Source organism: Vanacampus margaritifer, chromosome 1, assembly GCF_051991255.1.
Source record: "Vanacampus margaritifer isolate UIUO_Vmar chromosome 1, RoL_Vmar_1.0, whole genome shotgun sequence".
NCBI lineage: Eukaryota > Metazoa > Chordata > Actinopteri > Syngnathiformes > Syngnathidae > Vanacampus > Vanacampus margaritifer.
The window spans coordinates 14,582,947-14,727,125 of record NC_135432.1 but is presented as its reverse complement, the minus strand read 5'-3'; the positions used below and the strand labels follow the sequence as shown (position 1 = coordinate 14,727,125).

Genomic DNA, 144,179 nt, shown 5'->3' with positions numbered 1-144,179 from the left:
CTTCCTTAGTATTTGTTTCTACGGCTAAGGCCACGCCCCCCTGCAATCATTTGACACGTTGCTTTGGTTTCTTCTATGCGCCCCTGCCCCCCCCCCCCCATCCTGCCGTTGGCAATGTTTTACTCCCATTTATGAGCACTCCAGTTTTCACCATCATCATCATCATCAAGCAGTTAAAAAAAAAAAAAAAAAAACTTTAAAAAAAAAATGCTGCTTTCAATCTGAAACTGTCTTTTTGTTTTTAGTGCTGGCCTGTCTTCCCTCTACGATCAAAATAGCCGTCCTGTCTTTGAGTCCAGCGCCACTTTAACCTGGTGACTGACACGGCGGGCAAGAGGGCGGCCCGTAGTGACGCATAAGAGCAAGCTTGAATCCAAAGTGGGCGCCGTCATCGTAATTCCTTATGTCTATTAATGTTTGTTGCTTTTTGTCCACACGAGAGCGCTTTTCAACATCGACTATTCCAAAATCTGCGTTTGCTTGATTGATTGGATCTCGTCATTTGAAGCCAGAGACCCCAAACTCGTCACCGCTGCCTAGCTTGATTGTGTCCCTTCCTCCTGAGCTTAGTGGTGTTGAACTGTCACGGTTGGGTCATGTTGTGGTTTTATTTATACTTTGTGTACATAGGTTATATATATGTATAAGTTCTGCTCGTAACAACCACACCAAAGTACCAACTGTGTCGTAGTTCAGTCCCTCGGGTAGAAACCGCAGCTATCTTGTACATACGTGGTTTTGTTTAGTTTTTTTCGCCCCGGGTGTTTTCAAGCTTGCTCTTGAGCTTCGCTGCCAAAACAGCCTGCCCGTCTGTGACTGTGTGTCAACACTCCATTTTTGCCTCTCAGAATCTCCCCCACCGCTCCTCATGTCTATTGTCTTCCTGCATTCATTATTTTGATCGTAGAGAAACAGGAAGGTCGTAAATGATAAATGAGAATGAAATGTAAGGTGGGTTCATCAGATGCGCTTCAGGGGCCTGGATTGGTCGGACAGGGCAAAAAATACTGCAAAACATAACCCCCCAAAAAAGGAAAAATAAAGGTTGAAAAATAAAGGTTTTTATTAACTCTGCCTGGTCTGCTTTCTATCACTGGTGAAATGTTGACGAACATTTAAACCCTTTGGAGCCATTAATGACTTAACACCAGTGTGTTACAAATACTCTGGTCATGGGCTTAAAAAAGTGAAAAACCTCACACATATTGGCTTGTTGGGGAAAAAAATACTTCTCTTTTAATGACTTTAACATGACAAATATATTTTACAATTTGTAAATTATTGAATTTTGTTTATGGATTATAAAAAAGAAAAGACCATTATATATATAATATATGTATGTATAATATAATATATATTTATTTATTTGGGGGGATAACTATAGGAGAATTGTAATGTAAAAACGTTTGTAAACAAAAATCCACAATGTTCTGATTTCTTGTTTCTATTGTCATATTGAGCAGAAAGAAGTCTGTTTTGATTGCATAAAAATGCTAATGCTAGGTAGCACTAAAACTAAAAGGAGGGAACTTGATCATTTGTTCTTATGAGCACTGTATAAGTTAATTCATGAGGAAAACTAGTAGAGATTTTTTTTTACTGTTATCAAAATATGATTTTAGAATTACATTAGATTCAAAGTATGCTATGAATACTATTTAGAAAATAAATACATTAACAGAAAGTACACGTGAAAACTCATCTTATCTCAGATGCAACGAGAACACTGCAGTCTTTATGAAGCCACAAGCTGTGCTCACAGACAACACACCAAATCTTCTATTTGTAATGGGACCAAACACCATAATTTCTATTCTGTTTTTCTTGAAATTCAAGAAGGGCCTTTAAGGATTTAATTTCTCCAGACAGGACAAAATTCGACTGAAGGAGAATGTGTACTTTTTTTCCCATAGCGGCACATATGTGGGTCTGACTGTCATCCGCATAGACGTGAAAGGCAATACCATGCTTTCTTAAGATGGAGCCCAGGGTCTGTAAATATAATTAAAACAGTCAAAATTGAACCCTCATACAACAGTGCGGCAGCTACTACTAATGCCCACCTAGTGAGCCAACAGAATACAATAGTTCACTGTTACGTATCAAAGGCTGCGGTTCCAAAATGGCCCTTTATTTGACTCCATCCTTCTCCCCTTTCCCTGCTGATATTGTAAATATGCCCATCTCTATAACATGAGTTAGTGTCTTAACGATCTGAGTTGTGCGTCATGGCACTAAAAGACACTTTGGCCTTCCTCGGTCACACGAGCCCTCCTTAATGTACGTGCTGGCGGGGATATTAATAACCAGCCTGCATGCCGTCACCCAGGTCTGCTTTCCCTTGAAAATGACCAGAAAGCTGCCCTGCGATTGGCTGCTGACCAGTTCAGGATGCAACCCCGCCCCTCCCCCCTCGAGTCAGCTGTGGTAGGCGCTAGCTCACCTGCAAGCCTGAGGACAAACGCTTCTGGATGTTGCATTATGACGTCACACATACTACGAACGAGGTGGCAAAAATGGAGCTTTCTCAATGATGATTTTTCATTCATCAGGTTGAATGTGTTGACATGTCAGTCGAAAATATGTTAAATGAGGTAAGCTAGAAGGAATACCAGCTGTGATAGTTCAACAGCTAGGTTGGTTTAAAAATACAGACAAGGTGGAACTTGAAAGATATTATAACATTTTTAATACCTAATTTCATATATCAACTATTGTTACACATTATGAACATTTTAATTCTTCATATTAACCTATAAGAAATATTTTGTGTCCTGTGCAGAGCAGATGGTGTTGATTTCGGTATAATATGACCTTAAACTGGGTCATATTATTTAGTCTAAAAAAAGTTCCTTCTCAGCGCTTTGTGCGAAAACACATTTCGGTCTTGAAAACAAAATTTGCTTTGAAATAACACACACACACACTCTTTACTTTCTTCATCAGTCACGGCCACCGTAAATTTGGTTCAACTTGTTTGTGAGATTTTGCTATGGGAAAATCCTTCAACTATATAACACATTCTGTCTCAAAAACATCCACCTGACCTTGCTTACGCCATCTGCTCACGGAAAAGTACCAGAGAGTATGTTTAGTCTACAAATGAAAAGGAGGAGGTCTTTTTAACTATAAGAAGCTATTGTACACGTAGAAGAGCACATTTGACGCTCTGAAATCCCACGTTCTTTAAGTGATGAAATCGGAAGCTGTTGGAATGTCCAGAGATTCTGTTTTTTATTAAATCATTTTTGCAAAGGTGTATTTTTCTTGCATTAAACCTATCCTCATTTTTGGAACACGCAAAGAGGACAAAATTCCTTTAAATTCCTTCAAACTTCAGGCTAATTGACTTTTCTGCCGCTGCATTAATAGCACAGCCGGATGGATGGATTGACGACTCGGAAACTGCACACACTGAAAATAAGGAACTTTATTTATTTACAGTATCACCTCCAAAAGGGACACTTCAGCTTGTGTACAACGTAAGGACGTCACAAAAACGTACAGGTGCTTGATAATTGTTCCTGCCTTCAACATGAAATCGCCAGCGCAACAAAGCAACACTTAATTCTTCTGCCGATTGGATCGTTGGCTCACTTCGCCACATCAAATAGGTCGATGTTTTACGAGCACGGGTCAAGAAAATGAGGTAATCCAAAAATAGAATTCATAGACCTTTGGTAACAAAAGTCTCTTAAATGTTTTCTCTTACAATCAATGTGTGAGTGACACACAAACGAGTTACAGTTACGCATGCGTGCAGGAATAAAAGACAAAAAGCTGAAGAAAGATTTATTTCATAGCCCAACAGTAGGTTAGTGCCAACGCTGCAGGCTACAAAGGAATTCTTGTCATGATTTCATTTGCATTGGTAATCTGAAATATTACGTCACGTCAAGATTTTTGCTATTGGTGGGGCGATCCGTTCCTATCCCCCACAAATAGGGTGAGTCCACTGTACTTGTGTATATAATTGTCAAATGCAAGAAAGTTGTTTCAATAAATAAAAATGACATCTCATCCAACAAAACCTTAGTTGTTGATGTTGACTTGGCTAAATGGGACATTCATGTGTTTTGATGTAAATTTCAACTATAACGCTAACTGAAAATTTGCTTATTTTGTCTATTTATTTTTTTTACAAAAGGTAGTAAAATAAAAGTGAAAACAGCTTTAATCACAAAATCAAAACAAATGTTGAATTAATTGAATTATTATTTTTTTTTTTACTGTTTTACAGATTAAGCATTCTTTTTTTCCTTATCCCTCATCTATATTTTTGTTTTGAAAAAAAAAAAGCTTATTTTTGGGTGATAATTTAATTTAATAACAAAAAAGTATCTGTTTTAAAGATTAAAAACACTTGGAAAATTACATTTTTTAATCTGTAAAATATTTTAAGAAAAAATGAAATTCCCCAAATTAAGATGCCTGAATTTAATAGGCATTTAGATAGCATTTAGTGTCTGTGCAAATATATTCAGTTGTAATTTAACACGGCCCTTTCCTGACATTCTCCAGATGCAAACAATGGCGACGCGGTTGCCCGTGAAATCCCCCTGAGATGATAAAACAAAATATGAAAGCGCTGGCGATCAGACTCAAAGCATGTGGTGGTCTACGAAATCTCTGCACACGCATGCAAATTTCACACGATAGCAGGCAAATTCAAAGTGCAGAACGAAAACATATTTGTCCTTTTCATCAAACCTGTTAACACTCGTATTGTCCCAAACATGGCACATTATATCCGCTGGACCGCCCAAAATAAAAATACCTCAGTCATAAATAAAGCTTTTAGCACCAAGCTCACTATAATGCAGCAAAGCGTATAGACCACACGTTCACACAAAGTTGGCCTATTGGAAGAATTGTCAGGATGAACTTGAAATGCACTAGAAACTTTCAAAGCTAAACTGATTTGAGTGACAGGTGACACCGGCAAGGTGCAAAAGAGCGAACCTGAAAAGGTTATGAAGAATTTAAGATTCATCCTGAATTTTCATCGAACAGCCTTTGACTTTTTGTGAGTAGTGTATCCAAAGAATTCAAAGTGAGAGACATGGAATAGGTCGCATGAAACATCAGACTCCTCCCCTTCAGAATCAACCTCGGGATTGGTTATCTTTTTAAAAAAATAAAAGCATATTGTTTGACGGTGTATTTGTAACTTGTTTTGTACAATGTCCCTCTGGAGAGGTTGGGGGGGGGGGGGGTCGACTAAGCAGCAGCTTCATGCAGGGTGGGTCTTATTACAGCCCCCCATCACGTCTGGTGGACCTCGTGGAACATGAGCTCTCGCGGGATACGAGTCTCTGGGCCGAAGAGCTTGCAGGCGCGCCGCTCGAAGGCGGCCACGTTCTGCTTGACCACCTCGTCGAAGAACATGGCGGCCAGCTGCGAGTGCAACAGTGAGCGGAACTCGAAGGAAATCTGCAGAGGCAAGACGAGGGGGGCCGGTCACGCAAATGGCAAAAACGGCCACGGCGGACGTCACGCGGAGAAGGCGGAACTTACGGAAAAGTCTACAGTGCAGGTGCGAGGGTAGCCGGGAATGCCGGGACTGAAACGCCAAATGGTCTCCAGGTGGTTGAACAGCTTTCCGTCCGTGCACACGGCCTGAAGGCAGTCAGCACCAGGAGAGCCACGCAAGCATGATTAGCATTACATTTCCCCAAAACCAGCAACCATTTTAAAAAATAATCAAATTGCAGTTGCTGTTTTTTTTAAGCGTTCACTATGACAACATGACAAAATTCTACCAAACTAATGTGGCGTAAACGTACGTCAGTAAATCACAAGTCAGATTACAACAATAATGCAAATCAATTCATTCCATAACGTCAAGATAGCCAGCAACTCACCTTGACCAGGTGAGGCCGCACGCTGCTGATCATGGACGTGTAGCGCTCGACGACGGGGGGGAAGCCCACCTCCAGCTGGGCCTTGCAGTGGCCCGCCCGCTTGGCCACCGTCTGAGACTTCTTGCACCACGGGACAAACAACTTGTAGTCGTCCACGTTGGCCACCACGTCGTACATCTCCAGCATGGAGAACCTGCCGTGCCAGGACACATGCTCAGTGAGGGGCGCGGGGGGGGGGGGGGGGGGGTCACACGTTGATCCATTCTGCATAGCTAAAGTGCCCAGTGGAAGGAGGGGGGTGGTAACGTTTGGCCCGCCCCCTCCTTTCCTCAGGTCTAGCCAGTATTCAATGATCAAGAGTCAAGCCCATTTGCGATGCCAGCAAATGTTGATTTCATGTCAGGGTTCGTTCAAGTTCACAACGTTTGCTATACGTTCGCTAAACATTTGCCTGCGGTCGTAATGTTTTCACAAGGACATTTTGAACATGTTCAGAATTTCCTTTAATTAATTAATTACAAATGACAGCAGGTGAACAGTTAGAGAATGTTTAGCCAACGTTGCAAACTTGAACGATGTAGTTCATTTATCTACTTGGTTATATGAAAATAAAACATGTTGTAAATAACGTAAAAATTGTACAATTACCTATTTTATATTGTTTTTGTTTAACTTAAGTTTATTTATTACAAAAATAAAATAAAAATATTCAGAAAATAAACCATCGCACATAAACATTTGGCATTTGTTATTGAAATTATACAATTGGTTAATTTATTGCAATTAATAAAACAGTGGTACAATTCATTTTAATACATTCTTTTAAATTATTTTTTATGCAGTTGGTTAATTTTACTATAAATAAAAGAAACCATATTGAAATTTGTTGTTTTTTTGCATCCAACTATAACATTTATTAATTTGATATCTAATTGGTTAAAAGCTACTGTAGATAAAAAATTAAATGGAAAAACTGTAAAATAAACAACTCAATAAAAACATTGAACTTTTTAAATAAATGATAGAATTAAAAATGGGAATAAATTAATCTTGTATTTTTATTTTTTATTTTCATGAATTATATTTACGCTTGTTTTTTTTAACCTCATCTCCATATGATCCATATGTTTTTTTTTTAAATGAACACTTACTGAATGAAAGAAGAAAAAAAACTATTTACCATTTTTTGCACTCAAGGCAAAATCCTGTGTAACATAATATTACTCCTATGTTGAAGTTAGTTGAGGAGCTTCATAGTGTTTTGCCACCATCATGTTGCATCTACTGGCAATTATTTGTGGATTTACGTTATTCTTGGCAGTGCTCTTAAAAAGTTGTAAAATATTTGATCTCGGTCTAAATTTTTCTTTATTCTACAAAAACTTGCCATTTGAACAGGCATACATACTTGTTTTTCCCCCAGTCACTGTACATGAGCACAGAGGAACTTCTGACAAGGATTTCAAATTGTGGCCTGCGGTCACTGTGGTACTTTCGAAACGAGGATCACTGGAATGCTAACATGGCAGCAGTTGCCATCACAACTCATAATGGAGCAAAACCACACGTTTGTTGGCGGCGGCCATTACCCGAGTATCCTGCGTTCCGAGTACTCCTTCCTTTTGTTGGTGAGGCTGATGAAGTTCCTGCTCTGGGGAACACTCGCCATGGCGTCCCGGTCGTGAAGGCAAAGCACTCTGGGAGATCTGGTCATCAAAATGCCGCATGAGGACAAATGTCTGTGAGGGGACAAAAGTCATCCTGCGAGTGTGGAAACGGCAGCGGGCGTCCACGGGTACATTCCGGCCTCCCGCGGTCACAATAGGACACACAAAGACACGCAAAGTTGGCTGGCTGCTGCTGGCGTGTTCTCAGTTGATATGTGATGAGTGCTCCTGCAGCACGTGGACATGTTGGAATGTGGCTTCTGCCAGCTGACCTCCAAACGCCAAGACGGGACTGGAAATAGCTCAGTCAGCGCCGTCCTCACCGACACAGGTGCTTTTAACTCATTCACTGCCATCAATTCATTTGAACTATTTCTATTAGTTTAAAAAAAAAATCCCACTTGTGTTAACAAGAGTATGAAAACCTAGATGTTTTAAATACATTTAGAACAGATATAAAATTTGTGATTAATCGTGAGTTAACTAGTGAAGTCATGCGATTAACTCTTTGACCACCAAAAACGTTTAATGACGTATGGTAAAATCCTAATAAATGCCGCCTATAACGTCAATTGACGTCAACTACGTTTTTGCAACGTCTTGTGCAGTTGTCATTGGGGTTGTAAAATCCCAAAACAGCCACTATGGCCAGCAGATGGCAGCATTGTATCTCTTTTCAATGGGCTCTCGGTGTATGGAATTACAATGAAACATGACGAATCTGATGAAATAGAACGTTTTCGAGGATGACGTGAATGATCAAAGCTTTTTGTCACATTAAATCGAATTTACAGAGCATCACTAAACAAAAAATATTAGTGTCAAAGTCACTGTTGTGCAGAAAATGTATCTTTTCACAAAAAGCTCGTTTTCTCCTTATCTTTTCAATTTTCTCTCAATGTCACTCAAATTACCTATTTACGAATGGTAATTACTAAAGAACGGAATAAGGTAGAAACATATCTTTTTTTCTAATGAAAGAATGGAACGCAATTTTCACATATATATGTAGCCAAAACACACAATATTCTGTTTGGCTTGAAAGATAAGTTAAAATACTCTAAATCGGCTGGCATTGTCGGGGTTGTTTTTTGGATAACGTTTGGCAGTCAAAGAGTTAATTACGATTACAAATTTTAATCGCCTATTAACCCTAATTTTTAATCTTTTTTTTAATCACGTCAGGCGATTCAAATTTATTCATGGCTACCCAGTGGCACAACAGCACGGTGGACTAGAGGTTGGCCATATCTGCCTCACAGTTCTGAGGTTTTGGGTTCAAACCTCACATCCTATGTGGAATTTGTGTGTGTTCCACTTGCTTGTGTAGGTTTTCGACAGGTACCCCAGACATATGACAGACTTCCTTACAGCGAGGCAATAATAACAGGTGTGGGTGTAACCAATCAGCCGTCAAACAAATTAGCTGTCTTAGATTTTTTTCTATTCTCATAGTCTATAACATACAATAACGCAGTAGTAAAGTAACTAGTACACTTGGCTATATAGTTTTATAGAAAAGAAATTTAGGCCATATATATAAACCAAACTAATTAAAAACCCGAGCGTGCATTTTAGCGCGGCAGTGGCGTATCGACGTGGAGTTACGTCACCGCGCGACGTTCGGAACCTCGAAACCGAGGTCGCCATGTACTCACGATTCCGAGTCACGGTAACAAGTGTTATACTGCAATTCAATTTACAGCTGAGTCACATAATGGTTGTCGGGGTTTCTTACCTGATATTTTGTCGTGTGCACATTCGTGGCAACGCTGGCCGGCAAGTCCGAGGAGAGCCCACGACGGCAACCTGGAGGTAGTCGCTAAAAGTCCGCACACCCATGGGCAACCTCCGGGCGGTGGTCGCGGCTGCCATCAAAACAGCCCCTCGGTGTCAATATGAGAAAACTTGCGTCGAGCAGACTGAAGTAACCGAGGAAGAGGGAAAGCAGCCCGCGGAGAGGTAAGACGTGTCACTCACGAATGAAGCATTCGATGACTAGCAGCTGGCGACGTAAGTGATGCTAGCTAAGCGCGAGCTAACATTAGCTAGGTATCGTAATTAATCCGAACGAGCGCGACATAAAGCGAAAACATCATTCGCGCTCTCACATCGTCTCTGGTCATAAACTACGGTGGCGATGTCGGGTGTATTTTGTTCGTTTGGAGCCGAATGGTAGCCAGCCCCAGACGACCTTCTGCCGCTCACTAAAACGCCGGTGGAACAAACCGCTTGTTCTGCTTGTAGCTCAAACCGGTCGATAGCCAAAAGGCTGCTCCCTAGTGTGGCGGAGGATCAGCTGAAAAACCAGGACGGGATTTCATTTACACAACGGTACACTACTATATCTACTCTACTTAACACAGTGAAATTAATATAAATGTCATAAATACGTCCCAGGCACACGTAAAAAAAAAAAAAACAACAAAAAAACATCAACTGGTCTTTTTAGGTCTTTTTAATTAAAAAGGAAAAATAACACTCTGCAGTATTGTACTTTATTAAAACACATAGGAATAACGCAGTTGAATAAAATATAAAAAATAATTAAAGGTGTTAGCTACCAACTTTTTATTTATTTATTTATTTATTGCTACAAACATTGTGCTGCTCCTACTTGTGTCTTGGCCACCAGGGGACAGTATAATCTATGAATATAATATATGAGAATACATGATGACCAAAATAATGATACTAGTCATAGATAATTATACCATCAGTTTAGTAATGTGTTTATTTGATCTTGTATTTCTTTTTATTCACTTTATCTCACCATATAGAGGTTTTTAAACAGTATCCATTCATAGGTGCTATGAGTAACAAACAAACAATTGTAAAATTAAACGACAATTATTTTATAATTAAATAATCGTCGGAATTTCGGCCTCTCGCCAGTAAATATTCTCAAATTTTCTCCATGAAAGCGGACTGATCATCTTTGTGTGTGTGTTTTTTTTCAAAATTAAAATATTTGTAAGCATTTGCTTCTACTTTAGAAATCAGTGATCAACATTTTTGCCTATTTTCTGACGTTACGGACCAAACCAGTCACTGAATTTTAATTAATTTATGTTTGTGCATTTGCTGCACTGTCTAAAATGTCTATTTTAAATAATGTAATCTGTTGGAATACAGTAATGGAATTAAAACATTTTTTTTATCGGATCAATTAATCAACAAAATAATTAACACAGTAATTGATCATCAAAATAATAATCTTATTTTATGTTCCCCCTTGTATGACAGATGCTGATTATGTTAAAATGCTTTAAAAACACACACACACACACACACACACACACACACACACACACAGCGTGTACAATTCAAATATTTTTAATGACAGTGACATTTTGTCCTCTGGAATTGACCAGTGTCCTCTGGAATGTATGCGTCGTCATAACGACTAATGATTCTATGAATGTTGTATTTTATAAGTCGTTTTATCAAAAGGCAGCTAGCTGCATGTCATTGTTATGCACATGATAAGGAGACAAAAATGCTTATAACAAAGTGACTTTATAGTTGCCGGTCGAGAATGACAAAGCCGGATGAATTTAAGGAGTCACAAGTGTGCCATAATCCTCCTTAACATTGCATTCCTCCATTTTTTTCCAACAAATCACCGCCTTGTCGTTACATGTGTGACCCATTGTTCTAGTAACATACAAACAAAAAAATATATATCGTTTTTGTCATTTTTGTACTATATTTATTGACACATTTCAATTTTCCATTTATGAAACCGTTTTGCATGACGTGCTGATCTGACACCAGATGTTCATTATCACAGCACTGCAATCTGCACACAAGGTGTAATATTTACCCCCCCCCCCCCCCCCCAAAAAAAAATGGGTCAGGTGACTTAAGATTTAGGGGAGCACTTGTGTGGCATTTTAAAAGCACATGAGTTCTTGACTTTATAATACCCCTAATTCAAGATATTTGATGATTTAGTAGCAAGTTTCTTCTAAAGCCACTCTTTGCTGGCTTGTATTAACACCTAAATACAATAATATCTTCAAAAGATTGCGGTCCGTTTGTGAGGTTTTGAGGGTTCTTGCACATAGTAGTCCTGCTTCTGTGACAAGTAAAGGCCTGTCTCCCGGTATCTCCTACATGCACTTGAGACTGTGTTGTAAAACCTCATAATAATGCAAATTGCTAAATGCTCATAATAATGCAAAAGGGGGACCCTTAATTTAGGGTTTGTTAAGTCATTAGTTATCATGGTTTGTTAATTTTTCAAGAGTTCTGTCATTAGATTAGAACAGCAAGAATGACCTCCTGCTTGCTACTTCTTTAGCTACTTCTCTGACCCCTTATTAGTATTAGTATTTAGTAATAAAAGAAAGTTAATTCAATTTGCCCCTTGCCATGTTACAAGTTTGCAGGATCAGTGATTTAACAGGCTAGAGCGGTCGCAGAGTTCATGCATGGAGACGACCTCAATCTTTGCCCACATGATCGACATGCGTGTGCATATTTCCTGTGTTCTTAATATTGTACGTATACAAGTCGAGCATTTAGACTTTACATAATCAGCGGCAGTCTCGATGCCCCCTTTTTACTCTGTGAGTGTGTGTGCGCGCGCGCGCGTCTCCCTGCAGGACCTCCTTTGTCTGCTGACATACGCGGGGCTCAAACATGAGTGAGTTTATAAAGCCTCTTTCCTGCTGCGGGCTGCTCACTAAAGGGATATTTGACAAGGAGGAAGATGATGAAGACACCTGCTGTGTTGCTGGTGCTGTTGGTGGCCATCTCACACTCTGTGGCCAGTAAGTATAGAAGAAGCATTTAAAAAATAATAATATTAGTCATTGTTGTTATTGTTATGATTTTAAAAAGATAAGGCAAATGGAAAATATGGAGAAATCTAATATTTCTCAACATTTCTATCTGTATTTGTTTATATGATCCATCTTATTCATTTTAATACAATTAAATAAAAAGTATTATAAAGTAATTTATTAAGATTGTATTTCAAGTGTATGATCATATTCACATATTAATGAATTTATTCATATGTTTATAAATGAATACAAATGTTATCTATAATCTGTACTAATAAAAAAAAAGCTTTTTAAAAATTTTTATCATCACTGAATCACTCTAACAAAAATGTTTACATAGTATTTATTTGCTTAGTAGGTGAAGTTATTATGTAGCGGAAGATGACATTAGCATATTTAAAATATGAACTGTGATACCGCTGAGATTTTTTTTATAGTTCAAATGAGAACTCAGTCCAAAACAAGATGTTTTTCTTTTGACTTCATTTCTGTGGCCTTACAATCCCTTGATGTGTTAATGAAGTTAAACCAAATCTACTCTTTGGGAAGCAAAACCGTGATTTGTGAATTAACCACCTTCTACTTCTATTATACATTATGTGTACCTTAGTAAATATATTAAAATGACAAATGTTTATAGCAGGTAGAAAAGTTGTCTATAGTCTCAGCATGAACTCTGGATGATGACGTCGAACGCTGCAAACGTTACACGTGGATGACTCTTTTTGTTTGCTGCTTTAAAATTTGATGAACATTTTTTTTTTTCGTTTGTTTTAATCCAAATTCAACCCTGTGACTTTTTAATCTGCATTAACCTCATGCACACCTGAGGGTCACATGAGAAGGATTGAAGGAAGCGAGGGTGTGTTCACCGTCAGAGTCAGACACATTTTGATGCATTATCCTCCCAAAAATGCATCCGTGATACTGGGCGACATTAGGCCAAAATTGCGTTAGACAAATAACCAGTAAAAAATAAATACAGTGGAAACCATACAGTAGGTTTAGCAATCTGTTCCACGAAACAATTTTGCCCATGAGAAGTAAATAATGAAGATTTAAACTGTTCTGGTCAAACTGCCACCTAATAAAACCTTTATTCACTGGACAGGCAATGTTTTATGTAACATTTTAACATTCTTTTCTGTCACACAATTGAGAATTTAAATTAACGTTACGGTTTTTTAGTCTCAGGGTCTGATTTAGCAGTTCCACCATGGACTACAACACCGCTCCCCAAAACAAAAAAACAATCACTTAACTAAATAATTTCTTCTTCTTCTTCTTTTTATATTATTCATTTTAGAGCCCAAAAATCGATTCACTCGCTATCCATCGTGGAACACCAAGCTTTACCCAATCTGGAAAGATGGAGACCTCCGTTACACAGACTCCTGGAAAGGTTTGTATCTCAAGAACATCATTCAAATAATGTATTCGGCTACATAAAATGTACTTTAGAAAAATTTCTTACGACATATGACCTTTGACCTTTTGTCCAAGGTGTTTCGCCCAAAGTCAGCTGGGATAGGCTCGCGCCGTGGATAGAAAATGGATGGGTGATTCCTTAGACACATGGGTTTCATGTTTCATGTGTTTTTTGCACAGGTGGAAAAGTAACATTCAATGTCGGCAACGACTCGCCATCTCTGACCGGAGCCAAAGTGACCTTCACCATAGACTTGCAATTCCCCCACAACCAAAAAGTACAATCTGATGGAGATGTGGTTTGGGCGCAAGACTGCATTATTAATGGTAATGCACAAGTAGCTGACTTGAAACTCTTAATTACCTTCTGATCTGACCGCTGAGAGAAGATATTTTTAATGATTTATGTCTCATTCTCATCCAGGAACCAAATATCAGGCGTCCCAAACTGTTTTCCCAACTCAGAAGATGGACTGGGTAGCAGTTTTCCCTGATGGGACACCAATCAAGAAGGACAAAAAGCCCAACTACGTTTTTGTCTGGAAGACCTGGGGTAACTCAAGCACTCTTCTTACAATGTATTCCACATTTAGCAGTCATGTAGGGTATCAGTCATCAGTCATTTTGATCAATAAACAAATATTATGTACCCTGGGCAGGTCAGTATTGGCAGGTGGCAGACGGTCCCTCGTCCACCTTAACCATAGACACAGCCAACATTCCACTGGGCTCCTACACCATGGACATCGTCATCTACCACTATCGGAGCAAGGAGAAGTTCATTCCTCTGGGTTACGCTTCCACTCAGTTTTCTATCACCGGTAGGAAAATCAGGATTTTGGATGTGAACCCTGCAAAGGGCACTCAAGTGAAAACGAGAGATTTGTCAATGTATACTTCTGTGATTCTAGTATACTATTCTCAAAGTCAACCCCCCCAAAAAAAAAATTTAAAATATATACAGTATATTCTATGCAGCCCTACTAGTCTAAACATTATATTTTGATCAATGTTATGTTTGTGGACTATGAATAAACATCTAAATCCACCCGTTTTTAATACTTTTATCCATCTCAAGTGGCGGACATTTTGCTACTTGCTGTCGACTGAAAATGACATCACAGTTGCTCGGGTAACGACCAATCATGGCTCAGCTTGTGACCAGACTTAAAAAAGCAGGTGAGCCGTGATTGGTGATTACTTCAGCCCTGAGCAACTGCAATGTAATTTTCAGTCGACAGTAAGTCGAAATGGCCGCCCCTGCATATGTATAAAAACAGGTGGATTTTCCTCAAATGCAATATTTATCAGAATGTCGTGTCTCGACTAGTGGGGACACTTACATGTTATTGTTGAGACAATAACAATTTGCCCCAAAATATATTTACAACTTTCAAAATTTATGACTGAAACCTCTTCTGATTAGTAGATTAATTAGCACCTTAGCTATTCACAATGGGGACTCCTGCAAGCCTCTGGCCAATAGTTTTCAGAGAGAATTCGGATTTGAATTTCCCGCCCTGTGTCTACACATATGACTCATGTGCGAGTTGTGTATGTAAAGAAGCAGTTCCATTTTCCGGCCACAGGTGGCAGTAGTGATTCGAAATTCCATTTTCTGAGTCCAGTAGCTTTAAATCAGTGTTTTTCAACCACTGTGCCGCGGCACACTAGTGTTCCGTGAGATATAGTCAGGTGTGCCATGGGAAATTATCCAATTTCACTTAATTGGTCTAAAAACATTTTTTAGAAACAAATTAATTATTATCTGCCAATAACGTGTTGTTGTCGGCTGTGAGAGCAGTGTGGCGGAAGAGTGGCAGTAATCATAAATCTTCGCCTGTAGGTGGCAGCACGTCGCTAGTTGTTGATTGCCCTCTACTTTGAAACAAGGATTAGTGATGCATGGATGGCGGCAGGTGCCTAGCAAAACAAAACGGTGACCTCAACTGAAAGCCTTGACTGGGTCAGGGACCCATACAGTTCAGTATCAGTTGGAAAGGACATGACTTTACAGGAGCATGAGCAACTAACTGAACTGAGACAAAATCGTGGTTTAAAGCTAAGCTTTGCTGATCTGCCTTTGGACAGTTTTTGGTTGGCTACTGCCAAGGAATACCCCATTCTGGCAAACAAAGCTATTTTGACATTGCTCCCATTTTCCACGACATATCTGTGCGAGGTGAGCTTTTCAAGTCTGACTGCCATAAAAACAAAGAACAGAGAGAGACTGAGAGCTGTTGAGGAAGAGCTTCGTGTGTGCCTCTCGTCGATTCCTGCCAGAATATCTTCTCTGTGTTCATCCAAACAGGCCCAGGTTTCACACTGAGTGAGTAAACATAAAAAAGATGACAAAACACTTTTTTCTTTTTGTTTATTTGATTCATATTGAGGTAACTTTGACAAGAATGGCTTTATATTGTTAATATAGGCAACAGAGTTTTAATTTTTAACATTGTCAGCTGGTGGTGTGCCTTGAGATTTTTTCGAAGAAAATAGTGTTCCTTGGCCCAAAAAAGGTTGAAAAACACTGCTTTAAATATAGTGATGATAATGATTGATTAGCTTTTAGCACTATTAGGACCAATCCCTTAAATGTTGTACATCACTTGCCTGTCTTATGGATCTGTTTGTGTGCTTTGTATGTATGTTTGCATCTGGGCTCATTTCAAGGCCATCTCCATTCAAGCGGGCCAATACACTATCAACATCTTTTTTTCTGTGCAGATCAAATCCCATTTGCTGTCTCCCTGGACCAAGTGGACGACATCCTGGCTGGCGACATGAGCTTCATCCTGAACAGGGCCATCGCCTTCAGTGTCAGCCTGCACGACCCCAGCCAGTTCCTGAGCGATGCCGACATCACCTTTAACTGGGACTTTGGGGACGACAGCGGCGCTCTCATTTCCAGAGAGTTGACTGTCACTCACACCTACGTGAGCTCCGGTTCGTTCAAGCCACGCGTGGTGGTCCAGGCGGTGATCCCAGACAAGTCTTGCAACCCTCCAGTGGATATTACAACTGAGGCCCCTGTTCCGTCCAGTGATCAGGAAACATTGGGTAGGCCATCTTGTGTTCATGATGACATGATAGTATTAGCATCTGAATGTGGACGCAGCTTACTGTCATTAACTCATTTGATTCGCTTCCAGACATTTTCACTGAAGCAATCCCCTTCGCTCCCGGCTGTTTTACTGAATTTTGACTGATTTTGCAAGGCCCACAGAATATTCTGTTCAATTGCTTTAAAACATGGAACCCACCAAAAGAAAGTTTAGAGTCTCTTCTTTCATCAGGAAAAAAGTATATTTCTATCTGTTTCCGTTCTGCAGCAATTAGCATTTGAACATAGCTAAATTTCATCATTATTCACAAATCTGTTTAGAATGCGCTTGTTTTCAACATGGCCCTGGTTGATCTCTTCTCCTCTGCAGACATCTGCTGGCCGTTTTTGTAATTACTACCATTGCTTCAACCGTTTTGTGTTGAGAAGCTGCATCAAAGCCTTCTGTATGCTCTTGCATAAAAAATAAAAAAACATTTTAAAAATGTATAAATACATCTTTGGGACATTTAAAACCTTTAAAATGGAACGTATTTATACGTTTTTGGGAGCAAATGAGTTAAACATGTGTCCTGTGGTAGCTCCACTGGTCCCCCCTCTGGCTTCCAGCAGAACAACTGGTTTGAGGTCCAACGCAATTCATTCGGACACGGAGGAAGACAATAGTGAGGACGAGACCTCCACCGCTCAACCTGTACAGGAAAGAGCTCTGGCGGCCAGGGCTCCCTCCCCCACCCACTATGAGGCGCACGCTGACCCCTCCTCTAATACTTTGAGCGAGGACTTGAGCAGTGATCCAGCGATGGAAGGTAAAATGGCTGCAAACAAGAAAAGTGATGATGATTCTATTCATGATTGACTGGGCCCTAAAAAAAATAGTGTTTTGAAGCATTCATACAACAATAATAGCTTTGTGTTTAATTAAACAGGCCCAGATTTCAAATTAAGATAAGTTGAGTGAGTAAATTGGAAGTAAAATCAGCAACAAATATTTGTAACAGTGTGGCTTAAAGAAATCTTAAAATATTTAATGGACTCGTGTACATGATTCCTGACTGCCGTTTTTCCTCAGCAGGTTTAAAGCGACCATTGTTAATGACAGGCCAAGCCGATGTTGTCCTCGTTGCCAAAAGGGAAACAAAAGACAAACCCAGTGACGATGACTGTGTGACATATCGATATGGATCCTTCTGTGCTGACATTCAAGTGGTTGGTGGGTTCCTTGACGTTACTTGTTAACACTCTCCTGATCAAAATTCTCATAAGTGAATATCAGTGTCAGTAGTTAACATTCTCTCTGCTTTTCAGAGGCTGTCAAGAAAGTCGAAATTGTACAAATGGACAACAGCGTCATAGCGACATCAGAAATGAACAACAAGGCTATTGATCTGACTGTAACCTGCCAGGGAAGGTGACTACAGCCTCTACATTCTAGAGCCAAGATTTGAACACTGAACCTCAAAACTGGGAAGCGCACACGCTAACCACTCACTCCACTGACCAAAAACATTAAAAAACAGCAAAGCAGTCTAACTTAACCTGTTAGCAAATGATGCATATGTTAATGCGCTGTTTTGAATGCAAGTTCACATAACTTCCTGCATGCATTTGAGTTTTGAATTGGAATTGGAATTGATTACTGAGGTGTCTCTCCCGCTCACTCAGCTTCCCCAAACAGGTGTGCAGCATGATTCTGGATGCAGAGTGCTTGAAGCCCATTCACACCACATGCAACATGGTGGAGCCCTCCAAAGAGTGCCAGATGGTTTTGCACCATTCATTCAACAACTCCGGCGTCTTCTGCATCAACGTGTCCATGGCCAACGACGTCAGCTTGGCCGTCACAAGCGCCAAAGTCAACATTGACATGGGTAAGTATATAGTTAGGTTGTATGAATGTGATCACTCAATTTCACTATTTATTTTCACTTAAACCCGCATACTGACACACCCTGTCTTTGTTCCAGGCTTGGGGCTGTCCTCCTCCAGCATCATCACCACCGCGCTGGGGGTCATGCTCCTCGTTTTGTCCCTCGGAGGAGTGGCATTTTCTTACAAGTAAAGGATTTTTTTTATCTATCTATCTATGGTACTCCAATGATAAAAGTGCTTAGGTACGCCTTATTCTTGTAATATTTTTTTTTTCCCTCGTTGAATCACTTCTTTTCAATTTAGGAAAATATGTAACATTATGACTTTTAGCTAAGAAAGAAATTACAAATTTAGTATCTTAATATTTCAACGTAAATCTCATAATCCTGCACAATAGACCTTACCGTAAACCATACCCGCATGACCAAGTACAGACGCTCCCCTACTTACGAACATTCGAGTTATGAACAACGGTACATACGAACACGTCTGCGCGCATGTCAAAAAATGTTAGGAAAGAGATGCTGTAAGTTAGATTTTTTATTGCGCACCTTTTTCCGAGTACTGTAGTGCTTCTTTCCGCCGCTAACACCGACACTTGGCGCTGTGAGAGCTCACCCAGCATTGGAGGCTCAGCAACGTGTCGAGGAGGAGGAAGAAGAAGAAACGCCTGTCGCTCATAGCTAAAGCCATCGCACTCTTCGAGCAGCAAGACCCAAATATTGAACGTTGCACAAAGGTTGCAAATCAATTGAATGATGCCATACAGTGCTACCGCATCATTTATGATGAAAAAAGAAGAAAACTGTGCAATCGTAGTTAGATCGCTTCTTTCGGCCAGTTTTCTAGTAAATCCTCCAAGGAAGATGCTCATCAACCCTCATCTTCTTCTCCGCGACCCTCAACTTCTTCCTATATTGAAGTTACGGAGGAGGAAGTAACTTTTGAAGCCCATTCCAGCGACGACGAAGAACCTCTCATGATATAAAATCCTCCTCCTCCTCCATCAAATCCTTAAGCATCGCGTACATCTTCCAAAAGTAAGTTAAACTTCATTTTATTTATCTTATTACGTACATGTACATACTGTGTGTGTCTCTCGCTCTCTCTCTCTAACATACGTAGTACAGTACTGTACGTATTCTCTTTAAACATAAATTATAATACAAAATATAGCACTGAAGCAACTTACGAACAAATTCACCTTACGAACGATCGCTCGGAACGTAACTCGTTCGTAAGTTGGGGAGCGTCTGTAAACCAATCAAGACGCAAGATCTCATGTATGCGTCGGCACGTGCGTTTTGCTGCGGACAAACAAAGCAATCCAGCTCCTGGTGGTGCAATACGGGGTTATCCCAAGGTAAGAAAAAAAATCAATAAAAATGGTTAAATGCTGTAGTTACGGCTTGTGTAAGAGTAATAGCCGTTCTCCAGATTGACTGAAAGGAGATGTCTGCTGGACACTGTCCGGTTTAGTCCCTTCCCTAAACCTTCAAACATCTACAAAAAATGTCTGCGCTGCTGATCAAACTTTGTGAAAGACCACACGACTAAGGATGTAACAAAACCGCAATATCGTGATATCGCGATATTAAAATTGCCACAATATCGTCGTCGTCATGCTACGATGTTTAAAGCGCCACATCTCATGTTTTGTCTCATCTGTATTTGTATGTACCTTGTTTTCTCTCCCTGAAAGTGCACGAGTTAAGATTTCATTCAGTCTGCTTCTTGACATTTCCAGTCAAATCAGCCTCACTACTGCCACCATCAGGCTCAAAGTGGCTGAAAAAAACCCAGCGTGGTTCATGTGTGGGGAAAAAAACTAAAAGATGGATAGAAAACAAAAGATTTGTCTTAAATGTAGTGGATATGACTGCAATAGATCTTACTAAGGTGTGTGCATCGCTCAACAGGCGCCTAAAGTCCTACCACCAGCTGAAGGAAGACATCAGGGGGGCCGAGGACCCTCAGTCTGGCTGGTGTCACCGTGGTTCTACAATGTCAACGCTGTGGAAGTTGTTCAACAGGCGAGGAGTGGTCGATCAACGTCCCCTGCTGCAGGACAGATTAGTGTGAACCAGACCCTTTATGGCATCTACATGTCGCTTCTCCTCATCGCTCCCTTTTTATACTTTTTTAAAAGGATGCTCTTTTTTTTAATATTTAACACATGTATCAGCTTGATGTAAATCAAAATATGTTGCCAAATTATACCAGATTTTTGTCCTCAATGAGAAAATTTTTATCTAATCGAAGAATTGAATCACCGCTCAGTTTTGTGTTTTTCCATTAAACATTGCTTGGAGCATTTATGTCCTATTTTGTGTAAAAAACAAAACAAACTAAAACTAAAAAAAAAAACCATTAACAATTAGCTGCACTGATGGTTTAACTTAGCCCTGTTATCGATTAATTAATATGTTATTTTTAAGTCCAGCATTTCATCATGTAGGATTATAAGTATAACAAAAATCTTAATAGAAACACAAGCCAAATTCACTTGTCACAGGATTTTATTTGGAGCCAGGATGAACATTTGTAAGAATTTTAAACAACCAATCTGGCAACTGACCGACAGACACTTGTCTGGAATGCCTTTAAGAACAGGTTGAAATTCAATTTCCCATTTTCTTGTGTCTTTTAATATTCTTCTCCTTCCTCCTCTCCTTCACCCTCAATGGAGTCGACGCCAACCTCCTCGTAATCCTTCTCCAGAGCCGCCATGTCTTCTCTGGCCTCGGAGAACTCGCCCTCCTCCATGCCCTCGCCCACGTACCAGTGCACGAAGGCGCGCTTGGCGTACATCAGATCAAACTTGTGGTCCAGGCGGGCCCAGGCCTCTGCGATGGCGGTGGTGTTGCTCAGCATGCACACGGCCCTCTGGACCTTGGCCAGGTCTCCGCCTGGAACCACGGTGGGAGGCTGGTAGTTGATGCCGACCTTGAAACCGGTGGGGCACCAGTCCACAAACTGGATGGTGCGCTTGGTTTTGATAGTGGCGATGGCGGCGTTGACGTCTTTGGGCACCACATCGCCACGGAAGAGCAAGCAGCAGGCCATGTACTTGCCGTGGCGAGGGTCGCATTTCACCATCTGATTGGCGGGCTCGAAGCAGGCGTTGGTGATCTCTGCCACGGAGAGCTGCTCGTGGTAGGCCTTCTCAGCGGAGATGACGGGGGCGTAGGTGGCCAGGGGGAAGTGGATGCGGGGGTAGGGCACCAAGTTGGTCTGGAACTCCGTCAGGTCAACATTGAGGGCACCATCGAAGCGAAGGGAGGCGGTGATGGAGGACACGATCTGGCTGATCAACCTGTTCAGGTTGGTGTAAGTAGGACGCTCGATGTCGAGGTTCCTGCGGCAGATGTCGTAGATGGCCTCGTTGTCTACCATGAAAGCGCAATCGGAGTGCTCCAGGGTGGTGTGAGTGGTCAGGATGGAGTTGTAGGGCTCCACCACGGCGGTGGACACCTGCGGAGCCGGGTAGATGGAGAACTCCAGCTTGGACTTCTTGCCGTAGTCGACGGACAGACGCTCCATCAGCAGGGAGGTGAAACCTGAGCCGGTGCCACCTCCGAAGCTGTGGAACACCAAGAAGCCCTGGAGGCCGGTGCACTGGTCGGCCTAAGGACACAAAGACCAGGAACAGGACATCAGGACAAAGACTCGTGTGCTACTCTGGCTTCCTCAAGCACACACATTAGCTCCATAGAAGCACGTTTACTGTTTGCAAAGCTACACACCAGTTTGCGGACCCTGTCCAGCACCAGGTCAATGATCTCCTTGCCGATGGTGTAGTGTCCACGGGCATAGTTGTTGGCGGCGTCCTCTTTGCCGGTGATCAGCTGCTCGGGGTGGAATAGCTGACGGTATGTTCCAGTGCGCACCTCATCTGAGGAGAATCAATAAAAAATAGTTTTACATCTGCACATATAGAAGAAACTGATTTGTAGCCGATATGATGATTGTTTTACCAATGACAGTGGGTTCCAGGTCCACAAAGACGGCTCTGGGGACGTGCTTTCCAGCGCCAGTCTCGCTGAAGAAGGTGTTGAAGGAATCATCTCCTCCTCCCAGTGTCTTGTCGCTGGGCATCTGTCCGTCGGGCTGGATGCCGTGCTCCAGGCAGTACAGCTCCCAGCATGCATTGCCGATCTGGACACCGGCCTGTCCAACGTGGATGGAGATACACTCGCGCTGTGCGGGGCAAGAATATTCAAGTTAATTACGATTGCATACAGTAGTGCTTACAGTGCCACTGTTAAACCTAAAAATAAAACCAAACGTTAATGTTGAATTACAGTATTCTACTGCGCCCCTAGCGTTTGCTGCAGGCATTGCAGCACGGGACGCCACCCTGCTGCATGACAAACACACACAAACGCTGAAGCACCCCCCCCCCCCCCACGCACGCACACACACACACACACCACCCACGCAAGAATAAAACGCCCATTCTTTCTTTCTTTTCTTTTTTACCCCTTCTCTTCTTCTTCTTCTGCATCACTCTCCTCTCTTGGCAAGGAAATGCAAATAAGACGCGCATGCGCGTGTACGCTCTCGTTCTGGAATATTCCACTTGCTCTCCTCCACCGATGATGCACAATCGCGGCGTTGTATTGGTGTTTAAAAATAAAATAAAATCCAGTGCCCAGTTGAACTCAACGTAGTGGAAATTCCGTAATGTCAAAAGACTCGTAAGACCCCCAAAAAAACCTTAACACAGTATTACAGTATTCTAATGAACCACTTATTCGATGCGTGTGTTTATCCATGCATAAAAATAAAATCTATTCAGTGATGAATTAATAAAAATGTCTTTATAAATTAATAATGAGCTGCAAAAGAAAAGCATACATCCACCCCATCTGAGCCCCTCCCTGCCATCCGACGTCGTTTGCAAGGTGTCACACTTATTTTTTAACATTTTTGTTAATAGTCCCAAATTTGGGACAGAAAAATAACCACATATAAAAATAAATATCGAGATGATTTTATTTTAAATATATATATAAATATTTGTATTTGGTTGCTTCTCCCACTTGAGTACCACCAGTCATTGTTCGCTTCCACGCACACACGCACACACGCACGCACACAGCATCGCAACCTGCTACAAACGCTGTACATCAAATCCAATAGATAAACCTTCATGACTTCATTAACCATATTAATTATTAACTGTGAAATCAGTGCATTTGTGCAAATAGACAACGATACAGAACCAACGACGTCGTGCTGCTCGGAGCCGACTCGACGAGCTCCATTTTTATCCCTGCAAGAACCTTTACGACAATAAAAAAAAAAAAGAGAGAAAGCAAACATTGTGCACAAAAATGATTGCTGAACTCACCATTTTTTCGTTTAGGGCTCAAAGCAGGAGAGAGGAGGAAGAAAAAGATTGTTTTTTTTTTAAGACGTTTGCGTTGCGGGTTGTACCCAACGGGGTCGATGCAACAACTGCTGAATGGGAGGGAGGTGCTTGCACATTTATACACGCACGGCAGCATTGGGCAGAGCGAAAAGAGCACTCTACTGCCCCCTGTTGGTAACATTAGTACAATCCTTTTTTTTTTTTTAAATGAGTCTCCTCGGCGTGCACTGCAACACACCATACTGTGCTCAAAATCAGATATCATTGTGACTAAATTGCGAATTCAACCATTTTCCCCACAATGCAATCATTGTTCATAGCTCGAATGTGTGACCGTTAATCATCTTGCAGAGACATGGACAAAGCCTTCCATGCATGCAATTATTTAGGCGTGGCATTTAGCAATCAATAGAGAGCAGCATGGGGTACGTGTGTGTAATCTAGACTTTGTGTTTTGCCGGCCATTTTCTACTTGGATTTTGCAACAAGAACAACATTTCATATTTATTTGTGCCTCTAATAAGTAAATGATGTTTCTATCTATCTATCCATCTATCATTGCATTCAATCATCTATATTCTAACGAGGAGCCTGCCTGGGAAAATATCAGAATAGCGTTGCAGGAAGGGCAAACCTAATAGTAAATTCAGACCTTTGGACCATACTGATTTTGAGCCAGTTTCTTAACGTGTGTGTCTGATGCACTGTTTGCAATAGTCTTATTTGCGGCTATAGCATGGTTGCACAGGCTCGCCATGATGGCCGCCCACCCTCCTCTCCACCCTCTTTTGTGTCCTCATTTTCTGCAGTGATGTCATCCAGTGGGCTGATCACATGACCACCGCATCACTCAGTCGCTCGCTCTGTGGTTTCGGGGCGTTTCCTCACTTTCTAACCTCTCTGCGAACCGAAAATGACTGCTGTGGATTGTGAATAAAATGTGGTATTGTGTTTAATTTCACAGCACTTTTAATGTTTTGCCAGACGTAGGCCTAGTAAGCACAGTTTTGCTTGACAGAACACTACGGGGTGCTTACGCAAGGGACTAGTTGGATAAATGAATGGATGGATGGATGGGTTGATGGACAGGCGGATAAGCAGACAGACAGACAGAAAGCGAAGACTCTAGAACAAAGTCTCCTCCTCCACCACCTCCTCCTCCTCCATGTCAGCAGCTGTGGCAAAGAGAGCGTCGAAGCAGCTGCACACCGAGAGTAGAATGCTGAAAAGATGGGAGTGGTCCTTTCCTGGCACTAAAGCGACTGCGCTGCATCGTGCGAAGAGAACACGACACCATTCCCCTATGACAGAGTATATTTTCCATCCAGCACAGCATAACCATATTCAAACAGCAATACATCTCTTTTTTGCCTTGCAGCAGAAGAATTGGGATTATTTTTGTCTCGTAATGCTTTCCACCAGTGTGTAAGAAAAAAAAACAACAACATTGTGACATGTATACAAAGTGCCAGGTGAAGGAGAGGCAAATCTAGAAGAAAGTTTCTCCCACATGAATGATGGAAATTATTTAGTGTACAATCAACATTTGAAGCAACATTTTAACATTGTTATAAGTGTTAAATTAGCTTAACTACTGTTAAAGAAGACATTCTGCATTTCCCCCCACATTTTTTTCTGTATTTTTCTTCTTGGAACTGCTCGACAACTAGACTAGCAAATGAACAGCAGTTGGGTGAAGACAAAGGCAAATTTGTTGATGCGGGGACAGATATGTAAATTAGCCGAATTTGCAAAATTCAGAACAGCTCACTCACACACAAAATACTCAATGGTGTAAATATAAACAATTAAACACAAATCTCTGTATGACAGGTAAGTTGAAAAACGTTTACACACCCCTATGGGGTAGATGCCACGGACTTCCGACTTCCCGGTTCCACACATCAGCGTCGTTTCCGGCCGCTGATGGCCGCGTTCCAACACTCGCACCCCCCCCCCCCCCCAACCGCGCGCAGGGCATCTCAACTCTCTGAAATGCACAATACACACTCGCACCCGTCGACGGGAACGCGCAACCCAGGGACACAAAGGTGGAAGCGCAAGAACTGGGACGCGGCCCCCACGTCACAAACAGGAAACGGAAACAAAGCTGATGTGTGAAAACCAGGAAGTCGGAAGTCCCGCCTCCTCCGTGGCATATACCCCATTGAAATTGAAAATTTGGGACATACAAAAATGGGAATTCTTTTCACCATTAATGTGAGATACAACCTGCACAACTCAATTAAAAATGAAATATTTTTGTAGTTGCATAAGTGTGCACACCCCTATAACAAGAGCTGAGGCTGTTTTACATCCTAATCATAACCTACCACCATTTAAAGTGCTTCTGATTAACAAGTTCTGTTCGAGTAGGATTTTCATAACTAGCCTTTTGTTGTTAATTGCTTTGTGCAGAAGCTTGAAAGTGTTGCACTAACCTTAACCGGAATTTGGAATCGCTCATAATTCCTTCCACCTTGACTATGGTAGTTCCAGCTAGAGAAAAACAGCCCCAAAGCATGATGCTTCCTGACCTGGAAAAATATGCAAATTCAGGAAATTTGTTGAGTCAATTTCGCATTAATGAGAGCATCCTCTACACAGCATCATATTAGCACCTTCCGTCTGTTTATTATGGAACCAGGAAGTAGTCTGCTTTATTTTTCCTTCTGGTAACAGTTCAACCTGGGTAGAGGTCTGTTATACTGCGTAAGGTCATTAGCATAAATAAAATACATATTCAGTAATTTACTCAAGTGAATCATCTGATGTGGAGAAATCTGGGAGGAGGGGGCCTCTGGCATTGAATATCTATTTTAAGCCACGTTTAAAATAGTCTAAGAGGCAGAAAATTTCAAGCCTTGAAGGAACTTGTCAAATTTTTTTTTTTTGTTGTTAGCAACAAAGGTGCTAAAGTCTTCAATAGTATTTATGTTTATGAGCTATTTATAACACCGCATTAGCTATGCTCTGTTATATATCCGCCCCACAATGTTTTGAACACTATTCTAAAAAGCTGAATACGTGTGCAAGCATTTTCAAACGGGACATCAGCGTGAAGGAGCCAGAAAGCAGCCTCAGTCTCGCAGGGCAGCTGCTGCAGGGTTGCTGCTATTTAAGCTGGGTCATGTGACAACCAGATAAAGGCGGTCTTATGCGGATACTGGGGCTGTATCCAGGCAACGGCGCTATTCATCCCCTAGCAACGGTTAAATCTTGTGAGGAGGAATGGGGGTCGGACCCATCTGTGCATGTACACGACTGGACAGGATGACCTCATTTGTCAGCTAAACCCTTTGGAAACAAAGATTGGGCAGAAAATGGGTCTGTTGTTTACTTGATAAACAGTGATCACCCGCATATTACAAATACCGCCTCGTAAACTTGTCTGTCCTGTCACTCGGCAATAATAACACTTAAACTCATCTTTTTGCTGTGTGTGGCCAATTCAAACAGTCGGTAATGTAGGACCGCTTTTATCGGAGGATGGGTCGACTGTACGGCCTAATGGATATGGTCAATCACATGTATTATGCATGAGACTCAGCAGATCAATAATGTTGCCTGCCTACGCATCTAATAACTGTAAAGACCTAAAATATATGATTTCGACACATAAAATCTTTATATTCCAATAAAAACAACAAATAGTGAGTTTCTTGTAATACTATAATTAAAATTGTGTTCCAATATCCTTCAGTTGTTCCCACTACATTGCCTGTACAAGTAGTTCATTTGTTTGAACATTTATTTGATACCGTTGTCAATATCCTATTTCAAGTGCATGCTCTTCATTCTTAGTAAGACAACACATCACACATGATGCCTACAAGTTGGACCTTGTAGTGTTTGCTAGTGTAGTTGTTACATGTCACACGGCTGTTTGAGCATTTATTCCATATCATTGATAAAGAGTAGTAAGTAGTATGTTGCTGCCTTTTATGCGAGATTATTCAACATGATGCTTCCAACTAACTGTCTGGGGCCTGCCTGCTGGCAGCATCGAGCTGAAATTACGCAGCATTTTCCTCTCAGTTAGCCATGCTTGCTGCACAATGCCGGGTGGGGTCAGGGAGGCGGCTTGTGTGACCGCGGTTGGGATCAGCCAATAGATAACCGCGGAGGGTTTGCGTCCGGTTGACTGACAGGTGACTGCCCAATAATAGGAGGGCACTTGAAGTCGCCGCGCCTATGATCAGCCAATGGCGGCACAGCAAGCGGCGGCGCGATGGTGCGTTAGTATAAATAATGTCGAGAGCCCCTGCGAGCGCCATAACGTCTTACATCGACCGCGTTACAGTCGAATTGTAAGACATTTCCCAACGGACTTTCTTCTAACCTCCTCGATTGGCAGCTCAAGAGAAGCAAAATGGTAAGAGTGGTTTTAAATACTTCCACGAGTTGCTTAATGTAGTTGGCGTGTTTACGTGCCATTGGTTTAGAATGAGATTATCTGAATAAGAGATGGATTTGAAATAAATGGCGATTTTTATAGTTGTAATTTTTTTCATTGGATGAAGCAATTTGTCATGAATTGTGTTCATAATATATTACATTTTGCCATAAAATGCCTACTGGGTGGACACGTAGCGGCACCATTGACTTCAGCCTGACGGAAAGGATGACCGGCTCTTTTCTTCTTGAAGCCCCGTTGAATCCGAACTATTCGCTTCTACGCAGACCCCAAAGTGTTGCGCGTTCAGATGCTCAATATATGACCCACGCCCAGAGTCACCCAATCCCGGGAGAGGGGGAAGGGTGGGGGTCGTGGTTTGTGATGAGGCGGGTGCTGAGGCAATGGCACTGTTGCTATGTCGCAGTGCCTTCAAAAATGCATGCTAATAATTTAACGCTGATCGCCGTCAGCGGTTAATCACCAACCTGCTATGTCATGTTAAAGTGGCAGGGGCACAAATAAATTGTTTTAGACTGCCCCTGAAACTCTGATATTCAATTTCATAAAAAAAAAAAATCCAGTTGTGGTCCAATTACATAGATGTAAGCAACTTTACCTTAGGTCACAATTTTAAAATGCGGTCTTTCCCCCCGTCACACAGCGTGAGTGTATCTCCATCCATGTGGGTCAAGCTGGCGTCCAGATCGGCAATGCATGCTGGGAGCTGTACTGCCTGGAGCACGGCATCCAGCCGGACGGACAGATGCCCAGCGATAAGACAATCGGAGGCGGGGATGATTCCTTCAACACCTTCTTCAGCGAGACTGGCGCTGGAAAGCACGTCCCCAGAGCCGTCTTTGTGGACCTGGAACCCACTGTCATTGGTAAAACAATCATCATATCGGCTACAAATCAGTTTCTTCTATATGTGCAGATGTAAAACTATTTTTTATGGATTCTCCTCAGATGAGGTGCGCACTGGAACATACCGTCAGCTATTCCACCCCGAGCAGCTGATCACCGGCAAAGAGGACGCCGCCAACAACTATGCCCGTGGACACTACACCATCGGCAAGGAGATCATTGACCTGGTGCTGGACAGGGTCCGCAAACTGGTGTGTAGCTTTGCAAACAGTAAACGTGCTTCTATGGAGCTAATGTGTGTGCTTGAGGAAGCCAGAGTAGCACACGAGTCTTTGTCCTGATGTCCTGTTCCTGGTCTTTGTGTCCTTAGGCCGACCAGTGCACCGGCCTCCAGGGCTTCTTGGTGTTCCACAGCTTCGGAGGTGGCACCGGCTCAGGTTTCACCTCCCTGCTGATGGAGCGTCTGTCCGTCGACTACGGCAAGAAGTCCAAGCTGGAGTTCTCCATCTACCCGGCTCCGCAGGTGTCCACCGCCGTGGTGGAGCCCTACAACTCCATCCTGACCACTCACACCACCCTCGAGCACTCCGATTGCGCTTTCATGGTAGACAACGAGGCCATCTATGACATCTGCCGCAGGAACCTCGACATCGAGCGTCCTTCTTACACAAACCTGAACAGGTTAATCGGCCAGATCGTGTCCTCCATCACCGCCTCCCTTCGCTTTGATGGTGCCCTCAATGTTGACCTGACGGAGTTCCAGACCAATTTGGTGCCCTACCCCCGCATCCACTTCCCCCTGGCCACCTACGCCCCCGTCATCTCCGCTGAGAAGGCCTACCACGAGCAGCTCTCCGTGTCAGAGATCACCAACGCCTGCTTCGAGCCCGCCAATCAAATGGTGAAGTGTGACCCTCGCCATGGCAAGTACATGGCCTGCTGCCTCTTGTACCGTGGCGATGTGGTGCCCAAAGACGTCAACGCCGCCATCGCCGCCATCAAAACCAAGCGCTCCATCCAGTTTGTGGACTGGTGCCCCACCGGTTTCAAGGTCGGCATCAACTACCAGCCTCCCACCGTGGTTCCAGGCGGAGACCTGGCCAAGGTCCAGAGGGCCGTGTGCATGCTGAGCAACACCACCGCCATCGCAGAGGCCTGGGCCCGCCTGGACCACAAATTTGATCTGATGTACGCCAAGCGCGCCTTCGTGCACTGGTACGTGGGCGAGGGCATGGAGGAGGGCGAGTTCTCCGAGGCCAGGGAAGACATGGCGGCTCTGGAGAAGGATTACGAGGAGGTTGGAGTCGACTCCATTGAGGGTGAAGGAGAGGAGGAAGGAGAAGAATATTAAAAGGCACTTAATGGATAGACGGGAAATTTCTCAAAAGCATTCCAATATGTTGGTCAATTTATAGTATGATATGTTCATAAAGTTTGAATAAAATATGACATGTGAAGCAGTTCTGTTTTCATGAGTAATCCTTAATAATTTTGCATAATTCACTGCTACTTGGGATACAAAATGCCACATCAGCTGCGATCACATACCAAATCACTCACCATGTCGACTCTGATCACTTTAAAGTCTACTGCTCCCCCTGCTGGTGGGCCTGAGTCACAAGAACTGACCGGTATGATCCTCGTTCAAAGTCATGAATGCAGATCCTGTCCATAGTTGTGGGTGAGCAGGAGTCCCATCCGAGGTGACATTCTGGCAAAGACAACTTGGACTCGTTGTCAGTCATGTCCAAGTCCAATTCAGCGAAATAGTTGACAATCAAAATAAGATAATTTGGGGTCTGTGTCCTCTTTAAAGCAGCAGTAGTCTTGGCCACACTGGTAGTCCAGATTTTAAAAGCTTCAATTTTGTATTACAGCTGCTCTGTAACAAATGATTCAAAAATGTTTTGTGAGACAATTTTTACGGCAACAACTGGCTACTCAAAACTAAACGGTGTTGGTATTCAAGAGGTTAAAAAAAAAAAGGAAGAATGAAGCATTGTGGGTTATATAGCTACAGTAGATTGTGACTAATGTGATGAGATTTGACCTACTCAGACAACTTTAGAGAGTTTGCCGTTTGCAGGTCATGATCTCATAGTCATTTATTTGAACTAGAACTTATGCTGTATGTGCTCATGTATGTACAACAATTAATTTTGGGAAATGTATCATATTGTGATTAGATTAATTGTACGTATAGGGCTTTATTTTATCTTTTACTTGTTGTGTAAGCAATGGATAAGGGTTTATGTTCTGTTTATTTTCCATTATTAGTTTTTTTTCTTCATTTGCTTTCTTTTCTATTTTAATGATTTGTTATTAAATATAATAACTTATTGTACATGACATAAGTTAGTGGGGGTAGGATTAGATAAGTTATTGTACTTCTTCCTATTCTTTACTAATAAGGCTTTTCCTTTTTAAACAAAAAAAACCTAATTATTATATAAAATATATACATGCTGTATAACTTTTTATTTTTGAAAACCTTAGGGGGAAAATATTTTTATTATCTTTTTTTTGCCCTGCAATTTGGCACCCCTTCCACTAGATGGCGCCCTAGGCAACCGCCTAGTTCGCCTGTGCCCTGCTTTTCGAGAAGGAAATTCAAAATAAACTTTTATATGGTTGCACAACTCAACTTTATATACATTATAGTGCTTACACAATAGCTGCAGCTGTAACAAAGCACTTCACAGAACATATAACAAAGCATTAAATAATACAATAGAACACAAAACAAAAAAAGATGTGGCTGTGTTCAGAGTTACCCAGTCACATTTTTATTCTTGTAAAATGGAAACCAGCCACACCTGCCAGCATTTAAGTGCTTCTGATTAACCACAAATACATTTCAGCTGTTGTAAGAGGCTTCACTCACTGGTATTTATTTGCAACTATTTAAATTCAAATCTCTCCCCACTAGCTGAAAAAAAAAATGCTGCCCCACCATATGCTTCAATGTAGGTACGATGACTAGTGTTGTTTGCACCAAACATACATTTTAGAATTATAGCCAAAAATGTCAACCTAGATTTTACTAGGCCGTAACAAGTGTCCCAAACACATGTGGGAAATGTCTACTTGTCAAATTGTTGCTGTGGCTGTCAAAACAAATCATGAATTAGGTATTCCAATTCTGCTAAAGCCGCAGACAAAAAAACACACAAAGAAAACATGCACTATACAAATTTGACGTGTGTGTTGATTAACCAATAAGCCAACCTATTAACTTAAATTAATGAATAAATATGACGGTAGTGGAAAACAGTGAAAAGTCAGTCGATGTCACCTCTTTGATCATGACACAAACCAACATGTCTCAAGCAGCATATTCATTTGAACCCAATCAGAAGGAGAAAAACGGAAGTCAAACTTGATTACGTCAGCTCAAAAGTCCCTAAATGTGCCCTTAACTCGTGAGTGGTGACTAGTCTGACAGGCTGCTTCTCAGAAAAAAGTCAGCTGGCTATGAACACTAGAGAGCAGTATTGCTACACGACTGGGCAACCAGGCTCATTAGAAACACATGTTTTATTTTTATTTTTGATAGAATGAGCCAATATTCAGGAGTGTGCCAAGTTTTCACTTTTGTTATACATGGCAGTGGGTGCCAAACTTTTTTTGTCTTGTGCAAAGTCCGAACCCTTTCATCATACCATAAGTACACACTCACTCATACGGGTCGATGATTCTTCAAGACGTAATACAATTTCGTCTCCTGAATTGTAACGTTTAATTCTCAGGCATTATCTTCTTTCTAACTCAACCATAACAAATAAATAAATAAATTAATTAATATGAAATATCAATGAATATGAAATCTAAATAAATAATACATTTAAAAAAACATGATGAACGTAATAAACATTTGAACCCTCAAAACTCTCTTGCAAAAATGTTCCACAAGGCCACAGTCAATGAATTTAGTGCTTCTTGTTGTTGTTGTTGTTGGTGGTATTTGTTGTTGACTGTCACCAACTCTGGACGAGCTGAACAATTGAACCAAATGTGTTGGAGGAGGAAAACATATCAAAAACTTGCCAGCTAAGGACCCTCAAGGACCGTAATTGGTGACCTAGATCTATACATTTTCTCAAAGCTTATTTGTGAGCTGATCATTCGGCTGTCATACCATTCAGCATTCAAGATTTCAAGTGACGTGATGCATGTAAAAGTGGGCTCTGTGCTGACATCAGACACCTCTTAACTGCGTACATATTGAATAATAAGCCTTTGTCAGCGTGCTCCTTGTTGACAATGTCTTTTCTGTGAGTGAGTGACAAGAATGTCCCCCTTCATTGAGACCCTCCCACTCGCACATTCCTCCCTGCAGGATCTCCACACTGGGCCGCACAGAGGCCACCAGTGCCACAAGGCCGCTTTCCCACTGCATAGGTTCCGGTCGTCTTGCGATTGTACCATGGTGCATTGAACGCAACTGCTGACTTGATTCATGATCATGGCGAGCTGGAGCCGACGGTATATCTCAACTGACTTGGACTGCAGCCAATCACAGAGCACATACAGTGGTAGACAAACTACCACTTGTTCACGCTGGCTTGGATATCACTATATTACCAATTAACTGATTAATTAATCCCCAAAAAATTGCAATAATCATGAATTAACGCAGATTAATCCCATTTTTTATTAATTTTGACCATAGATTAGCCTTTAGCGTGACAGCGGATGGCTACGTTTAAGGTAGCACAGGTTGTGTGAGCAATAAGCATAATTACATGCATTTAAGTAAAGCATTTAATAAATGTTTGCGTATGACATTTAGAATATTTGTTCATGTCAAAATTTTGAGGTCATTTTTTTGGCCCATTTTAAATTATGCAAGTAATTCATTGATTAGAAAAAGAAGAGGATGAGCATGTGCAGTGGATCCAAAAATGTTGAAGACGTTCTCATAACAATAAATATCAAAATAATTAACATATAACCGGTGCTCTTCAAATTTGGCAGGAAAAAAAATATTTATAAAAAAGTATTTTTTATTAATTGATTAATCGTGAATAATCAAAAAAATTAAGATGTGATGAATCTGATTTAAAAATGTAATCGTTTGACAGCTCTAATCAAAAGGAATGAAATAAAGGCATATGTATTTCAATAACAATGAATAAAGTAGAGTACTTAGTTACTGTCCAATAGCGACTGCATGCAATCACAGCCACATGTGAGCTGGAACACGTTTGTATTGATTCCCGCCTCAGATTTGCGTCGCTTACGAGCAAAGACTCCAACGAGGGCGGGGGAATGTTCTCCCAAGTCCACAGGAAAAAGCACCAGGAAGCTTTGCGAACACTTGAAGGCAGAGCAGAACACGTCCAGGAAACTCCAGCGTGTCCTCACAGGCCTCCGACGGACTGTTTTTGTTTTGTGTCTACTCCAGGCCTGGCTGGGAGAGTCGCCATCGCTGACTCACAATGTTGGCTCTCCTCTGAACTCGCTTTCTCCTCTTCGCATTTTTCCTCGATGCTTTTTTTTTGGGGGGGGGGGGGATTGTTTTCCACATACACTCGATATTGCCTCAAAGTTTCCTGGACCGCTACGAGCAGCGAGACTTGTGTATGTCCAAAAGGGTGAAGTCAACCCCACCAAAACAATGCGAAGCTTTGCCTCTTCTGCACTAGAAGAAACGTCTGGCAAAGAAAATGCCGCAGCAATACAACCGCAGCTGCCACTCAGCTGGAAAGTGATCATGTCTGCGAAGTGAAGTCATTCTTATCAACTTCTTCCAAATTCAAAACAACTCTGCAAACGTCTTAGTCCACCTCTAACTTGGTTGTTTTAAGGACTTTTATTTGCTGCAGTTGTGTTAATACAGTAAATGGCAGGACACATTTGGGAAGCAGGATTCTACACAAATGTGTGTGCTGCCAAGGAAGAATCCGTGCAGATTTCCTGAGGATCTGACTACTGTGAAAATAGTCAAAGCCACCATTGAATTTGATCTTCTTCAGTGAAACCTTTGAGGCCAACCTCTGTTTGATTCAAATCTCTAACCAATTTTCCAATAGGAAGTAAATACTCAGACAATGTGCTCCAGGAAAAACATTCACCGTGACCAAGAATGAAGTGTCTATTATGTAATCTAACAATTGGTTGGATTAGAAACGGTCACACAAGTGCAAGCAATAGAGTGTTATTTTTCTTTATTAAAAATGTTGCAAAAATGTTATATTTTGGGGAGTTGAGAACTAATTCATGGAAGTGCCATTCATTTCATTGGGACGAGTTGATTTCGCATATGAGTGATTTGAATCACAGGCGGGAATTAAACAAGTCAATGAACCTCTGCATGTGTAAAATCGACCGTGAAAAGAAACCAACCAAGTCGTTCATTTGTTATCTGCCGAGTTCCTAAAATGTGTCTCAGAACGAGCCATTCTGCGCTTTTGTCTCACTGTTATGTAACAGTAGGGCTAATTTACACAAACACTTAGCTTACTTGCATAAGAAAGGGAATGAAAAAAGGTAGTAAAAATGATCAAATGAGTGCTAAAAATGTAGATCTTTAAGGTATTTTGACAAAAGTATTGTAACGTCTTGCAAGAACGCCTCCAGCAAATGTTGGTTGGGATGTCTGAGCAAAATAAACCGCACGTAACGTCCCTCAACTTCCCGCGAGACCTGTGTTGCGTTTACTAACAGTCGGACATGAGAGCGCTAAACAGAAATGGCAACCCCGGAACACACAATACACTTGTCTTAGCTCGTTACAGTATGCTACTCAGATGTGTGGGAACGAATTTAAATTGTGAAAACCCAAATGCATATGTCTCCTTTAATGAGGTAAAACGTGAAGGTGATTCACATTGTAGATGTTCGACAGCGTATTAGGGCCACGTCTAATTATTTATTAATTTTTTTAGAGGGTGGGGGCATTTTCAGAGAAAAAAACTCGCAAATTTGCACTTTTTATATAGTGGCAGATTTGTGAGAGAAAAAAATTCACAAACTTACAAGAAATACACGTAGCGTACTACTCGACTGTTTGTGCCAATACTTATTGATCGGGTTTTCAAATAAGAAGATAGTAATTGCTTTAGCATAGATTAACCATATCATGTTAAGCATTCGCTCTTTGAAGCGTTGTGTACGGCCAGCGACAAAGACGCCTCACTTTGCGAAGGTCCACACCCGGACAATCACGCATTTAAGTTAATTTGTTAAAATGTATATTTACTTGTACATTTATGTTTCCAGAATTATTATTTACACATTAATTTATTTTTTGTACAAGTATCTAAATTGATGTGTCGAATCTGCTGCTCTCCGTCATTCACTAGCATTTACTTATGGTATCCTAGAATCAGATTGGTTCGTGTTAGTCAGCTGATAGGGGATCAGGAAGTGTTGTCGCTCTGGCTGCGGTGAATGACGAGTAAAGTTTTAGTTTAACAAAGAATCCGTTTCCATCCTGCCTTTTCATTTTATAAACAGTGTTCCATTGACCACCAACTAATCCTCACATGATTAGACTATAGCTACGTTACGTGTATTTCGTAAAATAAACGTGTACGTTTGTGAGTTTATAAAGTGGCAAATTTGCGAGTTTTTTTCTCTGAATATTGCCGCCGCCCTCTAAAAAATATATATTTATACGTGGCCATAATATGCCGTCGTACAGATGGACCTCAATTTTTGAAGTGAAAAAAAGAGAGAAATTAGCCACTTTTACATACTGTAACGGCTTGTGTATATTCTTCTCATGTCCTGCACTCCTTTTGGAATTTGCAACATTTGTCGACATCACATTGTGAAAATACAGACCATTGAGAGCAAGTCAGATTCATTCAACTCAGGAAATACATTTTCTGAAAGCCAATTCCTGCCTAATTTCACTATTAAAAATAACAATGTAATATTCAAATTTCTTGTGATGGTGAATTGGGGTTTTTTGATCGCAGTAGACCAGTGGTGCCCAAACTTGGGCCACTTTTATGAGTTGAAGATTGGATTGAAATATAGTATTCCATGATGCACTTTTACGACACCTTTATCCTGAACCTCACCAAAAATCCATGGCTTCTTTTTTTGTCCATGCCACCGTAAGTAAGTAAGCCTGCTCACCATATGTGGACTATGAAAACAGCAACACTCATGGCGGACTGATCCTTTTGCACACTACTGTATTTTATGAAGCTCCACGTCAGCGTAAAGATGATGTTTCCTCTTCTCTGCACTCTTTTAATGTTTCTTGGAAAAGGACACCGATATATCCGTCCTCTCGGCTTTTCCGGGAGCCCGTGACTCAATATCCTGCGCGTTCCTGGACAAACACCGCAGCTCGCAGCATTCCTGAAGGCCTCGGCCAGAATGCCGGCGCTGCCATGTTGATTTCATTTTGCACTCATGAATTGCGGGAGGCTGGACACCGACACAATAGGACAATGTGCTCCACTTTCACACCCAATGTGGACGTTTTTATTTGTTGTGTCGTCGCCGAGAACGGGCTGATCCTCTCCGTTTCCTGCCTTTAAAGACAGGATGAAGACGATAGCGTGAAGAACGAAGAATGTCACGCTGTCACTAACATTATCACAAACATCTGTAATATTATTTGACCAAGTGACATCTCAGCTCGCTTTGTTGTCCTTCTATGGGAAAGAAAATATTTCAAAGTGGGCTTGTTGTATTTTGAGATCGACCCCATGACACTTCCTGCTATTGTCTTTGAAGACTCTCTCTTTTGCACAATACGCATAGACAGACATTAACACTATGTACATAAGACAGTCACAGTGCGGTAGCACTAGCAAGCAAGCGTATTACCTTCCAGATGTTCCTGCGAAACTCGGCTGTTGACTTTTCTGATAACATCTCCCGCACTCACTAGACATTTGAATAGGTATACTTACACAGTATAATGATTCAGCAGGCTACTGGTTTCTGTGTCCAAAATATTATTCTTATATATAATAATATTATATATATATATAATATTATCAGTACTATAACATGTTTATCATTGTTGTTGTGAAACTTAAATGTGTCATACGGAGATGATTGTCTACTATTTAGACTCCTTTGGGTAGCAAAGAGAGGAAATCAAAATATTAGGAACAGTAGTTGTACAACCACTACAACACTATGGATTTTTGTAGGTTAAAAAAAATCATTATCTTTACAGATTAAATTGTACAACTTTTTTTTTTATACATATGTAGTTCATGGTCATATATGACCATGTAAGTGCATACAGTTAGCCAGCTAGCATGCTACAATTAGCATATTTTGAAATCACTCCTAACATTTTCTGTAAAAATATAGGTCAAGAATACTTGGAGTTCAAACCATCATCATTTGTGACATCAGCGAATTACGTGAGCCTTATTTCACTGATATGAACACGTTTGGTGTTCCGGTTTAGTTTAGTTTTGGGTGTTTGTGTTTTCCCTGTGTCCTTCCCTTGTCTCGTCAAGCTTTATGTGATCCACCTGTGTTTGCCTGACTTTCCTCGTGTGTCAATCAATCAGTGCCCCCTGCCACTTGTGTCTTCCCCAGGTGTGTCTCGTCTTGTCAATTATGGTGCATTTGGGCCCCGTTCAGGTGGAAGCAAAGCCGGTTTTATTCCTCAAATAAATCTCGTACGCACAGCAGCATTTCAAGACTTGCGTGTGTCCAAAAGAAGATGCTGAGGACGTTTAACGGCTGTAATGTATATTCCAAGTCGGGAGTGGCGCTGTAGCGCAGACACAGGGAGTTAACGGAAAGCGTCGAAGAAGAATCAGCGAAGAAGAATCAGCGAAGAAGACAAACACTTTTTTTCCCTAACTTTATTGCAATCTACAATAGCAAACATAGCTTTGCATGTATCGAAACAACATGCAAAAGACGAACAGAGGAGAAGTGACAATGGTGGGTGATTCAAATAAAACACCGCTTGTTGAACGTGGGAATAAAGAAGCAAAATATTTTGCTGCAAAAGCATGAGCAAGCTAAGGAGGCTGCGCAAAACGACTACGACACGGCTATCCGCCTTTGTTGTTGACCAAATGACGGTTTGTGCGCAGTCACGTGAGCATTGGAGCATACGTCATTAAACTGCGACAATGTGTCGTCATCGAGCTGCGACCATTACGTCATCACTGCTGGAGTATTCTGCATATGTACGGGGCGCGTTTTGAAATCTTTCCACTCTGGAGCCCGGTTTCCAAAGTGAACGATTTCAAGCTCCGAAACGGCGCCATCGGGTGGACGAACGGCCTAAACGGTAAGAAACTTGTGAGGATACATTGAAACCGGCTTTTCATGTGGACGGGGGCCTAAATACGCACACACACTAATTGACCTAACAAGGGACACCTGGACAGGACACACTGGTTGAGGGAACTGATTAGCTGAACACAATGGTGTGAGATGACAAGCACAGGTGTACATAATCATACTAAACGAGATAGACACTGACAAGAATACAAGGAAAACAACTGATGTGATAATCAAAGACAAAACCATGACAGGTTGTTTTGTGTTTTGGGTTATCTGTGATGACAAAAAGGGAAAATGTGCTGATAGCCGTAAAGATGAAAATTGCATTTATTGTGACAAAAGCGACTGTTCCCTACAAGAGAAATACAGCCCCCCCCCCCTTTTTTTTTTTTTTAATTATTATTGTGATTTACATAAATACAAACACAATAGCTACACAGTAGAATAGTGGTTAGCATTGGTTCAACTCTTGGCCTGGGCGCGTGTGAGTTCCTCAGATTTTCTCCCTTAAGTGTAATGCTAGGTTCCTGGAAGACTAAATTGTCCATCGTTGTGAATGGTTGTTTGTCCGTAGGTGGCGGTACCCTGTGATTGTCTGCCAAAACAGTCTGCCTCTCCATAAATATCTTCATTCCCTTTTCCATTACACTCTGTTGGCATTGTCAAAGAGTGTGTAGCTTTACTTTATTTTAGATTTATTTTTTTGCAACGGGTTGAGTCTGAAATGAATCAATTACATTTGTATAGCTCTTACGTAAAATTGACTTTTAAATTACTACAAGAATGCACTTGCCTTTCAATTAAGCAAAAGGTTGGGGTTGGGGGGGGGGGCATTATATAATGCCCTTTTGTGCCCCGTGTGTGTAGGTGTGTTCAAACATTCTAAAAACGTTATACAAAAGAGGAACCTGCTTGATAACATTCAATAAAAAAAAAAATCCTAAATGTCTCCCGTTGGAAATTTTTTAGGAAATGATTACTAATCATCAAAGGATTTAATCAAGGCAACTGGACTGTCTTGTTTGTTGAAAAAGTTTCACCTTGAATCCAAATAACTTCTTTAGTTCCAAATCTTAGGCGCGAAGTCCCTGTAATTACAGTTTGCCTCTGTGGGTGTGTTCTCTGGTGGTGGTCAACAAGAGGAGGTTGTCGTCGTCGTCGTTGCCCAGTGTGGTTAGTGAAACGACTGTCCTGCATACCAACCAGTCATTCATTCGTCTCGGGACAAAACAGCTTGTTTCGTTCCCGTTGAAAGAGGCAATCCTCGCAGGGAGGGAAGTCAGGGCATTGTTAGAGGCAGACGATAGGTGATGCCTCAAATACCTCTTTTTTGTTTGTTTGATGGCTGTTTCGACCTCTCTTTCAAACCAGCGTCCTCCCGAGCCACAGTTAGTCGTCAGAAGAACGTCCGTTTTCCTTGAGTTGCTAAAACAAGTTGCCTCGGCAAATATGTATAGTAGAGTTGAATGAAATACAGATGTGCTGCGTCACATGTGGACGGCGAACAACGTTGATCATAGAGCGCTGAGTGTTCATCGGAAAAGCTGAGGCAGCACTTCAGTTTCCTCTTGTGTGTCCAAGTCTACTCATGGTCTTGGAAATGAACGACAGCCGTCATTTCAGCTCGTAACTGTTAGCGTGTGACAGGTCTTCAAAGTTTTGACCAGAGAATACTTTTGATGAGCCTTTTTTCCATCAGAGCAAGTGCCCTGTTCAGAGGTGGCAAATTCAGGTCCAGAAAGTAAAAACGGTTTGACTTTAGCCCCAGGTGCTAGCTAGATAGCTAACTCCTTAGCTAGCTCTCATGGTAGGCCTACTTGTTTACCTTTTAGTGTGCTAGCTAGCTAGCATTAGAGGCTAAAGCCAAACTGTGGCAGGGTTGTTACTTTCTGGACCTGGATTTTCCCACCTCTGGCCCTGTTGATTTGCCTCACCATTGAGTTCCAAGCAAGAGCTTTTTTGATTTTCACACAAAATGGCTGACATCTCTTCAGAATTCCACCTTTTGACTGGTCACAAAATTTGATCTGATGGGCTACGGTTGCTAATGTAGCTAACAGTTCCTTACTACTAATGTCACATATGCATGGAAGAGCTTTTTATTGTTTTAACAGTGAACTGTTTAAAGGTGTGTCCCTTGTTTGCTCATTTTATTGCACCTCCTGTCACCATGACGACATGTATGCATTCTATTTGCTTTTGTTTTCCCTTTTATCTTATCATTATGGCGGACATCCGGACACATTGGTTACACACATCCTGCATCCCACATTGAGGCAAAACTCCAAAACTAATACACAATAGTGCAACACAGTTTTGCTATGTGAATGAAAATAAGCAGTCACATTGAGAATTATAGCAGTGTGTTAAAATGGTTATTTGCTCTAAAAGTGAGTTTAAAAAGAGTAATTTTTGATTTGGGAAAGAATGTGAATGTTTCCGATCCAGTTGTGTGAATGAATTAAAACCTTTTTAAACACGCCTGTCGATTAAAAAGTGACACATCATGAATAAAAGCATGCGATTTGAAATGTGACCTGTCAACATGGATCTTGCTTCAGATTTGTCCTCACGCTTAACTTCACTACTTAAAACACATTCGTGCGCAGGACTTTTAGCTCCAGTGTCCTCGCAGCTGCTTTGTGCGGGACACCAAATTCCTAAAGTAGGATATCGAGCCAATGTGGGAAACCTCAAGAAGTCATTTTGTTGGTGCACAAAGAAGCTGCCACACACGTTTATATGGCGTCATTTGTCTTGGGTCAACAGCTGAGCTTTCACGGCGGGGCGCCATTCAAACATGCGCAACAGTCTTCCGGACCAGAAGCTTCTCGCAGGCCCTTAACGGCCCATTCAGATGTAATGAGAAACATTACTTGCCCAATCAGTCCCTCGTTAGTGTTGTGCTTTTAAACACCTCACTGCATTGTCTCTGTTAATGTGCAAAGACATGTCAGAGGACGCCGTTGGTGTGTGGGAGGAGTCCGGTCCAAACACATGGCCACATACCGTGCCTTCGCTTTGGTCAACCTGCTGACAAAAGGGCTCAGCGGTGCTGAATGAAGCGGAGAGCGACCGGCGTGACCTCTCGGGTCAGCTGAGAATAAAAAGATCCCCCGCCCCCAGCGCCCACCTCCAACACACACACACACACACACACACACGCACGCACAAACGTCCATGGGAATATGGGAAGAGGTGGAATGGGGAGCTGGAAGAAAAGAAAGTGGTTGTGGTTGGAATTCAGGGTCATGCCTTCCTCTCCACATTCCTCCTGGCAAAGTGTGTCAGCGCCGGTACAAGAGTCTCCATTCTGCACTTCACACACACACGAAACCTCCCTTGAGCCATCGCTGAACTCTTGATGACGACCACGTGCAGGACTATATTTAACATCATTTGATAATTGGTAGAGTTGCTATTTGCTTCCATTTTGTTTTTTTACCTCACAAGTTCACCCATCTTATTTTCTCCGTGTCATGTGTGTGTGGAGAGCGACAATAAATCCATTTGCATTTCATGGGCGTAATAAAACAAACCGAAGTTAAATCTGAAATGTCTCATTTTTTTATTTTCGGAACAATATTTTGGCGGGAAAAACAACCAAACTTTACAAACGTAAACTTATAAAATAAGTTGCAACATGATTTGTCAGCTGTCACAAGAAAAATTGCTGCATGCAGTAAAAACACAAATCTTCATGCTTCACCGTGGACTTAAAGCCAGACGCATTGAAAATAAATAAATAACTTAAAGTAAAGTTCTATACACCTTTGGAACACTGGCGGCTTACTCACAGCCTTTTGGTCCTTTTCTTTTCTTTTCTTCAGTTTTCCCAGTCAGTCTTGTCACAATTTGCTCTCCTCCTCCTCCAACGGCCTGTTCAAGCCCGGGATGAATTTGAGGAGGTGCCTCCGGAAGCTTCTGTGTTTCCTCTGCAACGAGCTGAAGCCCGGCGGCTTGTCAACGGCGGCGGGCGGAGACGAGGCCCCGCGCGTGTAGCTGCGAGTGCTGGCGCTGCGCGTCAACTGCGTCTTGGCGGATGCGAAGAGCTCGCTGGCGGGTCGCAGGCGCTGCTTCCTCGCCGCCGGCGGCTGTTTGTGCCTTTTGCTACCGCCGGCGTCCGAGTCGCCCGCGGCGTCCGCGTGATACAGGCACGTCTGGTAGAGGGGGTCGTCTTCGGTGGTGGCGCTGAGGACGCTGGCGCTGCTGCTGGTGCTGCCGGTGCAGTGCAGGGAGCGGCGGGCGGCCGGGCTGGGCGCGCCCAGGCTCCCGTACACGCCTGCCGACTCCAGGGACTCGTACACGGAGGCGTCGCTCATCACGATACCTGCGATACACGACAATTACTACATTTAATTAAGAAAGTAATTAAGAAAACACGTGTGAGGTTGTTTGGAGACTCAATCATCTCCTTGGTTTACAAAATAATATTGTATAATAAATTGTTTTGTTGGCGTTTACAGAAATCTAAATTGTCTTAGATGTTAACAAAAAATACATACATTGGGTTTTGTAGAAAACAACATTTTAGTTTAAAGGCTTTACAATATTATGTTGAATGCGAGCCCACACTAGTTTAAATACAACATTATGATTAATATTGTGTATGTGGAATATGAATTAAGCAGCAAAATCCACCCTTTTTATCCATCTCAGGGGTCGGCCATTTTGCCACGAGCTGTTAACTGAAAATGACATCACAGTTGCTCAGGGCTCAGATTAACGACCAATCAAGCCTCACCTGTATTCTGAGTTTGGTCATGTGACATTCACTGATTACCTGAGCCTTAAACGGATCATATATATATTAATATATATAAATATATTTAATATATATAATATATATATATATATATATATATATATATATATATATATATATATATATTTAATATATATATATATATATATATTTAATATATATATATATATATATATATTTAATATATATATATATATATATATATTTAATATATATATATATATATATATATTTAATATATATATATATATATATATTTAAATATATATATATATATATATTTAAATATATATATATATATATATTTAAATATATATATATATATATATTTAAATATATATATATATATATATTTAAATATATATATATATATATATATATTTAAATATATATATATATATATATATATATTTAAATATATATATATATTTAAATATATATATATATATCTATTTAAATATATATATATATATATATTTAAATATATATATTAATATATATTAATATATATATTAATATATATATATATATATATATATATTAATATATATATATATATATTAATATATATATATATATTAATATATATATATATATATTAATATATATATATATTAATATATATATATATATATTAATATATATATATATATATTAATATATATATATATTAATATATATATATATATATTAATATATATATATATATATTAATATATATATATATATTAATATATATATATATATATATATTAATATATATATATATATGTAATACCATGTTTAGTGGAACTGCATAGACTGTAAAGAACATTTGGTGGTTGACTTCCCGTTTAACTAATTTGCTCCCAAAAAACGTATAATGTTCTATTTTAAATGCTTTAAGTGTCCCAAAGACGTTTATATTTTACACAAACAGCCAGTAGGTGGCAGCAGAGTATAAGAGACCAACCAGGGCCATGTTGAAAAAAAGCTTATTTAATATAAAAAAACAACAACTAAAAACTTACCCAGAGTTCTCTAAACAATAGATGAAACTTAGCTATATTCTAATGCTAATTGTTGCAAAACGGAAACATTTTAGAAATATACTTTTTTTCCTGATGAAAGAAGAGACTAATCTTGTGGTAGGTTCCATGTTTTTATAGCAACAGAACAATATTATGCAGGCCTCGCAAAATCAGTCAAAAACCAGTAAAACAGCCGGGAGCGAAGGGGGTTGCTTTAGTGAAAAAGGCTGCGACTGAATGAGTTAAAAGATTAAATGAGCTGAAGTCAAAACAGGTATGTTTTATTTGATAAGGACTTTGTTATTCATGGAGAAATGCACATCAAAGAGTCTAAATCAGGGGTAGCCAAGTTTGGTCTTTGAGAGCCACTAACCAGCCTGTTTTCCATGTTTCTCTCCACTAACACACCTGATTCATGATCAGGATCGTTATCAAACAGGCTGGATAGTCGCCCTCGAGAACCGAACTTGGCCACCCCTGGTCTAAATAGTCTGTTGCTTAAAAAATGCATATCTTAAATTTAGCGCACATTATGCTTGTCTTTACAAGCACATACAAATCTCCTTTCATCAGGTTTGTTAAAGACTAAATTGAACATATAAGTGAATGGTCTTTGATGTTGACGAAAACAGGCAAGTTGGGACGGGCGAGATGTGAATGAAAGGACGTGACCTACCGTGAACAAGCCTCTGCTCCTGCACCATCAACGAGCGATACTCGTCCCACTTCTCATGGAGCGTTTGCTGCAAAGGGACAAAAGACAAATCACTTGGGGTGGAAACCACAACAGACCTCGATTTGAAAGTTTTAGACGTTACCGATATATGCAGTGCCTTGATATACAGTTGTGTTAATAATGTATTGGTGGGGAAAAAAGAATGCCCATGAAATCCAAAATACTCATGAGTAGAGTTGTGCACGACAGTAACCTCTGATGCCAAGTGCTGCTAGATCAGATTGAATCGCATTTACTGAACTGGGATGCTCAGTTTCAGTGCCTTCTTTTGTAAAAGCCACAGTTGGAAATGACCATCGTAAAAAAGAAAAAAAAAGAAAAAAGAGAGCGCAATGATGATGACATGTCGAATCGGTAAAATTACCGAATGAACAATACTAAGGTCACTCAAAAAAGAAAAGAAAAGGAAGAAAAGAAAAGGAAATGACCATCGTTTAAATGCGTCGAATGCAGGCGGTTGTTGGTTAATCTGTAAAACGTTGGATTAGTACGTGAGAAGGCTGTCGGCTGCCGGGATTAGCGGCACAGCTGTCGGGATCTTTTAGCAGCGCTGCTCCAACATCAGATGCAAGAATGTGAGAGAGCGTGCTGGGGGAAACGCTGACGCGACAGGTGCGAGTGACAGGTGTGGATTGGGGGGGGGGGGGGTACGTTTGTGTGCAGATTGCCGACTAAAGGGCGTAACAACTCACCTTCAGATACTGCAGTCGCGCCTCCAGCTCGGCTTTCCGGATGGAGTCGCTATAAATCGTCTCCAGCCTTGAGGGGAAGAAGGCGACAAGATTTAACAGGCGGAAGAGGATGTGGTTATTTAAAGAAAAGAAAAAAAAGATCCACCACGAGTGAGGGAAAGAGACATTCAACCATGTGAAAGACGCTTTTGATGAGGATACACATATGTACGCGCGTGTTTATTTGACTGCGTGTTGTGTTTGCTCCATAAAGATTGTGTAACTCCTTGATGTTGCTCTATAAAATGTTCACTCTCGCGCGGGTGCTCTGATGTGGTTCACCATACATCCTAGCGCAGAAACGTCGGCTACCGCTAATTGTCCAAATATTTCATTTACAAGTGACATCAACGGGCTGAACCACTTTGAGATGAATCAGAAATATGTGATACTGATGTGTTAGCTTAGAGGTACGTAGACCATTAAATATAATGCAAATATGGTACATCATGCAGATATGGCACTAAATTTATATAAATATGGTACACTTGCGGTACAGAGACCATTAATTAGGATGTTTAACTCATTCACTGCCATTGGCAGCTATAGACGTCAAAAATTTATTTGAACAATTTCTATTAGTTTAACAATTCCCCCCCCATTTTTGTTAAGAGTAAATAGATATAAAATTTGTGATTAATCGTGAGTTAACTAGGGAAGTCATGCGATTAATTACGATGAAAAAATTGAATCGCCTGATGCCCCTAAATTTTAATTTAATTATTATTATTTTTAATATATATATATATATTTTTTAAGATTATTAAAAATTAGGGGCGTCAGGTGATTACAATTTTTATCGTAATTAATCGCATGACTTCACTAGTTAACTCACGATTAATCAGAAAGTTTATATCTGTTTTAATACAATAAAAAAAAATTCTAGGTTTTTATACTCTTAACAAAAGTGGGGAAAAATGTTAAACTAATAGAAATAGTTCAAATTAAATTTGACGTCTATAGCCGACAATGGCAGTAAATGAGTTAATAATGATGCAAGTGTGGTACTAGTTAACTCACGATTAATCACAAATTTTATATCTGCTCTAATACAATAAAAAAAAATAATCTAGGTTTTCATACTCTTGTTAACAAAAGTGGGAAAAAATGTTGGACGAATAGAAATTGTTCAAATGAAATTTGACGTCTATAGCCAACAATGGCAGTGAATGAGTTAATAATAATGCAAGTGTGGTGGTACATTAGAGATTAGTAAGTGACAACAATGTGGAGTAGTGTGGACTTGATGTACATTTTGAACCTATGAAGGGAAATAACCTATCCAGGTCAAACTAAATGTTTTAATTTGATTGTTCAACAATAACCATAGTAAAATATGAAAATGTGTACTTTGTATGTTGAACTTGTTTGTACCTGAGAGTGTTTCCACACGCCTTGATGAGCTGGACAATCTCCTTGTGTCGAAATCCCTCCACGGGGGCCTCGTTCACACTTGCGATGGTCTCCCCTGTGACAGCGCACATGGTCGGTCACATTTGGATTCTACACATGGGTAAGACGTGCATCTCTGAGGGGAAGTGTCACGTTTTTTTCTCTCCCTTTTTTCGGCCCGAAGCAGATTTTCCTGCCCGGGCTTCATTTAGTGCGTTCGCACAATAGAGAGGCAGATGAATTTTTAGGAAGTGAAACTGAAGTGATAGAAAGAGGAAGTAGATGGCGGAGTGATTATAGCTTGGGAACATTCTCGTTTTTTTCCCAGCTCATCTGATGCCCGTGGAAAAAACAGAAGCTGTCACTGATTGGTCGTGACACTAAAAAAAGAAACAATTTCCTAAGAACATTTCATGTGAATGAGTAAATCTATAGGACGGAAGTCAACACAAAACATTTTTTGACAATGTTCTACGCAGCCCCACTACTCTAAATATGTCATCCTGGTTAATATTGTGTTAGTAGAATATGAGTTAAGCAGCAAAATCCAGACGTTTTTATTAATAACACAATGCGACCATTTTAACACTTGCTGTCGAGTGAAAATGACATCACAGTTGCTCAACAACCAATCACAGCTCAGCTTTAGAAAACAGTTGAGCTGTGATTGGTTGTTGCCTGAGCCCAAAGCAACTGTGATGTCATTTTCAGTCCACAGCATGTGGCAAAATGGCCGCCCCAAGATGGATAAGAACGGCTGGATTTTCCTTCATAACTCGTATTCCACAAATGTAATATTAAACAGAATGCCATATTTAGACTAGTGAGGTCACATATAACATAATATTGTCAAGATATGTTTAAAGTTGACTTTGCCTTTAATTAACTCATTCACTGCCATTGACGGCTATACACGTCAAAAGTTCATTTGAACAATTTTTATTAGTTTAACTTTTTTTCTCATTTTTGTTAACGAGTATGAAAACCTAGATTTTTTTTATTGTACATTTAGAACAGATATAAAATTTGTGATTAATCGTGAGTTAACTAGTGAAATCATACGATTAATCACGATTATAAACTTTAATCACCCGATGCCCCTATATTTTAATAATCTTTTATTTAAAAAAATTGTTTTTAAAAATTTTAATGTTTTTTTTAAGATTTTTTTTTTTTTTAAATTAGGGGCATAGGGAGATTACAATTTTTTTTAAATGTAATTAATCGCATGACTTCAATAGTTAACTCACGATTAAGCACAAATTTTATATCTGTTCTAATACAACGACAAAAAAAATCTAGGTTTTTATACTTTTGTTAATAAAAGTGGGAAAAAATGTTAAACTAGAAATAGTTCAAATGAATGTTTTACGTCTATAGCCGTCAATGGCAGTGAATGAGTTAAGATTGGACCACGGAAAACCTTACTTTTGATTTCATAATAATTTCCTACAAGCCCTAAACGTCATAGTTTGACAAAGCTTTTAAAGTCAGAAAAATAGCTTTAGTTTGACTTGCGATCAAGATGTGAACGTTTGAAAAAGTCCATTAGCCTACGACCACGAGAATGTTGACGAGCGTGCAGGAGGCCGCAGTCCAGTCCCACATGCTCCTGCCCTCGAGCGATCCAGTTTTGGCTCTCACACACTCATTTTTGGCGGCCATGCGGTTAGCACGTCCGCATCCCAGTCAGATGTTCTGGGTTCAAATCACATCTCAGGCCTCTTTTTGTTATGTTTGTCTGATCTTGCCATTGGTTTCCTCTCAATATGCAGAACTTGGATTAAATGACGACTAAATGAACTCAAGAAGCAATACATAACGGATGGATGGAATTGAAACTGACCAACTTGAAGTCCTGCGAGCTGGGCCGGGCTGTCGTCGTGCACCTTGCACACAAACGTGCACATTTCCACCGTGTTTTGGTCCTGATGATGCAAGCCGTACGTCTGAAAGACACAGAAGGATGTCCATCAGGCTGAAAACCAGAAGAAAAACACCTTCCTCTTTTCTGACGTGGAGCTCCAGCCACATGATTGATGTCAGGGCACTGGCGATGTCGGCGCCGTGTGACACTGTGCTGACCGCAGGATGACGAGCGGAGGAAGCCACTGTCGACCACACGCCACATGGCTCAAGATACTTAGATGTCATGCTAGCACGCAACATGCTGCTCTCATCTGATTGGTCCAAAAACCCGAAGCGGCATTAGAAACAAGCAGCCACTGAAACTTTCACTATGACGTCCGCCGAGGCAAAACAAACCTAAACATGTCTGACTTGTTTGTTCAAAATATGATTGATAATAAACTGAAAATACTTTTACATCTGCAGCAAAAACCTAGAAAACTAGCCATTTTTCTTTACGTTTTTGTAAAGTTTTTTTTCTAGGACACGGAATAATGAAGCCCGGATGAGTTGAGAGGGGGGGACCCGTACAGCCATGACAGAATCTTCTACAGATGTGACTGCGGTTTATGTGGTTGCAACGCTTGGCAGGGGCGACAACGCATCCGTCCAATTGGTTTACTTTTAACGAGAGAAAATGTCTTTTGGGGGATGGAAGTTTCTTAGTCAGTAGATTTTACCTTCACAAACGAGATTTTGTCTGTCTGTCACAAATGAACTGCAAACTGTTAGGTTGTAAAAAATAAAAAATAAAATTAAAAAGTATGTCATGTAATGTTATCCCATTTGTTAATTAACTGATTCGCTCCCATTGACGGCTATAGAGGTGAAAAATGTATTCAAACTAGTTCTATTGAACATTTTTACCACTTTTGTTGACAAAAGTATAAAAACTTACATTTTTTCATACTCTTGTTAACAAAAGAGCAAAAAAAATGTTAAACTAATATAAATAGTTCAAATGAATTTTTGACGTCTATAGCCGTCAATGGCAGTGAATGAGTTCATTTGAAGCAAAATAATTTTTACGCAAAATTATATGTTGAATTATTAAATGACACCTCTGAAAGAATGAGAATGTACTTTGTGTGGCACCATTTCCCCCTTTCTCCGACCAGGCTGGGATTTTTTTTGCGCTTATGTAAAATCTCAATAGCTAGCACAACATTTGGTTGTCATGACAACTGTTGCCACTTTCTCATGTGCTCCATCACATCTGTCAGCAGAGTCACGGCAGACTTCCTCTTGTCGTGCTACGAACAAAAACCACAAGAAACCAAGTCGGGCCGCCTGATAAACACACGCGCGCCGTGACGCACATCAATGGACATCATGACAGGAACAGGAAACATCAAGCTGGTACGCAACCAATATGGCCGCCCAACTAAGTTAAGAGTTCACTTCCTTCTGGATACAGAAGGCGGGGGTGGGAAGTAGGAAGGGCGGAGAGCATCCAAACCGTAAAAAGAACAATAGGATGTACGTTTGTGTCAAATACAGCGTGCCACTTTGTCGCACATGCGTCTGCGAGGACGCCATTTTGAACAGGGCAAAACAACAACAACAAATTCTCTTACCTGAATCTCAAAACCAAACGTTTGCTCGTCCACCTTCTCCAGCACCACCACCTTCCTGAAGAAATCATAATCCAGTTGTAAAAAAAAAAACTGGGTTTCTTCCCAGTATAACACACAAGTGGACGTTTTTCTGTCAGCCAATCAGTGGACAGCAGTGTACGTACTGTTTTTTTACACCATTGCAAGTGATAACCTCGTCGATGAAAAACTTTCATCAAGACATTTTTTTTCCCCAAGACAAAAATGAAACTAAAACTAAAATAGAAACCACTAAATTGAGAAGATGACGATAACTAAAATTGACTGAGAGTTTTGTCAATGACTAAAACAACACAGTGACAAAAATTTACGGAAGATTAATGTCAAGTAATTATGCACTTTTTAAATTTATATTTAGGTGAGCTTAAGTTTGAAGATGGCATATAATATTGACAGTCGAACATGTTTCTTGAAACAAAGTTGAATAAAGACACTGTTGTGTGTTAAACTACAAATAGGTGTGTTATAATTTTCTGTATAAAAGTTGAAATGTATGCTGAAGGAAAACTAAACTAAAAATTCTCTTTATTTCGTCAACTAAAATTTGATTAAAAATAAAATACAATCAAATGACTAAATTATGACTTAAACTTCAATTGAATCAAAAGACTAACTAAAACAAATTTAAAATTACTTGTCAAAATTAACACAGATGCCAGGAAAGGAAAATAATGACCATGATCATTTTAAATGGACCCACAATTGTTCTCCCTCATATTGTATTGTCAAGTTTACCTAATTGGTTCTGGTGGCGATTGGATTTGGGGCTTCCATTTCTGTGATCCGCCGGCCTGTGAAATAGAAACCAACACGTCAGACACCTGACTCACGAGGATTTCCCCGGGCCTTCCCTTGGCACACCCACTGCGCAAGTGCGCGCGCACACACACGCACACGGCATGAACCGGTCGGACCACTGCACGCGCGCGCTCCACGGGTGTATTTTTAGGTTTGCCAAGTCATCGAAAGTCCAAGCTGAAACTAAAAAAAATGTGCGTCAAACTCACGCTTGTTTACTTCAAGTAGAAGCTAGCGTCATCTTTCTACACACTTTTTCAGACCTTTAAGGATCCAGGAAAGAAAGGTGGAGAGTCGTTTTTTTTTTTTTTTTTACAGTTATGTACATTGAGCCCAAGTCAAGCTGAGGTCAGGACCACGGCCCAGCAAAATAAATAAGGACTCTATCTGTCCACAAGGCTTCACTTCTTTGCTCTGTTCCAACCCAGTCCTGTTCTGATGAAAGGCCGCTTTATGCCAACTCGTAAACTGTTGCTTTCTTTAAGTCTCAACACTTACAGAATTGTCACGCAGACTTCTCAATGAGAGCATTTATTATTCCCAAAAACCCTCATAGGGCAACATGTGTGTATGTGTGTGTGAAGGGGGAGGAGGATGGGGGTGGGGGGGGGGGGGGTGCTACAGCGGGATGGACTGCCCTCACATGCTCACAATGCGGCCTTGTTGCCGTCCAGTCGACTTTCTCAGCTAGCAAATGTCCAACTGGCACACAAAATGACTTTTGGGCTCCAGTGAGGGACGACAGCCAGGAAAATGTTTCACGGTGAGCCAGCGTTATGCAATGCTTAATAAAGGTTATGTCACTCTGGCCATCGGGAGAGACGTCCTTTATAACATGGCTGAAAAAAAGAACCATACACTGAAAGTATTTCAAGTAAAAGGATTTAACATGAACCCATTCACTGCCATTGACGGTTATAGACGTCAAATATTCATTTGAACTATTTCTATTAGTTTAACTTTTTTCCCCACTTTTGTTACCAAGAGTATGGAAACCTATAATTTTTTGTTATTGTACATTTAGAACAGATATAAATAAATATATATAAATTTGTGATTAATCGTGAGGTCATGCAATTAATTAAGATTAAAAACTGTAATCGCTTGACGCTCCTAATTTTTATTAATCTTTTCTTTTCTTTTTATAAATCGCGTCAGGCGATAAAATGTTTTAATTGTAATTAATCGCATGACTTTAACTCATTCACTGCTATTGACGTAAATAATTTATTTGAACTATTTATGTTAGTTTAACATTTTCTCCACTTTTGTTAACAAGAGTATGAAAACCTAGGAAAAAATGTTTTTTTTAAAATAAATTAATAAAATTAATTTATTAATTTAAAAAAAGATTATTAAAAATTAGGGGCAAGAGGTGATTAAATCTTTTTAATTGTAATTAATCACATGACTTCACTAGTTAACTCACGATTAATCACAAATTCTTTATGTTCTAAATGTACAATAAAAAAATTCTAGGTTTTCATACTCTTGTTACTAAAAGTGTCAAAAAATGTTAAAGTGATAGAAATAGGTCAAATGAATATTTGACATCTATAACCGTCAATGGCAGTGAATGAGTTAATAGTTAACTCACAATTAATCATACATTTTATATCTGTTCTAAATGTACAATATTTTTTTTCTAGGTTTTAATACTTTTGTTAACAAAAGTGGAAAAAATGTTAAACTAATAGAAATAGTTCAAATGAATTTTTGACGTCAATAGCCGTCAATGAGAGTGAATGAGTTCATTGTTATCAGTAGTTTATTTTTACACTTGTAGGGCAGTAGAGCATGTTAGATACTACTTAAATCACCCGTACGACTAAGTAAAGGCTTCATGATGGTTCATAATTTGACCCTGAAACTGTTTGAGCGGTACCATGCAGTAAAGGACGTAGAATAGGATGACATCATCATAGCAATATGATTCGACACTTTGGTAAGACGTTTGATCCTCTGGCGTTGGCAATGTCAGAATCACGTGTAAATTTTTTAAAACAAATAGCGTGAAAACAATTTGGACGTGTTTAGAAAGTACACGTCGTGCCATTTTAGTCACAAAGCAAACAAATTAATGGTTGAATGAGATTGTGTTGGCTTTGAAGTTTGCACTAAATATTAGTGGAAAGTAACAAGGTAAAAATTTGGAGCTAAGGTTTTTTTTCTTCCTGAAATTATTTTTGTGATCACTGATTACAGTACATTGCGTGCTTTGTAGTTGAATTCGGTAAACGTTTATTGATTGTGTGCCTGTAACTATAGGCCACTGCGTAAAGGTTTTGATACTCGCACTATATTCAGTCCAAATCATGGCCTTTACTTCATATTCATAATTTTCACCCCATGGTATGTTCCGACTGACCCCAACTGTGGGGTTAATTGTAACATTTCACTCCTTGTATTTGAGATTGCATCATGCATTCCCATTTTCTATTTGTGTTGCACAGGCATTTTCCATGCTATTTATTAGTATACTTGAAACGAGTTTGCATGAAGCTAGTTTGCATGGACTGAGCACAACTACTTTTGCCAACTCTGCAAACTAAAGTCACACATGAATCTTTAGGTGGCTCCGTCCTGACTTGTTAACTCCGTGACGTCATTAGTACTAATACTAAAATAGCCTACTCTATTACGTACAATGAATGTTTACATGTTCGATCAAAAACAACCACCCATGAAACAAACGGCATTCACACAATAATCCATTTTTTCCCCCCTTCCAGAGCATTATACTGTATCTTTTATTAGCTTACTTTTTACTACCGGATAACAACTTCAATTAACGCCTATACATGCAATCTTTTTCAATTTCTGTATAACACTTGCCTCCAGTAGAGCAATTACATTTCAAACACTCAACAGGTGATGATTTTACCTTTCTCAAGTTTCTGGGCAGAGTGCCACCAGAGTATGCCAGCGTCTTGTAGTTGTAAACCTCCGAGGAGTCTTTGATTAGCGGCGCCGTCCGCTTGCAGCTGTCCGACTGCGACGACGGGAAATAGACGTCGTTGTCCGGTGGGGACGCGGACGACGACGCAGCCGCCGCCGCCGCCGACGCCGCACTGTCTGAACCGTTTGAGTCGACCATCTTCAGCCTCCGGAACGTCATCCCTGCCAAACACTTTTCTGCAAGTTTGCCGAAAGCGGTTCCCCGGAGAAAACGCGACAAACTTCGGAGAACTTCAGCGCGCGTGTAGTTGTGTTTGTTCTTCTCAGGTCTGCTCGTGGGAGGGGGCGGGGCTTCATTAGAAAGGATACAAACGTGTTGGTGACGAGCCTCCGAGGCGTGGCGTTGGGGATACCTCGGACTTTATGAGCCAACGAATTTGAACGAAAAAAGTAACTAAAAGACCATCTTTACTTTAAAATCACCAGTGGTGGTGGAACCAGGATGGCATTGGGGGGAGTGCACCGCTGGGCCTGGCTTTGTGGTGACACACTTTTTATCACATGTGCTTTCACACCACTTTAGTGCACTTGGACGGGTGGTGCTTATCTGTAGAGTAATTCCATGTTCGTACAAATTATAATCCATCAACGATGAGTAATTTATGAGCATGGTTGCTGTCTAATCACTGTGTGGTGGGTTATTTGGCCCCTAGTCAGACTAATGACATGTACAACACAGTTTTTTTTAGTAGGCGAACGTTTGCATATAATTTCAACAGTAACAGTTTGTTTTAAAACTTTTATTTAGGTACAATTTTATTATTTACAGTACATTTTAATAGAATCATTATTTAAGTACACCTTTTTTAATTTTCCTATATTTAAGTATGGTGTTAATGTTCAAACGATGCATATGCGTTATGAAAAACGCATCGAGGTTGTAATCATTAGGTAATTTAGCGTTTTGTTTTTTTTAGGGAAAAAAGTAGCAAAAGCCAGAGCTAAAACTATAGTTTTTGCTATCAAACTGGGTAACTTTTTAAAAAAAATATATATATTAATGTGTCAAGTGACAATCTATTATTCGCCGGTGTATTTGTAACCTCGAAACGTTCTGTTGGATTTCGATTCCCACGGTCCCACCTTCTGAACCTGTACAATCCAAGACCAAACCTGTCATTACAGCAAGGCAGGAAACACTCTGAATTACAATTTACAGTTATTTACACCAAATTTCATTGAAATACATATTAAATATAAATAAACATATTTGGGCTGTTTACTTTTAAATCTAAAGTAATGAGGAAATGACAATTTGTTATTCGGACCAACATGAAAGCGCAGACAAGCAACGGAAGACGTTATAGTAGTAGTACAGCATTTATTTATATTTTATAAATTATTCCTTATTAACTAAAAGTACACGAGGTCATGGACAACATTTGGACAACATTAATTAATACTGTAAAAAGAGTTATGGTTTTAATCCAATTTTTGAGCTAAAATGAAAATGAAAAACACAAAAGTAAATGGCACCCTCTTGTGGCAGAATAGTAAACTGCACGGTTTCCTTTTCCTGTATTAAATACCATTGCACATTGTCACCTCAAGCATACTGCAGTCACAACACCCTCTTCGTATACTGAAATTATTTGACTCCATAGAGCTTTGACATACTTATGTAAACATTTACATTCAGGAGTACATCAATGACATACAAACATCTTCCTTTAAACCTGAACAATTTGTTTCTAGCTGATATTTGAGGGCCAAGTTATGTCCCTCTAACATGAAACCTTAGACACACGCACACACTCTTGAATGTATGAAAGCATTACAATTCTTTCAGCCACATTCAATCTTTAGCTCATGGTCCTCTTGAAATGTATAATTATTTATATTATTATCAATAATACTACATTATTATTAATACGTGATACTTAAGAGCCACAAATACAACAACTAGGTATGTGCAACAATTCCCAGTGTGTCTACCCAATTTAGGCAGAAGCAATCGAAAAGGCACTCGCTGTCCTTCTCGAAGCAAATTGAGCTTACTTTCCTACACAGCAGTCTACCTGAAGCACTGGAGGCGTCGATTGCATTGAATAAGAGCTTCTTCTTCCTTTTTTTTTTTTTAAATCTCACAATTATGCAATTATTCTACACGTGACGTTAAAGACTTAAATCATGTCAGTCGGTTATATACAACAATCAAGAAGTGGAGCGGCCCACTATTTTAAGGAAATTTGAAATCGGGAACATTTAAATTCCAGTCTATTTGCTGACATTCTTGGAAATTTGTCATTTTAAAACCACCCCAAAAATATTTTCTGAATCTTTCTTCTCTGAGAGAAATCATGTGGTTCTAAGTGTGTGATGTTAAAGTAAGCGCTTTTTTCCACCTGTGACATTCCTACATGAGTTTTTTTTTTTTTTGATCAGAGAAGATGAAACCAAACTAATACGTCATGCCAATCTTCAAAAAGAGCAGCTCTGGAATTTCCAGTTTTGGGAACTGGCAATTGTGCCCGGAGACAGAAGCGCCTGCTTTTATTTGTAGTTGAAGAAACTGGAGGCTTTGGCCTGAGGAGCCATCAGCATGCTCGCTTGGTTCTTATGTGTGATGTGAATCTGAAAACACAAGGCAAACATTTTCATTACAAGAAGAGGAATAATAAACATCACCAAAGGAGCGTCGCAATCCAAGCGTTGTTTGTACGTACCGTGCAGGGCGGCTGCATCCACGGCTCTCCATCGATCTGCATCGGCAACGCTTTCTTGGTCCTGAGTGGAAACAAATCAAATCGTGTACAATTGTTTGCAAGAAATTATGTTAAATCATTTTTTTTCAAAGTTCATACGGGGACTGGCGCGCCAATAAAACAAACCCATACCCTCCTTCCTATAGCTTTAGGCCAATAAAAAGTTCGCTTATAGGACTCATGTTTTGCTTGAGATCTCTTTAAACCTCTAGAAACTTTATTGTTTATGACTAAAGCCATTTCGGCATACGAGTCGTTGTCAGGGCGTCAATCTTGTTTGAAAAGTAGGGGACGGAAACTGTCGGCTCCAAAAGGCAGGTCTGAAAGTGTCTCTTGTGTTTTCCCCACCTGATGGTGAGCTGCGCTGTCTTGGCCAGCCTGACGGCGCTCTTGAGGCCCGTGTAGATTTGTCCCATCTCCATGGCGCCTTCCAGGCCCACCACCTCCAGCCGACGGTCGCTCAGATCTGGAGAGCCACAGGTACAAAAAAGTCAAGGTACTCAAGGTCGCGAGGCCGCCATATTGCTCCTCCCAAGGAATGTTTCTCGGCATACGATCCTATACATTTACAGTATCGAAATTGGAGAACATTTGAGACTGTACTTAATAGAAACAGCACAATTTATAATGTTTTAAAATTGTTAAACACAAACAAGAGGACTTCAGACATTTTACAACTTGCCTTAAATACTTAAATATTTTTTCAATTAAAGAATTATAATTCAACAAAAGATGCCTCTGCCAAATCTAATGTTGGAGTCTAGAACATTAAATGAGCGATAAAGGAAAAAGCGGGTCTTCAAAGCAGCACATACCGTCCACTTGTTAAAAATTAGTGACCACCTCGCCACAACCGCCCCGCCCCCTGCCTTATACTAACTGCCTACGAGCTGTTGTATGTGTCTCATCTGTACGTATACTGTATAGTTTATAGAGTAGTCTGCTCGCGAGATGGGAGGAGCAAGATGGCCGCCCTGTGACTTCAACGGCTCGCACGGGCGTGTATGGGCTATCCAGTTATATATTCAGGTCAGTGAAGAGACCCTTTTATGACAATACTGCCATCTAGTGACCAGATTTTGGTAGTGGCTACTAAAATGCTACATTGCCACCTTGGAAGGGCATGATTTTTTTTTAAATAAAAGGCAAACCATGTTTATTTTTTCACTTTATCTTCCATCGGATTCATTTATCATTTATTGATAAATAACTTCAACAACCTTGTGTTACATAGCCAGAAAATGATTGATTCATAAATTTGTGCCGAAGAGACCATACTGGTTCTTCAAGCCTTTTATGGCAATACTGCCATCTAGTGACTAGATTCTGGTAGTGGCTGCAAAAATGCTACATTGCTACTCTGGAAAGGCAGAATTTTTGATACGCAAAAAACAAAAAAAAAAGGTCAAATACCTTGGCCAGTCACTTTCAGAACTTCGGGGTCCACAATCACATCAGGCTCGTCCTGACCTGTCAGCCCCTTAACGTCCCCCTTCTTGCTCTCACCCCAGAGATTGGATCCGCCATGCATACTGGGAATGTTTAGGACAGCGATGCCCTCCAGAGACAGGCTGCCGAGATCCAAAGGAGTCCCACAGCACTGGCGACGGAAGCCAAAATCAACAAATTTGTTGTTGCTGTTGTGTTATTGCCGTCTCACCTCTATCGTTAGACTTTCGTTCAGTTTCTTGCACGAGGCCGAGATGGTCTCCGAGGTGGCAAATTCAAAATACCACAGCTTGTTCTTCATCCTGCACACACACACAAAAAAAACAATCACGAGGTTTGCAAGCTGAGATATTCTGTAAAATGTCATCCAGTTTGTACCTGCTGTTAAATTTTTGAGGATGTTTCTCCCTCATGGTGTGAAAGCGGTGGGCGATGGAGGCGTCCTGCCGGCGCAACGAACGCGTCAGCGAGCCACAAGGTCACGCCGACGTTTTTGTGGAGACTCACCACTCCGATGGAGAAGTAGTTGTTGATGATTTCGTATGGCACGGGGTCGCCCTTCTCTTCACCCGCCTCCGCGATGACCTGCACGCTCCAGCGGTCCATCAGAACCTGCGAGCTCCCCTCGATGTCCTTCAGGATCCTATTCAGGTCCTCACCGTCGTATCCTGAGTGGGGGGGGGGGGGACATTGACTTTTCAGTTTTGAAGGATGATTTTAATTGTGGAGAGCACAGCCGACTAGCGCTTACTACGTCACTCTCACAATTCTGAACAATCAATTGTAATCGTAGAAATGGATTAGAATGAAAGACTCATTTAAATATTTCATTTGGAAACGGACATGCTGGTATCAGATTTTTTTCGCTCCTACATCTACAATCATCTTGTCGCTAATGTGATTCTGACTCGTTGCTGTAACTTATCATTTACAATCAGGCTTGGGGAGTAACGGAATGCATGTACCGCCTTTACGTAATCAGATTACAAAAAAATATATAACTGTATTCCATTACAGTTACAGGAAAAAACATGTAATCAGATTACAGGTACATTTATTAAAGTGGGGATTACTTCGAGGGATTACAATTTCTAGGTTTGAGAGAGAGAGAGAGAGAGAGAGAGCGACAGAGCACGTGCACGTGCACGCCCGCGCGAGTGGGACCGTTGCTACATGTCGGGGAGGTGGGTTCGTTCCCACCTCTGACTAGTCGTGTCCTCCATACGCGGGCAGCCTGAAAAAGCTTCACGAACGGGAGGAGAAAATGGCGACCGGTATTCACTGGAACTTACTTGGAGCGAAAGTTTGAGCTGAGAGTCCAGCGGCATGCTACGCGCTGTAGCTTCTTGCTAGCTAGCCCGCTAGCCTACAACCATATGGTGAGTTAGACCTTACGAACAAATCTTCCTCCCACCAATTCACTATTTAAACATCATCCGTCTGTCCGTCCGCCCAAACGCCCGCCCGCCCGTCCGTCCGTCCTTCCTTCCGTCCATCCATCCATCCGTCTATCTATCTATCTATCTATCTATGTATCTATCTATCTATTGTTAGATATTATAACATTTTTAATACTTCATTTTATTTTATTAACCATTATTAACATTCCAATTCTTTATATTAACCTTGTCGAAATGTTTTGTGTCCTGTGCAGAGCAGATGGTGTTGATTTCGGTATAATCTGACCTTAAACTGGGTCATGCTATTTAGTCTAAAAAAGTTCCTTCTCAGCGCTTTGTACACGCACATTTCGGTCTTGAAAACAAAATTTGCTTTGAAATAACACACACACACACACTCTTTACTTTCTTCATCAGTCACGGCCACCGTAAATTTGGTTCAACTTGTTTGTGAGATTTTGTTATGGGGAAAAATAGAACCTTCAACTATATAACATATTCAGTCCCGAACACACACCCAAATCTGACCTTGTTTACGCCACTGCTCACGGAAAAGTACCAGAGAGTATGTTTAGTCTATAAATGAAAAGGAGGAGGTCTTTTTAACTATAAGAAGCTATTGTACACGTAGAAGAGGACATTCGACGCTCTGAAATCCCACGTTTTTTAAGTGATGAAATTGGAAGCTGTTATCTGTCCAGAGATCTCTGATTGATTAAAAATCATTTTTGCAAAGGTGTATTTTTCTTACATTAAATCTATCTTCATTTTTGGAACACGCAAAGAGGACAAAGTCCCTTTTCCTCCTTCACTATCTATCTATCTATCTATCTATCTATCTATCTATCTATCTATCTATCTATCTATCTATCTATCTATCTATCTATCTATCTATCTATCTATCTATCTATCTATCTATCTATCTATCTATCTATCTATCTATCTATCTATCTATCAACAGCCTACATGCTTTTTAATTACACTAGGATTTTTGCTATTTGTAGGCTGCCCGGGTCCCTATTACCCGCAAATAGCAGGGGCACATTGTATAGAATATATATTGTGGTGATATTTATTTTTATTATGTCTTCATGAGCATACTCGGTATTAGAGTAATCCAAAAGTAATCCAAAAGTAATCCAGTTACATTACTTTAATATTATGGTACTTGGATTTCATTACTAACTACATTTTTTAGCAGGTAACTTGTAACTGTAATGGAATTTTAAAAGGAACCCTCCCAACACTGTTTACCACCACATAGTTTGTTCTCACCTCCTCCCCACCGCAGGCATCGCGCGAGGTCATTTCCTGTGCCCAGAGGAAGTACGGCAACTGGCGGCCGCACCAGCAGACCGGCTTTGTCTGATTGGGTAAGGGAAGTAGTAGGAGACACATTTGTGCAGAAAACTGACAAGTAACAGCAATTTAGTGCACATCCAAAATAAGATTGTTTGGCCTTGGCGGAGGTCTGTGCTCAAATGGGTCTCCGTTTGCTTTTAAGCATCAAGCTCACCGATGGCATCCAGAATCCAGCCGACTGTGCCATCGCCGCCACAGACCAGGATTCGATAATCTTGAAGGTCTCTGAAGAAACTCAGGCTAGCAGCAAGAAAAACTTCATGTCAATGTAAACACAACTCTCACAAAAAGTGAAGGCTATCCGCTGGATGATAAATCTAAAATGAAATATATTCTTTACAGGTGAACCTAATTTGACCTTCTCTCAGGGTTCCAACAGTGGAAAAAGCTTTTGTGAATTTTGTACATTGACCAGGCATGTGTATTCAAAAGTTTAGAGCAGGTCAAATTAAGTTCACCTGTAAAGGTTATAGTGCATTTGGAGTTTTTGTAAGTTTCACAAAAAAGCCCCAAATCACTCACTTTTTGTCAGTAGCGTATGAGAACATAACTGTTGCAAATACAGCTGTTGTTTGAGTGTGTTTGCAGCAGCCACTCACTCACCCTGCAGCTGGTCCACCGTTGGAAAGGTTGTACACCTGCCGAGGGTTTAGCAAATACTGAAACTTGCGTAGGACCCTGAAATGCATGAAAACAATTTTGAAAGGTGCATGACTTTTTTTTTTATTACTTATAACACACCCATTTGAGCAATTTTCCCCTTCATTATTATAATTTCTAATCTATTCACACTGCTTTTGAGTAAAGTTATATGATAAAAAAGAGTGATTATCCTGTTTTGTTTGTCTTCCTGTAGTTGCGTCAATGACATGGGACAATTTGTGCATGAAAGGTGCTTCAAATGTATACAATTGTCTGGAATGAACGTGTTTGGTGTTGAGGCTCACCTTTCCCCCTGCTTGCCGCCACTTTTGGGATTGACAAACACAAGAAGAGGATGCGTATTGGGCACGGGGCTGATCTGTCACAAAATAAATACAGTGGACATTGGTGTCTTTCGAAAACATTCCACTTGATTTCATGTACCTGAAGGACTTGTCCATCGGGGGTTGTATTGAGCTCGGTGTCATCCATCGGACCCGAGCAGCCGTTGTTCGATCGCTCCTTTATCCCACAGGAGATCACAGAGAGTAAATGTTCAGATGATTCGCGAACCTGTCTATAGATCCATCCATCCATCATCACCCATACGTCCATCCTTCCATCCATCCATCATCCATCATCACCCATACATCCATCAATCCATTAGTTCATCATCCATCATCACCCATACGTCCATCCTTCCATCCATCCATCATCCATCATCACCCATCCATCCATCAATCCATTAGTTCATCATCCATCATCACCCATGTCCATCCTTCCATCCATCCATCAATCCATTAGTTCATCATCCATCATCATCCATACGTCCATCCATCCATCCATCATCACCCATACGTCCATCCTTCCATCCATCATCACCCATACGTCCATCCTTCCATCCATCATCACCCATACGTCCATCCTTCCATCCATCATCACCCATACGTCCATCCTTCCATCCATCATCACCCATACGTCCATCCTTCCATCCATCATCACCCATACGTCCATCCTTCCATCCATCATCACCCATGTCCATCCTTCCATCCATCCATCAATCCATTAGTTCATCATCCATCATCATCCATACGTCCATCCTTCCATCCATCCTTCCTTTCATCCATCATCACCCATACGTCCATCCAGCCATCAATCATTAGTTCATCATCCATCCATCCATCTTTCCATCCATCTATCCATCCATCATCACCCATACGTCCATCCTTCCATCCATCATCACCCATGTCCATCCTTCCATCCATCCATCAATCCATTAGCTCATCATCCATCATCATCCATACGTCCATCCTTCCATCCATCCATCAATCAATCCATTAGTTCATCATCCATACGTCCATCCTTCCATCCATCTATCCATCCATCCTTCCTTTCATCCATCATCACCCATACATCCATCCAGCCATCAATCATTAGTTCATCATCCATCCATCCATCTTTCCATCCATCTATCCATCCATCATCACCCATATGTCCACCCTTCCATCCATCCATCCATCCATCCATCAGCACCCATCCATCCATCCTTCCTTCCATCTATCCATCATCACCCATACATCCTTCCTTCCATCATCCATCCTTCCATCCATCCATCATCACCTATACATCCATCCTACCATCCATCTATCCATCCATCATCCATCAACACCCATACGTCCATCCTTCCACCCATCCATCAATCCATTAGTTCATCATCCATCATCATCCATACATCCATCCTACCATCCATCTATCCATCCATCCTTGCCATCTATCCATCCATCATCCATCAACACCCATCTGTCCATCCATTCATCCATCATCACCCATATGTCCATCCTTCCATCTATCCATCCATCATCATCCATACGTCCATCCTTCCATCCATCAGTTCATCATCCATCATCATTCATACGTCCATCCTTCCATCCATGCATCCGCCCTAACAAACACCCACCCACCCATCCATCCATCCATCCAGCATCCATTTATCCATTAATCCATCATCCATCCATCCATTCATCCATTCATCCGGCATCCATCTATCCATTAAGTCATCATCCATTAATCTATCATCCATCCATCATCTGTCCATTCATCCATCCATCCATTATTTCATCTTCCATTAATCCATCATTCATCCATCATCTATCCATCTGTCTATCCATCCATCCAACCATTCATCCAACGGTCCACCCACCCATCTATTCATCTGTTCATCCATCCATCTGTCCACCCACCCATCCATCCATCCGTCCTCCCATCCAGCATCCATCCATCCATTAATTCATCATCCATTAATCCATCATCTGTCCATCCATCATCCATCCATTAAATCATCTTCCATTAATCCATTCATCATCCATTCATCATCCATCCATCCATATACCCTCCATCAATCCATCATCCATCTACCCATGAATGCATCATCCATCCACCAGCCGTCCATCCATCCATCTATCCATCCATCCACCTTGATGACGGGATATACAGCCCACGGAGGCAGGATGTGGTCTCGGAGTGGGCCGCACGTGCACTCGCTCGGCTCTTCATCTGCACACGCATCGTGGCGCTGAGAAGCGGCGCACGAAAACAAAAGCAAGAAACATTATTAGATCTGCATGATTATAATCGCAGAATTTACACGGTAATTTCGTCAAGAGGATACATTGTGAAAAATAGACTTTTTAATGTCTTGTATATGAGTAGTTGGGCATCGAGAGTCCCTGCCCCCCCAACAAAGTGTAAAATGAAATTGTTTAGAAAAGTCTTAGGTTATTTGCTTATTTCTGAAAATTAATCTGTGAATAAGACTTCATTCTGTACTAAATTAGTCCCACTGTTGCATACATACACAACAGTGGGGATCATTTGCATTGAAAAAAATAAACTGCAACAAGTTTCTATGCCCGTGACATGATCAACTAGGCTGGATGAAGATCCGCCATGTTCAAGCCATAGCCGGACTACACCGTTTGAAACACTATCTCAATGCCCAAAGGTAAGCAGAGCTGCATTGAGTTTTGTTGGATGCACAGATTAACATTCTGTTGCAGCGTTTGTTGTTCTTGCTCAATGAAGTTTTTGTCTGTTCTCCTTTAGGGGCTTACGTGTGCTTCACAATGTCTTTTGTCTTGACCATCCATAAACTATTCATCCCCAGCCTACAACATACGAGTCAGTCCTGCACAGGCCTTCCTCACCATGGAGTGGCACCACACACAATGTTTTCCCGTCAGGCCTTGCAAGCTCTTGATCTTCTTCTGGCACTTGTCGCACTTCCTTGATTCACAGTTGCCACTCACCCAATCGTGCGCTGCAACCTGAAAAGGGAGAAAGTCCCTTTTGTGATCATGAGGGCAAAGAAAACAAAAATCACAGGCAACCCATTAAGGTTGCCATGAAGACCGAGCGTACCCCTGTTTCTTTCTTGGACTTCACGTAGGTTCTGGCACAGGGGGCGGGGTTCCTGTTAGCGCAGCGGCCGTGGACGGTGTACTTGCAGCCTGTAGATTAGAGGAGGCAAATGTCTGAAATTAAGTACAGAAAATTTTATAAAAAGGACTGGTAAAAGAGAAACACTGATTCAACTTCTGTAATTAAGCAAAAGTAAGAGTACTGACTCTGAAATGTACGTAAGGAGAAAAGCAAAAACTCATTTATTATTTTTTTTAATTTTTTTTAAAAAAATTTTATTTGGCACAATGAAAAAAGAAATTGTGCATGTGTCATCTATAGAGATTTATACATTGTCGCTGTCCTGTGAAAAACACTCATGTCCATTTTTGTCATTTTTTATTTTATTTTTTTAAACATTTTGGGATGAAACACTTTTAAAAAAGTAAACAAATAAAAAATATGGACATAAGTGTTTTTCACATAACAGCGGCGACATGTAAAGCGTAAATTGCATTCAGTATCGTGTACCTGTGCTAAAGTAAGTACAGATAAAATCTCCTCTTGTGCAATTTCCACCACCGCTGCAGATAAGAACACCTGCTACCGTGTTGACGTGCGAATGGAGGCACGTGGGGGCGCCTTGGAGGTCTTGCGGTTACTCACAAGTGCAGCACAGGCCTTGCTTCCTGAGACCCAGCAGCATGGCGTGGCACACGTTGCAGTAAACGGGCTTGTTGAAATGTTTCATCCTCCACAGGTGCTGTCCGTCTGTCTGAGTCATCTATGAAGTATACCATAATTACATTCAGCTCACAGGACTACATCAAGTTCAGTTGAGTATTCGTTCGTGATGCTTTGCAGTCCGGTAACAACAGAACTCCTTTGGTAACCGAAGTGGCCCACATTTTACACCCACTCCTGGCAAGCCTCGCACTAATGCTGATTATGCAGAATGTGTCATGGCGTCCCGCGCAGCACATTCACATCAGTATGCTAATCTTTTCAAATTGTCCACACTGGATGATGAGGTTGCTTTCAATTTGTTAATAGAGTAAAAAGCGCTTTTATCCAAATTACATGTGAAAATGTTTTTTTTTCTCTTTTCTTTCCATCTCCCTGACAGGCTTTTAAATGGCTATAAATAGCCTCAAAATGAATCTGGGCATAGAGGTCACAGGATCTTTTGCGATTAGGTATTGATACGCTACAGACGATATTTTTTGTTCAGACTTCCTTTTTCAGTAACACGGTATTATACTGTATTACAGTACAGTATCATGATATCATTATTGTCGGCAAAATAGTGTTATATTAAAAATCACAACAAAAAAAGTCATATAATTCATAAATGCCCAAACATTTTTGGGGGCAAATGTGATTTAAGTTTCTTAAATGTGTGAGTTGTCACGCGAGATGTCAGCATTCCACCTCAGTGCTTATTTCAGTGAACATCTTCATCAAATAAAAAAGTAAATAAAAAAATCTGTTTTGCTTTGTTAACCCCTCCTCATCCATGCTAAGACAGTGTTCAAACAAAGTTATTGTTGTTTGCACAAAAACTGACAACAATAAGAATGCTAAAGTATTAAATTCAATATGTGCTTTGAAGTCAATGAACGTTTTTTGTTTATCCAAGCTCCATTATTTGCTGTAGGAAAAATAGTGTTGCATGTTACTCAGTGATTTTCACCCTGAGCCTAAGGCTCATTCATTGCCTTTGTTTTTAATCCTTTTAGTCAACGCCATCATGACAAAATGTGTGCAAAAAAACACACCAGAGAACTCACACGTCGATGACGACATTAGTGCGCTTGGTAGTGCTGAGTATGCAAAACGGGCTGGGAGACGAGAACTGGGAGGCAAAGGCCGGCGATAAAAGCTTTCATGTCGTTTACCTTCAGGCCGAGTAGGACCAGCAGGGGGACGTTGTTCATGCCTCCTTCCACCCACTCCTCCAGAGACACGGTACCGCTGCTGTCAGCATCTATCGCAGTCATCATGTCCTTGAGAACCTGCGGGAATCTTTCCGTTATCATTTGAACTCCAAACAGGTTTCTCAGCTTTACGAACAGTGTCGGGTTTTCGTTGCTGTTGTATGAGAAGCTTATCAGTTGGCAAGGTGACTTACAAGTGGTCTTCACGGATCACCGCGTGGTGCTTTCAAGTGCAAGCGGGGCCACAGCGAGACTTACCGGCCTGAGCTCTGACACGTCCCATCCCAAGTATTCAGCAGCGTGCATCATCTGAGCGATAATTCTATCCACTTCCTGACAGTCAAAAAGAAGGGATTAAATGCCATCAGAAGCTGTAATCTACAAGCAAATATGTTCTATTAAATTGTATGACAGGCTATTTTCTCGATTCCATAGTGATACTCTTCACTGCACTGCTTCCAGTAGTGCATTAGGACATTTGGATTTTGTCCAATCAGATTTCAGCCTGTTTGTGTTTTATTAAAAATTTAATTAAAAATTAAAAATTAAAAATCAAAAATCAAAAAATTAAAAATCAAAAATCAAAAAATTAAAAAATCAAAAAATTAAATAATCAAAAAATTAAAAAATGAAAAATTTAAATTAAAAATTTTGAAAGCGAGTTGTGTGTCATTGTACTCCCTCCCCCCCAAAATAGCTATTCTCCTTTCAAGTTTATATTCTCTTACTTGACTATTTGAGTCATTTTCAGCAGTAAAAAGTTAATATTTTGTCCAGAAAGAATTTGATAACTTCATTATCTTCCATGTACAATTAATACCTTTAAAAACTAATTTATCCACTTGCTGTCGACCGAAGATGACATCACCTGTGCTGAGGAAGTAGGTAACGACCAATCATGCTTCACCTGTTTTCTGGGTTTGGTCAGCAAATTGAGCCATGATTGGTCGTTGCCTACTTCCTCAGCACAGGTTATGTCATCTTCAGTAGACAGTAAGTGGATTTTTTTAAGGTATTAATTGTACATGAAAAATCGAATTCATTCTGGACAAAATATTAACTTGGCTCAATGAGTCAAGTAACTTCTCTTAAAGGTACAGGTTCCTGGTGAAGGGCTCTCCCTTGTGGGTTTCAAATCCATCCTCTCTTTTTTTATTTTTATTTATTTATTTATTTTGCACTCACACAAACATGGTCTCCCAGGCAGGGAAGCGAAACCACGCCAACCTGCATCATAGGCAAGTGACGGTTCCACTCAAATCCGTCCTCTCTAGGCCAACGAGCTAGCCCCTGATGATGTCATATTTCTGTCCTCCGATTGGTTGACCAGAGCAAGATAAGTTGGACTAGTTTTGAACAGCTGCAGAAGATGTACGTACGCAGTTTCACAGCATTATATTGCATTTTAGCAGCTTAATAGAATTGTGAAGTGATAGTCGCACTCTGTAGAAGTGACTTAAATCAGATAGATCCCCGCTGAAGGTCCAGTTAGTAAACACACCACCAACCACTGAATTAAACGCATTCTAATCATGCGACCCATGTTTTCTGACTGACGTCTTACCGAGCTGTCGAGGACGCCGTTGCCGTCTCTGTCGTAGAGCTTGAAAGCAACTGAGGATAAAGCAACACAACTAAATAATACATATAAAAACAGTGGTCGTTTTTGGGGGCAAAAGAAGGACTTACACTCCAGCTTGTCTCGAGGCTGACCGTCCTCCAAAAGTGAGAAGTAACACGAAACATCCTTTAGAAAGACCTCTGTAAAGATAGATCAATAGAACAATTTTTGGACCATACGTGTGAAGTGTCCATCGTGCAATTCACACGAGTTCTCGTGGGTTCTTGATCAATGATCAATGCTGAGCAGCTAATCACACTTTGGGTATGTCAGCCTGCTTGCGACGTTGACGGCTCAGCGAAGGGGCGTAGCTGGTCGTTTGGGGCCCAAGGTCAACGGGAACATTGTAAAAATTTGAAAGTTGTCTAAACTGAAAAGAGACAAAATGAACCACTACACCATTGCTGACAATTAACTGAAGTATCATTATTTATTTTATTTTATGTATTAGCATTTATTTATTAGTTTTACTTTATTTCATTGTCAAATTTTATTTATTTATTTTATGTATTTATTATTGATTAGTTTGTATTTAATTATTAATTATTATTATTTATAGATGTCATTATTTTTTATTGTTAGTTTTTCCTAATATGTATATCACCAACATGCTCATAATATTATTTTGACATGCTGTGGGTTACTCTGCCATTCTTCTGTCAACATCCTGAAATAATGTCATGTTAGTCTGACCATCGTACAAGACAGGTCCTAGCTGTGTGTGTGTGTGCGTATGTGTGGTCTTGTTTTCGTTACATAGTGGGGCCAACATTTCGGGATTTCACAGAGTTGTGGGGCCATTTTGCTGGGCCCCACAAGTTTAGACCTCTTTTTGAGGGTCAAGACTTGGTTTTAAAGTTTAGGGTAAGGAATGGGGGTAGGCAATCATTTTTGAGGGGTTAGGGGAAGGGGCTAGGAAATGCATCATGTCAATGAGATGGCCCCACAAAGATAGTAAAACAAACCAGTGTGTGTGTGTGTGTTCTTACTGCCGCTGTCTTCCCGGGCAGTTTCGGAGTTCTGGAAAGAGCGGAAGAGTCGCTGGCACAGATCTGCAGGGAAGTCGTCCACTTCCAAATAAGTCTTCAGGAAGAGACGAAAGCCTTCTTCATTGATGCACTGAAACCGAGAAAAATGAGTGAAATGCGTATGGGGCATTTAAGCAGCTTCATTGAAATGGAAAATGATATTGCGTACTGCACATGCTGGCTTTTTCAAATACAATAAGACACAGATAATTTTACAGACTTTTAGATTACGCTTATTTGCTGATTTTTTTTGTTTTGTTTGTTTTTTAACCCAATCCTCTGCTTATTTGCGAGCTTTATTTCATAGCAAATAATGGCCGTCACTTATTTTGCTGATTTTTGCTATTGTGCATGTCATTGAAAATTTGCAGTTCAACACTTCCGCACCACCGTTTCGTAACAGTGGGCCAAATTTACACAAAAAAGCGCCCCATACTATTCTTGAGCCATGAAATGATCAGCATAACTGAATGAAGTTCCACTTTCAAACGATGGTCAGCTGCTGGACTGTCTGACTGAAACACTAACACACACATGCAAGGGTGTGAGATGTCTAAAAGTCAAAAGGCGAGCAGAGCTGCATTGTGCATGGTTGGATGGACAAATAGGTGTTAGCTAATGGATGACCATCGGCAGATAATTTGATTGCTTGGTTAAGTTTTTGACGGTGGTTGGGTTGTTTGCGGTCCCTAAACTCCACCCCTGGATGTCGCGTAACAACATTTGCACTCGTCATGGGTCCGGAAGTATGCGGAACATGGACTGTCAACAGGCTTGGAGAGTAACGGAATACATGTACCGCCGTTTCGTAATCAGATTGCAAAAAATATGTAACTGTATTCCCTTACAGTTACAGGAAAAAACATGTAATCAGATTACAGGCACATTTATTAAAAATGGAGATTACTTCGAGGGATTACAATTTCTACAATGAGAGCGTGTAAAAGAGGGCGAGAGAAAGAGAGAGAGAGAGAAGGACAGAGCGAGAGAGAGCTTGTGCGCACGCCCGCGCGAGTGGGACCGATGCTACATGTCGGGAAGGTGGGGACGAACGAACTGACTAGTCGCGTCCTCCACACGCGGGCAGTTTAAAAAAGTTTCACGGACGGGAGGAGGAAATGGCGACCGGCATTCACTGGAATTTACTCGGAGCGAAAGTTTGAGTTAAGAGTCCAGCGGCATGCTACGCGCTGTAGCTTCTTGCTAGCTAGCCCGCTAGCCTACAACCATAATGTGAGTTACACCTTACAAACAAATTCTATCTATCTATCTCTCTATCTAACTGTGAGGTGTGGTTGCTTTCAGTGACAGTTTGAAAACAGCATATGGCCTTCAATCAATCAACCAATCAATCAATCAATCAATAGCCTACATGCTTTTTAATTACACAAGGATTTTTGCTATTTGTAGGCTGCCCGGGTCCCTATCACCCGCAAATAGCAGGGGCACATTGTATAGAATATATATGGTGGTGATATTTATTTTTATATTGTCTTCATGAGCATACTCAATATTGGAGTAATCCAAAAGTAATCCAGTTACATTACTTAAATATTATGGTACTTGGATTACATTACTAACTCAATTTTTTTAGCAGCTAACTTGTAATTGTAATGGATTACATTTTAAAAGTAACCCTCCCAACCCTGTGCACGAGACAGGGCTGTCGTCTCAAACCAGCTCATTTTAGCAAAACAAGAAATAGGTTGTGTAAAGAGCGTGAATGCACCAATCCAGGGTGCAGCACATTGTTGCCATTCCCACTTATATTGCAGGCACTAAAGCCCCTTGCTGCAATGAAGCAGAAGCCAGTAGAGGTTTGTTGCTCTCTCAGGCCTGGTACGAGTGATTTTCATGATTGGATGCTGGAGGGCTTCAACTGAACTCCCTGGATAATGCTGAACCACAAACCCATTTCTTGTTGACGCCGATGCCCTGCAGAGTTGCCCCACTAATAAATAATTCACTCCCTGCAATCCCACTAAGACATTTAACTGGAATCCTTGCGTTATCCCAGTTCTTTTATCCATCCATCTATTTCCGATAACCCCGAATATTTGCGGCAGCCGTGTCAACCACTAATCCAACATGCTGCCAGAGATGAATTTTGTGAGGAAAATGAATTTGAAACAAGTTAGTGGCCTTCCGCAAAGACTACATTAGCTTGCTGCATTAATGTATACAAAGTTCTGAAAGCATCCGGCGAGCCTTCGCTGCGTGGGCCTGGGCGAGGACGTCATTTACATTAGCAATGTCGGTGTAATGGCGAGGCCTCTCACAAGAGCCGACACCATCGGAAGCTTGGAATCTCATTAGCCGCTTTCAGGTTGTTTATACTTCCCACGTTAGAATGAATCAGACGCTCCTTTTCTGTCCGCTCACAGTCGTCACGTGTCAGAACTTGAGCAGGTTTGAAATGAGGACGCCACACCTCGCCCCGTCCCGTCCCGTCCCGGCCCGGCCCATCCCATCCAGTGCCTCACCTCTCCGTGCCTGTGCTGGGACAGGCGGCCATCGGCATCGAATTCCCGCAGCACGTCCTTCACCTTCAGGCTGCAATCTGGAAGAGGTCACACAAGGGCGGGCAAAGGCAAGGGCAGATATGTGAGGCCTATCAAGAAATGGACATTTGACATTTCTTTTTTATGGCTCAACTAAGAATGTCAAGTGAGTACATTCATTAATTAATGTTAAATAGGAACATAGAAAGATAATTAAATACAATTTCAAAAAGTAAATTAAAGTTACACAAATGTTAGCCACTCAAAATAATTCCAATAATATTTTCTATTTTCATTTTTATTTTCTAATTTCAGTTACATTATTCATTCAATTACAACAATTATTGCCTATTACCTTTTATCATGTTTTCTTTTTCTTTTTTTATCTGATATTAAGGGTTATACAAAATAAACTTGATTTTTATACAGCATCTTTAAGTACTTTTTTGGTATTGATATTATTTGGATATTTGTGATGTTTTTTTCCAAGACCGATTAGTAGTAGTCAAGAAGGCCGATAACCGATATTTGGAGCCAATATTCACTTTTACTAAAAGGGAAAAAAATATTAGTGTCAAACTTAAAAAAAAAATCTCTCTCTCGCTCTATATATATATATATATATATATATATATATATATATATATATATATATATATATATATCTTAAAGCATGTTTTGATTGAACAACTTTCCAGATTTTCAAAATATATATTTTTTCATCTTAGACAATAGACTAATTAAGTATTGTAGCCTCCTAAATCATTTTTACTCCTAGCCTCCTAAACCCTTTTTACTGTAAACACATTTCAAAATAACTGAAGTATTAAATTGTGACGTATCTTTGTTTCAATTTCAAACAAAAACAAAAGATGCAGAGAATTCTCAGGCTCCGCTGCATCTCTTATAAAGTTAAATGAAAATTTAAATAAATAGTTTCCTGAGGATAACACAGTTAAAAATTGCTCTATTATCAGCCATCAGAATTTTTTTTTTAAACAAAAAGGCGATACTGATATGCTTCAAAATGCCAAATTCATCCTTACTGCAGCACAACTACTTCTTCATCCAGAAAACTAGTTGATATGAACACTAGACAAAATTCAATAAAAATAAAAAAAACACCAAAAATAAACCATTTTAATGCTCAGACTGAAACACAGGTGAGTGTGAGTGGGTGGAAGTGCAACATGAGGTGTGTGCGCGCGTGTGAGGGGCGAAGGGGATAACGAGTCGCTAAATGTACTCACATTCAATGTACTGCTGGAGCTGGATGAAGTCGACAGGGTTGAGCTCCTTCACCTCTTTGCTGGCGGGGGCGGACATGCTGTGAGAGCTCAGGTGCGAGACGCAGCGAGGCGAAACTGTGAAGACAAGAGACATAAGGTAGGCGGAATGTGGCCTGCTTTTGAAAGCAAAGTTTAAAAAAAAAATGCTTTTTGCACCTCACACCGTGGACATCTATGACATGGATGTGCAACTTCACATCTTAACACACTTCCTAACCAGATGTATGACAAAAGTGCTTTTTTCAATATGGACGCGGGAGGGAGAAAACCAAAATAACCACACTGTTTTGTTTTGTTTTTCGGTGCAAAGTTCTCTCGCATAAAAAAAAGAATCAAAGACAGCACAAAAATCAACATTATGTGCAAGTACCCATTTTGTACATTTTATTCACAAAAATCAACTCACTCAAAATATTAATATTATTGAGGTACTATGTTTGTATTGCTTATCATTCCAAATCCGCAAGAAATGATTAGGCCTCCCCACGTGGTGGTTTAGGGCATTATAAGACAAAGTGTATGTGCTAACTACTACTAAGACTAATGTCGGCCATCTAGTGGTAAATGGTGACAGTACAACTTAAAACGACAGTCGAGCATTGCAAGTTCGCAGTTCGGCATCCGTGGATTTGCATTTTTGCAAATTTTTACTTTTTTTTTTTTTTTTATGTTAATATTTTTTACAATTTTGAATTTTTTCCATTTTTTTTCCAGAATAATTTCCCCGATATCCCCTGCTTTTTACGGAAAAAAAATATTGAGTTTGTTAAAAACAAAAATACAAATACCAACTTTTTTCAAAATGTTATTTATTTATTGAAAATTAATCAAGGAGCCACTCAGAATGTGCTTGTGGGCCGCCAGTTGACCATCTCTTTTTTTTTCTCTGTTTTTCTTTTTTTTTGGAGAGCTCAGTATTATACATTCGGCAGCCTTCCTTCCTTGCGTAGGCGAGTTTGTGCTCTTTAATACACCTGAAACCTGTTATAAATCCAAGACCCTTCACCTTAACCGGATACTTCAGCGTCCCGCCAGAGTTGCGACGTTGCCAGGAGACCAGAGGAAGGATCAAAGGAAAGAAAGATGCAGCAAATTGAAATCCAACACTAATCGGACATCACCCTCCACCCACATTTTCCATCCATCCTTTCTCTACATCTATTTCCTCATTAAGGTTGTGGGTTAATTGGAGTCAGTCCAAAAAGAATAAAGACTTAAATCTGTGTAATAAACATTTTAAGATCACGTTCCTGTAGGATAACAGACAAAGACTTAAAATTCATTGACCACCTGAAAAGTAATGGTGGCCCTTTTAGGAAACGTTTTGGTGAAACACCAGCACAACTTTGGTCCGTTAACTTCTGGTCAAATCCCTCATCATCGGTTGACCGATAGAATGGTTGCGAAAGCACAAAGCACATTTAAACAAACATTCATCCACACTCATAGTCACAGCTATGGACAATTTAGTCTTCAATGATCCTAACATGCACATGCCTGTTTATGGAATGTGAGAGGATTTTGTTCCATTGTACAACCTTTATTTTTCATTGTCATCATTAATAATAAATGGAAATCCCCTCCAAGCTATCTTCTCCAAAGTATGTCAATCTAAAAATGAAACTTTGACTCTCGGGAGTTGATGAGCCCATAATAATTTGGCATTTGCTCACTGGCCTATAAAAGCGACACTATATTGCGTAAGATGTATTTTAAGCTGAATCTCGGGACTCTCACTAACCATATCTGCCCCCCACTAACCACAATCAGCATTTGACGAGCTGCACAAATACACCACCTCGCCTCAGCGAACAAAGTCAAGGGTTGAAATGTCAAACAAGGTCCGACGTGGGCAAGGAATTTCATGTGACTCACGAAAGAGGCACAATGGAAGGAGATTCCTTGTTGGCGGGAGCACAAACGAGACAAATGTCATTATTCATTGAGGAGGCGGAAAAAAAGGAGAGGAGGAAGTCCCCAGCCTACACTGATGACGACTCAAGTTTAAAATGCTGCTGTCTGACAAAAAATAGACACATTTGAAAAAAAAAAAACATGCTCGCTCTCCCTGCAGGAGTCACTGAAAAGGTTTGCACGGTCCCAGGCTTAATTCCCTCCAAAGGTCAGCAGCGTTGCCTGGCAGGTTTGCGGCTGACCGAGCGGGCCTGGAAAGCCTGATGGCCGAGCGCCACATGAAGGAATCATGACAGGATCGATGCCTTGGAAGCCATTCATCTAAAAATAGGACTCAGCGGAGCGGTTGAAATAAATTCAAAACAGGCTGCTGACGTCTCAAGTTGACTTTCCACAGGAACAGCATGATTTCATTTCAGCCTCTCTGCAATCACTTCCTAGTTAGGATCCCGCGGGAGAAAACAGAGAGCCGGCAAAAGCATCCCAGAACAAAAGACTTCAAAACAATGGCGCCGTCTGATCTGGATTACTGAAGCAGGTATAAATATTTCATTCAGGGTTTGCAGGAATGTTGTTGAGCCTTAATACATGCCACATGACCACGCTGACCTGCTGCTTACATGAGGGTTTTAAAGGGCCACATTTTTGACTTTTCACTAAACTAAGACGCACAATCATGAAGAAGAATGTTGACGACAATGTCTAAAGTAAGGGATATGTTGAAAAAAAACGAGGTTAAAACGATATTTTAAAATTCAAACTCACGCCATATGAGTGAAAAAAAACCTCAATATAAAACATGTCATATGCATGCCAGGCCACTAGTTGGCGATATGGATTTGTGAAGAAACACCAATGCGCATGAACACGCTGCTCCTACGGCTAACCATATTTTGAACAGCTTTCATCGGCATACATGGGAATTTGTAGGTCATGTGACTTTGTCGTGTAAAAATGAAATGAATACAACTTCTGTTTTTGCCCCCTAAATGTTGAAGCCTATGTTTAAAAATAGGCTAATAATAAATCAGATTTGCATAGGCTAGCACTTTCCTGGACACTCAAAGATGCTTCACATTATTCACGTATTCACACATTCAGGTGGCGGTAAAAATATATAGCCACAACTGCCCTGGGGAAGACGGACCTTAACCCATTCACTGCCATTGACGGCTATAGACGTCAAAAATTAATTTGAACTATTAGTTTCCCCTTTTTTTTCTCTCCCACTTTTGTTAACAAGAGTATGAAAACCTAGGAAAAAAATGTATTGTACATTTAGAACAGATATAAAATTTGTGATTAATCTTGAGCTAACTAGTGAAGTCATGTGATTAATTACTTTTAAAAATTGTAATCGCCTAATGCCTCTAATAAAAAAAAAAGAAAATATTATTAAAAAAAATTAGGGGCGTCAGACAATTACATTTTTTAAATTGTATTCGATTAATCACAAATTTTATATTAATATATTTTTTAATTTGTTATAAATGCACAATAAAAAAAATCCTAGGTTTTCATACTCTTGTTAACAAAAGTGGGGGGAAAAAAGTGAAACTAATATAGTTCAAATGAATTTTTGACGTCTATAGCCGTCAATGGCAGAGAATGAGTTAACTCACGACTGTAATTGCGTTCCATTTTACAACCTTTATTTTACATTGTCATCATTAATAATAAATGGAAATCCCCTCCAAGCTATCTTCTCCAAAGTATGTCAATCTAAAAAAGAAACTTTGACTCTCAGGAGTTGATGAGGCCATAATAATTTGCCATTTGCTCACTGGCCTATAAAAGCAACCATATATTGCGTTAGATGTATTTTAAGCTGAAACTTGGGACTCGGGACTCTCACTAACCATATCTGCCTCCTACTAACCCCAATCAGCATTTGACGAGCTGCACAAATACAACACCTCTCCTCAGCTACAGACAACGACTAAAATAGCGTGATTTTTTTTTACGTCTGGCAGTGAATGAGTTAAATCATTCACTGCCATTGACGGCTATAGACGTCAAAAATTCATTTGAACTATTTCTATTAGTTTCACATTTTTTCCCCCACTTTTGTTAACAGGAGTATGAAAACCTATGATTTTTTGATTTAATCATTTTTCATTTAATTGGCCCAGTATGTAAAAAGGCACAAGGAATTTGTCTCCAGTAATATGCGCTACACTAGTACTGCAATAACGAGCAACGATGACAAGCATTTTTCATTTTCTGATGTAAAAGTGGCATTTTGTGGCTTTCCAAAGGACATCGTGTCTCTATCTACAATAATATAAATGACAAGAGGAAAAAGGAAAAGCAACATTCACTCCCCCATGTTCACCAACCACTCACTACTTTACATTCAAAAGCCTGGAGAGCATCAGCCTGCTTTGTCTATTGTACGCAAATTTGCAACTGAAATCATTTGAAACTCTAAAAGCAGAGGAATAATGGAGGGTTATTTATTTTATTTTATTTTTTTAGTAATCATGGATACTGACTGATGTCAGAAGTGTGTGCCACCCACACTCCAACCAGCAGAGGCGCTGTTGATTCACCCTCAAGCGCTTTGCTGCGTGCCATGACTGAGCTACAGCCACGCAGACCTCCACTATGCCCCGATGATCACTTCATATCAAATTCACTAATATGACATCAAAACAACAATGAACAATAAATCAAATCAATTATTTGGCTTAACGATGCATGACGGTTGCCCATTCCGAATCCTCATATTACATCTGCGAGTGTTCTCTCAGCCCTCGTCTGTTTGCATGTGCCGACATTTGGCCTAAAATCAAAACCCGCCATACTGTCGTTTGATGATTCCAGATAAAACATATTGGATTGGCACCAAGAGTTTCATACTAAAAAGGAGCTACAGACAACGACTAAAATAGAAAATGTTGGCCTACTTGCTGGGAGCCCAGTGGATTTCAACATGACCACTGTTTGTATAAGTAGTTACGTGTACACTGAAATGAACCTTGACAACATTATGACCTGATTAAGGTAACATTTTGGTGTGTAACTGGTACACAATCATCCATCTTTTTGTTAATTCCTGCTTGAATACGTCAAAATGAATGCCAGGGGTACTTTTGGCACAGCGACATGTGTTACATTTAGTCTCACTTTTAGTCCAGTTCCAATTGTTCGTTTTTATCATAATTAGTCAAGCTCATCACGTTTTTATTTAGTCAACTTTTAGTCGACTATAAATCCAGCATTTAGTTTTTATTTTAGTCCAAGAAAACATCATTTAGTCAACAAAAACTGTCAACGTTTTAGTCTACTTTTAGTCCGAACAATCATTTTACCCCTTTATATATTTTTTTGTCACCAGATAATGTTGAACATTTCGGCTGTAAAAACATTGCGGCTCTAAAACTATTTCACAAAATGTGGACAATTGAGTTTCTTCTTCTACCATGTCAAGGACTATCAGTACGTACTCCACTCATGTGCCACATTTAACTCATTCACTGCCATTGACGGCTATAGACGTCCAAAATTCATTTGAACTATATTACTTTCACATTTTTTTCCCACTTTTTTTTTTCAGTACGAAAACCTAGAATGTTTTTTTGTTGTGCATTTATAACAGATATCAAATTTGTGATTAATTGATTAATTCAAATAAAAAAATGTAATCGTCTGACGCTGCTAATGCTAATTTTTTTTTTATAATCTTTTCTTTTTTTTTTTATTATTAGGGGCATTAGGCGATTACAATTTTTTATTGTAATTAATCACATGACTTCGCTAGTTAACTCAAGATTAATCGCAAATTTTATATCTGTTCTAAATGTACAATACAATTTTTTTTCTAGGTTTTCATACTCTTGTTAACAAAAGTGGAAAAAAATGTGAAACTAATAAGTTCAAATTCATTTTTGACGTTTATAGCCGTCAATGGCAGTGAATGAGTTCAATAGAATCAGAAGAGTTGGTTCGACTGGCGACAAATCAAGTCGGCTGTGCTCACACCCACAACGGTGTAAATTACATGTGCCGGCTTGCACTTGTCTGCAAAAATAGCAGTTAGACAACCCGCCGTGCTCGATTTGCACTGGGCACAAAAATAGAGCAGTTATGAATTAAACACTGATAAATGAGTGACATCACAGCCATGGTAGAGCGAGGCAATGCCTGACTGTTAATCCCCTCCATCGAGACTGCATTTAGAGGCAAGGGTGAGCATCCTAAAGACGACAGGGTTTTTTTCTTTTTTCTGTTTTGTTTATACAGAGCAGTAGGGCTGGTGACGAAAAAGTCAAATAAATCAGCGTCATGAAGATGAATGCCCTTTCCCTTTATTCCCATGGAGAAAGATGATTGTTTTGAGTTACCAGCGTAGTCACAAAAATGTTTCTTATGTCAAGGCACCATTACTGACATACTTGAACGGCCTTAAAACCCTACTTGATAAACGGGGCAGCTCATTTTGCTACATCATCTTAGACTCCATGAATCGGTACAGATTGTATGTCTACATATTGTACACATTATTATTACTGTATTTCAGATTTTCCTTACTCCAAGCGCACGTTTGAATAAGTTTATTATGTTTTCAGTTTAATTTTAGGTTCTTTAGTTTATAGCTGTGTGCCTCCTAAAGTTCTCAAATGGAAGGAATTTGTTGTTATTGCAAAATGATATATATATAAATATTTGCATATTTGTGTAAAGAATACTTTACTTTGTAAATGTTCATGCTTGCATGATTTTTTTTTTATGATTATGTGTGTGTTTTTATACACTTGAATGACAGTTATGAATGTTAAAATATTGTCCGCTTAGTGATCAATTTCCATATTTACTTTGGAATTTTCCATCCATTTTCTGTCGTGCTTGTCCTCATTAGGGTCTCGGGTGGGACCTTTGGGCAAGACTTTGGACTGGTTCATCACAATCAATCACAGGACACAGAATTGTCTTCAATGAACCAAACGCATGCTTGTAGAAATGTGGAAGAAAGCTGGATTACCCGGAGAAAATCAGATGTGACAGATGTGCTGTTTTTTTTTCTTCGAGCAAACTCAAGGTTGACCAACTGCACTGGGTGATGTTTGACCTTAGAGGTCCCACTAAAAAAAAAATGCAGAGTAGAAAATCCGGCTACATTGAAAGGTCAAATTCTGGGCATCTCAACTGTGATACAATTTGGAATCCAACCAAAATATGGGGAGGGCATTTGGAGGCTGACCAGCATTCAGGATTCATTTGTATTTGACACACGAGTACTACTGTATGTCCCACTAATTATTTTCCATTTAAACACATCCTTGTTATCAGCAGCCATAATGCCTTAATACACACCAGTCAGCAGCGGCCAAAAAAGAAGCTCTTTACAAAAATCTTTTCAAAGTGCACATCGTCGGGGATGACCTTTTTTTTTTTTTTTTCCCACACGGCTGTTTGCGCAGGCTGTTGTAAAAGCCCACGCCTCGTGACGAGACAATCTGCTGTTGCGCAAGCCTCAAATGCCGCTTTTTTTCTTTCAGAGTCGGGAGACTTCTTTGAATAGAAGAAAGCTTGATATTTTCCACCATCCGCCGCCTCACTGGAGCGTGTGCGGATAGCGGGCGGAGGCGGCGAGACGGAGGCCACATTTGGTTGCTAAGGAGCGTGTTTCCCTCCATTAGCGGCTGAGAGCGCTTCTGACTAACATGGAGGAGGTGGTGAGAGGGAGGGGAGGGGGGGGGGACACATCGCGCGGAAAGCAGCCGACAGAGAGGAAAAAAGGGGGGAGCCCGCTTGCGAGAGGTCTTCCCCGTGTAGCTCCACCTCCTCCTCCTCCTCCTCCTCCTCCTCCGCCCACGCCAACCTTATGTGGCCTTTCAACCGGAGGCTTCATTCTGCATTCAACGTGCAGATGTGACCGTGTGAGTCATTGCAGGAGCACAGGGAACACTCCCTCGCTATTTTCTACATAAAAGCTACACTTCTATTCATGCCATTTACCAAACAAAACTCAACCTATCATGCAGACCCAATTTTGTGTTAAAACGAGTTAAAAGCAATTCTGGTGCTGCTGCCCAGCTAGTGTGCGGTTCATTTGGCCAAGATAACAAATGTTAAACACGTGGACCGAGAAGTAAATCTGCTGTGTTAAAATGACAGCAACAAGAACGCAATAAACAACAACAGACAATAAATAAACATCAGTAAAGATCAGAACATGCTGAAGGAGCATTTTAAAAGACTTGTGACACCTCAGCTGGGAAGAATAGCACAACGACAACTAAACTGGACAGGGTTTTTGTTTGGGAAATATGCACACCACACATTAAGCCATAAATGTGGTCTAATCAAATTCCAACGATAAAAACAGTGGTCTTTGGATTTTGAATCTTGGTTCTGGCCTCCTGCGTTTGCATGTTGTCCATATGTTTGTGTAGGTTTTGTCCAGGACACCCCCCCCCCCTCCCCACTCCAGCTGTCTCCCACATTCCCAAAACACACACTGATAATCGGATCATTCAAGACTATAAATTGGCTAAAGGTACGACTTGAGGCGAGTATGAGTGCCCAAAGTTAGGTAAGGTCCAGCACACCCGCAACCCAATTGCTATAGAAAAAAGGTTGAATGTAAACAATGCCAGTGTACACGCAACCAAATTCGCACAACACACATATATATATTTCAAACTTTAGACCTGACGAGAAAAGTGTGAGCACAACCAAGATGACATTTCCCGCTTTTGTGCAGCCCTGTAACCACGACTTCCTCTTGACATTTCGTATTTTTTTTTTACATCAGTTCGCAAGTAGTAACCACTAGGAAATACATTTTTGTAAGTTTAAACGACAACAACTTTTTCACCCCCCAAAGATTCATGTGCAGACAACATTGTCAAAACAATCCTCGTTAACACAGTCTGTAATATGCATGCTGGCCCAGTAGGTGGCGATGTCATTATGTAAATCAAATCTGTCCTCTTTATCCAAAACTAAATATTTTGAGTACCTTTTGTCAACATACGAGTCGGTTACCATCACGGTTTTAAAACAAACGAAATAATCAAAGCTAAAATTCCCGAAACATTTTCGTTAACGAAATAAAATACAAATAAAAATGCTTTAAAAAAAAAAAGAAAATTTAATGAAACTCCATTTTATGTTTACAAAACTAACTAATACTAACTACTATTATAGCGAAAATGTCCTTTGTTTTAGTCTTTGGTAATTAATTTATTGATGAGCCTTTAGGGTTGATTTTAAATGTGATATTAAATACATTTATTTCAATGTTATAACAAGGACGTTTGAAAAGTGTGTCAAACAGAAGTGACTCATCTAGCAGCAGCCAATAGAAAAGCACCTTTTGCACAATTTTGTGTCCTTGACCTTTGGCTCTAATTGAATTTCACAAGTTAGTTCATGTTAAAGATTAGATAGCTCTTAACTATGAGGAGAAAAATGCACTGAGATGTCACCAACGTCTTACAAATGCAATAATGCCATCTAGTGGCAGATGATGACCTCAACACAAATCAATATCACACTTGTTTTTTGTTTTTTTACAGTATTACTATACTGTAAAATCATCTTTTTAATATGAACTCAACTGTATGAATTATTATGAAATGTATTTATCAATGATAAAAGATGCAGCCATATTTATATCAGTTTAAGATTTGTTTCCACTTTTATGTTAACAAGAGTATGAAAACATGTTATTGCACATTTACAACAGATATAAAATTAGTGATTAATTGTGAGTTAACTATTGAAGTCATGCGATTAATTACGATTAAAAAAAAATGTAATCGCTTGACACCCCTAGTTTTATCGCTTTCAAATACAATTTATTTGAAAAAAATGATTCGCGTCTATTAGGGCCAAGAATCTTTCTTTTATTGTGTGTGTACGAAACATTTGATATGATGCAATGCAAGGCCCAATTTTAGTTGGCCTAAGATAACAGTTTCTGCAATGTAAATTTAGAGAGCAAAAGATTTTGTATTGTCATGTCAGACATGCATATTATTTTTATTTAACGTGTGCGTGCGTGCGCGCGCGTTAAAAATGCTTGTGGTTTGGTTTGCGCTCCATTATGCAAACACTGCAGGGTGCAAAGATCATTTAAGTCCGGTATCAGCTCATTATGCGACTGCGGACGTTTCAATGCACAGACAGCGCAGACTGAAAAAGCAAGTTTGTTGAGAGGTGCATGGCGACATCTGATGAGAGCGCGAGAAAAAAAAAAAGGAAAGTGCGGTGAATGCGGGGTTTAAATAACACAAGAGCAGCAAAAGAGTCACAGTGCTGTGAATCACAGATTTCTTGGAAAATGAAGGGGAGGATTGGCCGCCGATCACTCCGACAGCAGTGTGACTTATGTAAGAGCTTCTTGTGGGGGCAGCCTTCTGCTACATACTGCATTAAAAATAAGGGGGGGGGGGGGGGGACAACCTGTTCAGACTTGTCATAACAGCCACTTTGCTTTTATGGTGGGAGCGCGCGCGTATCAGGGAGTCTCGCTTCCCCCGCCCACGGATCGATGTGCAGCAGGAAGTGAAATGCAACCTGAGCTCGTCGCTTGAAGTTATACAGTATACGGACAAAAGTATTGGGACATGCCATCTTCAGTAAGTGAAGAGTGGAAAGCAACGTGGGGGCGTGGAAAGCTTGTAGGGATGTTGACGTTGTTGGCGGGAATTTTGGCCCATTTGCGACGTCAAATGTTCATTGATGTTTGATATGAAGGGGCCCAATTGTCGAAGGTTTTTGAGCAGCTTGTTTTTTTCCTACCAAACTCATCAAGCAAGTCTTTCACTTGGGAAATAAAAGGGCCTTCCTCAAAAGGCTCCCACAAAATTGGAAGCAAACAATAGCACAAAATGGCCTCTGAGATTATTGTGGCAATGCTGGAAGAACAATTTTTATTCATCTCACTTTTTTTTGGCATCAAACAACTCCGATTACTTCCGATTTACACCGTTCAAATTTCAACAAAAATTCACGCCTCCCAGGGTGTATATTGTCTGATTCCACATTACTTACAGTGTACGCAAAATTTAACATTAAATATCAACTTTAGTCCCACTTTCCACGCCCACTTCCGCACATACAATTGATCAGCATCACCAGCTCTCTTATGCTGCTCAGCGGTGCACTTGGTAAAATGCATTGTTCAGTAACCAGGCGGTCGCGGGTCCAAATCCCACCTCCGACTGTACGTTGCAAATGTATCCGTGGCAATTATACTAAGTGATTACATGCTAACTTCCACTTTTCCATCTAAATGATAGGTGGCGCTATTTTGAGTGATATATTTTTCCCCCACATTTTTTATTTATTTTCCCATTGGATGTATCATTAGTTCCAGTTTTTCATCTAAATGAATGGAGGGTACTGCATGCCTAGGTGGCACTATTGAGTTATTATAAAAAAACCAAAAACTTTTTTTTGCATTTTTTCTGTTGGATATCATTAGTTCCACTTTTCCATCTAAATGAATGGGGGGTACTTTCAGATAACACTTTTCCATATAAATGTCAACTTGCTTCAAAAATTCACGCCTCTCAGGTATTCTTTTTATTCATTTATCTTTCAACTACAATTAATATGTAGTAATTTTCACATAGTTAATCTTTAAATTTAAGCATTCAGTTTAGCATTCAACTATTAGCATTTAGTTTAGCATTCAGCATTCCCACGCAATTTTCAGAAATTGCACTTAGTCTAGTTACATATAGTTGAAGTTCATTTGTACGTGAGCGCTCACGATGACCTTTTCGGGCTTTTACATTCATGAATGGGCTTATATGACAACAACCATTACAATATAGCACATATATCAATGCACGATGGATTATGAGTACAACCATCAGCTAATGCTAGGCTTCAATATAATTTATCTCTTGAATATATTTGCCAGTTATTTATTTTTTGTCACTAACATGCCTGCAAATGTAACAAATTAAACATAATCCTATCGCCCAGGTTGATGTTCTATAATGTTGTTGTTCATGAAGGTCACATGACACTAGGGAGGGCAAACGTAATTGCGCTCAATTCAGACATTTTCACTTAGGGGTGTACTCACTTTTGTCGCGAGAGGATTAGCTATTAATGGCTGTATTTTGAGTTATTTCGAGAGAACAATACATTTACACTTTATATAAGCTGTCACTGACTTCTTTTCATTGTTAAAAGTGTCATTTCTTCAGTGCTGTCCCATGAAAAGATACAATTATATGCCTGCAGAAATGTGAGAGATGTACTAATGTTTGTGGAATATTGTCAAACATCTTTTTTAAAAAATTGTATGACACCTATTATGTTACTTGAATAATTGTGTGTACAATAATTGAATGTTTTATGACAGTTTGCCATTGGAATTTATTAGTTTATTTTACATTAGTTCCTATGGGAAAATTGGTTGCAAAGTGGGACAAAGTGGGGGTCAACTTGCATTGCAGAATGGACGTGTTTGAACTTTCAATAGAGGCGGGTCAAATGAAATCAAGTCACAAAGTAGAACAATTTGGTTGATTGCATTAAATAGATAGGCAGAAACTGGATAGTAACTAGCACGCGCTTTGGTGGTTTGAATCTCAGCTCCGGCATTCTTGTTTGGAGATTGCATGTTCTGCCCGTGTTTGGGTTTTCTCCGGGTATTCTAGCGTCTTCCCACGTTACAAAACCATAACTGTTCGGTATGTTGAATTGTTCTCAGGCGTGAAATGTGAATGTGAACGGTTGTTTGTCTATATGTGCTTTGCAACTGACTGGCAACTTAGTACAGTGTGTACTTGGCCTTTGGACGAAAGTCAGCTGGGAAAGGCTTCAGCACACCCTAATAATGTCAAGCACTATAAAAAACGGATGGAAGGTAGACAGTAATGTATTTGGTCAAATAGCGGCCTCTGCTCTAACAGCTAAAGCATCCTAATGGCGTCGTCCATTTCCACAAATACACGTTAGACCTCTAATGGGCTTTTCTCAAATGCTTATTGAGCCAAGGCACATATTAGAAAACTCTCATGGAACACCACTAAAACTTGTATACAATAATGATGACCTCGTCTCAATTTTATCACAATTGAATTTGGGCCTGATTAGTTGAACATAAATATTTTTCGGTTGTATAAATATCAATAGGCAGAGATATACAGGTTAACTGTACCTTCTGCCATCCGATAGAAGGGCATTTCATTGTTCTGATTGTCACTAAATATAAGTCACTGGTATACATACTTTTTTTTTTTTTTTTAAGATACATTATTTGTAGTATAGATAAATACTAACTTTCTGACCAATTGAGTGAAAATGCCTGATTCCCCACAGAACGGTGCTGGGAAACACTGACCCATACTAAACACCTCATAAACGACACTGTAACACATTTCTGTAAAATCTACATTAAAAAAATACAGCATTTTCTTGTTTTTTTTATTTTACAGTAGAGGTGTGAATTGCTTGTTACCTGGCAATTTGATTCGTATCACGATTCATAGGTCACGATTCGATTCGATACCGATTAATCCCGATACAAATCTGTAAATTGATTATTGTGATTTTTTTTAACTCAAATTTAGAAAATACTAATCAGTAAGCTTGTACATGTACACTGTAAGGTTTGTATCAAAATGTATTTATTTATCTGAAAATTGAGGCTTATAACTGAGCCACTGCATTTAACAAACATGTTGCAGTCGGTTTCATGTTTAAACAGCACTGAAATCAAATATTAAGGCTTAATGTTCCATTAATATAACATTCTTCTATGCTTAATGTGTGAATCCTAACCCTAAGTAAGATGTTTTGTTGAATATTCCCATAAAAAATGTATGTTTAAAAATCGATTTGGCCGCATATCGAATCGATTTGAGAATTGCGCGCTCTAATATCGCGATATATTGCCGAATTGATTTTTTCTAACACGCCTATTTTACAGTATTTAACTGTATACAGCAATGCATTGTGGGTAAAAACAGTACAGTAATTAAAATACTGTCAATTTAACAGCAATTATGTTTTGGCACGTATATATATCTGGATTACAGGTAAATACTGTAAAAATTGTTGGATTTTGCAGGTATCTCTGTAGGAGAAGAAGCAAATAGCGGACCCTGTATTGTCACCGGAGCAAGGACAAGCGTAATATTTTAGCGCGAGGGCAGTCTGCATCGTCTTCACATCGCATTTCTCCGATAAACAGGCAACATTACAGCTAACATTCATTTATGCGATCGGCTGCAGAACAAGGATTGATTTTACAACGAGGGCGGCATGTTGGATGACTGGTTTGCACGTCCGCCTCCCAGTGCTAAGGGCGTGAGTTTGAGTCCGGGCTTCGGCCTTCCTGGGATGCGATTGCATGCTCTCCCCGTGCCTGTGTGGGTTTTTTCTGGGTGCACTGGTCTCTTCCCACATTTCAAAGACATGCATAGCCGTTTAATTGAGCACTCTAAATTGTCACTAGGTGTGAGTGTGAGTGTGGATGGTTGTTTGTCTCTGTGTGCCCTGTGATTGGCTGGCAGCAAGTTAAAGGGCCCGCCTACTGGCCAAAGTCAGCTGGGACAGGCTCCAGTGACCCTTTTGAGGAATAAGCGGTAAAAAAAAATTGGATGGATGGATTTTACGACATACAGTATTTATGTATTTACAGGACTTTACTGGCAACTTGTATAATACAAGAAACAGTTGTAAACTAGATTACAGTGAATTGCTGTAAAGGTAAATACAGTAAGTAACTGTAATTTATATACAGTAAATGCTTGTAAAAAAAAAATACAGTAATGTACAGAGATTTTACAAGAATTAGCTGACAACTTTTTTGCCAGTTATTTTTTTGTAAATTTTACAGTCATCATTATCACAACCACCTGCAGAAAGGATGAGGCACCTATGAAGCTGAACAAACTATCTAAAAAAAACATTAGTGTTTGGAGAAGACTAAAGAAACATCCGATATCCGCAAACAGGACACGAGTGTTTCTGACCCGAGGGACACAGCCATCCCGAGAGAGGCCAACTGAATTGAATATGTGTAGAAAAATAATGTGACAAAGAGTTTCCTTTCGCGACAGAGGTTGCAATACTCACATTCACATCTAGAGTCTTCAATGAAACTAACATAATGAATATTTTGGGAATGTGGAAGGAAGCCGGACTACCTGACTCATGCAAGCACCTGGAGAAGATGTAAACCCAACGCCCAGAGCTGATATTCAAACCCCAAACGTCACAACTGTGAGGAAAATATGTGAAGGACAGGTGTAATATTTAACTATTTATGCAAATACTTTATCACGAATGTGCCTGACAGGCCTACTCACTGCAGTTGTGTAAATAAAGAACCACGAGGAAATACAGTAGCTATTTGATATGTTCAATTAAACACAACTTCTGCACGACCTGATAATAACAAGCCCGGAAGTCTCCAGAGATAATGTCTAAAAACTGCAAACGCATGACGCCAAGTCCTCTCGAAATAGTCCGGACCGGCACATGTAACTTAATAAGAGTGGCAATAACACGACTACATGGCGAAGACAACTCAGACGTGCACGCGTTCACACTGTCAAGTAGATTACGGTGTTGTAACCCGATCATACTCAAAAGAACGCACTTTGCGATAACGGGCTTGTTGAAATTGCATTTAGGAAAGGATTCGTGCTGCAAGGAACGGCGCGCCCCCGTGGGGGGGCTGCAACTTGCAACGGCCGGCGCGGACGTGACGGTTCCGATCAACTTCGTTACCTGTAATGTGCTGAGCCGGTTGGCCGAGCTGCCAAGCCTCCCGAGTGTCCGCTGATTTTCCCAGGACGAGGACGAGGAGAACCGGAGCCGGTGAACCGGGTTGACGGTGACTCTTGTGGCCGAGTAAGCAGGCGCCGCCTCGGATCCTCCTGCACCCTCACTCCCTCCCTTCCAGCTGCATCTGAGAGAGAGAGAGAGAGAGAGAGCGAGAGAGAATGCTGTGTGAGGTCTTTATTTCAGTACATTTCACACAAGTATGCCGAAAACGGGCAAGAAATAAGTTATTTACAATGTAAAAATTGAAGACTCTAAATCTGTGTTTCCCGCAGCCTTTATTGAGCCACAAACAAATCGCAAAATGTGTTAAATCAGTTGTATGAATGGCAATCGGTGGATAGTAACACAACTTTGCACAGGTTAATTGTACATTCTGCCATCTAGTGGAAGAGCATTTAATTGTCTGTCACTATCCGTTACACGCTACACTTTTACTTTTCACCGAACCCTGTACAGATTCAAGACATGTGCCATAAGATGTTCTCACAGAAGCTTTGTGGCTTGTCAACAAGCAGTTTGGCAAATTCCAGTCTCGTCCTCCTTGTTCGTCTCCTATGAAGTCTACTTTGGCTCTAATAATGGGTCGATGGATGATGCAATCTGACATTGATGTACCATGGAGATGGTCCGGTCACATTTACCTGTAAAATGCTTGTCATTAATGTTCTTTTTAATCTCCTGAAACGACTCTCTCCTTTGCTTCCTCTGGTCCAACCATGTCACTAAACAGCACATTGACTTCTTACCCCTTTAAACAACTGACGAGTTTGAAGACACTCAAATTAGAGGACAAAGACACACCATGGCTGAACACGTTCCAATGGTCAAATTATTTGAGCCTTTCTACAGGGTTAGCATCATTTTTGTCCAGGTCTGTTTCATTAGTTTATTAAAAAAAAAAAAAAAAAAAAAATACAATCTGTTGAACCACAATTCAAAAGCTATGCTTGATTTTCACTGGTTGATTTTGACTAATTTTTTATTTAATATTACAGATTCAAATTATTTCTATGACTATGTTTTTTCTTTCATTAACAGAGGGCTACCTACAATTTTGTCCATGTGTGTAAGCTTAACGTTAATGTTAGTGTTAGTTTAATGGGGAAATCAACGTTAAACATTTCTTCACAATAATATGCTATATGTGACCTCACTAGTCTAAACATGACATTCTGATTAATATTACATTTGTGGAATACGAGTTATGCAGCAAAATCCAGCTGTTTTTATCCATCTCAGGGGGCGGCCATTTTGCCACTTGCTGTCAACTGAAGATGACATCACAGTTGCTCAGGGCTCAGGAGACGACCAATCACAGCTCACCTGTTTTCTGAAGCTGAGCTGTGATTGGTTGTTACCTGAGACCTGAGCAACTGTGATGTCATTTACACTCGACAGCAAGTGGCAAAATGGCCGCCTTCTGATGTTGATAAAAACTGCTGGATTTTGCTATTTAACTCATATTCCACTAATGCAATATTAACCAAAATGCACATTCTTAACTATTTACACTAGTGGGGCTGCAAAGGACATATTATTGTCAAAAATTATTATTTTTTTGGTTTGACTCTTCTTTAATCATTCTTTTATAGTTCATGTGAAGAACGGCATTCACTTGTCAGAATATGCTGAATCAGTCAAACAAGACAGTGCAGTGTGCATTTTTGAGGAAATTCAACATGAGTACACCAACTGAAAAGCAGTTTTGGACATGGCATGAAAAAATTCAAAGAGGAAGTTAACTTTGTGAAATTGCTTATATCAGTTTAAATATGTTGTTAGAAATTCAAACACGACGCTTATTTAATTTCATTTGCCTGACATGTTCATCAGTTTCTCAGATACTCATGCTTCATATAATGTTTTTTTTTTTTTGGGGGGGGGGGGCGCTGCATTTAAAAAAAAGGGGCGGGGGGCATTACTGTACGATGTGAAGAGTTATTCTTACACCGTGGTATAGTCTATCAACAACCTACTCTAATGCATTTGTAAAGTCATATTTACAGTACAATTTTATTTGTATGAGAAATGCTTGCAGGCCATAAATGAGTGTGCCTTCTCCATTTGCCACATGATGCAGTGTTGTAAAACAATTTAATACAATTCGAAAACTAAGAAACCCGTGAACTGAACTATATGCTATGCTAACAAAGCTAATGATACCCGGATAGCTGTTGAGTTTACTGAGCACCGTCCGTACAACCTATTTTATAAAGGAATAGCTTTGTCCTATTTTAAAAAAAAACACACACATACACACATTAAAACATTACAGTTAGTTCTCCTCTTTCAAGTTCTCCTCATTATCATTTTGGCAGTTCAACAACAAACACCACAGTACCAACGCTATAGGCTATTTCAGTGTTTCTCAGCCTTTACTGACTTCGGCATAACAAAACAAAGAAGCGCCACCATGTGGTGCGGTGCCATACTACAGATTGTTACAATAGTCACAAGGAAAGTAAATTATGTCAAGTCATGAATATAGTTGTTTTTTTATTGTAGTTAAATAAAACATAATTTCAGATTAAGTGAAATTGGACCATTCCCACTGGCCCATCTGATGATCTCTCACAGTACACTACAGTCAAGGGCTACTAGTACCGTTAGCATGCTAGGCTAAAGTCAAAAATCGCATGCACCAATTCTTCCTCACTTGACTCAACATTTAGGTATTGCTGTACTAATTAAGACACAAATATTGTTATTTTCTTTGTAAAAGGAACGCAACACAATAGCTGCAATATTGACGTTCCCATAGAGAAGATGCTTAAAGAGTCACGCCTTACCAGTGACTCTTTTAAAGCATACTGTTCATGACTCAAGAATAGATGTAAAAATACAGTGGTTATAAGTAGGTTACTATATTTAACAATATTATATGGTAACCTTTTGGTTTTCTATGAACATGCCTGAGGACTTACCTACACAAATTAGACATAGCAGCGAGGCCAGCATTCACTAAATAGTGCACATTGAGCATGTACCCACAGTCACCACATCCCGTAATGAGGTGTGTTGACAATAATAAAGCCACAGTGTTTGGGAAAGCACGATTTCACATTCCAGTGGCCACAATGGAGACGGATTAGACTGCACAATGAGGATGAGGCAGGCTGCACAGGATAATAGCGATGGAAAACATGTGGGTGTCAAGACAAAAGCGCGGTCACTCGGGTCGAGAGACAAGACTCGAACCTCGTGACATGGTTTAGTGGTTAAAAGTTTCCTTCGGCTTCACCCCATGTGAGCCGCGGTTTGAAATCATCGCTGTCCTGATTCGAGCTTTTACATAATGTAGGAAAGTGCCCTGGGCCGAGAGCGCTCCCTAAAGGCTCCTGATGTCACGGTGTGGTTGAAAAATGAATTGCATTTGCTATATACAGTACAGTGGGACCCGTGTAGTATATCCGCTCTGGGACGATGCTCGACCTCTAATTTTCTCGTATTCCCAAACCAACCTGCACACTGTTCTAGTATGCAAGCGTAAAACAAACCAAAAATAAAACAATCTAGTTCAAAACGGTGTTACGCAGGGGTGGGAAAATATTTGTGCTCCAAGGCTATATTTAATTTTTAAAACACACAGATGGGCCAGGTCTTTTAAAGATCAGATAAAAAATAAAAAAAAGTTCAAATGAGCATACGGAATGTGTTTAGTTACAGCTAATATGTCAATTATTTTTATTTAAAAAATATATATTTTAAATGTATATTTAATTTGACTATGTATTTTATTTACAAGAATATACTGCAGGTCAGTATTTTAGCATACTTAAGTTGACTGTGCCTTATTTTAGAATAAATGTCACAAAAAAAGCCTTTTTAGCGTTTACAAGGTGTAATGTTGTTGACCTATCCATATTGTATGTATTATTGTGAAACCAGGACAGTTTAAACTTCAATGTTCAATTTCTGGTTCTTTGGTTATCATCGTATTTCTCTCTTTGACATCTCTGCAAAATAATAATTAAAATAAATAAATAAATCCCATATAAGAACCAAAACAGAATCTGTCATGAATTTTTAAAGGCAAATTATCACGATTTTTAACATTAATTATTGGTTTGAATGATAATCAACATTTTCCTCATAAATTTAGCTTGGTTCTTCCTCAGAGGACAAAAAAAAAAACACTTTGAAAAGCAGGGGTCAACAACATGCTGATGGCAGGCACCAGGCAGGACCTAAAAAACACATGAGTACCCGCAGAGCAATTCTAAAAATTGTTCACCAGCACAATATTTTTCGTTGCTCTTAAAAATAAAATAAAAAATCTAAACAACACCACTTACCTGTATGCTGCATCTACCTTTTTGTGAGCATTCTCTACAAACCATATTTGCATTGGTACCAATTTGGAAATGACTACAAAAAAGGTCAAAGGTCACCATCATAGCGCCATATCAAACAATACCATATCATTTGTGGCGACAAACTAGAGCAATGACATCATTTACCCCCAAACAATTTGAACACATTTAATTCAGAAGTGCGCATACAATTGGTAGGTAGCCCTTGGCATTCATCAGTAACCAAGAAGCATCAGTTGCCCCCCCCCAAAAAAAACGGTGACCCATTGTAAATTCTTTGGGCACTTAAATGCTTAAGTTCCAGTTATCCCACCGACAAAATACTTGACATTTTATTCATTTGTTTGTACAATGTGATACACCAACACAGAACGAATGAAAAGCATTACCGAAGAGAATAACAAAAGGATACAATACAAAGTTGCTTTTTTTTTTTTTTTTTACTGCTCTTGTGGATCATACTTGTCTCAGTACAGTTATGCGGGAAGATGGTGAGACTACACACTTTTTAAAAGCCACAAGCGTGACTTCACTAATGTTTTACAATCTCCACGCTGTGTTCAAGAGATGCTTGCCGAATGCGGTCGACACTTGGACAACATAAAGAAACGCACTGAATAAAGGCAACCATTGTGGTCATACACATAAATCCCATATGTTAAACTTGAACTTTAACACATCACTTCACAATCTGGACCCAACCTACCAACGAAAGGCAACAGAAAACACAACATGTTTTGTTTCTGCAACAAACTTCAAATGCACCGAAAAAGGCAAATTTCACCTTCAACCTTTATGTGTGTGTGTGTGCGCGCGCGCATGTAAAAGGCATCAAAATAAATAAAACAAAATGGCACAGAACATATGAGGACAACGCAAATGGGAATAGGACATCTTGTTGGAATATTCACAGCGCAACAAAATTATCTTAAAACAACTAATCAAAGACAAAAAGGTGTCAAACTAACAAAAAATAAAACTTTCAATGGAAGAAAAAAAAAGAAACAAGCCGGAGAAATATGCAACCAGAGAGAGGCGGAAGATAATGACATACAAGTCAATATAGTATTTGTATTTACAATCATTTACAGGATCGGGGTAGCAATGCGTTGATATAATTGACAAATGATAAGAATCCAGTAGTGAGCTGGACGGCGGTATTACGCACGCCATTAAACACGCGAGAGGCTCGTTAGTGAGCCGATTCTGTAGTGTGTTGACTAACGATGGACTCAAACAGCTCAAATAAACACTTTCGTGTGTCATGTTGGCTCGCTTTATGCCAGAGAAGGTTCCGAGTTGGTGCGCTGCACAAAGTCGCTCCTCGAGTGAACCGACGTTTCAACCCTTTTTCACTTTACATTGCGAGGAGCAGAACAATCAGAACATTTAATGCACTAAATAGAAAGGATGTAAACATCACAACTCACTGTTGATCAGATCAGTCATATTGTTAGCGCTACTTGCCAGGATGAGAACATCTTTGTCCTTCCTTTAAGGCATCGGCATCAACGGTTCCCGTGGTGGTCTTCTCTTAAATAAGCCAGACTTCTCGGTGGCAGTGCAATTATAGGATCTCCTCCACGCCGTGCGCAAAGATCATGACCAAACCGGGCTCCAGGATCATGTCCTCGCCCATGTGCTGGTTCTCGCAGGCCATCACCACCACCGCCTGCTTGCCCGGGATGCGCTTGGCCACGTAGTTCTCGTAGTAGCGCCGGTTCATCTGCCGCGTCTCCAGCGAGGCCAGGCCCTGCGGCCAATTGCGCTCGTGGGCGTTCTCGATCAGGTCGTTGACGATGGACAGCGGGCAGCCGCTGTCGATGAGCGAGCGCTTGATGACGGCCTGCAGCACGGCGTCGGGGGTGGAGATCATGCCGCCCCAGCGGGTCACCCTGGCGGGCTGCATGGAGTTTACCCACCTTATAAAAAAACATTTGCAAACGTTTCAAATACCTGCTTGCTGCTCATCAGTGGCTTTAAACAGCTGCTCTCTTATTACAATGCAATTGTTTCACATTTTACAGAATGTCTTCTATGTGAAGGAGGGTCCTTTAATCAAGACGCCCTCGTGCTAGATTGTCCATATCTTGTACTATTTTCTAAATAAATGAACTTTTCTACAATAGTCTTAATTAATTGAGATCCAACTGTACTTTCATAGCATTTGGCAGTTGGCCACGGCAAGGAGACGAATGTAGAGAGTGAAGATTGCGGAGTATAATTCTGCAATCTGCATCAAAAGCTAAGGCACAAACAACAGGTTAAGCTAATGATAGCATTCTCCAGCTATGTGTCGGCAGACATTACAATGACAAAGTGATGACAAACAATCTCGATCAATGAACAAGCAGCAGTGGTGGTCAGCCATATGTTATGGTTTCATTCTGACAGGGTCCTGGAAATGTGACCTGCTTTTGCTCACGTAAACACATCAAGAGCGAGAAGAGTGGAAAAGGAGCAGAGGTGTTGAGGCTAGGGCTGGACGATTATGGAAAAAACAAGAATCACAATTATTTTTGCATTGATTTTTAAAACTTTATATTTTTTTAACTATTAAGTCAACTACTCAAAACTATGATCATAGCCTTATGCCCAGTCATCACACTGAACGCTTTATTCTTTTAGAAAGTATAAAATAACCGTGTAACTATCAAGCCTCTTGCATTTTCATTCTTCATTTTTCTCAGAGTTGTATTTGTGATATGTTATGTAGAAGTATGTGTTGGTATGAGAAAAAATAAATAAAAAAATGTGGATATGTGTATCCTTAAATTTTGAGGAAAGTAAATTTTCTAGAATCCTTGAAAACTTAGCTTTTAATATGACTTAAAAGAGAAATTAAATTAGTAAGAAAGTAAAATAAGAATAGACCCTAAAATAACAATTGAAGACTAATACTGGGTGTTACTGCACATGTTGGCCTCTTGGGGGCAGTGTGGTGCCATAAATCCATGATGTACATGGAACAGACGAAATTTGCGATTGAATTCTATTAAAGGTGGGGTCTTAAGTTTGGACTGTTTCTGTTTGTAAGCAAACAATTCAAAACAGACTCCCCCCATGCCTCAACTCATACTAGCTCAACGTTCACGCCCCTGCCTCTGACTGCACTCGTCAACATTGCGCCTGCCATCAGTGACAGTGATCGTTATTTGAAGGCATAACACTCCCGAAATTGATGCTAATTTCCCGTTAGCATTTACATGGTATCCTACATTAGCATTTACATGGTATCCTACATTAGCATTTCAGCTAGGCTAGCGGTGTTTTAAAAACAAAGCATGTTTTGTATTTAAATATACAGTGGATGTAATTTGTCTTGTTGTGTGTTTCGTTTTACAGTTAACGCCAACTGAGGTGTCCTTCATTAACTTAAAGGACGCGGAGGGACGGCAGAATCATATTCAATTGCTTGCTACGAACAACATGGTGCGTTCAGGTTACTTTCACAACGTATGGAACTTGTAAACGCACCGCGCTGTTCTTGCACATTAATCGTTTTTCTTCGACTATTACATTTTGAAGATCGGGAGAAGACAAAATTTAAACCATGAGAAAATTTCAAGTAATCTTCCAGCCCTAGGTGAGGCATCAACCTCTTAGTAGGTTTCAGGTAGTGAGTGGGAGCAAAGCAGAAGAAGGGACTTACTCCAAGATCTCGTTGTACTCGATGGTCTCCTCCAAGTTTTGTAGGTTGGGGTTAGCGCTGCGGATGGCTCGCATGTATGCTTTGAGCAGCTGAATGTCTCGTTTCTAGAGTGTGAGAGTGCCAGTGAGTTACTCAGCCCTTCCAACATTAGCTCAATAAGTGACAACCCACTGACATGTACAAGTGAACCACCGTTTATCACTGCGATATGTGACATTACGCAATATAGAATACACCTTTTAAATATATACTGCATAGTTGTATCCCTACCTCAAGATTTCATCACTTTAAAATACACTTTAACTTATTTGACACATTTTTAAAAAAGTATTTCTTAGCACCTATTCTCACACTTTCCCTGACAAGAAATGGGGGAGACTATTATCGCATCACTTTGTGGAAATGAAAATAGGACTACCCATCACACATCTCTCCAAATTGCAGGCTAAGTGTGCTTGCTTCCGGTTATTTATTTGTTCCTCCTGTTAAAAGTTTATTGTCAAAGTGACACATAAAACCAAGTACAATTACAAACAAAAATGTTCAACCAAACGATACCATAACAAAAGTCTGCTAGCTTAATGCTAGCATATACTGCAAAACGCCATAGACCGCCTAACGGAAATGAGCATGAACGTAAATAACAGAACATAAATTCATTTGAACTATTTCTATTTTTTCCCCACTTTTGTTAACAAGAGTATGAAAACCCAGAAACATTTTTTATTGTACATTTAGAACAGATATAACATTTGTGATTAATCGCGAGTTAACTAGTGAAGTCATGCAATTAATTATAATTAAACATTTTAATCGCCTGATGCCCCTAATTTTTAATAATCTTTTCTTTAAAAAAAAAACTAGTGAAGTCATTACAATTAATTACAATTAAAAAATGTAATCGCCCGATGCCCCTAGTTTTTAATAGTCTTTTCTTTTTTTAAATCATTTCTTTTAAAAGAAAATAAATTAACTAGTGAAGTCATGCGATTAATTACAATTTTTTTAAAAATGTAATCGCCTGGCGCCCCTAATTTTTAATCATTTTTCTTACTCTTTTAAAAAGAAAATATATTTTAAAAAAAGACCATTAGAAATCAGGCGTCAGGCGATTAAAATTTGTAATCGTAATTAATCATATGACTTCACTAGTTAACTCACGATTAATCACAAATTTGATATCTGTTCTAAATGTACAATAATTTATTTTCCAGGTTTTCATACTCTTGCTACCAAAAGTGGATTTTTTCTTTTTTTTTTTTTTAAATAGAAATAGATCAAATGATTTTTTGACGTCTACAGCCGTCAATGGCAGTGAATGAGTTAATGTCAGTCATTATACACCTTTAAACAACTGTTACTTCAGAACACAACACATACAGTACTGGACAAACAAGAGCATACGACATAACTCACTGGCATTTATTCTCTTTAACTCTTTAGTGGGGGACCGTCTATGAATCTTCTTTTCTTCTTCTATTACGTTGCATGTTATTGGAGCACAGCGTGGTCCGGCTTGTTACGCTACAATCATGCGGTACTAGACTAACAAGCACAACTCTAAATTTGGACTTGCCTGCACAGAATGAAGTACTGTAAAGACCCTTAAAAAAACTACCGCTTCAAAATGTGCAATAAAATTGGCCTGCATAAGGTGAAGCATGATGTAACGGGTTCGTTGTATCTCATCTTTATATCATAAAAAGAAATATTTACATGTACACAGTCCATTTCAAATACATTAAGACATTGAGGAGTGATATGACAACTGCATCTAATGAAACTAATAAAAGTCAAATGAAATACCAGGTTTGAAAAAAAAAAAAGAACACAATGAAAAAAATATTTCATTTGAATTTTGACCTGATCTGATTTATAAAAAACGATAAAAAAAAAAAATCCCCCCGAAAAAACATCCACCGTGAAAGGAAAGAAAGTTGCCGTGTCTGGAAATGATCCAATAAACAGGAAGGTAAATCATCTTAATTTATCTGTCACAGACACACACCGGATGAGTTGGTGAGTATTGGTACCAAACTTATTACTACTAAACTCTTTGTATAAAAAATTGAAAATAATTGTCACGTTCTTGCTATAGAAAAGAAGTAAGACTCTCAGCCATACACACTCACAAATACACTTACTTGTTCGCCCAGCTGATGTTTATGCTCAGCCACATTTTTCTCCAAGTCTGAAATTTTGCTTTGCTGCTGCTGGACGACACTTCGCAAGTGTTTGATGCAGTTATGGTTGGGCAGCTCATCTTTGGGCATCTCCAGGCTGCCGGTGGGAGAAGGAAGAAGATTAGAGACGGCATGTTCTCACACACGATCGACCTAATACGTCTATAGATAACCAACTGTTCATGAAGATGATTCAAGTGATGAAGGAGTGCACCAGAAGTAGAGAACGTCGGCCACTCACCCGCAACCCTCCTCACAGTTGACGGGCCTTTTGGGGTTGTGCTCGCAGTCCTTGAGGTGCGACTGCAGCTGGTCCAGTCGAAGCGTGGCGGTGCAGCCGAAGCTGGCGTTGTCGCAGCTGATCTGCAGCTTGGACAGCATGTTGCGCATGATGCGGGGCACGGGCCGCAGGTGAGCCAGCGTCACCACCGTGCGGTCCACGGGACAAATCTGCTGCTGGGCGAACCACTGCGTGATGCAGGCATTGCAGAAGGCGTGCTCGCAGTGCGGGGCCTGAAATGAGAGCGTGGAGGTCAGAATATTACAGAATATAGTAACATACCACACAATTGTGATGTTACAAGACGTGCCGGGTAGGGGTGTGCCAAAAAATAGATTCTCATAAGAATCGCAATTCTCATTTAGTAGAATTCAGAATCGATTTTAAATGTCCCAAAATCAATTTTATTTAAATTATTTTAGACTGTCTTGCCTTTGTCTGTGTGTGCCTTTATTTGGAACGCTGTTCATGTTGTACCCGATTTGGCCACTGAGGGCAGTGTGGTTTCACGCGGTCTAATACACTGTTAAGTTGTAGCCACATTAGAGAGTAGAAGGAAAAAGTCACGATCAAGTTATTCCAATAAAAGTTTTTTTTGCAGTGTGGAGCCGTTCTTTTGAATGATAAAAGTGCAGCGAGTAGCGCGCTAATTAGCATTAGCGAGTCAGACTGGAGTAGATCATTACAATTGCTTGCACATCTATAGATTGAAGCAAAAATCATTGTCATTCAAATCATTTTGAATCAAAAATCACTCTTAATCGAAAATCGATTCTGAATCGAATCGCAGGCCTAAAAATCTGAATTGAATGGTGAGACATTCAAAGATTCCCACCCCTAGTGCCGGGGCTTCGAGGCATGTATCGAGTAATGGAGTGGCCGTTTGTGCAACGCATGTCCTTGCTTCATTTAGAGGAGGAGCCGAGAACGATGACACCCAAAGCCTCGCAAGCTGTTGTATCACGTGACTGCTTCGAGACATGTTTCCGATTTTGTTTTTGGTTTTTTTGGGATAGTCACAGCCAGCTTATCGTTTGAATTGTGTGCTCTATAGCCAAAATTGAGTTCAATGTCGTACATTTATGGTAACTTGACCTCATTCCAGCAGACGCTGAGTATGTTTTGAAGAGTTTGATGGTGTCAACATCACACCGTCATATCCCGAACTGCGTGCATAGAAGCCATTGGGGACTCGGAAGGGACAAAATATCTATAGTGATGTATCAAATTGCTGTCTGTTAAAATATAGCGTTAATAAACCAGCATCAAATGCTGATTTTGTAGCTGTCATCGACATGTTTTTGGGGTATTTTGAGGTTCCGAACGGTACGCAAGAACTAGTTTGTGCAGCTACATAAGAATACATCGTCTGAAGCTGGCAAACTCAGCTACCAACATAACTACTGTTTTAATTTGGGTGCTTTATGTCGAGAAGAGTTTTTCAGACTAAACAACATTGACTCTTTGTACATTTACTGAACACCTTAAGCCACTATACATCTCAACATTGTCACCACAGATGTAAACAATTAAAAATAAATAATACAAAATGCTAAACGCCACATATGACTAGTGTTGTCCCGATACCGATAGAGGCCCCGATACTGCATTAAAACAGTGGTATCGGTGAGTACTAACAAGTAACATGCCGATACCATACCTAATTTTGACGCTAATATAGGACTTTGCATATTGTGTCTTGCTCATGCACGACATTCACTGATGTGTGACATGTTCACTGCATGCCAAGCTAGCATATCCTATTGGCCCTTGAATGCTCTGAACCAATGGCAGGAAAGCTTTTTCATGTTGAGAAAAAAAAAAATGGTATTGGCATTGGAATTGGGGGCCAAAAAACGGTATCGGAACAACACTACATGACTTGGCATCTTGTGCTTGAAACAAAAATCGTAAAGCGTGCCACTTTTGTTGTAAATCCAGTCCTGGTCGAGCTACAGCTCCACTAAACTGCATGTAAATGTACAGGGTGACTTACCTGCACTGGTTCTTCTAGAACTCCACTACATATCGGGCACAGTAGATCTTCATCCACCTCCCCTTGGAACCTCGTCACGTCGTAGCCCATGGTGCATCACTGGCACCGACCACCTCCTATGATGTAACACGGAAAGTGTCATTTTTGTAGGCAACTTACGAGAAAAAAAGATAGCAAAATAGACAGAAAAATAACAGTCACTACCTCACTCACTAACAGTCTGGCGTACTTCCATCCAGCTGGTGACTGGACAAGACCCTTTGACCAGCACAAAGACGCTGCAAAAATAAAAATAAAATCAAGCACACACACTCACAAACATCACTAGGGCTATTTTAGGTTTGCTTTGTCATCCTACGAGCTTGTTCAGAAACACTACCACCACATTATTATCTTTAACGGAAAACACCGAAATGCCCTTTGACACACCAAGAACCATAAGCACTTGAATAAACGCCCAACAAACTTTTTTTTGGAACTCTGGCCAACAAGCTCAACCTTTCATTACAGGGTGTGTACAACCAGCTTGTTGTAATTGTTTTGTGTCGTTTCTGTGTTCCTCAGTTTGCGACATCATGCACAGTACAGGTACAAGGTTGTTTTCCAATGCACAATAAACAATATTTATCTACATATATTTAATAGAAATTTGACACTTCAAGGCTGCAGACGTCGAGAAATTAATTTGTGGCATAAGAATGTTGCTATGCATGATACGTCGTAATCTGATTTATGTACAAATGCGTCGCAGCCGTAGGAGATTAACTACGTCGTAAAACGAGGACACCCTTATGTCGTCTATTTTTTTTTATTTATTGCTACTAAAAGTGGGGTGGCAATGTTTTCTATACAGTATATATATATGCACTGTAATTCTCAGCTACGATTTAAATCTCAACAAATAAAAAAAATCTGTGAATTTCGTACTTATGTTTTCGTGTTACCATGATCCATCGAGCCATGTAGCATGTTTTCCACACAGGCAAGCAGGTGATGCTGTGCCCTCATTCTGCGGTCCAAAGACACTCTGTCACTCATCTTTTATCCCCCATCACACACACACTCGAAGCCCCCAAAACAGCCGTGGCTCAAAGTTAGCAACGCACCGCTTTTGCACTCAATGTGCCGTCAAATGTTATACTAAACGCGCGCATCCTTAAAATGTAGTTGCGGATGTGTCCGTCTCATACACGTAGCGCGCTAGCTAGCTAGCGCACCGCTTAGCAACATCGATGCTGTTGCTGTTTTCCTCTGTACATTAGCATCGGAGCTAACCAGTCAAAAGCTACAATATTAGCAAGCTAGGCGCCGACAAATGACTACCTACCCTGATACGCACTCGATGAAAATAGCGCAACAGAACGAATGACTTACTTGCTGGTTCAGTAAAACAGCTGCCGGCGAGGATTTCTGTGTACTTTGGCTCGTGTAACTGTTAGCTTGGGCTAGTCTCTCGTCCTACTGTGTGCTACATCCTATCCTACGCCGTTTGCGTCAGTCATACGCTGACGGAGGATGACGTCATGACGCAAATTTTGCCAAATGCCCAAAATCTCATTAGATGCAGGTTGAAAAATATACACATACATGTCCAGATGTATATCACTAATTTCACTATGGTTCCAAATCAACATTTAGAAATTTAACATGGAAATAAATACTTTAAAAAAAAGAACAATGTTTTTAGATCGATGAAATAGTGTTTCCCAGCAAAGGCACAACGCCTACCGGTATTTTGCATTACAAAAAAATCTACCGCCTAACAAAAAGACTCATTCAGTAATCACAAATTTACTCACTGTGAAATTTGTACCTGTTTATTTGAACACAACGTTATTTTTCTGTTGTATAAATGGAAACAGTGGATACACAGGTTAATTGCACCATCTGCGAACTACAATAGGATATTTGTACCAAAAAAAATAGGCTACAAGACAACTATTATGGTAAATTTCGGACCAATTAAGTGGAATGGGATAATTTTTGCTCCATCTGTAACACAATAATGTGGATGGGAATCACTGGTTAGTTTTCAAATACATTCTTAATAGGGGTGTCACAAAAACCATATTGAGATTGAAAATTGGTTTTGATTTAACCAAATTGAATCTTTCTGATTTAAAATGTACCTTGCTTGAATTATGATTGCGCCCCATGTATCGAGATACGTATCAAATCGTCTTTTATCGGACAGATGCACACCCCTAATACTCTACTTACCAATACTATGAGGACAAGGACAATATCAAGGGAAAATGTTAGCTCTTTAATAGAAATGGGGCAGGACAAGCACTTTAAGAATCATGAGACACTTCAAATATAACCAGTTGGCTCGAAGAAGTGCCTGCCTTTTTCAAGTTAGGCTAGGTCAATTATACAAACATGAACAGGTAGTTATCATTTGCCCCATGCAACTTGCATGCCCCAACCACAGACATTTTACTTTTGTCTCACACCAAAGTGACAATATATAAGAGAGAGGGAGAGAGCGAGAGAGCGAGCGAGAGAGAGAGAGAGAGAGAGAGAGAGAGAGAGAGAGAGAGAGAGAGAGAGAGAGAGAGAGAGCACGATCATCTTTATTCTTCTCACACTAAAATAAAATATTTAATAGAATGCCTTTTATCATTATAATTTTTTTTTTTTTTTAATATTTGGAGTGTTTTTTTGTGGGAACGTTTAGCCTATTTATGACATCAGAAGTCACATTTGCTGAACTCATTGGGAGGGTGCATTGGCACAGCTCCAGCTCCATTCTAGTTCATTCTCAAGGCATTTGACAGTCTTGTTCTTCCGCACCAAACTCATCCCAGTCCCAGCATGTCTTTATGACCCATCACGCCCCAAAAAATGAGGCCTTCTCCAAACGAATGAAATCATCATTTGCAACAAAACTTCATTAGTTCCCACAAGACATGCTGATGCGTCGTGTTGGCCAAACCCAGACTGGTCCTGCCAGATGGAAGAGTGTGTTTTGTCACTCTTCGGAGCACCGTGCTGACGTTATTGCCAGAGGTGGTTGGGAACAGTTGATGAGTCACAGCTGAGCGTCTGGGACTTGGCCTGGCATTTTTTCACAACGGGGAAGGATGAAATTGGAAATGCTGCAATGCCGGACAGTTGCGGCAATATCCCGTTTTGCTGAGTTTTGCGTACATGGCAGAGGCAGATAAATGTCCTCTCTGTTATGCAACTTTGCGGATCTCTGTGTAAAAGAGGCTAAAAATGACACTGGTGAAAAAGCATGTTCAACTTTTTTTCTTTCAGTTTTTAAAATACAGAGTGGCAATTGTTTTAAGTACATTAACTCATTTACTGCCATAAATTCATTAAAAAAAGATTATAAAAAAATTACAGGCAAGAGGAGCTAACATTTTTTTAATTGTAATTAATCGCATGACTTCACTAGTTAACTCATGATTAATCACAAATGTTGCATCGGTTCTAAGTGTACAATAAAAAAATTCTAGGTTTTCATACTCTTGTTAACAAAAGTGGTAAAAAAATGTTAAACTAATAGAAATAGTTAAAATGATTTTTTTACGTTTATAGACGTCAATGGTAGTGAATAAATAAAAAAGAAAATAATATTAAAAATTCGGGGCGTCAGGCGACTAAAGTTTTTAATCGTAATTAATCACATGATTTCACTAGTTAACTCGCGATTAATACAAATTTCATATCTGTTCTAAATGTACAATAAAACAATTCTGTTTCATACAATTGTTAACAAAAGTGGATATATTTTTTTTTAGACCAATGGAAATAGTTCAAATGAATTTTTGACCGAGCACCTTTTGTTTGAACACACCCACTTTTCAAGTGAGCAATAGAATTGGAACATGTGACTGATGTGTGTCGGGTGCTTCCTTCCTTAGATTGATTGCTGAAAAACTAAATAGTGCTTGTTTTTGACTTTGGGTTTTACCTGTGAAAACTGCATTTACTGTTCTTTGCCGTTCAAATACCTTTGGAGGGCAACATGTTCATAACATCTATAGGAGTGAAGTAATACACAACCTATCATCTTGTAGTTATGTATGATGTATTGCATGTGTAAAATAGTCAAGGAGAAAAGACAGCAGACAGAGTAAATATTTAGCAATAGCACTTTATTCAACACAAACAACCCTAAGCCACAATACTGAATGACAAGACCAATTGGCTGCAGCAAACATTTTATAAAATAGATTCATAGGTTTGAATGTCACTAAATTGTTTTTTTTTTTCTTTTAATGTCAGAAAGACAAATGCAGGTTTTTCCAAAACAGTGAATGATCATTTACATATTTAACATTTTTTTTTTTGTAACAAATCATCATTCACATGTTCACACAAAGGAATAACAAGGCAAAGTGCTTTCAGGATTGCATTGTCGAATAAACTAAAGAGAAAAAAATATGAACTGGTTGAGGCGAGGCAGCGGGTTGCATGAGGGTGTGGGAATGGTGGGGGTGGATCGGTCCTGTCCTACAATGGGAGCGGATGCATGAGGTTGGAAGCTAGGTTGGTTTTGGGGGCGGGATTTAACCTCAAACCCTGTCCTGTCCCCCCCCCACACTTGCCATCAAACTGAAAGCAGGGTGATGAAACGGCGTAAAGACAGGACGCCTACTGTGCCAACGCGCAGCGGACGGATGGATTCAAAAGGCAAACGGCACAGAGGGCGCCGCCGAATCACAAATCCACCCTTCCGCCGTGATATTGTCACGCTCCTGGCTAGTCAATACTGTTCCAAAATGAAGTTACAGTCAGTGATTTAGAGAGTGAAATAAAAGCCAAGATGTGGTTACCGATTTTCTACAAGATGACTCCGCTGTGCGCCACTTCAAACGTTAAAGGGGACTATCATCATAATCTGCATCGTAACATTGTCTGGCTTCACATTCCAGTGGTGTTTAGTCGTATAAATGCTTCTCATAATTCCCCCAGACATCGACACATACAAACAAAAAAAAAAAGCACACAATTCTTTTAAACTACAATTGCTTTAGGATAAAATCTGTTTGTATTCCTATACTGGCGAGCTCTTCTAGTCGGAACAATGCGGAGAGACAAACCATACTCATAGCTGCAAAAACAAGGAGGTAGGAGAAATGCTACGGAGAACAGCAAGTGTTGCAAACGCCAAGGTTCGCTTAAATCCGCCAGGTGGCGAGTTGACTTGTAGTACAGCAGCTCATCTGGAGTCCGTTAATTGATTGAATTAACTGTTAACTGTTAATTAAGTACAACATAGCTAAATCAATGCAATGCACTGCCTGGCCACTTAAAGGTAAGCTGCTTCCTCATCATTTCCTATCCAATTAACTCATTCACTGCCATTGACGGTTATAAACGTCAAAAATTCATTTGAACCATTTCTATTAGTTTAACGTTTTTTCCCACTTTTGTTAATTGTATCAAACATATATATTTTTTATTGTACATTTACAACAGATATGAAATTTGTGATCAATCGCAAGTTAACTAGTGAAGTCATGCAATTAATTACGATAAAAAACTTTAATCGCCTGATGCCCCGAATTTTTAAATAATATTTTCTTTCTTTCTTTTCTTTTTTTTTTTTTAAATTCATTCACTGCCGTTGACGGCTATAATATAAACGTAGAAAAAATAATTTGAACTATTTCTATTAGTTAAACTTTTTTTCCCCCACTTTTGTTTACAATAGTATGAAAACCTAGAATTTTTTTAATTGGAAATTTAGAACAGATATAAAATTTGTGATTAATCGTGAGTTAACTAGTGAAGTCATGCAATTAATTACGATAAAAAACTTTAATCGCCTGATGCCCCGAATTTTTAAATAATATTTTCTTTCTTTCTTTTTTTAATTCATTCACTGCCGTTGACGGCTATAATATAAACGTAAAAAAAATAATTTGAACTATTTCTATTAGTTTAACTTTTTTTCCCCCACTTTTGTTTACAATAGTATGAAAACCTAGAATTTTTTTAATTGGAAATTTAGAACAGATATAAAATTTGTGATTAATCGTGAGTTAACTAGTTAAGTCATGCGATTAATTACAATTTTAAAAAAATTAATCGCCTCTTGCCCCTTATTTTTAATAACAAAAAAAAAAGGAAAATAATTTATGGCAGTGAATGGGTTAAAAGCATTTATTTCTATTTTTGGCATTAATTGAAAAAATGAGCCCAAGATTGATGGGTTTGACCGATTTAAATCAACGTCAGCTTGCAAACATCAGTAAAGATGACACCATTTTTACCAATGTTTTTACATTCCATATGTTTCCAAGGAAAAAAAAAGTGCTGCAGTGAGCTCTGTTCTGTGCACTTTTGACCAGTGTCTGCATTACAGTCAACTAATAGTTAAAAAGTGATAGCAAATATTCATTCTGACTGGCGGTAGAGAAAAGCATGAATTAATAAATCGAGTGCAGACCCTCAACAATGATCGGCTTGTGCCACAGAAACTCTGGGGTTTGAAAGTTCTTCAAGCGCTGCTTAACTCAACGCGATGAGCTGCTGTGCCAATTCACTCAGCCTTAAAAGAAACACAAACCATACCAAAGCAAACCTTATCTTTAAAGAGTTTCTCCCAGTTTTTCATTTTACAACACGTGGGTTGGTCCTGTTGTCATCACAGGTCTTGCTGCTGGTGATGGCATTGACTCCTTTTAGCGCACAGTAGAACAAGTAGATTTGCAGATTTTGTAAATGAGGTAATCAGGCTAACTAGGGAACCCTGTCATTGACGCAGGCACACAAGAACACGTGCGAGCCCACTCGATTCACCCGTAAAGCAAAAAAAAACAACAACAAACGAGCCTATTCAGACGGACAGGACCGCGGAATATGGAGTCAACTTTGGAATGTTGGGTGGACGCGCCAACTTTTTGCGTGTGTACAATTCTTCGTTGCGAAGGTGCACTGTGAAATTAGCTGATTGTAATTCATCACATGCCCTGATTCAGAGTCCTTCCACTCCTGATAAGGGCTCCCGTGATAAGCCACTCCGAGTAAAAACAGGCAAGCTATTTTCTACCTGTTTCTTTTTTAGACTTAAGGCTGCCTCAGCGGCAGATCGACGCCTGCTTCAAGTCCAGTTGTGAGGATTGTTAATAGCTTGTGAGCATCAATGAGGTGGCAACATCTACAGTGACTAAACAAAACCAATCAACCAAACAAAGATTGGACGATCACGCCTAAAATGTCACAAGACATGCAAGTATACATCCTTTCCTACAGTAGGCTAAATCCTCGTAACACATTCAAGGGGGCTCCTAAGGGACAACTTCTCCATTATGGCTCTGCTTTAGAGGAATCAAGCACGGTGAGGCGACTTCCATCACGCAGTAAAAAGGTGCGCGGTTGAACAACACAAAACAAACAATTAAAAAAAATCCTCGCGGCCTAATATCGATCAGGCTGGATTTACATTACAGGTGCTTTAAGTGGCAAATTCCAATGTATGCCTGTATCAGTTATTTGACCAATGCTGGGTTAACATTAATTGAACACCAAAAGTCAGAGTATCCAAACTACGGCCCGGGGGCCATTTGCAGCCTGCTGTCCATTTTCTAGCGGCCCTCAGCATATACGAAAAAAAATCACTTTAACAGCCTGCTTTACTAGATATGCAAATAAGCTATTTAAAACTAAAATAGAATTTTTTATATTTTATTTCGCTGTCTGTGTAAAAGTCTGATTTATAAATAATACCCTCAGGTAAACGCCGCTTTAAAAAATAGTCGTCCAGGGCTGGGACGGATCAATTGTAGTCATGAAAAATCCCAAACGGTCTTGTTTAAAAATAGCTCAAAATCTTAAAACAAAACAAACAAACCTAGAGCTGCCTTGGCATCCTTCGATTATTCTGTATGCGGCCTTCAAAAGAAAACATTTGGACACCACTGCTCTAATCTCATTTGGTGATTGTGTGGAACTAATTGCGGATTCAATGTGTTGGAAAACATTTGCGAGAGCGCACGCCGCAAACAGCAGAGGTGCGCTTGATTCACTCTCAACCAGTTTGTGGTCTGAAGAGGACGATCACGTCAGCTGTTGGATGCTAAGCTCAGGATACTCACTTCCATGTGTTTTCCTCAGCGAGTACGGTCAAGACACATTCAAAGTAGTCACATGGGAGGCAAAAAATATATATATAAAAAAAAAATCGTAATTGTGTCACCCTAACTCTGTCGTGTAAATCCAGCCCGAGTTGTCATTGTCGGTTCAACAATGACTGCGAGCGAAGTGTTCCTCCTCCATTTCCCCCCCCAAAGACACTGCTTCTCTGCTGGTGAAAACAAACGGCACTTTCGAGGGGAATGTTTCTCGGGGAGGAAAAAAAAAAAAGGACAATTAACTCCAGGTAACAAAGTGTGGAAACACGTACAGTAGGCTATACAGTAGATAGAAATCTCAAGAGTCGGACTGTACAAGCTTTAGGCTACACGCTGAAAAGGGAGGAACACGCAAGAACCCTTAATGTTCAACATTAACACAAATATAAGGCATATTCAATACTCCTTTTATCCGCATATAGCACAGACAGCAGGACTAAACACTTTTTTTCTTTAGTTTTTTCTTTTTTTTTTTGTTGGAGAAATGTTTCATTCGAGGAGGAGGATGCATATACATCTACACATGCAAAGGAACATGTCTACCAGCTAGAAACCAGTAGTGGAGGAATAAAAGATTCCAAAGTACAATAGTGTCATCCATGAGGACACACACACGCACGCACGCACACTCATCCTATCTACCAGCCAACATGTGCACGGAGCCTCCTCCAAAGCAGGCGGCTCGTCACAGCTGGATCACAGTTTTAAGAACGAAATAGCACGCACACACACACTCCACAGTCAAAACGCCACCGCTCCCAACACAAACAAGAGGAAATCCTTTATTTGCTACAGCTGAGTGACTTTTGGTGCTCAACTTAAAAGCATATTAAATAATCCACGGAGGAAGCAACGATAAACAAAAGGTTATTGCACTTTTTATCTTTTGTCTATTTCCAAACGAGGTCAGCTTAAGAAGATTCATGCCTCAGTTACGACGACACGTTACGTCACTTCTAGAGAACGATTCACACGGTTATTAACACTGCACGCTGGCTACTACGGAAACCCTACTTGTACTCGGTCGAGCCTAAATGACACACAAATCAAGAATCGGTTTCGCAAACACAACAAATGACGTGATTTCCGCACGTCGTCAATGGATAGCGACGAGTTGGGAACGCTCTGACGAAGCTCAGAGGATCCGCACGGTTGTCTTTCTACAGTTTGTGTGATTGACGGTCAAGCTGGGGATGCGTCGATTTGTCGGATGGCCGCGAGACCGGTCGCCGTCATCGACCGTCAGTGGGTGATGCTAGCCTTTCATTTTCGAAGGCTATTTGATCAAGACCTTGTTCTTCTGATACCATTTTTTTTTCCTTTAAAGATGTCTTTGTTTTGCTACATCCCCGGTGTTGAGGGTTCAATGCATCCCATAGTCAAACCTCATCTGTACCGAAAAAGCTCCTTCAAACGAGGTTTTGGGAGGGTGAACAGAGCTTTGTGGTGCCTTCTTTGGATTTGTGCTTTCATACCGTTTGATCCCGATCCATTCGCTTGCTGGATGTGCCTGAAAAACTGTCCAAAATGTGCCATTTTCACCGCCCTGGTCAAACGCAGAGCGGCTAAATGCAAAACCAAAAGAATCCGATCGCAGAGGGTAAAATTGCGGGTGCTGGATGAGCCTCGGACATGCGGTCCGATATGCTGAGTGAAATATCATTTTCCCCATTGTATAATAAGGCTTCCGGGAAATACAAATGGAAGACCGTACCTTTCGGTAGTAACAAATAAAAGGCACCGTGCCACCGCTGTGCTTGATAGTACACAGGTCCTACGAATAGGGAGAGGAAGGGAATGTAGGGCAGTGGCTAAAGTCTTCAGGCATGGGAGAGAAATTGTTTGACTAGACAAGAGGTCAAATAAAAGAGCTACCTTCCTACAGTTGGACAGAATCCGTCGTCCTGTATGACATGCACAGGTAACGGAATATTGACTGTCATGGGGAAAAACATTCTGGACTTTGTATCCTAGCCTAAAAAAAGGGCTCGGGGAAAGACGGTTGGTTACAGTTAGCGTCGTCACACACAGGATGAGGTAAAACTGCAGGTCCAATAAAAAGTATGAGAAGGTGCAGCAGGGAGCGACTTGGTAAAGGTAGAAAACGCAAGCGTGTGACCATTCCGTCAATATACATTTCCCCCCCCCCGATTTAGGCTGGTTTAAACTGAATTACGTAACTCATGGAGAGATGGACTCTTCGCGTAGCTGCACTTTTTTTTTTGAATAGTATTTATTTTTTTTTTACTATTAACCCTGGAGAACCCACGGGGTCAAATTTGGCCCCTATAAATTCTGCTACTCAAATAACAAAGACCTTTTTTTTTTATTTTTACGAATTTAACTTCAAAAGTCCAGAGTGCCACTTCTGACCCCTGCATGGGGCCATCTAGTGGATGAATATTGCACTTACATGAGCCAGAGTGGTGGTGACAAGATGGCTGGCAACATGCTGTTTTGTTGAGCTGGAAATCAATCCAAACAAAACCATCTTCTCAGCAAACCATCAGATGGTAAAATTGTGTTTTTTTTGTTAATCTATTTCATATCATGTTGCATATGCCTAGGAGTATGTTTTATATATATATATATTTTGATAAATTAGCAACTCTGAGCTAGTTAAAAAAAAAAAAAAGGGTTAAAATTGGAAAAACATATATTTTGGTGTTCAGTGAACTTATAGCAGTCATTTAATGTATAATTCATAATTTTCCAAAGAAGAAAAGGGTTCTTGGGTTCTCCAGGGTTAATATAATTATTATTGTATTTCCTTTCTGTGTGAATAATGTGAGGAGCACCGCTTGAAACCCTCAGTGGCTGTAATGGAGAAGCCCGGGTTGATTGTGTATAAGTAAATTCTGACTCTATTCATTCACAGTGGCAAATATGGCGTTATCCTCCTCTCGGGACAATCTCTGCACCATGGCAACCTTCAACTATGTGCTACCGCCACAGATTTGTGTGCTTCTTGACACCCGAAGGCCAACATGCCATTTTAGCTGTCCTGCTATAACCACATACAGGCGTTGCAACGTGTCAGGTATTGCCAGGGATCAATTTTTTTTTTCTTGATGCTTTTTAAGGCAAAAGGCTCAACAGTGGATCAGAGCTGAATTGAAATTTGCCTTTTTTTTTTTTTTGTCATACTGTATTATCAGCATTGTTTCAAGTAAGAACCGAGACATCCATAGAGGTAAATCAATTCTGAAAATACATTTTGTTTCCCTCCAAATTGTTATGACATCAACAAAAAAGTTCTGACGCACAAACACACACATACGTCTCGCTAAACAAACACAAACGCGGGATTGCTTTGCCAAAACCAAAACTATGTTGCCCAATTATAAAATCCTACCGACATAGTACTTGTGTCCAAGTATCCAAATATCCCATGCAAATATTTATTTTACTGTAGTCCTAAATGGTACAAAGACATGCAAGTCCAAACATTAGAATTATGATAATAATCCTGCCTATTAGGGAATAAGTTCCTGACCAATATGAGTTACATCTAAAGGCAAATAAAGGTTTCTATGGCACTAAATGGGTGTTGCTTAGGTGCATTTTTGTCAAATATAGGCGACCATATTCTGTTGTAGGCCTTTGTTTGTCATGTTTTCTTTTGTCCCGGTTGATAAGGCATTCTCAATGAAATGGATGTCAAATTGTCCAACGTACACCTTATTGGCTGCACTCAAAATCCATGGAAACAACAATTAGCCACCAAACGACTTCAGTGCAAGGTAGATGAGAACGCACACACTCTAAAACAACCAGTTTTACAGTACATGCTAACGGACATTTTCCACTACTTCAAATCCTCCCGCTTGAGGGGACCAAGCCCCGACCTGACATTCATTTCAGTCATGGCTCAGATTGAACGGTCAGACTGTAAACGGCCTGAATGAATGCATAAATCAATTAAAGCTGTAGCGGGAGGGTTCCCCGTCCTCCTTTTGCAGGTTTTGGCAATAGTTGGGAATGCATCCAAACCCGCATTTGTATTTGAAATCTAACCATTGGCATCAATGACTTGGCCTAAGCAGATGGCAATGTTTGTGCTGCACTCAATCTCACGCTCGCGCTATTGCTACAATTGGACCAATCACCTAGTTGCTCTATAAACATGCACAACACTTACGTTATTACTGTCACACGCATACAAAGCATGTAAAAGAACACAATGTCCCAAACGAAAAGATTGAATAGTTGCAGGGAGGCAATGTCTCCGTTTACAGCTCACATTTGGACATCATTAGAGGAGAGGAATAAAAAAAAAAAAAAAAAAAAAACATCCCTGCCAGAACGGACACGCACCCACAACTGGCCGGTGCACGTGGTGTTTTCGAAGGAGCCCCACTCAAGGCGTCGACTCCAAGTGTCTCGGGCAGGAAGGCGCAGCCACACAACCGATTCGCTCTCACTCCCTCACAGGCACACTTACACACGCAAAAAACGAGATCAAAAAGCCAGTGGGCAGTGGACAGCGCCCCCGAGTGGTCGGAGACACCGTTTGCTAATCGATGCAATGCACTTCGTCGATAACTAGCCGACCGTTCCTGTAATTCAGCAGCAACACACATGCATGTAAACACAAGTACATACATTACATCTGCTCCATTTTGCACACTTAGAACCTGAATGTACGAAAGTGCGTGCTTGACTAATTAAGTGCTGTGGGATTAAGGTTAAAAAGGGAATCAAATGTCATGGAACATCCCGTCCACATAGAAAAACAAAAAACAAACTCATACTAATATCCTGCTGAATTCTGATTGATTCATTAATTTTGCTTACTGCTTCAAGCACAGATCCTGAGATCGCAAACAAATGATGTACCTCATATTAATAAGCAAAGAAAGAACGATACAAAGCAAATTTCATCTCAGCAAACGAGCAATGGTTCCTCTGAACCGGAGTCTGTGTCAATTGTAATAGTAAGAAAGGGAGGGAGGATTGGAAAAGCGAGCATCGGTCCTCACCACCCATCTGGTCAACTAATGCGTGCAATTGTGCCACTTGACTATCAGTGGATAGTGGATGCTGTATAGTTATCATGGCCAGCAGATGAAGCAAATAAAAAAAATTGAAAGAAAACACTACGCTAACAGCTGTAATGGTGCCATACAATCATCTTTAGTATGTTAAGTACCAGAAATGGGAGACAAATTAATAAACAGCAAGAAGCACATATTTGGATTTCTGCTATTCCTGAACTCAGCACTGGGGATGGGCATAATAACTGTGTGAAAATGATTGCTGATTAAACAACTCTTGAAGCAATTGAGGCTAAACGGCGTGCACGCCCTGGCCGAAAGCGAGCGGCGCTATTCAGTCTCAGCCAGTGCCGCTCTCCAAAGAAGAACGCGACACCAGCTACGGCGAGCTGCGCTACACACGATCATGGGAGTTCAGAACATGCCAAGAAGATTCTCCATCTAAATCACCAACCCTACTCGACAACACACATCGGACGAAGCAAATATCATCAGCCGCCGACCGCGGTTTGCGCTATCAAGCGGGAGGAACGCGAGATAGTCAGTCTCGGGGGGTGGGGAGGCTCGTAATACTTTTGCCGCTTTGCAGTCCAACTGAAATGACGGAAGGCATGGGTCGAAAAAGGCATTTGATGAGACGCCGTCAAAGGCAATCCAGTGCATTTGTGTTGACACAGACGGTTTAAAATGCCCAAAACACGCAGAGCCATTCGTTTTAGTCTTCAGGTCATCTGTCACCGAGTAAGACCAAAAGGAAAACCAAACACATTCCAGGGAAACAAAAGCCCTTGTGACAGTGATTGTCTATTCAATAAAACAAACAAAAAAGGCCAAAAGAAAAATATTGCTCATAAGTTGCCAAATAATAATAATAATAATAATAATAATAATGATAGTAATAATAATATTAATAATGGAGGCAGTAAAATAAGCAGACAATACACTTCAAATTGACGACGACCAAGAGATAGAAGCTATTAAGACGAGTTCAAGAAATAATCCTTCAACACTGATGGACACGCACAAACACACGCACGCACAAAAGAAAAAGGCCTAAACGCCACACGGAACTATCGCGTAGGCCGCGCTAACTCTGAAATCTTTGCACAAACACTGTTCAAGAGATGGGAACGAAATTGAAATGGCTTGTTCATTTATGTGCTCAGATATATGACGCTCTGATGAGGTGTTGTTGGCAGATATTACTTGTAAAGCCTTCATCTACGAAATCAACAAGGCCTCAGTCACTTCACTACATCCTACAGTAGTTCTCCCGACCTACCCAAAAAAAAAAAAAAAAAAAAAAGAACGTCAGGCCTACGGACCCTGGGCAAAGATGAAGCAGCTGCTAAACGAGTTGACGAGGTATATCAAGATCTATTGTCTCTCTCTCTCTCTGTACAGTACAGTTCATCTCAAATAAATAATTTTATAGCCATAGTAGTGTTGATCAACTTTGGTCATAACATATGCTTAGAAACATTCTAGCCTAACAAACACTTAGTTAGCATCTTTAAAATATCAGCATCGGCAGCATTCAGGGTCGATGCCGGCGTGGCGCTCCTTTGCAAGGATGCGCGTTAATGTAGTCAGCAGCGTCACCGAATTATCTTCCAATGTCAAAAAAAAGTTAGGAGCCGTTTCAAAGTACACCACAGAATCTTTGTGACCCTTTTCGGATTGTACTGTAGTACACAAGCATTGCACTTTTCGGCTAATTTGATTTTTTTTTCTTCCCTTGTGTGGTTCCTTCATTAAAATAAAATCTAGGCTAAGGTACAATTAAAAAAAAAAAAAAAAAGAAGAGGAAAAAACATCTCAAAAGGAAACTCTTTGTTCATTCTTTTGGGAAGGCTGAAAGTTCCTCTACAAGGTCACCAAAGTGATATGACTTCGCTCAACGATATGATGGGAGTTGTTCCAGTGCTGATGCTTTTAAAGGGTTCAAATGACTTCCGCATGGCCAGATTACGTTTGTTTAGACATCACACTTGATTGGCGTGGCCTTGTAGAGCAACAAGCCTCTATGTAGTAAGCACTACTCTGGGATGGAGGAATGGGGTTCTAATTGCATATTAGGTTTGACTGCACCTCAAGAGAAGATCAAACACTCACGCACACACAGACACATACGCACATACATACATACGCAGAATAGATATGTCGGCGGGTGCTCTCCTGGTCCTCTCGGCCACATTAAAGGGAGACACCCCCTGGTGGTAGATGACGGTGACAGCAGCATGACCAAACCTGGCGGCGGCGCACCTCACTCGGACAGACAGCCGTCCAGGCCAACCGGTGCGCCGTGGCGGTCTTTCACGTAGCCGTTGTGGAGGCCGTTGCTGGGCAGGGGGGCGCAGGCGGCCGTGATGCCGCAGTGCTTGAGCAAGTTGAGGCCTGGCGAGGGGGAGACGCCAGGGGAGGAGCAGGAGCAGGATGAAGGGTCAATTTGGGGGAAAGGCTTCATGGTGGAGAGGATCAGAGCCAGGCAGTCGGCTACGTCTTTGTTGGGTGCGCACGCCAGAGCTGGGGTGTGGCCTGGTGGAGAAGGAAAAAGTCACATGAAGTCGCTATCCAATAACAACTGTGGAAAGAAGGGCTGCTTGATTTTTTTTTTTTGCATTAAAATCTGATTTGTATTTTGAATAATTTTTTTTTTTTTTTCCTTCGCAATTGCTGAATTTGTAAGTTTGCTGTTCCTTATATTAATAGAGTATCACAATGGTGAAGTATTGTTGATGATAGGGGTGGGAATCTTTGAATGTTTCACGATTCGATTCAGAATCGATTTTCGATTAAGAACGATTTTTGATTCAAAATGATTTGATTGACAATGATTTTTGCTTCAATCTATAGATGTGCAAGGAATGATCTACTGCAGTCTGACTCGCTAATGCTAATTAGTGCGCTACTCGCAGCACTTTTATCACTCTAAACAATGGCTCCACACTGCAAAAAAAAACAACTTTTATTGGAATAACTTGATCGTGATTTTTTTCCTTCTACTCTCTGTGGCTACAACTTAACAGTGTATTAGACCGCTTGGAACCACACTGCCCCACAGTGGCCACATCGGGTACAACATGAACAACGCTCCAAATAAAGGCGAACACACAAAGGCAAGAAAAATAATTTAAATAAAATCTATTTTGGGGCATTTAAAATCGATTCTGAATCTTACTAAATGAGAATCGCGATTCTTATAAGAATAAATGTTTGGGCACACCCCTAGTTGATGATTTGTTTGGTTTTACCTTGATCTAATGATGTCAAAATGTAAACAGCATTATGAAGGCATTATTTAAGCACCAATTCTAAATGGACCAAGAAATTGATTGATCCATTCACTGATAAAACGTCAGCTGTAAATTTAGCCACACACCATGTCCTCGGTAATGATCCGAGCAATTGATTAGCTATCACATGGCTGTGCTACATGCTGTCGGTTTCTTAGCAGGAATGAAGCTATAGCGTCGCTTTCTAACTAAATAATCGCTAGCCTAGAGTGATTGGAAAAAGTGGCTAAATATAGCGATCAAATCACAATGTTGGCAACACTGACTGCTTTTGTAATCGAGCTTGTCTCTGTTCACAGCCATGTTATCAGTGGAAGCGGTGCCCATCAGTGGAGACACGGAAATTGTACAAAATAAACTCACATTTTTTTTATGACAATGACTAACTGCCAGCCTTAGAGGTTTACCAAGCATCCTGGAACATTTGCTCTAACTTTAAGGCTCCACTGCCTTTTATTACAGCGACATTACACAACTACTACTTGAACACAATACTTGATTTCCATAGATTAGATGCTCACCTTCCTCATCCACAGCCAGAACAGTGGCTCCTCTGCTCAGCAGCGCCTGCACCACTGTGGCTAGGCCATTACGAGCGGCGAGATGGAGGGGCCTGGAAGCAAGCGAGTCCAAAACTAAATCAGGGGCTTATTTCTCATTTATTTCCTAACAGCCGAAAGACGACGAGATCACTGCAAGGGATTTGTCATTATTCCATTTGATCCCTAATGACGATGACTACAATATCTTTTCTACTCACATTTGCAGAGCACTATTGGTAGCGTTTACAAGAGTGGGACTGTGGATCTCTCCCAGAATCAGCAGAGCGCACATCTCATGAGCCTGAAGGGACAGCAAACAAAGAAAATGTCAAAAACCCCTTGACAGTCTGAGAAACTGAAGTTGCATGATTTAAACTGAGAAAAATCTCCATGCCTGAAAGGTTGTTTTTTTTTTCCCCACACGTGGGAGGGTTGCAGTACCAAACCAGTACGGCAGCAAATTCCCCAGGTGCCGGGAATCGTGCCAGTACTAAGCATTAGGGCTGGGAATCTGATTGGTATTCCTGGCATATTTTGTACTGATTGATTTCTTGTCATTGAGATTGATTTGCCGACTCCTAAGTGATGTCATTACGTTCTTCAACGTGCACTGCTGCATTTAAGTGCACCGTGGAAAACAACAAAGCTTCCACTCCGGCACAGTCACAAGAATGCTCATTGGTAATGAGATCGGTCGTTGGTACCAAATTAGTATCGTATGAGTATGAGATTACTTTAAATCCTGTGTAGTATCTTTAGGATGGAATAATAGAAATAAATAAGTGAGTGTGTACCTTGTTGCAGGCCAGGTGCAGGGCAGTGTTCCTATTCTCATCCAGCAGTGTGAGGTCGGCCTTTGCCCGGTGAAGCAGGATGGCTGAACAGCCACAAAACAAAGACAAGTTATGGCGTCAAAGCGAAAATTAATGTGCAATCATAAAAAAAAAACGAAAAATGACCAATTACAGTCTGCATTAAATTCCTCAGTCTACTTACCCACGGTGCCACTGTGTCCCTTATCGGCAGCCACCATAAGAGCAGAGCATCCATTGCTGTCCACCGCATTGATCTCAGTTCCATGGCGAAGCACCAGCTGGAGTCCTGCGACGTCCTCAGCAAAAGCAGCAGCATGCAGCGGGGTCCTGCACGCACACAGAAGAAAAAAAAATAAAAATAAAAATTGATGTGAGGCCTTTTAATGTAGTCCTATTCTATGACAATCTCGTGCACAGGAAAAGTTCAAACGTATGGGTTGAGTAGTCTGACCTTCCTTTGGCATCTCTGGTGTTTATCATGTGGACCCCGGCACATTCAAGAAGCCGTTCTGCAGCGCCGCTGTGGCCGTTCATCCTGTTGTCAAAGAGCATTGTTGTAAAGTGCTGACTAGATTTTTGCTTCTGTACTTGCAGTGGGAGGAAAACAACGTGAACCTTTGGGAAATTCGAAAAATTCGGGAATAACTTGGTCATAACATTTATTTTGCACCATTACGCTTTACAAAACTTTTGCCGTAATATTCTTGGGATGTCTGGTGTGAATAGCTCTCTTAAGCATCTCAATCGGGTTGAGGTCAGGACTTTGACAGAGCCATTTCAGAGCATGTGATTTCTTCTTTCGAAGCCATTCTGCTGTAGATTTGCTTCTGTTTTGGATCATTGTCCTGATGCAACAGCCATCCCATGATAAACAGAGTTGAGTTAACGAGTCGCTTCTTTGACATTCATTTCCTCCAATTAACTTTTTCCCCTCCTTCTCAGCTAGCAGAAAGGGAGAAGGGTGAGCTGTTACGCATGGAGGAGGAGGGTGGGCGCCATCCAAGAGACACCGTGCAAACATGGATGCATTTATTAATTAATTTATTTATTAATGTACATTACCTTAAAACCCGTGGGCAGTATTTTATTTTGAAATGGCTTGGTCAGAACCAACAAAAAGCCCAAAAATGGTCACAATAAGGCCTAGGGGTTAAAGAGATGCTTGCCTTATTTAGCCATTTCCAGCAGTAAGAAGTTAATGTTTCGTCCATAATCAATTTGATAACTTCATTATTTTTCCCATGTACAATTAATTCTTTTAAAAACACATTTTGCCATTTGCTGTTGACTGAAAATGACATCAAACGTGCTTAGTGCTCAGGTAACAACCAATCATGGCTCAGTTTGCTAACGTCACATGACCAAACCGAGAAAACCGGTGAGCCAAACACTTGTTATTGCTGAAAATGGCTAAATGAGTTTGAGTATCCCTCCCTTTGAAACCAACTTAACTCTTTGACTGCCAGACGTTTTCAGAAAAGGGATGCCGTGGGTGCCAGCCGATTTAAGCATTTTTGACTGATCTTTCAAGGTCCACAGAAAATTATGTGTTTGGACTATGGAAACACGCATACTACCAAATGAAAGATTGGACTCTCATCTTTCAGTTTGTTTCTACCTTATTCCGTTTTTCAGTAATCAACAATAGAAAATGGTTAGTTTCACCACTGTTTTGAAACAAACGTCTTTTAACGTCTTTGGCACTCCTCTAGGATTTTACTAAACGTTATTTAACGTTTTTGGCAATCAAAGAGTTAACACATACGGAAAGAAACACAGACAAATGAATACTCACAGAGCACAGTGCAGGGGAGTGAAAGGGTTTCCCTCTTCATGAATAAGTGTTTTAAATTCAAGTAAAATCTCCAAACAGTCTTCATGCCCTAAAAATAAAGACACTCAAAGTGATGCACTACGATATTTCAATGCGCTCAAACGTCAAGTGGCTTGAAGACAAACCTTTGTATGCAGCCCAGTGCAACGGGGTATATTGTTGGTTGTCCAGCAGTTTTCCTTGCAGCTCCGTCGTGGCTGTGGCGGCCTGCACCAGGTTGGCCAAGATCTCCGCGTGGCCCCTGGAGGCGGCGTAGTGCAGTGGCGTCCGACCCAAGCAGTCTCGACACAGCGCAGAAGCTTTGTGTTCCAGCAGGGCCGCCACGCACTCGTTGTGGCCCAGCAACGCCTAAAACACACCAACCCCCAAGGGCGAGACCGTCAGCCAGAACCAAGTGGGTACCGTGGCACCTCTTAAGCCCAATAGCCATGCATGAAGTCATGCTATTTGAAGAATTGGGGGGAAATATAACCTTAAAATTGTGCAAAACTTTAATAAAAAACATAATAGTTAGCTGTTTTCAAAGAACACAGGTTCAGTGGTGTCAAAGGGCCTGAGTTCTGCGCGTTTTAGAGCGGGGTTCACCAATTCCCGTCCTCGAGGTCCGGAGCCCTGCAGGTTTTAGATCTTTCCGCCCACTAGCGCACCTGATCCATATAACCACCTCATCAGCATGCCTAATAACGATCCTGATCTTTCAGGTGTGTTGGTAGGTGGAAAGATCTCAAACCTGCAGGACTCCCAACCTCGAGGACCGGGATTGGTGAAACCCGTTTTAGCGGTTTCCCACGTTCAACACAGTTGAATCAAACTTAAGCTCATCAGCAAGCTATGCAGGGGCCTGATAATGATCTTGATGATTGAATCAGGTGTGTTGGAGTAGAGAAACCTCGAAAACATGCAAGACTCGGACCCTCGAGGACCGGATTCTGACACCTGTGAATTAGATGATAGTGTGAGTTTCTTATACCGCCGCACATTGAGCAACGCTACTTAACACTACTGAACTGCACAAGTGTGAATTAATTAACAGTCGGCGACTCATACCCGAAGATGTAGTAGCTTCTTGAATTCTATCTCTTCCTCAATTTACAGTAAAATAACGTAGTTTACGACTGTAGTTCTGACCTAAATTTTCCATTGGTAATTGCCGACATTGAATGATTATGACAAATACACAGGTTGGCCTCTCATTTGGAGAACATTTAGCTACAGTATCTCTGAACTAATGCTTCAGTGTGTGCTAATCTAAGGTTTTAATTTAAGGTGGGGAAAAAAGTTGGGATTTATAGTCTGAACTTTACTGTAGTCTTATGACACTTGCTATAAGGTACCCATAGATGAAGAGCGTTGTTGGCTTACCCCTCTGTGCAACGCTGTGCTGCCTCTCTTATCCTTAGCATCTGGAACGGCCTCCTTGGCCAACAGGAAGCGGACGCAGTCAGTGTGACCCCCGAGAACGGCGAGCATTAGAGGTGTCCTGCAGCGCACCACAAGTAACGAAAATGAAGGATGTTTCATTGAGCAAAAGGAAGCGTCAAGCCTTCGTTTACAAAAGAAGCACTCACTGGCCAAACTTGTCCACAACGTTGATGAGGTCACCCTCCTCCCCACATTCGATCATCTTGTGCAGGCAATCGGAGTGACCGTGAGCAGCTGAAGAGACACAATTTGTTTAGATTTTTTCCAAACAAGAGTACCTACAAGAGCCCAATAGTAAAAACACAAATTCATAGTACAACCTCTGGCAAAAATTATGAAATCATCGCTCAGGAGGGTGAAGATTAAAAAAATTAATTTTGGAGAATAAAGGCAGATTTGTTTTCAAAATGCTACTTTCCAGGCTTTAAGAACACACACACATACACAAAGAGAGAAAATAGTTGTTGTCGGTCACATTTGTTTTTGCGCAATTAACTCAGTCACTCCCAAACATTTTGACTGAAGCAACCCCCTTCACTCCCGGCTGTTTAACTGGATTTTGACTGATTTTGCAAGGCCCACAGAATATTGTGTTCTATTGCTATAAAAACCAAAAGAAAGATTAAAGTCTCTTATTTCATAAGAAAAAAATACTTGTTAAGTTTCATCATGAGTTTTTTTTCAACATGGTCCTGGTTCATTTCCTATGCTCTGCTGCCACCTGCTGGCCGTTTGTGTAATAACTTCCATTTCTTCAACTGTTCTTTGCAGTTGAGAGGCTGCATCAAAGCCTTATGTATGCTCTCGCATAAAAACGTATAAATACGTCTTTGGGACACTTAAAACATTTAAAATAAAACATATTTATACGTTTTGGGGAGCAAATGAGTTAAAGGGGAAAACATGGAATAACTCAATTCTGAGGGAAAAATATATGGCACAATCTTGTAATTTTCAATTCTAAAATAAATATGCATAAGATTGAATCTGTTAATTAGCAGTTACATATTTAAGATTTTACACCTTGGAGAGCTTTTGCACCAAGTGGAGTGAACTAACTCATGGCGCCAACACGAATGATGTCAGGTGAAACAAAGGAAAGAATTATAATATAATATACAGATATTTCTTCTGGGCTCTCAATAGAAAATTAGAAACTTTTTATTCTGCACACTGTGTGAAAATTATGCTCGAGCATTCTCAACTGTGCATGAAGTAAAAAATAGACATACAAAAACAAAGACAGTTTAAAATATTCATTTAGCATTAAACATGTAACATTAGCATTAATCATTTATTCTGGCCTTTTGTGACTACATTAACAATAGCTTAGTGCCGGTTTAGCCTTAGCATGTCGTCTTTTTATCTCCAGAACATATTCAGAAGCATTTTTTGACCAGAACTTCTATAGGCGATATCACATAAAAATATTAGCTAAATAGCAATATTTTATGACTTTTATGACAAAAAACTCAGTACTGACTGGTTTTCTGAGACTTGTTTCCTGAGTACCCAATGGTGATATTGTGTATGTAAAATAAGTTTTACATCTTTGAGTTCATCTCATAAAAAATGGGAGCAAAAACAAAAGTGTTGCATTTATATTTTTGTTGAGTATATATTAATATTAAAAGTGTTAAAACAATTGTGACTACTGTGCTAAATAGATGACTGAACTCCATTTTGATATTGGGGCACAGCCACAGACTCACAAAACACTTCAAACGCGTCCTATTCGTTTAATTCAAAAGTTATGATGTAATTCATATTCACCCATTGGACAACTGTATCTAATAAGCTACAAATAACCTTCATTTGTTTGATGTTGGTCTTGCAGTACATTTAGCGGGACTGCTGAGATGACATTTATTACATCTAAGACTTAGAGATTCATTTTTCTGATCTTAACTCATTCACTGCCATTGACGGCTATAGACGTCAAAAATTCATTTGAACTATTTCTATTAGTTTAACATTTTTTCCTATTTTTCTTAAGAGTATGAAAACCTCGATTTTTTTTATTGTATTAGAACAGATATAAAATTTGCGTTAAATTAATTACGATTCAAAATTGTAATCGCCGGAGGCCACACATTTTTAATAATCTTTTCTTAAAAAAATATATATATTTTTATTTATTTATTATTATTATATATATATATATATTTTTTTAAAGAAAAGATTAAAAATTAGGGGCATCAGACGATTAAAATTTGTAATCGCAATTAATCACATGACTTCACGAGTTAACTCACGATTAATCACAAATTTTATATCTGTTCTAAATGTACAAAAAAATATAAAGGTTTTCATACTCTTGTTAAAATGTAAAAAAATTAAATAAATTGAAATCTATAGCTGTCAATGGCAGTAAATGAGTTATTATGTCTTGCAGAGACATATTGGATGACATTTTAAAAGAATGATTAAGCAGCATCACCTCTGCTTCTAAAGTCAAGTCTCTTACCTGCAACATGAATCGGGGTCCAAATGAGGCGGTTGTCATTAAGGAGACAAGAAGCTCCCTGGGCCAAGAGCACTTCCACACAGTGGGCGTAGCCTTTCTGAGCAGCCAGGTAGAGCACAGAGCGGCCAGCAGCGTCTTGCATATCCACATAGGCAGCCGTCTCAGTCAGCACACGCAGGGCCTGCCAGTGACCCCGGTCAGCCTGCACGAAAGGGAGGGCAAAGTAAAGGGACAGTCACATTGCTTTTATTCTCGCTCTCGAAGCCATGAGTCGGAGTGGAGGGAATGTCGAAAAGATACTCACAGCGAGATGCAAGGGACTAACTGGAATGCTGCTCTCTATGTCTCCAAGTGCATTAAAGGACATCTCCAGGAGCTAAAATGTATAAACATATAATGGTAAGCAGCATTTACTAATTCCACTGATCATTTACAGCAACTATACAGTAGGACTTAGTAGAACTCTTAAATACAATAGTACAGAGATGCTAGTCGACCTTCAAGTATTTTGCACTCGTTCTCATGAGCGTTTTAACTCCAGACTTGAGACAAAACAATGCACTTACCAGCTCCAGGTTCTGTGTGTTGCCATGATAAGCTGCATAGTGAACAGCACTGTAACCCTTCGCGTTGACCATCGAGGGATCGGCGCCATTATCCAGAAGATGCTCCAAGCAACTGTTTGTAGGAAAGAAAAGACAACATGGCTCTTCTGTCATGCTGCGATCAACAAAAGGCATATCTAGTGGAGCAGGAAAAAAAAAGCAGTAACAACTCACAAATATGACTCCTTCACCTCTTCTTCATCATGCTGATGATTGCCATAAAAATGTCCATCACCTCTGGAAAGAACAAAGTCAAAAAAAATGTGGGTTCTTAAGTTCTCTGCTGGCACCTCAAATTGGTGAGCTGCTGCCCAATAGCTACATTTTGGATGCACTTGAACAAATGACATTTCAATTGCACTGATATTTTGGAAAACTTCTTTTACTATAGAAAACTTTTAGGGAGCCATTTATTTGTTAACGATTACATTTAAATAGTGAGTAAATGAGCGTGGCTTCTTTTGCTGTTTTGACAAATGCTTACGTGACCTCCACAAGTAGTATTTTTGGGCACCGTTGAAGAACGACGAACCGCTACACTAGGAATAATACTTCACAGTGTCTACCTGTTCTAATAGAAAAGGGTTAAAATAGCAAAAACAGGCCATGGAGGATAAATGGGCCATTACTTCCAGCAAAATCATGCTCATATAAAAACGACACCTTTAAAATTGCACAATTGTCAAAATTCCCATCAAGACTAGACTCATTGATTCAGCCTTGTTTGCGCTGCTTATTGATGATGTTTCTCACCTGCTGAAGGCTTGCGAGGCTGCAGAGTAGTGCAGTGGGGTGCAGCCTGTTTGGTCAGGCTCGTTGATCTCGGCACCAGCACTCACCAGGGTCACAGTGCACTGGTACCTCCCGTTAGCAGCCGCATAGTGTAATGGGGTCCTAGGAGCAAGAAAGCAAATAATCTTGTTTGGTAAAAGTAGTGCTGTCACTGTTGAATATTTTTTAGAATTGATTAATCTGTCGATTATTCAATCAATTAATTTGCTAATTGGATTCATTTTAATTTTGCATTAAAGTGTATTCCAAAAGCATTTCCCCCATGATTAAGTTTTTTTAACTAGTGATATGGTGTTTATTTCATATTTTGTATTCCTATAGTGATTTAAAAAAAAAAGGGAGATTGATATTGTGCTGTTACTTTTTCGGTCATTGTAAAAACAGATGTTTGCAAATGTCTTATCTTGATTAAAGGATCAGTATCAGGGCTACAAGAAATCAGTGGACAATTACAGTTCACATGCTGAAATCAGAGGATTTGGACAATTTTAAATTAAAAAAGGCTCCAAATGATTACTCGAATAGTAAAATAGTTGTCAATGAATTTAATAATTGATTACTTGTCGATTAATCAATTCATTTTGACAGCTCTAGCCTCTCGGTAAAAGTTTTATAAATGGAGTTATTTCAATTTAACTCTTGAGATAAAAGGCACGTTTCAAAATCACGTGTTTTTACTTCTTAGTACGTGGTTTTCATCCATTGAATGTTTTATATGTAAGGTTTAAATTGAAGTCATAAGAAGTCAAGCGTGAGAATGTGATTATTTTGTTACAGGATTCACAGTAAGGTTACGGGCAAGCCTGAAAATCTTGACGTGGTTTTTGAAACTGAGGAGACGGACAGTATAGTGACAAATAGCAGCAGATATTGCGTAGCATAGTTTTTGTGTGTTGGTCTAGGGTCCAACTTTAACTTTTCTTTTTTTAATCATAATGTATTACTTCAAGAGCTCAGCAACCTTTGTGCACTGTCTGTGAAATAATGTACAGTTCTCTAATTAAGGAGCAGGGGTCAGGGAAAAAAAATTTCAATAACGATTTAAAAAATAATAATAAATAACCAGCAGATTCATTGATAATTAAAATAATCATTAGTCTAGTAATGTTCATCGCAAATGCTCACCTTCCCATTAGGTCCCTCCTGTTCAAATCCGTGCCACTACTTAAGAGCAAGTTCAGACATTCAACATTTCTGGAAAGACACACAAACATGGAGATCAAGACAAAAACTAGAACAAACATGGTCAGTTGTAGCAAAAACATTCATTCAGCTGACGAGAGATTGCTGTAGATGTTGGCGCAAAAGCAAAAATGAAGCGCTGAGATGTGTCACATGGCATCACATTTATTTATAGCCCTCTTGATTAGCCAGTTCCAGCACTGAACAATTTCTGCAGTCTTGAGATGAAAGTATGACACACTGCACGACGTGCATTAAATTTGGTCTAAAACGGAGACGCCAGCCTATGTTGTCTACGGATAAATTTAGTGCTTGCCCTGGTGTTGTTTATCTATGTTAAATAAAATGCAAATAACATGGAAGTGCAGTCTTGTTTGTGGGTGTCCAATTCAGAAAATATCCCCAATTTCTACAACATAAACAAGTAACAGTATTAAGATGCGTTAATTATCAGCTTCTGTGGGAACAAAACAGCTGGACTTCTTCTTCTTGACATCCTTGATCAACTCTACCTGTGTCACACTAGTACCTGTCAATCTAAGGCGTGCACTGCACTTTCCCACTTTCAGCGGCTTAAAAAAAATAAAACCATAACACGTTAAACCGTTTAGAGTGAACCTTGCCTATTTGAGGTTTGCTAGTCACCAATTCCTTTACACTGCGATACAGAGACCATAATAAAAAAACAACATTTTTGTTGTCGTTTTACCCCTTCCTCAATTTATTGAAACAGACTTAAACCTGTTGAAAACAACTTTTTAAAGCACCCCATCCCTTTCTCGCTCCTACAGTTCTCCAGCTAAGAGGTCAACGTTACTGTTTGAAGCTCTCACAGTTGAATTTTACAGTAAAACTCACATAAAACAAATGGGAATCAAACGCTGTAAATTTAAAGACTGTCCTGTTCAACCAAATCATATAATTTCATCTAAAGAATGTCAGATAGCTTAATGCTAACAAAGTAGCATAATAAAAAATGCTATTTCACGGAAAGTAGCATAGATGCTACCATGAACCTCCAAACCAAACAAATAGGAATCAAACATTCTACATTTAAATACCGAAGTGTTCAACCAAATCATATAATTTCATCTAACGAACGTCAGCTAGCTCAATGCTAACAAAGTAGCATAATGCTATTTCATGGAAAGTAGCATAGATGCTACCATGAACCTCCAAACCAAACAAATAGGAATCAAACATTCTACATTTAAATACCGAAGTGTTCAACCAAATCATATAATTTCACATAACGAACGTCAGCTAGCTCAATGCTAACAAAGTAGCATAATGCTATTTCATGGAAAGTAGCATAGATGCTACCATGAACCTCCAAACCAAACTAATAGGAATCAAACAATCTACATTTAAAGACCGAAGTGTTCAACCAAATCATATAATTTTGTCTAACGAACATCAGCTAGCTTAATGCTAATAAAGAAGCATAATGCAAAATGCTATTTCATGGAATGTAGCATAGATGCTACCATGAACCTCCAAACCAAACATATAGGAATCAAATGTTCTACATTTAAATACTGAAGTGTTCAACCAAATCATATAATTTCGTCTAACGGACGTCAGCTAGCTTAATGCTAACAAAGTAGCATAATGCTATTTCAAGGAAAGTAGCATAGATGCTACCATGAACCTTCAAACCAAACAAATAGGAATCAAACAATCTACATTTAAAGACTGAAGTGTTCAACCAAATCATATAATTTCGTCTAAAGAACGTCAGCTAGCTTAATGCTAACAAAGTAGCATAATGCAAAATGCTATTTCGCGGAAAGTAGCATGGATGCTCCCATGAACCTCCAAACCAAACAAATAGGAATCAAACGTGCTACATTTAAAGACCGAAGAGTTCAACCAAATCATAGAATTTCGTCTAACGAACGTCAGCTAGCTTAATGCTAATAAAGTAGCATAATGCAAAATGCTATTTCACAAAAAGTAACATAGATGCTACCGTGATTAATCTAAAACTTCAAACCAAACAAATGCTACATAAAAAAAACAGAACAGCAACACATTTAGTAGGTAAATCGCCAAGTTGACCACGCTGAGTGTGATTTTGTAAACTAGCTCATCTTTATTCGCAGCCTTGTTGTTAGTGTAAGTAGTGCCTGTCAGCTAGCGACAATGAATAAATATTGAATTTGGTTTAAATCCTTTCTGTTCAACAGGTCATGAATATTCAGGTTGACATAATCAAAAACAAATAACTCCCATGGTATTTAGGAGTGCATACGTAGTTATGCTTAACAGTACATATTGAACAATTTACTGCAGTTGAGCTTGCATGAAAAGTATGTGCTATAGAAGTCAGGGACAGTTAAAAGTTTTATTGGTCAATGAGCATTCCATTTGTTGAGAAAGGTTGTAAAGGAGTTGTCACCGGTCATAAAAGATTGTGGGGGTCAGACCATCTGTTTCTGGGCAGGATGTGTTTTGTTTACAGGAGCACAGATCAAAGAGGGTGAACCATTTGCACCTCGAGCATACAGAATAGGATAACGTCACCCGCAGGCGTGCTCGCGGAGGCAATAAGCTCAAGATAAAAGAGGAGAACAATTCTTATCTTATCTTATCTTACAAATCTTAGTGCGAATAGCATTATACAGTAATTGTTATATAACAGTTAATAATTTGTTTATACGACCACAAGGACACGTTTTGGCCCTTCCGATAGAAAGAAACAACACTTTCTTACCCTCGTTTTGGCCCTTCCGATAGAAAGAAACAACACTTTCTTACCCTCCAGAGGCAGCAGCGTGTAGACAGGTCCTCCCAAAGTTGTCAGGGGTGTTAATGTCAAACCCTGCCGACAGCACGTGCTCCTTACTCATGGAGGAGACGATGCTGTACAGCTGACCTGCGAGGCGGGCGGATTCGTGAGTCGGCGGCAAACACACACCACAAAAGGTGGTTTTAACGCATGCGTTATTTTCCCATCACAAACCTGAGGAGAGTAACTTGCGACAACAGTCTGAAAACCCGTAAAGCACAGCTAAGTGCAAGGGGAACATTCCATGGATCCCACGTCTGGAAAAGAACAGAAGAACAGACGCATAGTCTTAGTTTGGAATTTGGTGCTGACCTCTAACAATAAAAAAGACAATTTTACTGTACATGTCAAGCCATATTTTTATGTGGGGGGCGGGTGTTGGGGAAGATGAAAATAACAAACATGAACAACAAAATATGCTAAATTACGACGGCGTATTGGGGCCATGTAAGAATATATATATTTTTAGAGGAGGGTAATATTCTGAGAAAAAAACTAAAAAACATTTTAAGTGAATAAAACACAGAAACTTAGAAATACATGTAGCGTAGCAATAGTCTGGACGAGGTACTGGCTTTTGTCCACCATGAGCTCACGCAAGGATGCGTTGGTGGTTAATTGAACACTCTTTATAAAACAGATTTCTTCTTAATTTAAACTTTACTGGTGGTTCACCGCTGCCAGAGCGACAACACTTCCTGATCCCCTATCAGCTGATTAATACTAACCAATCAGAAGCTAGCATACTTTAGGTAAATGTAAGTGAATGAGAGAGTGCAGCAGATTTGACACATGAACTTAGCTACTTGTACAAAAAAAAAAATATATATATATATGAATTTGTAAATAATAATTCCGGAAACAGGGATAATTATTCGTCGTTCATTCCGTTACAAAGTCGTCAAAATTTTCCACATCCTCAATGTTTACAAACATATTTCTTAACAGTATGTCACTGTCGACTCGATACATCGATTCGAATTCCTCCCACGGCGTCGTCAATCGCGTCATTTATTTTACAACTCTCGCGAATCTGCGTCAACCATAAACGCTCAAATAAAATTCCAGGACATGTTATGAGGCCCACGTCACCCCACTGCAAAAACTAATATCTTAAGTAAGATATAATTTCTTAAATTTAACCTAAATTTGCTTATTTTGATTTGACTAGTTATTTTTACTTAAAATAAAAATGGTCATGCAAGATCATTGTGCTTATTTTAACATACTTATTGCTTAGTTATCTTATTTGATCAAGCAGTCTTGGCATTGAGTGTTAACAGCTACTTTTAAGTACTGTGAGGATTAAAACAAGCATTTCCCACATTTTAACTCATTCGCTGCCATTGACGGCTATAGATGTCAAAAATTCATTTCAATTTCAATTAGTTCAGCATTTTCCCCCCCACTTTTGTTAACAAGAGTATGAAAACCTAGAAAAAAAACTATTGTACATTTAGAACAGATAGATTACATTTGTGATTAATTGTGGTTTGACTAGTGAAATCATGCGATTAATTACGAAAAAAATTACGCCCCAAATTTTTAATAATCTTTTCTTTTTTTCTTCTAAAAAAAGACAAAAAGAAAAGATTATTAAAAATTAGGAGCGTCAGGCGATTACATTTTAAAATCATAATTAATCGCATGACTTCACTAGTTAACTCTTGATTAATCACACATTTTATATCTGTTCTAAATGTACAATAAAAAAATGTCTAGGTTTTCATACTCTTGTTAACAAAAGTGGGAAAAATGTTAAACTAGTTCAAGTGAATTTTTGACGTCTATAGTCGTCAATGGCAGTGAATGAGCTAAGATGGCAACTAACCAACATCAAAGGCCTGAACTGGGGTTTCATAAGTTTTCTTATTTTAAGATTTTGCATAATCTAGTAATAAGATAATTAAAATTAAAAAATATCATTTCATTATATTTATTAAGCTCATGTTTTCCTTCTTTCAGAACCAGCTCAGTGGTCTGGTGGTAGAGTGCCTACCCTCAGACTTGAAGGTTGTGGGTTCAATTCCTGGCTAGGTCATGACCTCCTTGCGTAACACTCAGGCGTAAAAAAAAAAAAAGCGTAAAAAAAATACTAATGTATTTTAAGAAAATAGTTTACATGACTTTTTGATTTTTAGTCTGAAAATACCATTTTCAAGACCGCAGTGGCTGGTAAATTTAAGTAAAAATTTGTTGTTCTGTTGGCAGATAATTTTGCTTATTTGAAGTAATAATGTTCTCATTTTACTATTTTTTTTCTCTTCAAATTTCTACAGTCATCGTGCATATTGTGATGCATCTCATCGGCTAAGAGACCAAGAATTGGTCAAAACGCAACAAAATGACATATCTGCTCTCCCGGCTTTAACGGTAGAAGCGCAGTCGCGCGCTCCGGGTCCTAGTGGGTTAGTCACAGAACTGGTTGTCGTTGGGCAGCTCCAATGAGGTTATTCATGTTTGTGAATGTTTCCTCTGTGCCTTGGTGTCTTTTGTTACCTGGCCGTGTCCGCTCCGTTGGTCATTAGAGTGCTGATCAGCAGTTCATGGCCGAACTTAGCAGCGACATGGAGAGGAGTATTGCCATATCTATCCACACAATCGATTTCACCACCTGATGGGATGCAATGAGTCGTGCACGTTATATTTGGATGAGGATCCCGTTTCGCAATATGCAGAAGTAGGATTTCCCAGCCTGCTTTTGTGAACATTGCTAGATGGTTTCTTTAATTTCTTCATGAATAACACATGTATCTGTACTGACAAAAAGTCGTGATCAGTATTTGTGCTTATGATTGGGGATCGTACATTTTTTACACAACTACTATATTTGATGATGTGCGTAAAAACGGCCTTCTGTTTGATCCCAAAATGAATGGCAGAGTCGTTGTTACCGTTCTGGATGAGGATCTGAGAGCGTGTGAAGCGTCCGTGAATGGCTGCCATGTGCAGGGGGCTCTTCCCTTCTTTGCTCTGTTGTCGAGAACAACGGAAAGTTTAGTTCAGAGATTGAAAACAAAAATAATTCATGAGACTACAAAATGCTAAGAATGATTTTGAAAAGAAGGGTACTTTGTTCGAGATCTCCCTAAAAGAAAAATAACAAAAACACGATTACCCTTCAGTTTGGTTTGAACTTTAGAAAGAAGTAGTAAATAGGACCCGACCGATATGCAATTTTTGAGGCCGATGACGATTTTTGGCAGAAAAAATACCCACTGCAGATTATTTAAAAAATATATATATTTAATGCGTAAAATTTTGTTCCCACAGCATTTGCGTGTGAATATTCGTTTTTAGTCGATGCTAACTTTCTGTTAGCATTTGAATGGGATCTTCCCTTCACTTTTAGCATTAGCGCTAGGCTAGCGATGTTTTAAAAACAAAGCGTGTTTTGTATTTAAATATGCAGTGGATGTCATTCTTATTGTTTTACAGTTAGCTCCAACTGGGGTGTCCTTAAACAGCTTAGGGACAACAGAATAACATACGCTACATACTTACTAGTTGCTAATGCTACGCAAGCAAAAATGGTGCATCCAGGGTACTTTCACAGCGTCGGAAACTTCGGTTTTCTTCGATGATAACGTTTTAAGAGGAAAATAATCGGCCATTTGGCCCAATTGGCCCATTGAGCTAGTTTAGAGTCAAAATATGAGATGAGAGATTCGTTTAGAAAAGCAAAACATTGCGATGTGTGCTCATTATGTTGCGGCAAGCCAGTGTATACCGCACATGAACACTTGCAATGTATTTTCCCCCCACTTGGCTCAATTCTGATTATACCATTACTTATTAGGACACTAGTACTACTTACTAGGGTGTCAGCAGCATAAACTTAAAGAGCGTCTAGCCATAAGAACTTGTAATAACATTTCCTTATCTTATTCTAATTTATGAAGACGTACATGCACATTTTCATCTTCAAAAGGTGACATATGATGGAATTTAAAACAATGTTTATAATGTATACAAATTGTTGTGTTTCTGGAAGACCAGCCCAGCTACCAACGCGTAACTAAACAATCAAATAAATCCCTATCTGCCCATTTCTGAGAATATGGCTTGGGTCATCCATTTTGAATTCTGCTCAATTGTGACATCACAATCGGGCTAATTTACAAAATAACGGCTCTCCTATCATGTTTAGACAACTAGGCTGGACGAACATCCCAAAAAGCTGCTAAAATGCCAACTTTGTCGCCTGCCCTAGCTCCGCCCCGAGTCGCCTGCCCTAGCTCCGCCCCCAGTCATCATGGTAACAAATGCTATAATAGGCAATTGCGTGAGAAATCACCCCAAAACCACTCAGTGACAATATTGCTGTCATTAGTTATCCTTTGTGTATTTCGGCAGAAGAAGATAATAGGTATGTTTCACGGTGAAAACATTGCATATGTCTCAATTAAGTCACTTTATAACTTGGAACCACAACTATGAGGACAAAAAAAAAAAAAAAAGAAATACTGACTTGCTGGTTGACATCTGCCCCGTTGTTGACCAGCAACTCCAGACAGAGGGCGCCATTAGTGGAGACAGCAGCCAGGTGCAGAGGTGTGTAGCCACACCTGTTAGGCTGGTTCACATTAGCCCCGTGGTTGACCAGCTCTGTGGCCACGGCCTCCTGCCCCATGTAGCACGCCATGTGGAGCGCCGTGTTCCCGAATCCGTTGGGCTCGTCAATCTAAGAAGGTACAACATTTCCAAGATGTGTCCAGTATGTTTTTCAAATTGAAATGAATGGACACAAAATACAAAGTCTTTTGCTGATCTTACCTCTGCCCCCATCCTCAGCAGGTATTTTACAATTTCGATGTGGCCACTGGCGGCGGCAGCATGGAGAGGCGTGTAGCCCTGCTTGTCCTTGCTGCTCTTGTCTGCACCGCGTGACAACAGCAGCTTCACAACCTCTGCGTGGCCTACACGATGTCACATGAACAACAAGAGCACTCAGTAAAGTGGGGTAAGCACCTAATCAATGAGTTACAATAGTTAGCAATAGGGCCCGATCGATTAATCGGCCGCCAATTATAATGGGACGATAATTGACCTAACAATCAGCCGATTATTTTCCTCTTAAAACGTTATCATCGAAGAAAACCGAAATTTCCGACACTGTGAAAGTTCCTTGAATGCGCAATTTTGCTTACGTAGCCTTAGCAACTAGCAAGTGTGTAGCGTATGTTATTCTGGTTATTCTGTTAAATCAATTAAAAATTGTAATCGCCTTATGCCCCTAATAAAAAAAAGAAAAGATTATAAAAAATTAAGAGGCGTTAGACGACATTTTTTAAATTGTAATTAATCGATTAATCACAAACTTTAGATCTGTTATAAATGCTCAATAAAAACAATTCTAGGTTTTCATACTCTTGTTAATAAAAGTGGAAAAAAATGTGAAATTAATATAGTTCAAATGAATTTTTGACGTCTTTAGCAGTCAATGGCAGTGAATGAGTTAATAGCAAAAGTCAGGAGTGGGGCGGGGGGGATCATTTTATGCATTATATAAATTTTTTAAATAATCGGCTCATTAATCGGTAATCTTTTCTGCCAAAAAAACGGCATCGACCTAAAAAAATGCATATCGGTCAGGCCCTAGTTAGCAACTGCAAAAAAGTGACCGTATAAGCTAACAGTTAGCCAGACTGATGATGTATAAAAGAAAAGAAACAAAAGAAAAGTGAGCTGGCTGAGACTATAGCACAAAGATGTAAGATTTGAGTAAATCACCCAAGTAAGCAGCCGAGTGGATGGGCTGTCGCTCCTTCTTATCGATGGCGCTCAGGTTGGCTCCCTTATTCAGCAGCAGCTTCACCATCTAGCAGAGAGTCCCCATTCATTTGTGTTGGGACATTTCCAGGTCTGTTGAGCTCTCCGTTAGCGTGCCTCACCTCCTGGAAGCCACTCTGAGCGGCATGGTGCAGTGCGGTTCTGCCGGTGCGGTCCGCCATGTTCAGGTTGCTCAGCTGGCTCAGCAAGGCTTCGGCGCAGCGCGTGGCCCGGTTGGCGGCCGCCACGTGCAGCGCCGTCTGCCAGAACTTGTCCCGGGCGTTGGCCTCGGCGCCGCGCCTCAGCAGCAGACCCACGGCCCTCTGTGGACACCAAAGGCACTTTGTGCTTTTTCCACTCGGGTGTATTTTTAGAGTCGACAGTTTTCATTATGTTTCTATGTCCCTCTACCTGACTTATATGCGACTGGACTGTCGATGCCGCTTACTCACCGTTGAGAGAAGTGAAGCCACCAGCGGCCATCTTGCCACTCACTAGCCCGCCTAACTTCAATACATTAATTTCAGCCTCTACGGCAAAAATGCTAGCATATTTGACATGGAGTTGCACCAATGAGTCTGGGAGAAGTGCTACATATACATTCACAGAATACATTATTCTAAGCACTGTTAAGACATTACATTCAATCTGCATAGAATTTGCACAGGTATCACATGATGTTTATATTACACCTGTTGTATAATAGAACAATGAAACACGTTGCTTACTTCGTTCCTGGAGGCGGCTGCCCTGTGCAAGGGGGTGAGCCATACATGGTCTTTAGCGTTCACATTGGCACCTGAGGGCATAAAGGTATCAATTAGATTCAAAGTTTGTGCTTCAAAAGCAAATATGGAACACCAGGGGCCTCATTTGTAAAACTGTGCATGAGCGCCTGCGTACTAAAGTACTTACGAACGAAACCCAAACTTAACGTACGCAGAAAAAAAATGGAGATTTATAAAACCAAGCGTAGACACACACCTGCACGCAATTTCCCTTTATAAATGCCACACGTGCCAACCGGTGTGCGCAGCTGATTAAACCTCGTTCCCCGTCCTAAATCTGCCTATTTTATTAGGAATTAGGAAATGCAAATCTACTCATTAATGGATTTGTGTATTCATAAGCGGCCCGTGACGGCGGTCATCAAATCAAAAACAATGGATGACAGACGGGGAAAGGCAAGAAAGAAGGCGAACTTCACCATGACGTAAGGCTACATTGAATTTTTGTGTGAATAATAAGGGTGGGAATCTTTGAATGTCTCACGATTCGATTTGATTCAGATTTCTGGGTCTGCGATTCAAAATCGATTTTCGATTCAGAATGATTTTTGATTCAAAATGATTTGATTGACAACATTTTTGCTTCAATCTATAGATGTGCAAGGAATTGTAATGATCTACTCCAGTCTGACTCGCTAATGCTAATTAGCGCACTACTTGCGGCACTTATCACTCAAAAGATTGGCTCCACGCTGAAAAAAAAAACAACTTATTGGAATAACTTGATCGTGACTTTTTCCTTCTACTCTCTAATGTGGCTACAACTTGGTGTATCAAACCGCGTGGAACCACACTGCCCCCAAGTGGCCAAACCGGGTACAACATTAACAGCGCTCCAAATAAAGGCATACATAGACAAAGGTAAGACAGTATAAAATAATTTAAATAAAATCGATTTTGGGACATTTAAAATCGATTCTGAATTGTACTAAATGAGAATCGCGATTCTTATGAGAATCTATTTTTTGGCACGCCGCTAGGGAATAATAATAAAAAAAGATTTAAAAAATACAAAGATGTAAATTATGAAACCCTCAATGCAGAGGTCGAGTCACAGAAGCCGCGATTATTGGCTGCAGGGCGCACAGCGGCAAAAAAGAAAAAAACAATAATACTACTAATTATTTGGTATGATACAAAGGTGAGCACAAAGAAATAGTTTCACCAATCTTATTGTCGTTACTTAATGCACTATAGGGAAATTGAGTTGTCACTACAGAGGCAAAAAATAGGCAATCAATAGGCCTCCTCATTATTGTTATTATTATTAAAATGTTTAATTAAGTTCATGCGTGCGCTTTCTGCTCCGCGGTGTACTTGCCTGGAGCAAAACAAACATCAATGTGACCCAACATGCAGCATACATGGCGTTTGAGGCATCGAAATGAACCACAAAGCTGTTTGTGTCCCTGTTTTTTACACTCTAATGAATCGTGGATAATGAAATTAACAGGAAACAAACTATGGCGAACTTCACGAAAAACAGTCTGACGAAACAAAAACACACACAAGAGTTATAGGGGGTGGCAAACTAAAACAAACGAAAGGGACGCAAACCCCCAAAAGCCAGACCCGCTCACGACCTGACCAACAGCCTTTAAGGCCCCGTTCAGGCGGAAGCAAAGCCAGTTTTATTACTCAAATAAATCTCGTACAGACAGCAGCATTTCAAGACGTGTGTGTGTCCAAAAGAAGACGCTGAGGACGTTTAACGGCTGTAATGTATATGCCAAGCCTAGAGTGGCGCTGTAGCGCAGACACAGGGAGTTAACGGAAAGCGTAGAAGAAGAATCAGCGAAGAAGACAGACACTCAAAAAAACAAAAAAAACTTTATTGCAATCTACAGAATAAATATGGCTTTGCATGTATCATGAAAAAGACAAACACAGGAGAAGTGACAATGGCGGGTGATACAAGTACAACACCGCTTGTAGAACGTGGGAATAAAGAAGCAAAATATTCTGCTGCAAAAGCATGAGCAAGCTAAGGACGACTACGCAAAACGACTACGACACGGCTATCCGCCATTGTTGTTGACAGATTGGCGCATGCGTCATCGCGCTGCGACAACGCGTCGTCGTCGCGCTGCGGCCATTACGTCATCGCTGGAGGACTATCCTGCAAATGGTGTCCAGATGGACGCGTACGGGCCGCGTTTTGAAATCTTTCCACTCTGGAGCCCGCTTTCAAAAGTGATCGCTTTCAAGCTCCGAAACCGCACCGTCCTGTGGACCAACGGCTTAAACAGTAAGAAACTTGTGACGATAAATTGAAAGCGGCTTTCGTGTGGACGGGGTCCTTAAGCTGTGGCCACTAATGACCGTAGCTGGTCCCGCACCTGAACCCAATGAGGCAATCAGCGCTCCTCCCCTGCCCTGATTGGTGAACCGAGTCATGGGAAATGGTCCACCAATCAGGGAGGAGCGCTCACACAGCCCACACCCAAAAAAAACACGGACGTACATCGTGGGCCGTAACACCGCGTCTCCAGAATGTGCGAATTGCGTACGGTAGGTCCAGACTTGACGTGGCGGCACGTAAAGTTTGTTTTCTATAAATACTAACCTTGCCGCAGAAATGTTCATACGCAGAGTTTTGGCCTCATTTTGATCGTGAGCAAACGTCATAAATGAGGCCCCTGGTGTTGTAGTTTTTCCGTTGTGAGCTGATATGTGTGCGAGGGTCACTCGTCAGCTGTATTGGTCTGAGTTGCCGACTTTTGAAATTGTTTGCAAACTCCAACAGAGGAGGGACTAAGCTGAGATTCAAACCAAGAACTTCTCAACTGTGAGGACACTAACCACTAGTCCACTGCCCTAAACGTTTGCAGTATTACGTTACTTCAGATATGGTTGCAGAAAAAAGTCAAATTCTTATGGCCACAGGCCCTGGGACAAATTCTTTCTATTCATCATTGCATGCGCCCAAAAAACCCATGTGAGGTTCATTGAAGACTTTCTGTTGGTGTGAATGTATGTTTGTCTACATGGAAACCTCAAAAGAGTACAACACTGTCCTCATAACTACAAAGGCTGAGTATCGAACCCACAACCTTCAGATGGGGAGACAGCCACTACCAGAGCCAGATGTGGCCTTGTTGGATTACTCAATACATAGTAGGGGTGGGAATCTTTGAATGTCTAACGATTTGATTCCGATTTTTGGGGTCTGCGATTCGATTCAGAATCGATTTTTGCTTAAAAACGATTTTTGATTCAAAATGATTTGACAATGATTTTTGCTTCAATCTATAGATGTGCAAGGAATTGTAATGATCTACTCCAGTCTGACTTGCTAATGCTAATTAGCATGCTACTCGCGGCACTTTTATCACTCAAAAGAACGGCTCCACACTGCAAAAAACAAACGCAACTTTTATTGGAATAACTTGATCGTGACTTTTTCCTTCTACTCTCTAATGTGGCTACAACTTGGTGTATCAAACTGCGTGGAACCACACTGCCCCTAAGTGGCCAAACCGGGTACAACATTAACAGCGCTCCAAATAAAGGCACACATAGACAAAGGCAAGACAGTATAAAATAATTTAAATAAAATCGATTTGGGACATTTAAAATCGATTCTGAATCGTACTAAATGAGAATCGCGATTATTATGAGAATCCATTTTTTGGCACACCCCTAATACATAGTGTCACTTGATTCCTTTAAAATTGCATATATGGCTAAATTCATTCTGTAGCAGACTGTAGCACTTAGAGGTCAATCCAAATACTGATGTAAGACCTCAGAACAAATAATATAAATTAGTGTTCTCTAGTCTCCACTATATCACGGTTCATTATTTGTGTGTGTTTTTTTGTCACAACAGTACATCAGTCACCAATGTACATTTCACAAGTTTAATCTACTACAAGAGATCAGCAAAACAAAAATACACATGGATTTGTGTGTATTAGTGAATGAAGTCAACCAAGGCAGGCATCTGACCTGATTCAATGAGGAGGTCCATGATATGAACATCGCCCATGCATGCAGCAGCATGAAGAGGCGTACGGCGCTCTTGGTCCTGTTCAATTAGAAATACAATGAAAAACATGTGCCATGACATAAACGACGAGTTCTGCTCATGCGCACACCCACCAGTGCATTGACATCCTCCTTTTTGTGCAATAATAGTTGGACTTCTTCAGCATTACGGTTGAAGATGGCCTGGACCAGAGGAGGCTGAAACACACAAATTCAGCAGTCACAATTATCATGTCATGCTATTTGGCATTGCGCAATTTTGTCTTACATATAATAGCGCTCATTTCATTAATTTTGTATCCTGATCTTAATTCTTGAAACACACAGTTAGAGTTACATCCCAATTTCGTTGTATCTGCACTCTACAGTGACTATACAGTAAAGGATTCACATTCTACTCTAGCGATACGCTAACGTTGCATTCCATTCATCGCGGACAAATCCATTTGCAATATATTCATTTGCCATTTGTTACTATCGCTCTATAACAGCCATTAAATCTAAGGCGACCTTACATGAGATATTGCGGCTAATATAAATGTACGACTTTCCAGCAAATAGACGGAGCCACTATCGAGGCCTACACTACACTACACTGGGCCTGAAGTCCCTGTTGGCTCGTCTGGTTGAGACGATTTGGTTAGCCGTGAGCTAAACACCAGGTCCAGAAACATTTCGGGAGGATTTCATTAATGCAAATAACAAAATAGCGTCAACGTCGTGAAAACTACGGTGCCAGCGTCCACCCAATTAAAGTACGGGATGCACGCAAAGTGAGGATTAAAACCAAGTCTCTCTTTCTGGTGAGCGCCGTAATGCGCAGAAGAGCTTGCCAGCAAATAGACGGCGCCCCTCGTCAGCGTACCTGGTCTGCAATGTTGAGTACTCCCATCTCCCAAACTCAGCCGGGACGGAGCTCCTTCATGGGGCTGAAACTTGGAGGTATACTGCGGCGCGCTGCTATTTCCACTTTCCACCCTTCAAACGACATCCATCGCAAACGGAGAAAACCAATGCGACTCCCTCCCGATCTGACACTGTTGTTGTCTGCATCTGATGTCGGCTTGGACGACGCTGCCTGCCGCTGCCCAGCTTCGCGTTGGTCCGCCTACAGGCTCGGCGGGCGCTTGACGCCTCGATTGGTCCAATGGCGACATCGTGTGGCCAAAGCATGTACATCACCTTATCGATGCCTTTTCCGATAAAGGCAGAAGCAATCGATTTCAGAAGGACATGAGGCGCAGAAAGATTTTCGGGTCATGTTGTCTTTGTGTTGAACTAACATCACGTTAGATTAGTTTGCTAAGTTAGTATAGTACATCCATTCTATTCATCTTTAATTTGCAACCCTTTTATATTTCAGTTTGTTAGATAAAAAAAAAAAGAATCTAATTACTTTTATTTATATATTCATTGTTAGTACCACCGTTTTTGTTTTATTGCCAAAAATGCAGTCAGAGATGTACAATTAAGCAATAACAATGATTTGTATTATTTGCATCAGACCTGGTTATGAAATTGGAAATTTCATAAAATTTACACTTTTAAACCTTTAAATGTTTGTCAGATCACTAATTAACTATAATTATTAGTTTGCGATTTACTGATTAATTTATTAATATAGGCAGCTATAAAACTTCCCAGAGTGGGCGTCAATTAATTATTTTTCTTCATAATTATAATTATTTTTCTTCAGAATTATGATTACATTTCACCTTTTAATTATTATTTTTTAAATCACATTTAGTTAATTCAGTAGTTTGTTTTCTATGTAATGGACTTTATAGTTACTGTGTTAATCATTTGCTAATCAAGTGCAGTTCTAGTCCACTACAGATAAATTACAACCACAACGTTTTTTATTGTATTTTATTAAGACTATT

At 40.1% G+C, this 144,179-nt stretch overlaps 9 protein-coding genes across 11 annotated transcripts in view; 3 read left to right on the top strand and 6 right to left on the bottom strand.

Annotated features, from left to right (window-relative positions):
- Window positions 1–1,074, top strand: part of cs (citrate synthase) — a 15,339-nt gene extending 14,265 nt beyond the window's left edge. The window contains exon 11 of the mRNA XM_077575585.1: window positions 1–1,074. This exon is cut by the window's left edge and continues 490 nt beyond it. The gene's annotated coding sequence lies outside the window, so the exon portion shown is untranslated.
- A 2,336-nt stretch (window positions 1,075–3,410) lies between these two features.
- On the bottom strand, window positions 3,411–9,412 carry coq10a (coenzyme Q10A). Of its 2 annotated transcripts, none has more exons than XM_077575605.1 (5): window positions 9,270–9,412; window positions 7,454–7,603; window positions 5,865–6,057; window positions 5,518–5,619; window positions 3,411–5,433 (listed from the first exon to the last, which is right to left on the bottom strand). In XM_077575605.1, the coding sequence occupies exons 1-5, from the start codon at window positions 9,404–9,406 to the stop codon at window positions 5,266–5,268; spliced, it is 750 nt and encodes a 249-aa protein (XP_077431731.1). In that variant the 5' UTR covers window positions 9,407–9,412; the 3' UTR covers window positions 3,411–5,265. The 2 variants fall into 2 exon arrangements, with proteins under 2 accessions (XP_077431731.1, XP_077431737.1); XM_077575611.1 differs by having other exon boundaries at window positions 7,454–7,570; window positions 9,270–9,406.
- Window positions 9,357–21,002, top strand: pmelb (premelanosome protein b). 2 transcript variants are annotated; one of them, XM_077575575.1, is made up of 13 exons: window positions 9,357–9,493; window positions 12,142–12,309; window positions 13,631–13,726; window positions 13,933–14,079; window positions 14,177–14,305; window positions 14,412–14,573; window positions 16,480–16,812; window positions 17,398–17,625; window positions 17,892–18,029; window positions 18,125–18,227; window positions 18,482–18,687; window positions 18,784–18,874; window positions 20,608–21,002. In XM_077575575.1, exons 2-13 carry the CDS (start codon window positions 12,249–12,251, stop codon window positions 20,768–20,770), a joined length of 1,857 nt encoding a protein of 618 aa, XP_077431701.1. In that variant the 5' UTR covers window positions 9,357–9,493; window positions 12,142–12,248; the 3' UTR covers window positions 20,771–21,002. The 2 variants fall into 2 exon arrangements, with proteins under 2 accessions (XP_077431701.1, XP_077431692.1); XM_077575566.1 differs by having other exon boundaries at window positions 17,889–18,029.
- Window positions 21,003–21,189: 187 nt separating this feature from the next.
- Window positions 21,190–24,210, bottom strand: LOC144057720 (tubulin alpha-1B chain). Its single transcript, XM_077575596.1, has 4 exons — window positions 24,045–24,210; window positions 22,666–22,888; window positions 22,435–22,583; window positions 21,190–22,315 (listed from the first exon to the last, which is right to left on the bottom strand). Exons 1-4 carry the CDS (start codon window positions 24,045–24,047, stop codon window positions 21,335–21,337), a joined length of 1,356 nt encoding a protein of 451 aa, XP_077431722.1. The 5' UTR covers window positions 24,048–24,210; the 3' UTR covers window positions 21,190–21,334.
- A 4,108-nt stretch (window positions 24,211–28,318) lies between these two features.
- On the top strand, window positions 28,319–30,788 carry LOC144060128 (tubulin alpha chain-like). Its single transcript, XM_077579343.1, has 4 exons — window positions 28,319–28,440; window positions 29,126–29,348; window positions 29,431–29,579; window positions 29,699–30,788. The coding sequence occupies exons 1-4, from the start codon at window positions 28,438–28,440 to the stop codon at window positions 30,677–30,679; spliced, it is 1,356 nt and encodes a 451-aa protein (XP_077435469.1). The 5' UTR covers window positions 28,319–28,437; the 3' UTR covers window positions 30,680–30,788.
- Window positions 30,789–43,102: 12,314 nt separating this feature from the next.
- On the bottom strand, window positions 43,103–55,793 carry tamalin (trafficking regulator and scaffold protein tamalin). The gene is made up of 8 exons (XM_077549958.1): window positions 55,399–55,793; window positions 52,452–52,507; window positions 51,678–51,732; window positions 50,039–50,141; window positions 48,175–48,268; window positions 46,762–46,828; window positions 46,010–46,076; window positions 43,103–43,888 (listed from the first exon to the last, which is right to left on the bottom strand). Exons 1-8 carry the CDS (start codon window positions 55,630–55,632, stop codon window positions 43,407–43,409), a joined length of 1,158 nt encoding a protein of 385 aa, XP_077406084.1. The 5' UTR covers window positions 55,633–55,793; the 3' UTR covers window positions 43,103–43,406.
- Window positions 55,794–56,779: 986 nt separating this feature from the next.
- dgkaa (diacylglycerol kinase, alpha a) lies at window positions 56,780–93,427 on the bottom strand. Its single transcript, XM_077578209.1, has 25 exons — window positions 93,411–93,427; window positions 90,430–90,610; window positions 74,764–74,877; window positions 73,496–73,572; window positions 70,974–71,103; window positions 70,053–70,124; window positions 69,928–69,977; window positions 68,622–68,696; window positions 68,325–68,441; window positions 67,093–67,210; window positions 66,448–66,536; window positions 66,234–66,353; window positions 65,504–65,602; window positions 63,475–63,552; window positions 63,336–63,409; window positions 62,992–63,066; window positions 62,543–62,628; window positions 62,302–62,391; window positions 60,134–60,294; window positions 60,005–60,069; window positions 59,838–59,928; window positions 59,591–59,777; window positions 58,526–58,643; window positions 58,139–58,199; window positions 56,780–58,046 (listed from the first exon to the last, which is right to left on the bottom strand). Exons 3-25 carry the CDS (start codon window positions 74,837–74,839, stop codon window positions 57,966–57,968), a joined length of 2,190 nt encoding a protein of 729 aa, XP_077434335.1. The 5' UTR covers window positions 74,840–74,877; window positions 90,430–90,610; window positions 93,411–93,427; the 3' UTR covers window positions 56,780–57,965.
- A 1,691-nt stretch (window positions 93,428–95,118) lies between these two features.
- On the bottom strand, window positions 95,119–104,410 carry rnf41 (ring finger protein 41). The gene is made up of 7 exons (XM_077552967.1): window positions 104,285–104,410; window positions 103,115–103,188; window positions 102,911–103,026; window positions 100,876–101,147; window positions 100,596–100,731; window positions 98,452–98,555; window positions 95,119–96,721 (listed from the first exon to the last, which is right to left on the bottom strand). The coding sequence occupies exons 3-7, from the start codon at window positions 102,998–103,000 to the stop codon at window positions 96,367–96,369; spliced, it is 957 nt and encodes a 318-aa protein (XP_077409093.1). The 5' UTR covers window positions 103,001–103,026; window positions 103,115–103,188; window positions 104,285–104,410; the 3' UTR covers window positions 95,119–96,366.
- Window positions 104,411–106,998: 2,588 nt separating this feature from the next.
- ankrd52a (ankyrin repeat domain 52a) lies at window positions 106,999–143,399 on the bottom strand. Its single transcript, XM_077575457.1, has 28 exons — window positions 143,162–143,399; window positions 142,411–142,494; window positions 142,258–142,336; window positions 138,247–138,317; window positions 137,641–137,841; window positions 137,480–137,567; window positions 136,523–136,665; window positions 136,218–136,430; window positions 134,641–134,719; window positions 134,246–134,360; window positions 131,921–132,003; window positions 131,716–131,833; window positions 128,899–128,967; window positions 127,735–127,875; window positions 127,156–127,218; window positions 126,943–127,054; window positions 126,681–126,752; window positions 126,377–126,578; window positions 124,056–124,143; window positions 123,850–123,967; window positions 122,613–122,835; window positions 122,449–122,536; window positions 121,105–121,188; window positions 120,835–120,980; window positions 120,633–120,715; window positions 120,057–120,139; window positions 119,818–119,909; window positions 106,999–118,538 (listed from the first exon to the last, which is right to left on the bottom strand). Exons 1-28 carry the CDS (start codon window positions 143,186–143,188, stop codon window positions 118,267–118,269), a joined length of 3,237 nt encoding a protein of 1,078 aa, XP_077431583.1. The 5' UTR covers window positions 143,189–143,399; the 3' UTR covers window positions 106,999–118,266.
- Window positions 143,400–144,179: the final 780 nt, after the last annotated feature.

Bases quoted from the DNA above. Each gene is read 5' to 3' on its own strand.
- coq10a (XM_077575605.1), bottom strand. From the start codon at position 9,406: ATGGCAGCCGCGACCACCGCCCGGAGGTTGCCCATGGGTGTGCGGACT. The intron at 7,604-9,269 runs GTAAGAAACCCC...GTCCCCTCACAG, and splicing joins TGCACACGACAAAATATCAG to ACATTTGTCCTCATGCGGCA. The intron at 6,058-7,453 runs GTAATGGCCGCC...CTGGCACGGCAG, and splicing joins TCGGAACGCAGGATACTCGG to GTTCTCCATGCTGGAGATGT.
- tamalin (XM_077549958.1), bottom strand. From the start codon at position 55,632: ATGACGTTCCGGAGGCTGAAGATGGTCGACTCAAACGGTTCAGACAGT. The intron at 51,733-52,451 runs GTAAACTTGACA...TGATTTCTTCAG, and splicing joins TCGCCACCAGAACCAATTAG to GAAGGTGGTGGTGCTGGAGA. The intron at 48,269-50,038 runs GTCAGTTTCAAT...GCGCTGTCACAG, and splicing joins GCTCGCAGGACTTCAAGTTG to GGGAGACCATCGCAAGTGTG.
- LOC144057720 (XM_077575596.1), bottom strand. The intron at 22,584-22,665 runs GTAAAACAATCA...GATTCTCCTCAG, and splicing joins CCTGGAACCCACTGTCATTG to ATGAGGTGCGCACTGGAACA. The intron at 22,316-22,434 runs GTGTGTAGCTTT...TTGTGTCCTTAG, and splicing joins TGGACAGGGTCCGCAAACTG to GCCGACCAGTGCACCGGCCT.
- ankrd52a (XM_077575457.1), bottom strand. From the start codon at position 143,188: ATGGGAGTACTCAACATTGCAGACCAG. The intron at 136,666-137,479 runs GTGATTTACTCA...GACATCGTGTAG, and splicing joins CCACTCGGCTGCTTACTTGG to GCCACGCAGAGGTTGTGAAG. The intron at 121,189-122,448 runs GTGAGTATTCAT...CTTTGACAACAG, and splicing joins ACTCCCCTGCACTGTGCTCT to GATGAACGGCCACAGCGGCG.
- LOC144060128 (XM_077579343.1), top strand. The intron at 29,349-29,430 runs GTAAAACAATCA...GATTCTCCTCAG, and splicing joins CCTGGAACCCACTGTCATTG to ATGAGGTGCGCACTGGAACA. The intron at 29,580-29,698 runs GTGTGTAGCTTT...TTGTGTCCTTAG, and splicing joins TGGACAGGGTCCGCAAACTG to GCCGACCAGTGCACCGGCCT.
- dgkaa (XM_077578209.1), bottom strand. From the start codon at position 74,839: ATGTCCGCCCCCGCCAGCAAAGAGGTGAAGGAGCTCAACCCTGTCGAC. The intron at 62,392-62,542 runs GTGAGCTTGATG...TTACCCAATCAG, and splicing joins CTGGATTCTGGATGCCATCG to ACAAAGCCGGTCTGCTGGTG. The intron at 58,200-58,525 runs GTGGGGAAAACA...GTTTCCACTCAG, and splicing joins ACAGCGCAGCTCACCATCAG to GACCAAGAAAGCGTTGCCGA.
- pmelb (XM_077575566.1), top strand. From the start codon at position 12,249: ATGATGAAGACACCTGCTGTGTTGCTGGTGCTGTTGGTGGCCATCTCA. The intron at 13,727-13,932 runs GTTTGTATCTCA...TTTTTTGCACAG, and splicing joins TTACACAGACTCCTGGAAAG to GTGGAAAAGTAACATTCAAT. The intron at 14,306-14,411 runs GTAACTCAAGCA...TACCCTGGGCAG, and splicing joins TTTTGTCTGGAAGACCTGGG to GTCAGTATTGGCAGGTGGCA.
- rnf41 (XM_077552967.1), bottom strand. From the start codon at position 103,000: ATGGGCTACGACGTGACGAGGTTCCAAGGGGAGGTGGATGAAGATCTA. The intron at 101,148-102,910 runs GTAAGTCACCCT...CTCTCATTTCAG, and splicing joins TTCTAGAAGAACCAGTGCAG to GCCCCGCACTGCGAGCACGC. The intron at 98,556-100,595 runs GTAAGTGTATTT...CTCACACTCTAG, and splicing joins AACATCAGCTGGGCGAACAA to AAACGAGACATTCAGCTGCT.